This window comes from Vanessa cardui, chromosome 9, assembly GCF_905220365.1.
Source record: "Vanessa cardui chromosome 9, ilVanCard2.1, whole genome shotgun sequence".
NCBI classification, from domain to species: Eukaryota; Metazoa; Arthropoda; class Insecta; order Lepidoptera; family Nymphalidae; genus Vanessa; species Vanessa cardui.
In genome coordinates, this window is record NC_061131.1 from 2,113,982 (window position 1) to 2,234,244 (window position 120,263).

The following is a 120,263-nucleotide window of genomic DNA, read 5'->3' on the forward strand; positions in this document are numbered from 1 at the left end:
TAAGTAAGTACTCACTATACATTTAACAGTTAAGCATTAATTCTTAGTATTTTTGTTTAAAGGGTGGGTGAGCTTGCATAACTCCAGTCCCAAGGGATCTTTGTTCCCAAGGTTGGTGGCCCATTAGCAATTTAAATCTAACTAAAATGTCTATGTAAATGTCTAATAATAATGTGGTAACCACTTACCAACAAGTGGCTCATTTGGACGTCCAACTAAATTCTACCCTTTACTATAAAAGAAACACCAAAACGATAGCATAATAATTTCAAAAGGATCAATAAGACGTTCTGATCCTAACTGTTCCAGCAGCCTTATAAGTAAAGTAATGTCAAGATATAAAGCGACCGATCCCGAGGCTGGTTGGGCTGATAAAGAGTTATCGGGTTTTAGGGTACCCAGTTTAGTCAGCTCGGAGTCTGGAGGATGAAAGTATACACCCATGTCTCAAAAATCTCTCTTTTTGGTCATCTTCGATTTGCCCAACGGTTTATGAGAGTCCATACCTCATTAGGGGCACTAAGACATAGTAGGTATTTTGGAGGGAATTCCCAATAAAAAGTCAGCGGTACCATTTCCGTCTTTTCAGTGGGTTGGCACCCACTAACAACCACGGAACAACCTAACATGCTAAATCGACGAACTATATTATATCCTGCGTAGTTGATTTCTCTCGAGACTGACAATGGTGACCGAAATTATCAAAATCATCGTTATAATATTAAATGTGTATAATGAAGTTTTACCTTTGCAATATTATATAATATACGAAGGCAACTTTACAAACTGCAATAGTGAGTTAAATACTTGCATCGTTCCGATTCTCACAATGAGAAAAGAATCAGCTTATCATGACACTATAATAATCTTTTGGATTTCTCTGTACTTAAACTTCAAGGAAAATTGCACAAAGATAAGATTATATCATTATTTATTTGTATGTTTATTAAGTTAATGAGAATTATAATATCTTTTTTGATCTAATCACAAGTTGCCGACGAAGTTCAAAATAAAATTAATGACATATTTTTTTTATTTTAATAAAATAGCTGATTAATTAGGCCTACTGAATATCCGTGGGGGCGTCCGTACCGCGGTGTGCGCGGGAAGTTCCGCACCCAAGGCGCCCCTCTCACCGAGACGCTGCCGCCGGAACTCCTTCTGCGCCTGGTCGGGGAACTGTTTCCCCACCCAGGCGAGCATGTCCCTCCACAGATGGCCCCCAGCTCCGTGACCGAAGACGCAGTGGCTTCACCATTGATCACGGAGCGGGAAATGGAGATGGCCCTCGGTCGCTTGAAGGCCAAGAAGACGGCGCCGGGTCCGGACGGGGTTCCTGGGCGTGTTCTATGCGACGCCCTGGAATACCTAGGTGCAAGGCTTCGGGAGCTGTTCGACGAGTGTCTGTGCAGTGGACAGTTTCCGAAGCCTTGGAAAGAAGGGAAGTTGGTCCTGTTGCCGAAGGAAGGTCGGCCGTTGGATTCCCCTTCGGCATACAGGCCAATCGTGCTGCTGAACGAGACTGGAAAACTCTTCGAGAAGATCCTCGCAGCCCGTCTCGTTCAGCACCTCGAGGAGGTCGGTCCGGGTCTCTCGCTGGCTCAGTACGGGTTCAGGGCAGGCCGGTCGACGGTCGACGCCCTGGACGCCCTGAAGACTCGGACCACGGAAGCGATGGCCCAGGGGCAAGTCGTCTTGGCGGTTTCGCTCGACGTGGCTAACGCCTTCAACAGTCTCCCCTTTGAGACTATACGGGAGGCACTTCGATACCATGAGGTGCCGTCCTATCTCAGGAGGCTGTTGGAGGCGTACCTCCATGACAGGGAGATCCTCTGGGCGGGGGTCGATGGGAGGCTCATCCGGCATCGAGTGAGCTGCGGCGTTCCACAGGGGTCGGTTCTCGGCCCAATTCTGTGGAATGTCGGTTTCGACTGGCTCCTGCGGGCTCCCGTCCTTCCCGGGATGGGGGTGTTGTGTTACGCTGACGACACCCTCGTCACGGCGATTGGGCGGGACTTCCGGGAGGCGGCTCGCCTCGCCGAAGTCGGAACGGCTCTCACCGTGGACCGCATGGAAATGCTGGGCTTGAGGGTCTCCATATCCAAAACGGAGGCCCTCCTCTTCCACGGTCCACGGAAAGGACCCCCACGAGGTGCGAGTATCACCGTCCACGGGACGGTGATCAAGGTGCAGGCCCAGATGAAGTATCTGGGCCTGATCCTGGACGGTCGATGGAGCTTCGGGCAGCATTTTATCCAACTCGGCCCGAGGCTCATCAACGCCGCCGCCGCTCTTGGTCGCCTCCTTCCGAATGTGGGGGGGCCGGGGTCACTATGCCGGCGTCTCTATTCCGGCGTAGTGAGGTCGATGGCGCTTTACGGTGCCCTGATCTGGATAGATGCCCTCACCACTAAAAATCGGGCCCTGCTGCGCAAGCCGCAGAGGGTCATAGCGGTGAGAGGCATCAGAGGGTACCGTACGGTGTCGTGGACTGCGGCGACACTTCTCGCGGGCGATCCGCCCTGGGAGCTCCAGGCGGAGGTGCTCGCGGAGGTGTACCGGTTCCGGGTCGAGGCGAGGGACCGCGGCGAACGTCCAGGGTCGGCGGAGATCGGGTGGATCAGGGCTCTAGCCCAGCAAGCCCTGATCGTCCGATGGCAGGAAGATCTGGGGTCACCCACGGCGGGCCTAGCGACAGTGGAGGCGATCCGTCCCCACTTGAGTCGCTGGGTCGAGAGGAAGTACGGCACACTGTCGTACAGAATGACGCAGGTACTTACTGGACACGGATGCTTCGGTAAGTACCTGCACGGGATAGCGCGGCGGGAGGAGTCACCCTGCTGCCACGAGTGTGGTGCGCCAGTGGATTCGGCGTACCACACCCTGTACGAGTGTACTGCGTGGGGGCCCCAGAGGCACACCCTTGCGGCGACTATGGGCGGAGACCTTTCGCTGCCGAGCATCATCAACGCCATGCTCGGTAGCGAGATGTGCTGGTCAGAGATGCGCTCCTTCTGCGAAAGTGTCATGTCGCAGAAGGAAGCCGCGGAGCGGGAGCGGGAAGAGAGTGCCGCCGCTGACTCGCTCCGCAGAAGACGACCGGGGAGGAGGAAAAGGCGCTACGCGCACCTTCCTACACCGCCTCAATAGGCGCCGCAGGGACTAGGGGGGTCCCAGTACCCCGGGAATCACCCCTAGGTGTTAGAGGCCCGCATAGATGGGCCAACCGTCAGGGCGTCACGGTAGCATGCGTAAGCGATCCCGTGGCGTCCATCGAAAGACGGAGAGGGGTACCGCTGGTTTTTTAGTGGGTAAACCCGGCGTACTTGGGCGCACGAGGCGTCCAGGGCTCCGGGGAGTCCCACACACCCCCCCACTTTCCATCACGTGGGGGAAGCGCGTAATGCGTTTTTCCAGCGAGAAAAAAAAAAAAAAAAAAAGGCCTACTGAATATAATAAAATAAATATAATAAATAGTGCTTATATTTCAGTCAGTCAGTCATTAACACTAGTTTTGCAAAAACTGTAACGCATTCCTCCTAATTTTATACAACACTAGCGATCCACCAGGCTTCGCGCGGGTGCTATCTCGATACTGGCACTAAATATTCTACAGAATTTCTAAGTGCTGAGATGACCCAGCGGCTAGAACGCTTGCATCTTAACCGATGATTTCGGGTTGAAACCAAGGCAAGCACCACTAAATATATATGTGCTCAATTTGTGTTTATAATTCATCTCGTGCTCGGCGGTAAAGGAAAACATCGTGAGGAAATCTGCGTGTGTCTAATTTCGTCCAAATTCTGCCACAATTGCATCCCAACCTGCATTGGAACAGCGTGTTGGAATATGTTCCGAACTTTCTCCTTAATGGGAAAGGAGGCCTTAGTCCATTAGTGGGAAATTTACAGGTCATCTAAAGTGATCAGTGTTTCTTTACTATATTGTCCATGTATTATACAAAAAATATACAAAAACCTTCCTCTTGAATCACTCTATTTATTAAAAAAACGCATCCAAATCAGTTGCCTAATTTTAAAAATCTAAGCATACATAGGGACAGACAGCGGTGAGCGAGTTTGTTTTAAATCATGTAATGGTCAATATTGGGAATATTTATATGTTTAAGAATTTACCCTGGAAGAAGCATAGTGCCAATTACATAATGTAGAAGTCCTTGGCTGATATCGACTCCAAATATACAAACCATAATAATAACTACATTACATAATCGTAAATCGACTTTTAAGTAGTCGAACATTTTTCATTTTTCATTTTACTTAAGAGGACTCCAAAAAATATTTTGTATACGCAATTATTTTTATTACTTTTTAGTGCATATTAATTAGTATTTTGTTTGAAGTCGGTTTTACTTTTTGTTAATTTTTTTATTCATATTTATATCCTATTAATCCGTGAATGAATATCAATTATATAAAAAAAAGATTTAATTAATTTGATTACTTAGGTCAACAAAGACTTAAATGATTAATTTTCTGACACTATTTGAAGAGTTTATCGAATCCGAGCTTAAAATGAATGTGAATTTTTTATCGTATCATATCATATCGCATCGATGAATTTATCGAAATATAATTAATCTTCATAAAATTATCTATAATCATAATGAAATTGTAATGTACTGTATGTTTGTATATTGATGAGTTTATTTATGCTATTGTTTGATAACGACCAGGCAGCTTACCTGATGGAAAGTAACTACCACGGCCTAGATGCAAATGTCCATTCTACAACACCGGGTCTTATCTTAAAGGTTCTAAAGTCCTATTGGTTCGGAAAATTGCTGATTCTGGAATCAGCACAGAGTTTCCAGAGTTGCTGATTTCAGAATCACTTACGGACATTTTACATTTAAATTTCTCATATAATTCTTTGATTGATTTTGTCACATGCGTCATACGTTAATTCCTAAGGAGTTGCAAATTAGATTTTATTGAATGTTATGAAGAAGTGTCAAAATTAAGTTCAATGGTAAGAATACAATTTAAGTATCGATAGGTAAGTAAAACTAGTTGATCGTTGTAGACAATGTAGGCACAAGTTACTTATCGCAATCCTTTAAATATTTTTAATTCTTATTATATTGAAACAAATTTGAATGTTTTATCAATAATAATACTGATAAAGCAATGAATTACTAATAGATATGAGTTTATGTTAATAATAACGTATTTGGGGCTGAAGAGTCGTAAGAAGAGGTACTTACAAGATTTTTTGGACTTAATTTAACTATTACACATGACTATAGAAATAAAACAAAAAATATTAATTAGTGTGAAGTATGATAAATAGATTTTAAAGAGTAATATTTAGAAAATACACGTGTCATTTTAATATTTCAGTATGATGACGTTTTTTCGTAAGCTGGCGTTACTGCCAGTTCTGCTAACATTAGTTAAATCGGACTTTCCACTCGAAATAGACGAACAAATAATTAGAAATAATGCTGGCGATGAAGTCTATAGGCTTCCCGAAGATCTTGATCCTATTCATATTAAGGTTGAAATGACTCCGTATTTTGAAGCCGAAGACAATAAGGAAGCCTTTACATTCGATGGTCGTGTTGAGTTAACTATTCGAGTAAGTATTTTTAACTTTTCAATTCAAATTTTAGTCATCCTTGGTTCAATAATGTTTGCCAGAAAAGGTATGACATTGAATATTTCACAAATTATTTAGGTGATGGACATAAGCTGAATGACTTTTTTTAATTTATAGAAAACTGTTTTTTAGTTAGATTACATTATTATTTATAATTTTGGAAACTTTATTGTGAAATGAAAAAAAGTAATTTCATTTTTATCCATTTCTAATTGCCCAATAGGTTTTGTATATGCCCATATTAATAGGTAGGTGTATGTATATAGTTACTCATTAAAGATACTTCGCCAATTGTTACCGCTAAACAACAATACTTGATATTTTGAGCCAGTAAGTATTGTAAAGCAGAGTTAATATTCCTTTCAGTGCGAATGTCAATAGACCATTGGTGACCACTTATCATCAGGTGGCGCAATTGCTCCGTCACCTATCTATTTAAAAAAAGTCAATTGATAAGAATTCAATTTTCACAAGACTAATTATCTTGTTTCAGGCAGTTAAGGAAAACATTTCAACACTGGTCATTCATGAGAATGTCAGAGAAATACTGTCATTGACATTAACAAATGAAGCTGGTGTCCCATTAGCTTTGGATTTATTAAGGCCGTTTGAAAGAATTCGTGAACATCATTTCTTGAAAATAAACTTGAGAGAGGGAACAACATTGGTAAACTCACAAATTTACAAACTGAGTATTGAATACATTGGTAATATTAACGAGACTCCCTTGAGTAGAGGTGTCTTCAGAGGAAGCTATAAAGATAGTAATGGAAAAATTCAGTAAGTTATGATTTGCATTTATATATTAGTGAGTTTATAAAAAAAGTAATTTCTGTTAAAATTCATCTTGTGCTCGGAGGAGAAGGAAAACATCGTGAGGAAACCTGCATGTGTCTAATTTTAAAGAAATTCTGCTACACGTGTATTTTACTAACACGCATTGGAACAGCGTGGTGGAATATGTTCCAAACCTTCTCTTCAAAGGGAGAGGAGGCCTTAACCAAGCAGTGTAAAATTTATAGACTGTTGTTGTAGTTTTGTTTATAAAAAATGCCGATTTTTTACAAGATACATTTCCTTTCTAGTTGGTACGCCGCGTCACACTTACAACCGACCAATTCGAGACAATTCTTTCCCTGTTTCGACGAGCCTGGTTTTAAATCAACTTTCGATATTATAGTTAATCGTCCAGAACACTTTACACAGACCTACTCAAACATGGCGATTAAAGAAGAGATAAGGTAAATAGCATTGAATCCATAGTACGATGGAATAAAAAGTCTTGTGAAAGAATTCAATGTTTATTGGAATTTTTATAAATCTTCGTCTCATTATTTATTTCAACTAAATTTTACAATTTTTATCGAATGTGCCTTGGCTTAGAGCGTTATCAAAAAATACTTCTAACTAGTTATTATAATGATGGTGATCTATTGAATTATTGGCTTAAAACACATACTTATAATGTTTTTATTGACGTCAATATTATATTATTAAGAGTATACAGATTAAATGATAATAAAAGCTAAATGATAATAGTGGTAAGAACCGACGCAATGATAATGTCTTGAAATTGTGCGATAATTTAATGATAAACGATCGTATAATGCTTACTATTGATATTTTATACGTAATAAATTCCAAGTTTTGTTACAGAAGTAGCCACGCTATATGTTTTCGATGTTTAGCCCAATAAATTTTTGATTTAATGAATTGTCTAAAATAAGGATTCCTTAGGCATAATTTTAATCAAATTAATTTTCGTTTCTTAGTACTAATGCAATGCAAATAAATCTTTATTTCATTTCAGAATGGGAAATCGTCGTAAAGAAATTTTCCATACAACACCGAGAATGTCAGCGTACTTGGTAACTGTTCACATCAGTGAAGAATTCACTGTAATCGCAGATAATAATAATGCTACAGCTTCTTACCGTATTCTCGCAAGACCCAATGCTCAGGGTCAAGGCGATTACGCTCTGCAAGTAGGACCACCTATAACCGCATGGTTGGAGGAATATTTCGATATTCCTTACTATACGATGGCTGAAAATATGAAAAACGATCAGATAGCATCTCCGGATTGGGCATCTGGTGCCACTGAAAATTGGGGATTAGTTTCATACAGGTTAAATTATGATTTCTGATTATTTAACTGTTGAATTGCTATTTTGGATTTTCCTCTGATAATCATGACCTTAATTGTTTACTTAGTTGTACGGATATTACGTTTATTTCCAACGATACTGAATGTTAGTAAAGATTAAGATTATTATGCAATTATAATAATATTTCTTTATTATCTCAGGGAACTACGTCTGCTTTACGAAGAAGGCGAGACTAACGCCTTAGACAAGATGACCATTGCAACTATCATAGCTCACGAGCTCGCTCACAAGTGGTTTGGGAATCTTATCACCTGCAGATGGTGGGACAATGTGTGGATCAATGAAGGCTTTGCTAGCTACTTTGAATATTTCGCTATGGATGGTGTAAGTAGCTATCATCATCATCAACATCAATAGCCTGTAAATTTCCCACTGCTGGGCTAAGGGTACCTACTAATTCACCGCGCTGTTCCAATGCGGGTTGGTGGAATACACACGTAGCAGAAGTTCTATGAAATTAGACACATACAGGTTTCCTTACGGTGTTTTACTTCATCGCCAAGCACGAGATGCATTATAAACACAATTTGAGCATATGAATATTCAGTGGTGCTTGCCTAGGTTAACCCACAATCATCGGTTAAGATTCACGCTTTATAACCACTGGGCCATCTCGGCTCTTAAGTATATTGTCATTATCAATTACATAATTTTGGTTTTAATTTTATGGTAATCAGCACGTTAACGTAATTTTTATAATTTTAAGTTTATCAAGGACATTCGGTACAAATATATATTAATAATAATGTGATGTTACATTATTTTATTTTAATACGGCATCGTATATTATTTATTAGATTAGTTTGATAACAGAAGAGTATTTTATTACTTTTCGACCGGCTCTGTTAAAAATGTTACACATACATATTTTATTATCTTTTCGTCATATATATGTAAATAACAAGATTTATGATTTTAAATCAGGTAAATCGTACTATGGAACTAGAAGATCAATTCAACATTAGATATTTGCAAAGTGCTCTATCATCTGATGCGTCAGCCTCAACGAGAGCTCTGAAGCATACAGTGAATTCACCAGCTCAAGTCACGGGACATTTCAGTGGCATCAGTTATACGAAAGGAGCTTCATTATTACTGATGTTAAAACATTTCCTGGGCGAGCCGACGTTCAGAAAAGCCTTGAACTATTTCCTCGTTGACAGGTACTTTTTAAAATATTTTTGCATAAAGTGATGCTATTTTAATTTATATTCGTTTTTTTATTAATCGTTTTTCAAGTAATTACTAAATATATAATAATCTGTATTAATATTAAAATGTGAAAGTAACTCTTTTTTTCTGTCTGTGTGTCGCTCTTTCACGACCATACCGTTGAGCCGAATTTGATGACATTTGGTATGAAGAAAACTTAAACTCATAGAAAAGATATGGACTTCTTTTTTGCGTAACAGATGACAACTAAAACTCTGAAAAGTAAAGTAAATTAACAGCCTGTAAATTTCCCATTCCTGGGCTAAGGCCTCCTCTTCCATTAAGGAGAGGGTGTGGAACATATTCCACCACGCTGTTCCAACGCGGGTTGGTGGAATATACAAAAAAAAACTCTGAAAAGCGAGAGACACTGAGTCGAACACTATTATATAATAACTTTGTCCAATAGCTATATTGTATTATATATATTCATTGTAAATAATGGCGAATAATTTTCTTTAAGGGCATACGAGCACGCTTTTCCTTCAGATCTATTCAGCAGTTTTGCAAAAGCTGTAGCAGAGGACAATGCTATCAATGAAAATTTGAACATAGCTGAGATAATGCAGTACTGGGTAGAAGAACCTGGATATCCCGTGCTCAATGTGAATGTCAACATGGAAACCGGAAGCATGAGCCTTACACAGGTAAAAAGTAATTGTAATAGCAACTGAAGCGAATTTTGCGAATACAATCTGGTCTAAAAAGTATATAAGCTATAAAGTTTGGCATAAATTGAATCTGAAATATTTTTCAAATTCGACGATCTCTGTTGTCGAGTGTATACACCGGTTTTCATGAGTATACCACTCCGAGGTCCTGGGTTCGGTTCCCGGCTGAGGCGATGTAGAAAAGTTCATAAGTTTTCTATGTTGTCTTGGGTCCAGATGTTTTTGGTACATTCGTTACAACCGTTTTGCTTAACACAAACAAAACATTGGAGCATGTAACGTCGTTGAATAAAAAAAATCGAATTGAATCAAATCTATACATTATATCTGAATATTAAAATGGGTATACACTTTTTTAGGAGCGTTTCTTTATCAGTCCTTCGGCGACGCAGACCGAGCAAGTTTGGCCATTACCCCTTACGTTCACAACGGCCAACAACCCTAATTGGAATAGTCTCACACCGTCACAAGTTATGCTCGATAAAACAATGACAATCCAAAAAAATCCAGGACATGAATGGGTCATATTTAATGTGCAGCAAAAAGGTCAGTAACATATCTTATTCCCAGTTGAATAAAGTCGGTGTCACTTTATTTTCAAGAACGACCTACCTACCTAATTCCTAATAACAACTGCCCTAAGACTTAAATCTAACCATCTTTAATTATATCGTGTATTCAAAGTATGAATGGTTTTTAAATTTTTAGGTATTTACCGAGTCAATTATGACACTCACACCTGGGAAATGATTGCTGAAGCTCTTAAAGATAAAAATTCTAATATTCATCACTTGAATAAAGCACAAGTAAGTTGTATAAAAGTAATTGGTGGTATGGTTTTGTTCAAAATTGTTTAAACATATACTATCGGTAGTTATTCTTTTGTGAAACATTTATAATTTTTCTGGCTGCCATCTTGTACGAAGAATGAGAGAGCCAATGTAACTAAAGGTAGAACAGACAAAGTTGCCTCCATTTTACGATGTTAGGAGTGGTTTATACTTCTTGTTGATCTTTGCGTACAATATGATTGATAGAAAAAAGAACGAATTAAAATTCTATTACGTAGTCTAGTCTACATTATATAATTACATTTTAAATTTTGTCATGAAAATGTTTAAGTACCTCTTTAAATCACAATGAATAGCATAAGAGTATAGAAATGTTGCTTTGTAATTGTTTAAGGTTGACTTATATATATATATATATATATATATATATATATATATATATATATATATATATGTATATACTAAAAGTTGAGCTGTTCAAAATTAATATTGTGTCACAGTGACGGAAAAGTGTGAGAGTATTATAGTGAACCTATTTGATTCAATTATAGTAATTTTTGTCGTAGTATTAAGTAAAAGTTCAAATTTATGACAAATAAAAATTAATTGCTGCTTTCAAAATCGTCAACTGCTCTTGGTCGCTCGCATTCGAATAAATTGGTAGTGATAAAATGAACGTAACTTAGTGCGCATAATCTCCGTACCTGACCGCGCCTCTAGTATGAAAAAGGACTATACATATAAGATAACCATACGTATAGTAGCATATCATACCTTATTTTAAGTGTTTTTGTATGCTGCGAAGATAGGCAGAAAGGCAAATGGGCCACCTGATGATAAGTGTTCTCTACCACGGACATTGACGCTGTAGGAAATATTAATCTCTCCTTAAACTGCCAATACGGCACCAGCTTTAGGAACTAAGATGTCATGTCCCTTGTGCCTATTCCTTTACACTGGCTCGCGCACCCTTTAAAATTGAACTCAATATCACTATGTATGCCGTTTAGAGGTAGAGTACCTGATGAATAGGTGGTACCTAGTCACACGGACTTGCATAAAGCCCTAAGGGCTTAGTAGTATTTCAACCAAAACTGAAATAATAAACTTCTTCAATGCATATTTAATAACGCATTGCACAATTCGGTAATTACCGTTTACTATATGTCGATCAATCACCTACAATATTCTTAAAAAAAATCATTAGTTCTACAAAATAAACAAGTAAAATTTTAGTAACATAAGAATTAACAACATTAAATGCTTAAATATATATATACAAATATGAACTAAAACTAGTTGCTGTATAAATCTTGACCGCGTGGAATGGTGACAAGAATGCTAGCAGCATTTCCCCGTTGAATCGCTATTCCGATCCTCTGGGCAAAAAACGAACCAGCCCTCCTGTCACCAGTGGAGGCAATGAGGCGAGGTGTTATACTTTTGATGAAGCTTTTTCTCTCAACTCCAAGGGCCAAGCGTTTCGACATAAACAAGTTAATACAATTGTAATATTTATTTTAGATTGTCGACGATGTATTTGCCCTTATGAGGTCTGAACGTATGTCATTCGACTTAGGCTTCAAGGTTTTGGATTTCCTTAAGGAGGAAACGAATTATTACGCCTGGTTCCCAGCGGTTTCCGGCTTCAGCTGGCTGAGGAACAGATTCTTACACTTGCCTGACACATTAAGGCAGTTTGACGTAAGTATAATGTTGACGACAGAGAATTAATGACATGTTCTTGTATTGATTTAACTATATTTCAAAAGATTATTATAAATATTTATTAGCGCTCGAATTTCAAATCATAGCTAAAGACACAAGCCGTATTTTTATAAGCTTATCAATTGATTTATTATTGAATATATGTGTTATATTCACATTTACATATATATTACATATATACAGTATAAGTGTACAGATCGTGAATGTGATAATATAAGTATTGAAATGATCTTCAGTAAAATACCAAAGAAAATATGACTTAGTTTTTTTTCAGTTTAAGATAATTTCAATATTAAAATTATCTTAAATATGAAAATATGCGATAATATAAGAATACATTACGTTGATATCTATTTTACATCGAAGTTGAAATACTATACTGTATTCCTCTTTTTTGAAACACCTTAAAGGTACATCATAAAAATGAATACTAAGCTAAAATATCTACGAAAAAGATCGGATTTAATAGCGTTTACATAGATAACAAATTCGCCAGTTAGAATAAGGACGTTTCAGATGCTTCTAATTTTACCTTTACAACTTATTTGAAGAATTTCATCTTGTATTCTTTATGTGTTACATTTATAATAATATTTGTAAAATATGACTTAGTTTTTTTTTTTAATAAAACTTTTTTCGTTTAAACATTATACTATGGTCGGGTAGTGTGTAATCCGTTTTTCATGGGTACGCCCTTCCAAGGTCCCGGGTTCGATTCCCGGCGAAGTCGATGTAGACTACTATTATTTTTCTATGTTATCTTGGGTCTGGCTGTTTGTGGTACCGTCGTTACTTCTGATTCTTCATAACACAAGTGCTTTAGCTGCTTACATTGTGATCAGAGTAATGTATGTGATGTTGTCTCATATTTATTTGTTTTATACTTTACCAGGATATTCTCTACGACTTCTTGGACGCCGTTATCAATGACTTGGGCTACGATGTCCAATTTGGGGAACCCTTAACTAGGACACTGAACCGCTTCGCCGTACTTCCATTCGCTTGTGATATCGGCCATGAAGGATGCGTCAACAATGCTATCACAAAGTTCAACGCATTAGTCGCGGACGGAATCAGGTATGTGATGTTAATTGTATTAGTAACTTAAAATAATATGAAAATTTATTGCACTATCATGTTGAAAAACGTTTTAAAAAGTTCGTATTTCTCTGCATTCGATTTTTAAAGAAGAAAAACTTTGACTTACTGAGTCAAAGTCAAAGTCACTTTGACTTACTGAGTCAAAGTTTTTCTTCTGGCTGGAGTGTATGGCGGCAGACTTAGAGGGGTGTCAAATATAGCCCAAATTTGTTATTATCTTGTATACACATTACGTCCGTAATCCGTATACTCGTCATTACATAAAGTAAAGTAACAGCCTGTAAATTTACCACTGCTGAGATAAGGCCTCCTTTTCCATTAAGGAGAGGGTTTGAACGTATTCCACCACGCTGTTCCAATGCGGGTTGGTGGAATGCACATGTGGCAGAATTTCGATGAAATTAGACACATGCAGGTTTCCTCACGATGTTTTCCTTCACCGCCGAGCACGAGATGAATTATAAACACAATTAAGCACATATATATAGTGGTGCTTGCCTGGGTTTGAACCCGCAATCATCGGTTAAGATGCACGCGTTCTAACCACTGGGCCATCTCTGCTCGTCAGTACATAGCGGGTTGGAAAATAATCTAGTAACTGACAGAAATATCACCTATTTTATAATCATACTAATAACGGGAAAAAACCGATGTAATGAGGACGATAAAACACCAATCATAAATGTTGCAATAAAAAGTAGGGGCCGAAAAAATTGAATAGCCTACTAGCGGCAAACTCAAAATCAAACTGCTTTAGTCAATATAGACGTATTATTTTCACTTTCTTATTGATGGTCAATTAAAATAGTACCACCGGTTCGGAAAAGAAAATACTCTGACCTGAGAAGAACCGGCGAAAGAAACTCAGCGGGGTTTTTTTTGTCTCATGTATTATATAAACAATTTAAATTGAATGAAATAGCCAAGAGGCGATTGTTTCAATCCCAAGGTGTGTTATCAATCATAAACTCATTAAAATATGTATAATAATCTTTTGCGCACAGGCGTTCCTTAATATATATTTTTTTAATTTGGCTACAGAGGCAGATTTGTAAATCCGCCACAGCTTTGACTATCATATTATAAACAAATGATAAGAAAATCACGTATAATGCTGTGTAGCAAAAGCAGCTCAGTACAGCTGAGTCAAAATAAAACACTGGGTTTTAAATGTCACTTATCAATCTAACAATAAGAGATTAAGTGTACTGTAATAAAACCAAGAAGTAATGTGCATTTAAAATTATGTTATATAACACTTGCTATTACTATATATTTTGTAAACAAGAACGGACTAATATTCGAATGAACATTAAAAATAAATAACATTTTAAAATTATTCAACAACAATATCATACAAAAATGTCTAGTAACTAATTTAGTACTAAGTTTAAACTTTTATTTTACTAAAATTAAATAACAAATAATGTAATATATAATACTGATCGAAAAATGTACGTGTTTTTTGAAAAGAATTATTAGTATTTATACCCAGAGGTTTTTATTATAGGATTTTAGGTATATATGATCAATTTTCATAGGCTCGGTCAATTTCCTTTCATATCGGTAATACACTATTACTCCATTTGATTAGACTTCAACGTATCCTCGTTTGTAAATAGACCTTTAACACGCGACGTTACATTGTTTAGTTTAGTTTAATATTCCACATTCAAGACAATATTTAATGGTCTATTTAGTCAGTATCGGTGATAACTTATTATAGAATAATGCCAGCTGTTTAGTGTTTATAATATTAGTAATCTATGCTAATATTATGAATGCAAAGGAAGCTGTCTGTATTTCTTTCATTGCTGAATCATGAATTTGATGAAATTTTGTATAAAACTAGTTTGAATACATACATACTTTTTTACTTGTCGACTCCCAAGCAGGTTATTTTTATTTAAATAATTTTATTCAACTAACATGACTTTGTATTTTTTAAGCGTTGAAAAAGAGTAACTACTGAATTTCTTGCCGGTTCTTCTCGGTAGAATCTATTTTCCGAACCGGTGGTAGCTTCACTTAATTGTAAAATGACGATTCAAAAGTACTTGTAAAAGCCTACTTGAATAAAGTTTATTGTGATTTTGAAAGTAACTGTCTATTGCTCTTTCATCGATAAACCATGAATTTTATGAAATTTGATATAGGACTAGATTGAATATCATATATACTTTTTAAAGCTAATAACCGACCCTTAAAGCGCGAGCAAAGCTATTAGTAACACTGAGTGATTAATGGAAATTTGGTTTGGTTTTGTATTTCAGTGTCAATCCTAATCTGAGGAGGCACGTCTTCTGTCAGGGTCTGTTAAATGGCGGATATGAGGCTTGGCGTTTCCTTTACCAGCGTAGACTTAACTCGAATAATCAAGCCGATGAAGCTGCAATGCTCCGTTCTCTCGGCTGTACCACTAATGAACAAGCTATCCAAGAGTAAGTAATGAGTAATCCTTAAATTTAAGAAACAGATTTTTACTATTATATGGTTGAAAAAGATGATATATAATTTTCGGTTACAGTTGATATACTTATCAAATTAGTTGATTTTGACGACCTCCGTGGTTGAGTAGTGTGTACACCGAATTTCATGGGTACACATCGGGTTCGATTCCCGGCCTAGTCGATGTAGATAAAATTCCTTAATTATCTATGTTGCCTGCGTCTGGTTGTTGTGGTACCATCGTTACTTATGATTTTCCATAGCACAAGTGCATTAGCTACTTACAATGGGGTCAGAGTAGTGTATGTTATGTTGTCCAACATTTATTATATTTATTTATTGCCCAAACCTATTTCGTAAAGTATTATGGAAAAATATAATATTTAAATATATTACATACATTTTTAGTTAATATTATTTCGTAGAAGTATATGAATTTGATATTGAACGCGCTTACATTGTTCTGACTTGGATTGCAAACACGAAAAGCATTTGTCTTACGTCAAAGTTTTCTCTAGTTACTTCAGATTACCGGTTCATCTTATAAGAATTATACATATTAGCACACATGTATAAACGAAGCACTGTTATGTGTGTACTATTGTTAAAAAATCTTCACACATAGATACTCGATTTTGCCTATCACGATAAAAAATACCAATAATACATTATGATTATTACATAATTTACTGTGTCATGTATTAAGTTGCATTAAAATTTTAGGCGTTTTAATCGGTTTATATTATGTTAATATATTAAATTATGAGTGTTAAAATGATAATTGAAATATATACAGCTTATGATAATATCGAGTTCAATTAATTGATATAATATCAGCAACCTTAACATACATTTTCACTGAACTAGATTCATTATTCGATAATACTATTTCATACGCATGAGAACAATTCCAATTCCTCTACAATGATAATAATCTAATGAAATCAAGTATAAGAGCAAAGGCATTAAATAGGAGTTTTAACATTGAAAACTAATTAATTTACTTCGAGCTCCTATAGATTTAAATAATTCAAAATTTTGATTAGACTATTTAAAAAATATTGAAGGAAATATAAGTATTAGACAACATGTATGTGACATTACTCTGATCCCAATGTAAGTAGCTAAAGCACTAGTGTTATGGAAAATCAGAAGTAACGACGGCACCACGAACACCTAGACCCAAGACAACATAGAAAACTAATAAAATTTCTACATCTACTGAGCCGGGAATCGAACCCGGGACCTCGGAGTTGCGTACCAATGAATACCGATGTACACTGTATACACCTCTCAACCACGGAGGTCGTCAAATGTTTAATTCGATGTAAGTATTGTGTATATTTATTTAGTATTTAATTTTCCAGGTACTTAGAGATGATCCTCAGTGACGACCTCAAAGCTCAAGACAGTGTCAATGCATTCACATTCCTCTTAATGGGTAACAGAGGAAACGCAAAGATAGTATTACAATTCGTTAAAGAAAACGTAGACAGTATCGTAAAGAAGTAAGTATATGTAATATGTATTTCAGTGTAGTAATTATTTTAGTTGAGTTTTTATGGAATAAAGATCTATTATGCGGCTTAGAGTAGTAATCTTCGAGTAAGGAAAATATATGGGGCATAACGCACTTTCCTTCAACAGGCTATTTCGTTTCGAAATAAACCCAACCAAGAATAATTTCTAAAATAAAATTCTTAGTTGGGTTTTTTGGAACAAAGTTCTATTATGCAGCTTTCGGGGGGCATGACGCACTTTTCTTTCTCCAGACAGACTTTTCGTTTCCGTCTATTGTAAACAGTTTTTTATAACAGGATTTTCAATATTTTTTAATTGATTGTCATCGACTTATTCACAAACTTTTGTTTAGTTAGTTTTAACCGTCATTTAACACATGATTTATAACGAAAACAATTTCGCATCTCTCAACTCTCTCTTTTATTTTAAATATGGAATAAAAAGTGATACAGTATGTTGTTTTATGTTTTTTAATTTCATAATGCTTAACTGTCGTTTAATCACCGATTTAAGCAACATTTAAATTTACCGTAATTTTAACAATTGCAAATAACATCACGGCTTCATCTTACGTTCAGATTAAACGTCAAAGGGGATAAAATTAAAAGTGTTATTTAAATTTTCAGAGTCGTCCTACCAACGTGGTTTGCTAATGTCTTGAGTAATCTAGCGGCTTATATGGATGAAGAAGGTCTTAGCGATGTAAGTTAAAATAATTAATTATGATATGATAGTATGAATGTTTACTATATTACTATATATACCTATCGAACAAAAGCTCCATGGTAAAAAGGTATTCAGCTAGCGAGGTAAATGTCGCAGATTCCAGTTAATTCGTTGCAATATTCAAATCCCATTTATATAATTAAAATATACATACATATACATTATACATACATACTTTGTATGATCAACAATAAATTTACAACATTGTTGTTATAAGGATTATACTCGTGTCATAATTATCGATATAATGGTATTATCTTTGATATGTACCTATTCTCTTTACGTTTGGATTGCATATAAAATTTCCTAATTATTTTACTAAAATTATTTCCATTGTCAGTGTATTTTTGTTCAGAATATTTCTTAATTTATATAAGTATTTATTATTATGTAATAAACGTAAAGGTGCGGAAAAAAATCGTTACATCGCTAAAGAGCTACTAACCTTGGGAATTAAGATGTTATGTCCCTTGCGCCTGTAGTTATACAAACTCACTTACCTTTCAAACCAGTATGATAATACTAAGCATCGCTGTTAAGTGAGAGAATATCTGACGAGTGAGTGGTACATAATCAAAGAGGCTTGCACATAACTCTACTAAAATGTCAAGTCATTCTAAAAAGACACATGAATCACAATATTTACTTACTATTTTAAGAACAAACAGTCATAAAACACACATAATAATGTTATCAAATAAAACAAATATTATTTAAAACAAAAAACATTTGTCCTGTGAATTATGTTTGTTTTATTAAATATTACGCTTATGTTTTAAAAAGTTTGATTGTAATAAAGTCAACAGAATATCAGTTTGTTCATAAAATACACATACATAAACACGTGAAAATTAATACACACATGAAAAATTATTTAAATATATTTTCGTTATTAGGCTTGAATGTAATTTTATTTGATAATCATATATTTAAATAAATAATTGTTTTGAGCTAATTTTTGTTATTATCTATACATATGAAATAGCCTTTTTTTTACTCAATGCATATGTATATTATGTATACACAGTTCGTATACCAAAAGAACATTTTCTACATTTTTTGTCTGTCTGTTTGTTCCGGCTAAACTCTGAAACGGATGGACCGATTTTGACGGGACTTTCACTAGCAGATAACTGTTATATTAAGGAGTAACTTAGTTACTTTTTTGTTAAATTCAAACGCGTACAAGTTCCCGGGCACAAGTAGTTATAAATAAATAAGATCATACACATTAAGAAATTCACTCAAATCACAATGAACACCTCTTTCAGATGGAGCAGTGGCTTCGTGCCAATCAGGCATCAGTACCAAGTGCTCAAACTGGACTGAGCGCTATTGAATCAGCACGTGCCAATATGAGATGGGGATCAGAGCGAGCTCAGACCGTCTTAAGAGCAGCCAGGGGTTCCGCAGCAGTGGCGGTGCCGACAACCGTGTTGTTGTTAACTGCGTCCATTGCTCTAATGTTAAGATGAAATTGTCTCTAAACTAATATCACTTGTCACTCCATAATGCTACAAAATCGTATGCATTTGTAAGGACTCGCTTATTTTAATTCAATCATCAATATTTATATACCCCATTAGCAAATCGATTTAAAATATGCGTCAGTCCTAATTATTTATTGAAGAACGTCTACACTGTTACAATAATAGTTGTCTAGAAAGTCGGGGAATTCCCCTTGCCTGTGACATTTCATCTAGTTTTTACTACAAATATTTCAGAAATTATTTTGCAACGAGATCTACCTTAGTGTATTTATTTCATATTAATGAATTTCAAATTAAAGGGTAAAAATGTAGAGAAAGTATATTTATAATACAGATTAAGATTGTAAATAATATATCAATAACGATAAATAAAGACATACTATAAAACAGTATTTTGTTTGATTATATGTATCCTTCTTACCATAAAATTGTAAAGTATTTAAGTATCCTCAATCAAAAAAAAAAAATCTGAAATTTAACGCCCTGAAATAACGGGGTAAAGCTTGTTTATAGTATAGGAGAATTTGAGTAGCTATGCGCTGTAATTACAGAAACTACTAAAACGATTTGTAATATTCTTTTTGCGTTAGATATCCCATTATTTGTTAAAGGTCACAGACTAAATAACTCCACGCTACAACACTGCAGGGTGGAGCAATTATACTCGTTAACAAATTTGGCAAAATCGACTTGTATTTGGTGAATGATGTGAATTCATTGGGTTTGTCGGCTACATTGAATAAATACATGTCATGTATAATGCAAACGCGGGTGAAACGTTATAGAGGTTTTAATGAATGTTAATGAACCATCGAAACTTGGGACTATCAAAGTCGAAGTCTTGATTCAGCTATGAGTTGTTTAAGTTTTTTTTTTAGCTGTAATATATTTTGTCTGTGTGCGTTTGAGGGACTCCTAAACATTAGTGTACTACCTACAATATCATGGTGTGATCTCTTTTGGGCTACCGTTAAGATCTACCACATAAATATGACGTCCACTGGCACGCCACAACTGTGGCAGGAGCCATCACCAAATTTTATATTTGGCGCTGGAACTCATACACCACGCCAGGTAAGCCTAAGTGCCTATATATATACTTACGTTTTGTTTATTAACCCGATAACTAAGAAGGAGGCCTGCTTCCACTGTTGCCAAGTATGCCCAACCAATTCAAGAATGAACACAAATTTGCTACAGCCAATCCTCTAATTCTGTACGAATGACAGTACATTACATTCCTAGAATATTGATAATATGAAATATCATGATATAGTTAAAATAGCAATAGCATTTTCCTCGCTTACTGTATTTGTTTAAGAGATACTCGTTCTAAAATATATTATCAAAGTATAGCAATGATAAGGTAAATCTCGAGATGATTCTTATCGTACAGCAAGACTAAAGAGTGCACAGTTTGTTAAATAAATTGCCGTAGTGAAGACAACAGGTTGGTTATTATTTTGTTGCATTTTAAATATATATATTTAAATAGACACTAACAATGGCACTGGGCTATTAAAGGCATTAGCATTGTATATTATATTGCATTTGAGCAAGGCATTGCGTGTAATGTTAATTACGATTAAATTATAAATGTTATAATCACTTAAATTGCACTTTGTCTTTTGATAATTTCATTTTGTAAAATTTATAAACTTAACTATGGTGCGTTTAAAAATAATTGAGCACTTGAAACATTTAAATGGGTCACTTAATATTGTATTATTAATGAATATATTCAGTGAAATTTGAATAAGTAGTCAGTCTTTGCATATTATTTCTTTCAATGGTGTCAAAACGTCATCGTTTGATAACAGTAAAAATATAAGAATTAAGAACATGTAAAACAAACAAGATTCCGGTTTCTTTCTTTTATCTTTCAATTACTTTTTTTTAGAAATGTTGCGGCAAATAGTACTGTTGGCATTTATATGCGCTGGCATAAAATCCGTTTATTCGGATACGAACTACAGGTTGAACACAACCATCGTACCATCAGCGTATACCATAACCATAACACCGTATTTTGATACCGGAGATAACAGAGCATTCACGTTTGATGGAGAAGTCGCCATAACTTTTGTACCCAGATCGAATATCAATAAAATAAAACTCCATTCTGAAGATCTAACATTTAGCGCTTCGAATATATCTTTAACAAATGGTGCTAATACCGTCACTCTTCATACAGAAAATCCTCTGGAATTTGAGGATAAGTACACATTTGCACACATCAATTTACAAAACGAAATTACGTCTGGAGTTGAATATGTCTTGAAAATAACATACCAAGGACCAATTAGATCTGACCTGAATGGTTTTTATAAAAATTATTACATCGAAAATGGCGTTAAAAAGTAAGTTGTTATTTTTTTATAATAATAGTTTTAAATCTTCAAATCTCCACAGATTCCTTCAGCCTTTTGGGCTTTATATATATTCTTTTATATTTATATTATTTTCAATTGAATTTCTTTTTTTAATTTCAATCCAAGATGTTACCTTGTCCGTTCATAGAGTTTTTAGTGCATTATTTAAAATAGGAACATACGTCGCTGAGTTTCTAAATATTTATTATTATTATTAATATTATTTACGATTCATCTCTACTGTGCAAAAAAATGTATTTCTTATAATATTAAATTATATAATGTATTTGTTATGGAAAAACTAAAGATTAGTTGCCGATAAGTTTTCCGATAAAACGATAGTCATTTTAACTAAACTCTTAGAGATAAATTGTTATGAAATCTTCCATCAAAGTCTGTCTTGGGATCTCGTTATCGATATTGACACATCAAGTTTTAGATAAAATATAAAGTACTCGATGACTTGAGGAAAAACAAGTTTAATCCGTAAATATATTTATCCTTAATATTTATTGACATAGAAACACAAGGTGCAATCTACAAGGTTAATTTCTATTTTCTTACCGAACTATAATTAAGTCAAAAGAAGATTGATTTCCATAGGTTTTGTTTGTATGTATTTACATCAGTTTCAATAAATCCTCTAAAAGTCATAAAGTCCTGTACTAAAAGAAAGTAAGATCTAATCAACACATTTAAATTAGGCTTCTACCTTGCTGCTTTGTCTATATTAATGATAATAATAAGGAAAATAGAAATACGACAAATGTACCATTAAATCTGGTACCTTAATGTTTAATGGTAACGAGCAATGTAGATACAATTATGATTATACTGGACATTCGTTTTTGCTATCATATTTTTCGTGAGCATCCATAATATATCTACGTTATTCCAAAGAATTACTTGTTGGTTTACCCGTCTGAATAGGTACCACCCACTCATTAGATATTTCACCAACAGTAATATTTGGTATGTTTAATATTTCTTACGGCACAAATGTCAATGGGCGGTGTTGTTTACATTAATTTAATTTGTCTGTCCAACTATATAAGGTCAATCCAACATAACATCAATCTCCAAAAATATATTACGCGTAAAATATTCCAAATTGTCTAGTGTGTATTAATACATTTTTAACTGCCGTTCACAGATGGCTTGGCGCTACTCAAATGGAACCTACTCATGCCAGAAAAGTGTTCCCATGCTTCGACGAGCCAGAACTGAAGGCAGTGTTTACCCTCATCATTGACAGACCACAAAATTACAAACCAACTTTAACGAACACTAAACTGCAAAGCACAGCAGCACTGTATGTAGTATTTATTTAATGTTTGAAATTATTTACATATTGACAAATCTGATTTAACTAAATTTTTGATATACTGAAACGTAGTGTATTACACTCTGCATAGTGTATACACTACGTTTTGCGGTTTCCAGGTTTCATTTCATTTCTATGTTGACTTTCATTTATTCGCGTATACATAAATTATATGCAGACCAAATTTATGAAGAAAATAATTTTTGTTAGTCAGAATATATAAATAAAATAAACAATAAACAAATATTTATGATGAGGTAAATTGTACGGCTACGAGAAAAAATATAGGCTCCTGAATGGGGCAAAGGATTAAATCAAATCGGAAGGATTGTGAGATATATGTATATGTTCAAATAAAATATTATTCTTAAGATGTTAGGTAGCATTGTCATATTAATATTTATTTATGCCTCTTATACCCAAGAGGTTGGTTGCACAGTAAAGTAAAGTTAGTTCAATAAAATTGTGATTTTTTCGTAGACAAATCATATTGATACGAAAAATCAAAGAGATGTGGACGCAAATTCCCTTGGAATTAAATAAATATAAATAAAAAAGATACTATTTAAGTGATTAATATATATGTTTTATATTTTTAGGTCAAATGGCTTTATCCGTGAAACATTTTATCCAACACCAAAAATGTCTACGTATCTAGTTGCTTTCCTAGTATCAGAATTTGAAGCTGGTGCGTCTATCACAGTTGGTACCAACGAATTTGGAGTATACAGCAGACCAGACGCTAAGAATCAGAGTGAATATGCATTTGATTTTGGTCAAAGAGTAGTAAAGGCGCTTAGCGAATTTTATAGAATCGATTATTATTCTACGAGTAGCAATTTGAAACTCGATCACATTGCACTACCTGATTTTAGAGCTGGTGCTATGGAAAACTGGGGACTTATCAAATACAGGTATTGTTTGGTTCATATTATTTTTTTTAGTAAATTTTGCGGCAGCAAATTGTCAAATATTAAATGTTTGATATTATTCAAAGTATATTTTCAAGATTAGCAGATATATTTATTTTCTTTTTTTAGGTCAGCCAAATACGATATTAGGTGCAATAACCCTTTTTTTTTCGTAAAAATCATTGTTAGTATGTTTATTGTCTGCCTAAGCCCAGATAAAAAACCCGAAGGGATATACATGCTCATAATCATTTGAAACATATTTTTACGTCAATCAATTTCAATTATGTTTATTTTAATTTAATGTTTGGTAACTCGTCGAATATAAATATTGTAATAGTTTTTTTCTAATTTCTAATTAGAAAATTTTTAATCTAATTGTTTTTATATTTTCAGGGAAGCTTTGTTATTATATTTAACCGAAGAATCAACGCCATATTTTAAATACAGAGTGGCACAGATAATAGCTCATGAAACGACACACATGTGGTTCGGTAATTTAGTAACCTGCCACTGGTGGAGTAACACCTGGTTGAACGAAGGTTTCGCTAATTACTTCCAAGACTACATAACCTCTTTGGTAATTTTTTATTAAGTTATTTCGTATATATTTAAATATCGAATATCAGTGGATTTTTGCAAAAATTCAATTGCATAAAAAAACGCGAAAAGGCCTGTAAAATATCCTATTGCTGATTAACGGTATTATTCAGTTGCACCACAGTTGCAAAAGAAGCATGTACCAAAATTTCTTCCTAGACAAGCAGATAACGTTACAATGTTTTTCAAATAAATATTCAGCCTGCATAGGTTTGAAACTGCAATCCTTGACAAAGATATACTTGTTTTAAAAGTGAGACATCTTATAATAATCCAGTAATCAAATGTAATTCGAAAATATATCTTAGCTTCTATTTCACAGATCGAACCAGAGGTTGGGTCAAAAGATATGCTCGTTATTGGTTCAGTGTATTCAGCGTATGACGCAGACAGTACACCCGATTCTGCAGCAATTACTAACAACAATGTCAATTCACCAGCGGATATTAGCGGCCACTTTGGCACTATCACATATCAAAAGGCGGGTTCAGTGATTAGAATGATGCACCATTTAATAGGAGACGAGGCATTTAAGTTTGGTCTCAACGCATATCTAACAGCAAAGTGAGTTCTCTGTCCTTTTATATTACACTGTTTATTGGTGCATTTAAAATTTCATACATATTTATTTGTCCAGATTAAATTCCTTATTGGGTCAGTGGCACTGGTAAAATACCGTCTTAGATTATTTAGTAAGCACGGTATTTATAATATTTGAAATGACATTACAATTTTTATATATAAACACATACATAGAATAATATTGAAGTGTATGCTTGTAATATTAAAATAACCGCTTTTTAATAAATGCACATATGTATATACAAAAAAAACTATTTTTACAACTTATGTCTGTCTATCTGTCTGTTTGCTCCAAATAATCTCGGGGACAGCTGGTCTGACTTTGACGTGACTTTTATTGGCAGACAGCTGATGCAATAAAGGGTAACTTACGTAACCACAATAATATTTTTGTTCAATTTAAACGCGCGCGAAGTCGCGGGCACTGCAACAGCAGTATATTAGAATATATAAAACAAAATTACAACTTACCATTGGAGGCAAATCTCTATCTATCTATAAATATTAACCTGAAAACGATACGTATTAATTTGCTATCACATAGGATGGAGGGTTTCATAGAAAAATAGTACATCAGTGTTTGCGTACATATTCGAACACTATGTCTTGCTTGATTGATCTTCCATATTCATCAAATTTATTAAGATCAGCCATCCTAACTTTATTGGAAGAGATTATTAGCAGTGTATAATGTCCAAATGTTGTTTTATTTCAGCAAATTTGAATCCGGTACCCCAGACAAGCTTTACTCGGCTCTTGCTCAGGGTGTCAGCAATTTCAATTCGATGTCCAACTACTCCGGATTTGATATCACGAGTGTTATGAGCTCTTGGATCACACAATCCGGTCAACCAATTTTAAATGTCGAAGTCAACCACGCTGATTCATCGATTATCTTAACCCAGGTAATATTAATGGCTTTGTAAAATTAAAATTAAAAAGACATATCAATAAAAGACATAAAAAAAATCAATAAAAAATAATAATCGCGACAGTTCTTTTTAACCGTAACGGTATTAAAGTATGTTTTGAGTTTGAGGTCCATAATTATTAGTTTTATTGTATTAATGTTTTGCCAATGGCTATGATCCCAATTTTAAGTTCACCAGACATTTTGAAGATGGTGAAAATCAATTTGAAAGATTCTTTATTTCGATCCACAAAGGTCGAGGCCACGGTCTAATAAAGAGCTGTTAAAAGGCTATAAATTTGTCGTTTTCACTTTGTTTTCATAGTACGTATATTATAGTAAACTTACTGTGCGGTAGATAATTTCAATCAACGCTTTAAGAATATGTAAAGTTAAATGAAATAATTATTTACTTTTAATGTCATTTAATTTTTAATATGAAAAAAAAAAAAAACTAGAATCACATATAAATATATTATAATTGTTTGTTTTGTGTCCATTATCCAGAAACTCATGTTTATGTTACATTATTTTTTTTCTAGAAACGTTTTTACATCGATTCATCGCATTCGTCTGACGAAATTTACAAAATACCGATCACTTATACGCTCGACACTGACTTCAATTTCGAAAATACAAAACCAGCATTTATCATGGACAGCAAAACTTATGTATTGCCAATTCAAGAAATAAAAGACAATCACAGTTGGCCGATCTTTAATATTCAAGAAACTGGTAAATAATAATGCAAAGTATACCAAATGTGTAATTAAATACCTAAAATTGCCAAAATTGTTATTGAATTGCAACTAAGCTGTATTATTAATTACTTAATTGTTTCTCAAGGTTTCTACAGGGTCAACTATGACAGTCACACTTGGTCCCATATATCTGAACATTTGAAGGGAAGTAAACGGGAAGAAATTCATTATATTAACCGTGCTAAGGTAATCTATATACTGCTATATTCAATTTATTAAATTATATTAGGACTTTACCTTAAAATGACATATGGTTCGTACGGTTGATCGCGATAATTGAACAAGACAGGTTGATAAGCAATCATACCAAAAAAGTCGGTGCAAGTTAAAAACATGTAATTTGCGTGTTTTGATTCATCATGATCATTATCATGGTCATTACCTAATTACTAAACTTTTTCTTTAACACAGTAAACTATTCATTTATCGTCATAATTGTTCAACGTTTATTTATGAAGTTCTAACACATTTATTGCAGATTGTTAACGATCTTTTTGCGTTCCTGTTTGCTGATGAAGTACAATTCGAACTTCTCAATGATGTGTTACATTTCTTGGAAAATGAAACTGAATATGCGGTGTGGAATGCAGCAATCCGTGGTTTGAACAAATTGAGGAATCACTATATCGGTTCAGACACCTTAGCTCTTGTTGATGTTAGTATAACTTTGTTCCATTCTTCAATTAATAATCTAAGAACGTTACCTTCAATAAGATTCATACTATTCACTTACATCTTCAAGATGTTTTATGTTAACCATACTCACCTTGCTCTGGTATACCACTCCTTTGTCAGTTACTGTCTTAAAAGTGTGTTACATTTATTGTAATGGTATCGTTATAATTTCATTATTTTGTTCAATTTTTAGGAGTTTGCTTTGCATTTGATGGATAATATCATAAACCACTTGGGCTACGAAGTGAAGACTACGGACGATTTCGTCACTCTTAGGAACAGAATGCAGGTTTTGGAATTCGCTTGCAAATTAGGACATCAAGGATGTCTTGATAACGCACGGGCTATATTCCAAGATTTCAAAAATAACGGTAAATGGTATGTCCAAGAAATGTATTCATTTTCAAAAGTATCAAACATCAAATAGAAGTTATACCGATTTTCTTTGAATTTTTTTTGTCTTACCTTTCTTGTTTTGATTTACTATATTATTGATGTATTTGCGTCTTCTTATTGAAAGATAACATTGAAACCTATTTTTTAAAATTATTGATTACCATAAAAATTAAACTCTAACCTAGTAACATAGACTTTTTATGCCTCCATAAAACACATTCAATACAATACCCAATTAGTAGTGAAATGTAATTTTACCGGAATAAAGTATATTTGAATTGAAATATTTTCTTTGCAGGATTCATCCTAGCTTAAGACCAGTCGCATACTGCGCTGGACTCCGTTTAGGTAACGGTGATGATTACGACTTCTTATGGGACAGAATGACTAAAACCAACGTAGCTAATGAGGTTTGGATCATTGGCGAAGTTTTGGGTTGCACTTCAGACGAAACTAAGCTTAACAGGTAAATTTAAATACTCATTCCTTTATTATGGTAGTTTAGATAAACAAAGAAAACATGATTCCGATATATAGATTATTTTGATATAATATTTTAGGGTATTGTACCTCTAAAGCAAGAAAGAAACCTTCATGAGAACCATTTCTTCTGACCGTCTATTCGTCTCTCTATCTATACATTAAGACGTTTTTTTACGCACGCTCAGATGTTTAATGTTAAAATCAATTCCAAATACTTATGGTATTTTTAAAGATATTTTATTAGGTCTGTGTTCCCTTGGAACTGTGAAAATATTCTCTTTATGTCGGATTTCATGTGTTTCATGTTATGTCAAATTTGGCATGAATTCTTAGCAAACGGAATAATCCAAAAATCGTCCATTTGACGTTACATAAACAATGTCTGTTTATTTATCTGTCTGGTGTTTAATGTTGAAATCAATACCAAATACTTATGGTATTTTTAAAGATATTTTATTAGGTCTGTGTTCCCTTGGAACTGTGAAAATATTCTCTTTATGTCGGATTTCATGTGTTTCATGTTATGTCAAATTTGGCATGAATTCTTAGCAAACGGAATAATCCAAAAATCGTCCATTTGACGTTACATAAACAATGTCTGTTTATTTATCTGTCTGGTGGTACGATATCGATTAGGGTGCAAGTACATCTCTCTCTTGTCTGATTTTTGGGTAGCTAAGATCACTTTACCCGCATTGGAATAGCGTGGTGGAATATGTTCCAAACCCTCTCATTAATGGAAGAGGAGGCCTTATCCCAGCAGTGGGAAATTTACTGACTGTTACTTTACTTTACTATAGAAAATAATTTACAATATCCACGCTTTAAATTATTCATAAAACTGTAAATTTTTCAGCTACCTGGTATCAATGCTCGTTGAAAACAGCCCAATAAAGACTCAAGATCTGACAGTTCCTCTGTCAAGTGTTCTTTCTAACTACAGTCACGTTCATGTCGTTCTGGAAGGACTACAAGCAAATGTTTCTCTATGGAAATCAATGTAAGTATAAATTAAATTGGGTTTTTCTTCCATATAATATGTTTCCATAAATATTTAACGTTCCTGTATAAAACTAAGAAGTTTCCAACTTCTGACAGCTCCAAAGAAGTGTAGTGTTGCAAAACTGAAAATTCAAATTTCTAAAAAGTAAACATTTTATTTATTTTTTGTTATTAATGGATCCATAGCGACACATAAATGATTTTTTTTTTGTTATTTTATTCTGACCCAATTACTACAACGATTTTTTTATGTTATTTTTTAAAGTTACACTTCACTGGATTCAGTGCTTTCTACTGTTGCCTCAGCTCTACACACTCAAGAAGATTTCAACAAAGTAAGATCATTATAATTATTATTTTATTATTAAGATTAATATAGGCACTAACCCAGGTAATTATCACTACATTCTGCGTTAAATCTTGCATTTGTAAAAAAGCCTTGAGTTCAGCGGTGAAGAAAATCATAGTTAGGTAATCTGCATGTTGGGTTATAATTTCCATATAATATACTGTCGTTCTGACCGGTCTCGATTACGTCGTCTAATCTCAAACGAGACTAAACAACTACGCAGGATATAATTATAATTCTAGTGTACAAGTTTGTGCGCAGTTTTATCCCTCACAATTATAATAATCTATGAAACAGTGAATTTGAAACGACCGAAGAGAAGACGCTAGAAGTTCGCTACTACACTGTAATACTGAGTCGCATCCAGTTAAAAACTAATTGGTGTCTTAATAATAGGTCATATTGATTTATTTATTCAATTGAAACAGATAAAACAAATATTAAGTCTTGTGGTTGTTTACGCACAAAGAAAGTTAAAATATATTCATATATAATCAAGCTACAGTATCAATAATTGCTCTTTAAGAATTTTTTGATTTGTTTGGCAAAAGTAATTATCTCTAAGTTTATTGCACACTTCGGAAATAAAATGATCGCTCAAGGCACCAAATAACGAAAATATATTTTTAGCTACTGTTTAAAAACAATTATTGTAAAATAATAAAAAAAATCCCGCTAAGATTCTTTTGCTGGTTATTCTCAGGTCCGAGGTGTTTATTTTAATCACTAAACAGATGAAACGCTTCTATACTGATTAAAACATTTCTATTGTGTTATGATATGAAGAGGTTTCAGTGACAAGCTTAAGTGTTAATATAAATATATAAACCACTAAGCATGTAGTTGTATTTAGAATGAATCCAGTATTAAAAAAGGCTAACGAATATTTCCTACCATTAGCGATCCCATTGAAACGGTTTTCCAAACAAGTACCTTAATGAATGTATGCTCAGACTTGAGTTGTTTGACGGACAGTCATTTAGGTCGAAATGGCGAGCAATTAGGGAAGGTTAATGTAGGGTGAGCTAGGAATTATAAAGACCATGGTATAATCAGGAACACATTTTTTTAACAGAGAATAATGGAAGCTAGTTAGGTATATCCATATGTTGTAGGTTATTGTAGGGAACGACACCCTTATGCCACACCTAATTTTGCTCTCAGACCCTAAATGCAGGGCATTGATTTTTTTTTAAATAATTAGGCGCTTGAAGGTAAGTTTAGTTTGGGATTTAAATTCTTCTAATTTTTAATATTTGACGATAATTCAAACACAAAAATACATAATAATATCTAATAATGAAACTATAGTGGAATCGGAATCTCTATCGCATTTAATACTAGAATTACTTAATTGTAATACATTTTTATAATTAAAAATATAATATCCAAAAAAATAGTACCTTAACTTCGTATTAGGATATTAATGTTTAAGAATATTTGTAATTAAAATACATTTGTCATAATCTGATCAATTATTGTCCTGCAGCGAGTGGTTACTTATGAAGTCACTCAATTAACGATCGTTAAATTAGAATTAATGATGACTTGAATTCTTATCTTTTGTCTTGTCAAGGTATTTTGTGTAAGAAGGTGAGTATTATACTTTAGGAATCAACTTAGATATTCCGATTGTTTTTACCCGCACCACCTTGATGTCCGAAAATCCACAACAGCGCGATTTCTTAGACATTTTCTGCCTCGAACAACTAGTTTGTGGAACCAGCTTTCGCCGGCGGTTTTTCCGAACCGATACGACATGGGAACCTTTAAGAAAAATCGTACTCCTTTCTTAAAGGCCGGCAACGCACCTGCATGCCCCCTGGTGTTGCAGATGTCCATGGGCGGTGGTAGTCACTTTCCATCAGGTGAGCCTCCTGCTCGTTTGCCATCTATGTCATAAAAAAAAATATCCTTGCATTATTCAGGCACCATTGTTTATTGCAGTGCAAATATTCGTTTGTTAAGGGCTTATTAATAATGCTGGACGAAAATATATTTTATTTTACTTTAGACAAATAATGTTGAATCGTCATTTCTTATTCATTTATTAATATTCAAAACACCTTCGTCATTTTCACGAATTATGAGGCAAAAAAGAAAACAATTTACTGTCTTATTGATATTTTATCTCAAAATAAATAATTCTTAAATATATATTTATGATCAAAATAAAAAATTAATATATACTTTATTAAAGTAGTCTTTTAGAACTTTCGAATCGTAATTTAACAAACTATATTAAGTGAAGCTACACGATTTCAAATGAATTTCTCTTCAAATGCAACGCATGCTGCACAGCTTTGTATTTATGTAGATATTGGCGGAACAGGTATGATTAAAGTTCATAGCAATGCCAATAGATGGCGCTGTGCTTAAGTAATTGAAATGTTGTATATTTATTAACAAAATGGACTTACATTCTTAATGTAAATTTGCTTAGTGTAAAAAAAACTGATAGAAAGATTTAAGGATAATTTTGTAGTCGTAATGGAAATTGATACTAATTATTTTGAAGTTAAATTGAATGAAGTTTGTTTAGTTATTGTATTGTATATTGTAGGAACCGATTGCAAAAAATAGTTTATTTATACTAATTTTAGGCGAAGATCACGGACACCAGCCGGCACGCACTCTCTGTTATTTTACATGTTTCACTTTTCTCATTTTCATTTGTGTTTATAAATCATCTCGAGTTGAAAGAAATGTTTCGGATGGTCTATCGTCTGTGATTTAGATTCAAAACCGATATCAGTGTGGTTGAAAAATTCCAAGTCTTTTCTTCTAAAGGAGAGGTCAATTTTAGCCAGCTGTAGAATATTAATCAACTATTTAAATTTTACGTTCACTTCATTCTCTTTGTGTATGTAAGCTGATGGTAAGTGGTAATCACATTAGGCAATGTCGGCGTAAGAAATATTAACTATTCTTTACATCGCTATTATGCCAACAACCTTGGAAGCTACTCTGTCCGTTGTGGCTGCACTGGCAGTTTGGCAGTAGAATATCTGATGAGTAAGTGGTACATACCCACATACAGACGGGCTGACTAAAATACCTCCTACCAAGTAATGTATTGTATTGATTCAACATAAAAATAAAGTATTTATTTTTGAATATCGTCGTCATGTATTCCCAAAATAGATGCGTTAAGCGATCATGACCTATATAATTAGCGAAATAGTTGAATCATAAGCGGAAAAAAATGAGTGAGATGATTGGAATTTTGCCAGCAAAGTTTTGTTCGCAGAATCGAAGTGGTTGTTTTGTGTTAAGTTTTTCGTTTGAAATGAAATCGACATTGAAATTAAATTTTTATATTATTATCTAATATAATTTTTCAGTGATTTTTTTGTAAACTTCAAAGAGTTATATTAGAAGGAACGCTGTCGTGTTTTCAGCGGCCTAAAATTATATTATTGCGGCTTTTTAGAATTATTGCTACTAAGAGTAAATAATTTTCAAACAAACCCTAATGAAGAAATAAATTTCCTAAAATGAATTTATATAAAACTGACTATATTCACGCATATTTCTGTTGCACCAATGCCTTCAGACCTCGAAAAACCGGTCCTATACCAGCACTCATTTGTTACTTATCATTTCTCTGTTTCGGATTCATAAAAAAAAAACCGGTTGTAAAAATCAACCTACATTTTGTGTTGCCATATGAAATATTAGGAAAATGGGTGATGATTATTGCAAACATGATGCAGAATGCAAAATTTGAACAATCGCCAAGCCGCTGAGGTGACATTGGTTCGGCAAGGTCAATGTAATTTTGCACCGAGTCGTAAAAAATGCTATTAACCTAATATGCGTTATAAATATAGGCGTTGTTGTTGGTGTAAATATAAACTCTCTTAATTGAACTAACCTTTGCAAAATTGTTTGTTAATTATTGTTATATTGTGCGTGCTTCATGGAGATGAATAGACGAAATTCTCGCTGAAAAGTCGAGAGAAGAATAGAAGAAACCAGTAGTTTATCTCTAATATTGGTGTAATTTGGGCAGTTCTTTGAAATTTCGGAATATCTAAATGTATAAACAAAATTTTTTTTCGTCTATCGTCCAATCGGCTTGTTTATATAAGTAGAACAGTTACTACACAATTTTGCAAATAAAATATGTTAAGCAAATTGCGTAATTTGTATTTAGGTAGTTGGGTTGAAAAGTCTTGGTCCTCTATTGACGGTATGCCTATTTCTGTATTTTTATTTATATCAGAGGAAGACGATGCATGAGCCATCTGGTTAGCTGTTGTTTGTACACATACATTCATTATAAGAAATACAAATCATTCCTACACGAGTTATGAAATTCAAATACCTTAATTATCTTATGCATCGTCGGTTATTTTCATAGCTGCATTACAATAATAGATACGTGAGTTAGTAATTACGATTATTTGACTTAATTTTTAATAATGAATTAATTTTACAAATGATTGTAGGTTTACAATATAAAGCGGAAATCAAAAAGTCATGTATCAACGTACGTTTGTACCACTTCACTTAATTGTAAAATGTCTTCACTTACATCGTCTGCTAGTTGCAAATAATTAAAATATTAGCTCACAAGTAAGCATACCGGTTCACGGACAGTTTAAACTAGAACACAGTTACAGGAGGTATAATCTTTTCCAACCACATTTAGGTACAAAACTAGCATCGAATTGTCACAATATTATTGGTCGAGGTCTTAAGTAATCTATATTGATTACTCATTCATGTAAAAATGTCGTTTTTAATTATATTTACGTTACTATCAAAAGTTTGCAAATGAAATTTTATGATTTGTGTAGATTGTAAAAGGAAAAGTGTTGTATTATAAATAAGGATACATTAATAAAGAACTGTTTGTAATGCAAAATATACAATAACTTTGAATCACAAGGAATCTTTTAACCAATTTAAAAATTAAATAAGTTCTGAATTTGAATTCAATATTCGATCATTAAGAATCAAGCGCCCCTTAAGCTAATTCATATATAACAGCCTGTCACGAACTCCTGATGCAAAATGCAAGGAGCTATTTGCTTTCCCATCGGATTATGACCGTAATGTTATTGAGGATACATTTGTGTTTATCACACACACATAGACACAATAGCATGCTCTGCGTAGTGTGTAACTTGATAATTAAGTCAAGTCGTTCCATCATTTAAGTTCTAATTTCAAAATTAAATTGGTTTTTTTTCACCAGTACGACGCCTGGCTTTCGTCGTGCTCAGAATGTGGTGAACAAGCTGTGACGACCGCGAAAGCGGCACTGAACAAAGCCAAAGCGGTTACAACATGGGCTGACAATCATAGGAGCTATATATGGAGCAGTTTGAGAAGCGATGCCAGGAAGTTATCGGCGCCGATCACGGTACTGGTTCTGAGTGTAATCGCTCTGACCAATATATTTTAAGAGCGGAATGATTTCTATTTAATTTGTTTTGTTTTATTTTAATTCATTCATTATTGGTGTTATAATTTTTCATTGAACGCTTTATTTTTCTATACTTTATATAAATATGTTGTTTAAGATAAAATACATATATGTTATATTTTAATTATATATATTTAATTTATAGTTAAATGTAACGTTGTATAATTTTAATTTGAAGACGTGAAGAGATCCCATTCCACTAAAATGTAATTTGTAAATATACGTTAGTAATTCAGTCATTTTTATTTTATTTATTTTTTTCCTTTTAATGTTAACGTGAATAAAAGAAAGGATTTTTAATACATAAAGTAACGCTTTATGTAAATTTTATCTAAATGTATATGATGTCTGTTTCGTTAGTTATTTTATTTATTTTTATTTTAGTACAATTTCTACGTTCTCAAAAATAGTGTATATATTTAAAAAAAATACAATGATTCACCATATTCTTAATACACATTAAAGTGTAAACATAAATCGTTTCCAATGGAATAGAACTCTGACGTCCAATTCACCATGACCTGTGACATTAGGCTTAACCATATTACTTACCTTATTGTAATGAGCACGTGGTAGATAGGTTACGGCTCAAACGTAAATGGTGTGCAGCCGGCGCCAAGACTACGCCGCGTTCGCACGCAAAACTCATTCAAGTTCGCGTCGGAGTTGGACGTATCTAACGTCCTACATTTTGGCGGTAATATCAATTCAAAATTCGAACGCGTTCTTATCGAAAAAAATAATATGTGAATAAAAAAAGTATACACTGTTTTTGACAGATTATAAAGAATACATTCGAAATTTTAAATTTAAGTGTGCAGATTAAAAATCAAAATGTTTGTTTATTTTTTTATTTTAATTGCATCGACTTCAGCGTATGTCTTAGAGGAAGAGTGCCTTAACTACACAGTGTATCCAGTGCAATATGAACTGACCCTAGTTCCTCATATATATAAAGATGGTAATTCTTATTACGATTGTGGTATAGTGATTACAATAATAGCGAATGCCCCAAATGTGGACGTTATAGAATTAGATGCCAGAGATTTGGAAATAAAAGGTGATACCATACAAGTTTTAGATAAGAATGTTAATTTGATAAACCAATACCGGCCTTACGAATTTGATAATAGTAGAGGAAAATTGTTCATATATTTAAGGGAACCTCTTAAACAGTATAGTTTGGCCCGGACTCAATATCTTGTGTCAATGTCTTTTACCAAACAAGTGGGTTTCGATAATCAAGGAATTTTCGTAGTGGAATACGAGGAAGATGGAAAGTCGAAGTGAGTAAAATGGTCTTTAATAATATTATATATGTGAAAGTATCTCAGCATGTATGTCTGTCGCTCTTTCACGACCAAAAAATTAAACTAATTTAATGAAATTTGTTATAAGCAAACTTAAACTCCAAGAAAGGATATAGGCTAATGTTGTCTTAGATTTTCGCGATTATTACACATTGAAATAAAACTAGTTTTAACGGATTTAAATCGCGTATATCAATTATTTTTATCATCCCGACGTTTCGAGCACTTTACAGCGTTCGTGGTCTTGGGTAGACTGTCTACCTGTCTACTTTAAATCCGTTAAAACTAGTTTTATTTCAAGGACATAGGCTACTTTTTTGCCTGACACATGACAACCAACCCCTAAAACAAGAGCGAAGCCGCGTGCGGGAACTAGTTCGAAATATAAATTTTCAATGTTAAGACATAACTAATATTAATAGAAATTGCTTTCAGAATCGTTTCTACTTTCATATCGACAATGTACAGAATTAAGAAATTTATGATTGATTCGAATTCGTTTCCTACAAAGCACCTTTGCCTTCAATGTTGCTGTCTCTTTCTATCGTATGGGGTGAAAAGCGATTAGGGAATTGGTTGTGTTATATGATTGAAATTTATAGTTCACTGGTTCCCACACGGCTTCGCCCAATTCTATCAGGCTATTTCATGCATTCCATTGCATTTATATCTATTTCCATCCTCCTTCCACCTTTATTTTTCACCCCTTAACGATCGTTATGATGGTAAACACTTACTTTATTTTTGAATAAAGAAATCTTCAAAAAAAATGTACATGGTGTACCACGCTGGCCGCGATATATATATCTAGAAATAAAATAAAGTATATTTATTTATAGCTTTTTTCGTGTACCTATATCGTATTTTTATTAATTTTTATTTTTTATTTTAGTATACTTTATTTTAAATAGCAATAGTAATTTAAGTATATAAATAGTAATGTAAGTAGAATAGTTATTTCGACAAGGAGGTCTTGTTGAAATAAATAAAAGAAAAAATAATTCCCATTTTAGTCCATAAAGTAAATTAAAAAATCGGCTCACTATTATACAGATGAACCCGCCTACATTATACTTTTTGAAATTATAAAGAGAAAATTATTAAAATAATATAAATTTAATCCCATATAACGATCTTTTTATTGCTATATAAAACTAAAATTAGTCGGTACGATGTATTTTTATATTTAAAACAAACAGTTTTTAGATTTATCTAGAAAATAATAATAAAATAATCAGTTAATTAGCGAAGTCGCAAAGTAACAAATTTATATACACAATAATAATAATATTAGTTATTATGAGGTAACAAACATAAAAAAATTCACAAAAAATTGATAACCTCCTCCTTTTTTGAAGTCGGTTAAAGATATAATAATTATGCAGCTGCAAAACCGTATTATAATAATACTATGTTTTCTATACTATACTAGCATTAGTTTATTATACAGCACCCACTGAAAGTCATTGATGTACTTTAATGGAAATTTGTGATTTTATTGATACAATATCTGTTCTAGGAATGGTTCCCACGCGGAAGACTTAGCTATCTATATAAATCAAGGTTCTGTTTGCATAAATTATAATTTACAGAAGGCTACGTTTATATGTATTTAATTAATTGGTTAAACAACAAAATAAATAACTTTATTTTTGTTTTTTTCAACCGACTTCAAAAATGAGGAGGTGTATTTTTGTATTTTTTTATGTTTGTTACCTCTTAACTTTTAACTGTGTGCACAAATTTTGATAATTTTTATTTTTAAATACAACTACGTTATATAATCGTAAATTGACTTTTAAGTAGTGTAATATTTTTCATTTCAATTTATCTAGGAGGATTCTAAAAATATATATTGAATACGCAATTATTTTTCTTACTTTTTAGTACATATTTATTTGTTTTAAAATAATCTTTTGTTTGAATTCGGTTTTTCTTTTTGCTAAAATTTTTATTATTTTTTGTTTATATTGAACAATTTTCTTAGAAAGCATAGTGTAAGTACATGAAGTACTTATCTTGCTTCCTGATACATGGATATAATAGAAATAAACATTTATAATATTATGTCATATATTATATTATCGATAGCCGTGAAATCTATATTAATATTATAATTTCATACACAAACCTCTGAACCGAATTTGATGAAATTTGGTATGAAGCAAACTTGAACTCCAAGAAAGGGCAAGGCAATTTTTTTTGCCTTACTAGTAGTCAATATACCTACTTAATATCTTACCTACATAGAGTGTTATATACATACATAAGAGTATGTATATTATTAATTTTTATTAAAAGCGGATAGATCCATTGTGTCGGTGTGTAGAACTTGTATACAGGGTAGAAAAACTAGGACGTATCCATTTCATATTATAAAAAAGAATATATAAAATAATAGAAGCTATAAAAATGTAACTATATATGTTATGTTACGTCAAATTAGCATGTCGATATAAAACAATTGTTTTGTTTCAAGATTAAATAAATAAATAAATATAAGACAACATCACATACATTACTCTGATCCCAATGTAAGTAGCTAAAGCACTTGTGTTATGGAAAATCAGAAGTAACGACGGTACCATAAACATCCGGACCCAAGACAACATAGATACTAATGATAATCTACATCGACTCAGCCGGGAATCGAACCCAGGATCTCGGAGTGGCGTACCCATGAAAACCGGTGTACACACCACTCGACCACGGAGGTCGTCAAAAATAAGTGTCAGTACACGTTAAGGATTCCTCGTTTCAGTGACATAGTTTAAAACGATACAGTTTCTTTTTTTTTTTAACAAGTAATAGAACAGTTGAATAGTGATAAGTGAGCTAAAAACTACATGCCTTTGCTAATAAGTCTAAAGTGTTAGTATCCTATATGTACTAAATAACTGTGCTCGAGACTGTGCGCATTTGAATTTAACAAAAAAGTTATTGTTGTAGCCTATATTACTCCTTATTACATTTACAAAATGGATCAAGCCGTTGTAGATATTAGTATTATTAGATAAAGAACAGAATAAAATTGATTTTTCTTTGGTGTATGAACCGTTTGAAAAAGCGGTTATTTAAATTTTACAAAAGTCTCCTATTTATATGTATAGATTAAAAATTGTTTTTCATGAATTTTTGAAAATGGAAAAAGAAATAAAATGAGACTGTCTTTTAGACAACTCAGTATATTATTTTTTTTATGTAAGACTAGTATATAGACATACATATGTACATATAGAACCTTTAATAGTTATTTTAATGTATGGAAATCATGATTTACATACTAAAATATTACTGTATCCAGCTAGAATAATTGAACGTTCAATGGTACCTAAGCAAGTACCACCCACTGAGTAAATGAGTGTAAATATGACTGGGTTGATTTTTAACAGGCGATTTATTTTGCATTTATTTATGCATAACTAAACCGAAAATATCCAGCAATCATAATTATTATATTTAATACAAAAAGTCGTAAGTACCTATTATCTAAATATGGTATTCACTTAAAATACTAAAGATTTTTATGTAAGATTATGTCCACGAGAGTGGGTGGTAATTAAGCTAAACGATGATGATGTTCTTTGGACCATTTTTGACTTAGGCGGGACTTCTCAAGGGAAGTAAGCTAGCTGTGCAGGACGTATTATGGATACAATCTAAGCCTAAACCTAACCTAACCTAAGCACCGATGAGATATTTGCTTATTCCCACACTCTCTTAATACGATAAGAGCTGAGATGGTCCAGTGGTTAGAATTTGCGTGCATTTTAACCGATGATTGCGGGTTCAAACCCAGGCAAGCACCACTGTATATATGTGCATAATATGTGTTTATTATTCATCTCGTAATCGACAGTGAAGGAAAATATCGTGACGAAACCTGCATGTGTCTAATTTCATCGAAATTCTGCCACAGGTGCATCCCACCAATCCGCATTGGAACAGTGTGGTGGAATATGTTCCAAGCCCTCTCCTTAATGGAAGAGGAGGCCTTATCTATCCCAGCATAGGGAAATTTACAGACTGTTACTTTACTTAATCCGATAAAATGGCTAAGCTGATACGATCGGAAGGTGTTCAGAAAAACTGTACACATTTTCCGTGTCACAGAGCTGTAGTTACTTGTAAAGTCTACATGATTTTACCTTCCAGACTCTGAACTGCTAATGAAAGTTTTTTTTCGGAATTATAATTTTATATTTACATATGTGTTCCTCGATTTGAATGACGATAAATGCTGAGCGCATTTATGGTCTTAAAATCCAGTTTGTATTTTGCGCAGTGAAAATCTTCAGAAAGTTACCCAGGCCTCTAAAGGAAATCGGGTAATTTATTCTTATTACCTACTAAAACCATTGCAATCGCGTTGCTTGACACAATATGGAGAGGCTGCGGGATCGTATAAGCTAGCCAGTACACTAACGAGGCGGTTAAATACATAGACGCATAGGTATTATCTAAATATGGTAAACAATAAAACTGCAAATTTTATGTTCCTAGACCGTGGGTAGTAATTGGACTAAGTAATGATATAGTAAATGTACATACATGAGTCTGATTATTTGATACAAATTATCTTTTTTTGAACTCCTGAACCAATTCAACTTCTAGTTAGCTAGTCAATGTCACAGTATTCACCAAAACAACCAGTAGCTCGAGGAGAGACACACACACACACACACACACACAGAGTACCTCGTAATTATGGTACTTTTAGTACATTAGTCAAAGAAACTGATACATTCTTGACTGTTATTGAAAACTATATTGGTTAGATAGTGCAAGCCTAGGTAGATTCTAAATACTAATAGAATATTCTTAGTATTATTGTATTTATGTTTGGAGGGTGAGTGAGCTAGTGTAACTACAAGCAAACGGTGATTAAAATTTTAGTTCCAAGGAATGTTTGATATTAATTTAAATAATTGTATTAACTAACATGACTTTGTATTTTTTAAATGTTGAAAAAGAGTAACTACTGATTTTCTTGCCGGTTCTTTTCGGTAGAATCTACTTTCCGAACCGGTGGTAGCTTCACTTAATTGTTAAATACCGATTCAAAAGTGCTTGTAAAAGCCCACTTGAATAAATTTTATTTCTTATTGCATCAATATATATATTTGATAGTGACCTCCAATCATCACTTATTTCATTACGATAATAACTAACATTTATTTGTAAAACTCATTAATACAATATGAGAAATTCTTACGCCTAAAATAGGACAACTAGTATCGGAGTAGACGGTCAGGTCTAGACATTATCTTACATATGAGGAGAGGCTAATTATATAGTAATACTTAAACATAACCTTATGTTATTTATTTCAGATATCTCTACACAACTCGCCTTTCACCTAACAAAGCAAAATATTTCTTCCCCTGCTTTGACAATCCACAATTCGAAGCTGTCTTCAAATTTAAAGTTTATGTCGCAGCGCCACACCCGGGACTACAGAGTTGTAACACCAGTTTGGTCATTGCCAAGGAGTTCAAACACCAGAAGTAAGTGAAGCACCAATGTAAGATGATCTCTGGCACAATTCCCATATCATTCATCGTATCATTATCATTACTTAGTATAAAACAAAATTGCTAACCGCTGTCTATCCCTATGTATGCTTAGGTCTTTAAAATTATGCTACGGATTTTGATGCGATTTTTAGTAGATAGAATGATACGAGTGATAATTTTGTATACAATACATGTACAATATTGTAAAGAAAAAAAATCTGTAGTTTAAATATGTAATTTCTGTAGTTATGCCACATAAAATAATATTAATAACAGTTTTATAAATTATTGATCAATTCCATCATAATTGTATATAATAAAGTAAATTCTATAGCCTCTGATATATATTCATAATAATACATAATGATATAGAATCAAATGATATAACACCGTATTGGAGGCTAGGGTTATTCTCTAACATATTTAGTAAAAGAATTGCACCCGTGTGAAGCGGGTTGTTCTGGTAAACAATAATTTACTTACCTCTTATATACTCGTATTGTGTTTTACATATGTAATGGATTGATTATTTCATGCACTAATAATATAAAGAGGTAATATTTTGTTTGTTTGTATGTGGTAAATTTTGGGACTAAAATCCAATTCTAACCGATTCGTAGAAAGCTATATTATTTCTGAGTACTGTATGGTATAAATTATTTTATTTATTAATAAATCGCGAAATTGTGAAGCCGGGGGATTGCTAGTGCGTTATATTATTTGAGAATGCATGTTGGATTATCGGTATGATCTATACAATTTGTAACTTGATAGGTGGCACTTGTTACAAATCAACTTGTATATTATTTGTAATACATGAGAGCACGTAGTATCTAATAATAATTTGAAAATAGATTACTGAGGTATTGCAATTCATACAATCATCAGCTAGTTTTATGTAATCTATGTAGTTGTTGTAAATGTTTGTTTCTATTATATGTAGGTCAGCTGTTGGAATTGTATAATCATCAAGAGTACTTTTCTATAGTGTAAATTCTCAATAGAATACAAGTTTTTTTTAAGGACGTGATCAGTTTTTCTATAGCCTCTATATTAAGCTCGGCAGCTGAGTATAGATCTGTGGATCTATAACGAGTTGAAACCACAATGAGTGACACAGTTTCCACAATTGCGATCGTTTGCCCTATACGGCAAGAGTTGAGGGCTCGACCCGTTTGACAGCGTTTATAAGCCGACTTTAAAGAAGGTTCTTAGTTTATGTACCATATACGTTCGTTCGGGTTTAAATCGATTTTGATGATCGATAGTTAGATCCAGTGTGATCGAATATTAATATAATAACATTGTTATGTTTAATATATGCTTGTTATGAGTTTCGTATGTATAAAAAATCTCTATTTTTGAAGACTACCTAATTTTTGGTCTTCATAATATTCATACTTTTTTTGTATAGCAGTGTATATGTAAGTGAAGTAAATACTACATATTATTATAAATTTTAAAAGGTACTTCGAATGTGTTTCTATTTGAAAGATCATTGAAAAAGTACTAAAAAATATTTGTACTAATTCAAACGATCGATTTCCTGATTTCTTCTTGTTTGCTGTTTTATAAATCTCTCGTTTAATTTAAAACCACTGACACACAGACCATAACTGCTTATGTACAGAGTCAATTATATCAGAAAGCTGGAGATATTTTCTATTTCCAAGAACCATTACCATTTTAGTATACGAAGAGAAATTTTATAGTACTATATTGCTTTCAATTAAAATAACGTAAGCTGGCGTTGGTATTTTTAAAATCAATTAAAAAATAAAAAGGTAAAACAAAAAAGAGGTTCTAATGCAGACAAGCATATTTTTTTTTTGTAATAATAGGCATCCCGGTGGTAAGGTCGCTACCATCTTACGTCACTAATCTTTAGAGCTATAACGTTATGTTCCTTGTACGGTTACACTGAAACACAGCAATACTAAGTAGTGTTTCGAGGTAGAATATCTGATGAGTGGGTATAACCAATACGGGCTTTACCCTTGGTATAAAAAATATATATTAATATTACGGCGTAATATTTTACTTTCATTCAATTATGAGAGTTTTCAATTACAATATTTAAAAATTAATAATACTGTTAAGTCTCGTTCATACATACTACAATATCCGATACGTAATGACTTAGTGTTAGAAAAAAATAATTCTAAGTAAAATTTATTTATAATGTTTATTATAATGCATATTTTTATTTTCAGTTCAAAGGACAGCTACTCAATCATTGAGTACACACCGTCACCGCAAGCAGGCCTCCATCAAGTAGGATTCCACCATTCCGACTTTGGTAGCCGGAAAGTATCCGTCAAAAACGACACACTGATAGTTTGGGCACCAGTGTCTCATCTCAAGCATTATTCATTCATATTGAATTTTGGAGAAACACTTATCAATTTGATTCATGAATATGCACTGATTGATCGTCCTCTTGTGTATGGACCAATAAATATAGTCGCTGTACCAACCATACTAAATGGATATGAAATCGCAAGCTGGAATCTACTTACCATTGGGTGAGCAACATCAAACAGAATTCATATACTATTTAAGTAATTTATATTTCATCCTTGTCAAACTTATTGTGTAAGAAAAAGACAAAGATATATAGTGTTATTTTTTTTTTTGTAATCAGTACTCAGTAAATGAACCGAAGGTTAGAATACGTAGATCATATTGCGGTTTTTAAATTAGAACAAGCACTAATGAGGTTTTAATCAGGTCCTGTATTAGACATTATAATTAATATTTGAATAGTAGGATGTGCAAGATAGTCTAGATAATACCACTCTTTGAATTGTTATGTTCCGATTTTAAGGTCAAGAGCCAATGTAACTACGGCCTAGAGAGACATGACATCTTAGTATCTATGGTTGGTTTCGTATTGTCTATGTAAATGATGGTGAATTTTGTACCAGTTATTATTTTTATTATATATTTTGTCTCTGTAGTGGTGACTGCTTATCATTAAGTGGTCAATGTGTCTGTTTGTGCATTTAATTTAACAAAAAAAAATTAAAGCCTAAGTTACTCCTTATTATAGCAGCTAGCTGCAGTGAAAGTCCCGTCAAAATTAGTCCAGCCGTTCCAGAGATTAGCCGGAACAAACAGACAGACAAAAATTGTGAAAAATGTTAATTTGGTATATGTACCATGTATAAATACAAATGCATTGAGTAAAAAAGGGTTATTTTAATATTACAAACAACACTCCAATTTTATTGGAAGTAAAATAGAGTAAAGTATTTCGTACTTGGGAATGAAGAAAGATTTTATAAGGACGTTTTAAAATGTCATTCATATTATTACTATGTGGTTCTGCATCTCTTAGTTATATCCATGTCCTGAAATAGACTATGATCTAGGATGATAAATAAAGAGTGTTCCTTTTTGTAACGTCATAGTGATCTTAAGCAATTTTTATAATCAATCTACTCGAAGAGACTGTATCTCGTAAAGTGTTTTAGAAAAAAATATTATTTTATGCTTATAAAAAAGAATTCCACAATTTTTCCACGTGGTCAAGATTTATACAGTAACTCCTTTTAGTTCATATTTGTATATATTTAAGCGTTTAATTTTTTTAAGTCGTATGTTAATAAAAATACCGTTATTTTATAAGCATCTCATTTCCAAATTAATTCGTTTTAAATTAAGACAAATCAAATCCATTTTTACGATAAAGCAATGCGTTCTAAAAACGTAATAATTATTTTTAACTCTTTATAATGCGCTGATTAATTAATATATACAAAGCTTTCTTGTCCATGAAATCGTTTACGATTACGAAAATTGTTTATTATTAAAATCTACAATGAAAAATGTATTCATATAAAACAGGTGCGCAATGGTAGTTTAAATATAAATATTATTGGTAAGCTCTTCTTAGGCGAATTAATTTATATTATAATACTTCGTATAGCATAAATAAATTCGGATTAATTTGTTATTCACAATCAAATTTATCATGGCCTTTGAAGGTTCGTTCATGTCTAAACATCACAAAAAGACTTAAGTTTTAACCAAATTGATGGTTGGTACGACATTTTAGAAACACACACAAAATTGTTATAAATCAAATCACATCAAATTCCTTTATTGAAAATAGAACCTTTACAGTAAATTTTCGTTCATGTCTAAACATCACAAAAAGACTTTGGCTTCAACCAAATTGACGGTTGGTACGACGTTTTAGATACATACACAAAATTGTTATATAAATCAAATCACATCAAATTCGTTTATTCAAAATATAAGTTTTACTATAACTTATTCATGGTCGAATTAAACACTACTATTAGTTCGCAAAAGATCTGATCTGATCTGAGAATTATTTTAGTTTTAGGTAATTCACCAATAAACAAAATTTAGGTAATTCGAATTTTTTATATTATATCTTCGAGGTAGCATCGGCTAAATTTGTAAAACCGATCAAATCCGATTTAAGTACGCTATCCTATATTATCAATATTTATTTCTTATTTGAATATGATTTTTATACAAACGTAATAACTTGTTATTTGACACGTCGATTTATATGCACGTTCTTTCTCGGGTTGAACTGACGCAGGAATTTATAGCGACGAATAGCGTCGAATGGCGCGATAGGGCTAATTCTATTGGTTTTATAAATCGGCCGTAATCAGTTTTATTGAATTTGCCGATGCTACATCTAAATTGTGTCGTACTATTTGTATAGTATATTGATTAAGTTGATAATTCCAGTGACAATAAATTGGCAAATATATACGAGTACACGAGTATTAAACAAATAGAGCGTATGATGTTCGAGCTCGCTCAGCAACTGAGTCGGATTTGGCTCGGCAATCCCGGGGAATTGCAACGCACTAGATGGAGAGAAGAATGGTTCAAAGAGGGCGTCGCTACTTACATGGCCCATTATTTATTATCGCAGGTATTCAAATGATACGCTTCTTTGGTTTTAAGTAGGTCAAGGCATGATAGATACGTCTGACTAATGTTTCCTTTTCAAATATTTTCTCAATTTTACTAGTTAATATACATGTTTTAATTATTAATAGATATACTTTAATGTTATTGGACTTTTTATTAATTGATGATATTTTCACCCAATGTGTGTATTCAGCTTTAACGGTTTAGAATTTCCAACGTTTTCAAGAAATATTCAGAGAAATATGCACTAAGCGAAATAATATGATATTTTCGAATTAATTCCTTTTTTAAAACTGCTAATGCATTAATGATTATTATAATTGAACTCAATTTCATACATAATATAAGAGGCAATCACATTTTTGTTTTTATTTTTTAATTAGTTACAGGGTTTAATGTACAAACGAGATTACCAGCCCTATTCTTTATTAAAGAAAATGCCTACATATCTTAAGTTTCTTAACAAAAAGTTATAAGCTATCGTAGTCTCTCCCGATACAGGAAAGGATGGATTTTCTTGAACCATATCTTTTATATTCAATTTCCACTTCTTAATTAATACCTTTCCATTTTGATCACTCTCTTAATAATTACTGAACGTTGTTTAAAATTACATATTTGTCACACGATGCTTGATGAAATCATTTTTTCCTAATTAACAGTACAACCATGGCGATATGTCAATAGGACGAAGACGAACAACTGAAAATTATGGCTTGCAAATGAAACACAAAGCAATGGCAGTTGATTGGCATCACACAACGCCAGCTTTGGCAACTTTCAACCGGACAATGGCAATAGAAATACCATCGAGGTACAAAGAGCTAGTCACTATGAAGACGGCTTCGTTGCTGTGGATGGTTGAAAATTGGTTGGGTTCTGAAAAATATCATCAGGCTTTAGTTAAATATATAAATAGCAGGTAAGATATATTGAAATAATCATTTTATCTTAAGTAAATCTTCATTTACCAATGATAGATTTGTACTAGTAGTCGCCCGCGACATCTCTCGCGTTTTAGGACTTTGGTTGTCATGTGTCAGGCAAAAAAAGTGGCTTGGCCTTTCTTGGATTTCAAGTTTGCTTCATGCCAAATTTCATTAAATTTGGCTCAGCGTTTTGTTTGTGAAAGAGCGACAGACAGATAGACATACACAGTTACTTACAGATTTATAATATTAATGTATATTTTCATTTTTAAATTACTCAAGCCAAAATGTGAAAGTAATCTTGAAACCCATGTTAAGAATCATTATTCACAATTATTCCTTATTAATTGCTCCTAACAATTGTCAATATTTCAGGAGAGGACAGTACATATCCCTTACTGACTTCATGATAAATCTCGACCGTAACACGGTAGAATGTCTGCATCAGTTCTTCAACGGATCAACCGCTTCAAGAGTCCTCAATTCCTGGTTCAATCAAGCTGGATATCCTGTTATCAATGTAAATGTATTGAGAGATCGGACACCAAATGCTATACAGCTGAAACAGGTAAACGTTATTTCAATTTTCGCTGTTAGATACAATGATGTCTTGTAAGAGACTTTGTCTTCTGGCAAAGCTTGCAGGACATATAAAATAAAATTATATGTATTTATAATTATTTTAACAAGAGTTTTTAATGTTATATCATTGTTAAGGTAAGGAGAGATCAAAAGTTTTAATCCAAGAGCAATTTAACATAAACCGTTTATTTATAAAAATATTGGAATTTTAGAACGTAGTTTAAATTTTAATACTTGACTTTTTGAATGTCGTTTATGAATCAAAAACTCTATTTGAAATCTATTTTAATAACAAAATTGTTCAGATAGATAAAAGTATCGAAGACAACAACCGTTAAACCGATTATGATATTTGTTTCTAGAGAAAATTCAGCTTCACCGAAGAGTACAGATTCGACTCAAACTATCTCATCCCTATCTCATACATCGTTCAGAACAATCAAAACTGTTACAACTGTTTCCAACCGAGGTTTACCATCGGCATGCAGACTTACACGTTTGGAGAGAATCTCAATGGAGGTTGGATTATTCTCAATAGAAACGCTTCAGGTTTGTTACTTTCAATTTATATCATTTACAATTTAATAAAAGGTCCCTGAAACACATTTGAAGAACACATAAATTTAGGTAACACGACTAAGTGAATTCGTTACAGCAATTCTGTTGAATCATACTTCCATTATGCATCTAACAAGTGGCTTCTATTTCTAAAACGTATATATGCCTATACCGTTTTCTAGTAATAACAACTTCAATAACATTTATTGAAAAATATCCATTTAATTGAAGTAAATATTACTATGTTACTTGGTGGTAGGGCCTTGTGCAAGCCCGTCTGGGTAGGTACCACCCGCTCATCAGTTATTCTACAGCCAAATAACAGTACTCAGTTTTGTTGTGTTCCGGTCTGAAGGGTGAGTGAGCCAGTGTAGCAACAGGCACAAGGGACATAACATCTTAGTTCCCAAGGTTGGTGGCACATTAACGATGTAAGGAATAGTTAATATTTCTTAGAGCATTATTGTCTATGGGCAATGGTGACCACTTACCATCAGGTGGCCCATATGCTCGTCCGCCAACCTATACAATAAAAAAATATATATGTACAATAAAAATCAACTGACCCACTTTTGAAGTATGGTCTAAATCTGGTGTTGTTTAGTAGCGGAGATGAAAGTGAGATATATTCGAAACGTAAATACTAGATAGCATCTTTGTCTGTTTACCATCACAGCCTTAGTTTAGCGTGAGGCGCACGCGGCCTCGGCGCGCCCTTGCCCGCGCTCGCGCCCGCGGCCGCGTACGCGCACTTAACTGTCTATTTTAGTCGCGCCCACGCCGACACCTCACCACTTCCCACACCTCGACTGTTTTGTAAACACTACTCTATGGTTTATATTGTTATAATTAGTTTTAGTGGTATGGAAAAACCGAATACAATTTTATTGCCTACGAATTAAAAACTTCAATAAAAAGCACGGCATTTATGATCGCGATTTTTTATATTATTCCATTATTATAAGATAGAATTAAGTGACAATAAAATAAATCTGAATGGTACGCTGTATTATGACAGTTTTAATGTTTTTAAAGGATATTATCGAGTAAATTACGACGACGAAACGTGGAGACTGATTGCGAAAACTCTGAAAGAAAATCACGCAGCTATCGACGAATTAAATAGAGCACAGGTACGTGACGATGTTACTTTATAAATAGGAAGAAATATTTTTTTTTGTTATGAATCATAATATTATTTAAAATTTTACATTTGATAAAATGGCATAAATGTTTTATATCCCAGGAGCGTGTTTTAACCTCGAGCAATTTGCCGACTGACTTCAATTGACTTTTTAGATTATAGTAGGGAAAATTATTCTGATGACGAACTGTTAATTTCAAAGGCTCAGCGTCAAATCTTTCATCAGAGATATTAATATTTAAAAAAAAATAGAAACTAATTTATAATCTGTTCAAATATTTTTATCTTTTGATACTTCGGTGTATAATAAGTGTCCTAAATTATAATTTCATCTTTCATTTTAAGACCAATAGCTACTCCTTCTGCACTTTATGAAATTTTATGTTAATCTTATTAGTTTATAAAAAAAAGAATCCTTGGAATTTATATACATACAACATAAGTTATATGAAAAATATCATCATAATCCTTATTATAACTTGTCATACAGATTGTAAATGACATTTTTGCACTGTACGCCGCTGGAGATGTACGTGAAGACATCGCCATCGAGGTTTTGGATTACCTTAATAAAGAACTAAGTCTAGCAGTCTGGGAATCTGCCATATCCGGTTTCGAATTATTCAAGATAGAGGGCGTGAAGATGACTAAGATGATCTATGAAGAATGGCAGGTATAGAACATAATCTTCAGCATAAAATAGGTTAACGCGAACAAATGAAATGAATTTTCGTTTTATTTTTGTAAAAAGCATTTGATTTTGAGACTCTATATTTGAATTTATACAAGTTTATATGTAAACATTACCAGAAAGAGTTTGCTTTGTAACTAAAACAGGTATCTAGTAATTAGTTGAATTGAGAGTCGAGATGACCCACTGGTTATAACGCGTGCATCTTAACCGATGATTTCGGGTTCAAGCCCAGCCTAGCACCACAAAATATATGTGCTTAATTTTTGTTTATAATTCATCTCGTGCCTGGCAGTGAAGAAAAACATCGCGAGGAAACCAGCATGTGTCTAAATTCTGCCACGTATATTCCACCAACCCGCATTGAAGTGGTGGAATATGTTCCAAACATTCTCCTCAAAGGAGGCCTTATCCCAGGAGATGAAAATTTCAAGGCTATTGTTGAGTAATTAATAAAGTGTTATTTGTTTTTAATAATTTCAGAAATTTATGCAAAAGAAAGTATCAACGATATACAGAAGACTGATGGCGAACGTTGAACAACGTCCAAACACGAGATTGTTTAGAAGCAGTATCGTTGAATTTGCTTGCGAAATTAAACACAGACCTTGCTTGAATGAAATGAGAAGATATTATGCAGATCATGTAAATGCTAAGATGAGGTAAATAGTGTATTTACCTAGTATTCATTAAAATAAGGATTACTAAAGTATTAATTTATAAATGAAATATATATAGTGTCAATGCCATGTAAAAAATCAAAGGCATGCTTCTTCTCAAACTTAATTAGAGTTGTAAATAGGGAAATTAATATATCTGTAAAATTGGCATCGCTTACACTCAAAAAAAAAGTAAATATATAATCTGTACTGATAAATCAGGAGTCATATTTACTACGGAAAAAATAACTACAAAACCAATATACATAAAATTTAAAGATGCAATACATTTCCGTGAATGTTTTGTTCTTGCAAATATGTGATTCTATAAATTCCAAAGTAATCCTTCGTTTAGTTATTATTGAGAATTGTTTGGATTCCATTCACGTTACTCGAGGAATGTTCGAAATGTTTGGGAAGTCGCTCGGAGCGACGCATGAAATCACGTCTCAGCCTGACAGGTTCCGTTGCATTTACAAACCCAATACCCATAATCTTCCCAAAATGTATTGAGCATTTCTTGATTTATAATATAACTAACTAAAGAATTTAATAACAGTGGTAATAATTAAAGTTATTTATTTCGGGATATTTACCATATTTTTTAATTTTGTTCGGTGAAGCTCGATATTTCGACATTATCTACGAATGTCTTGTCCACTGAAAAAAAAAATAAAAAACATGGTAAATATCCCTAAATGAATAACTTTAATAATAATAAAAGCCATGTTAATTTAAAATCTTATATAGTGGTAATGGCATGGGCCCTGCGCAAGGATGACACGCAAAATCGTGAAGCGTTCCACATTTTTAACTTTATACAAAGACACCCCAATCCGGTTGGTCACCGTGGGGGAAGAAGACCGCTACCCTCCAACTACCTCAATCCAAAGTCAAAAATGTACCCTTTCCACAAAAGCCAATCAAAAAGAAGATATAATGCACATTGCAACATATAATACTCTCTCGCTGAGAACAAATGAAAGCCTAGCAGAATTAATCCTGGCTCTCAAAGATATACGTTGGTCTATAATAGGACTATGCGAAGTAAGACGTCTAGGAGAAAGCATAGATGATCATGGAGACTTTTTATTATACTACAAAGGAGAAACACCAGGCCTGCATGGAACGGGATTTTTAATTAAGAAAAAATTTAAACCATACATTCATGAATTTATCGGTATATCAGAACGTATTGCAATTCTTAATATAAAACTTCCACCGCAAAACGAAATGTGGTCAATTGTCCAAGTTTACTCTCCAACAGAGACTTCCAATCTATCAGAAATCAAGCACTTCTATAATACATTATCAGAGGCTATCAAAACCCACACACACAATAATTTAATAGTAATGGGCGATTTTAATGCTAGAACGGGCGATAGAAGAGATGGTGAGGAAATTGTCCTAGGTCCATATACTTCCTCAGGGAAAAGAACAAGGAATGGTAACATGATGATAGAACTAGCTTATGAATACAACTTAACAATACTAAACAGTCTGTACAAGAACCGTAAAAATAATAGATGGACATGGATACATCCAGACAGCTTCCACAAAAACGAAATAGATTACATCCTAACAAATAAATATAAAAAATTTCATGATTGTAGAGTTATAAACAAAATTAATTTCAACAGCAACCACAGAATGGTGAGAGCAAAGTTAAATATCGATAGAACCAAGAAGAGTCGACCCTTTATGGTAAAGAAAATAAACGACGTAGCATTGGAAAGTAGTGAAACATTACAACAAAAATTACAACACTTCATACAAAATACCAAAGGCTTTGACATACAACATAAGTACAATACATTTCAAGAACTCTTGTACAGAAACAGTAAGATTGAACAGAAAGGTGAAAATAAAACAATAAAATGGGTTGGAAATAAAAGTAAAGAGCTTTTACGATCCAGAGCAGAACTTATATCATATCCGCAAAAGTCAAAAAGTATAAGAAAAGAAATAGCTGGATTGAGTAAGAAAATAAAATCACAAATGAGAAAGGATCGACAAAAATACAGGGTGGAACTGCTTGAAGAATGCATTAAAAAAACTGGTGGTACTAAAAAAGCTATAAAACAACTTTCAGAGAAACAAAACTGGATACCAAATTTAATAAATAAGAACCACAAACAAGAGAAACGGAGACCTGAAATCTTGTCTATAGCTAGTAGCTTTTTCAAGGAACTATATGAGAAGAAAAATCATTTCATACGAAAGACAGATTTAAATGAAGAAAGCATTATACCAGAAATAATCCCTGCAGAAATAAATAAAGCTATAACATCCCAAAAGAAAGATAAAGCTCCAGGGTCTGATGGTATAACCAACGAGTTCATCATACTTAATAAAGACCACCTAATACCAATTCTACAACACATTTTCAATGAAGTGCTTCAAACCGAAAATATACCTAACCAATGGACAACGTCGACTATAATACTTTTACATAAAAAAGGGGACAAAGATAACATAAATAACTATAGGCCTATTAGTTTGTCATCGAACATCTACAAAGTCTTTGCAAAAATAATACTGGATAGAATAAATAATAGGTTAGATGAAAGCCAGCCAAAAGAACAGGCAGGATTCAGAAGCGGATACTCGACTTTAGACCACATGTATGTAATAAAACAATTATTTGAAAAAAGTAAAGAGTTTAACTTTACTTTCTATTGCTGCTTCGTGGACTACAGCAAAGCTTTCGACACCATAGAGCATGAAGAGATTTGGCAAGCACTGAAGAGCCAAGGAGTCGAATGCAAATATATAAGGATACTAAGAAACATCTATGAGAACAGCACAGCTAAAATTAAACTAGAAAAGGAAGGGAAGGAGATTAAAATAGACAGAGGTGTACGCCAAGGCGACCCTCTCTCTCCTAAACTTTTTACGGCTGTTTTGGAGAAAGTTTTCAGACACCTGAACTGGGAAAATTGTGGGTTGTCCATTAATGGTCAAAAGTTATCGCATCTGAGATTCGCGGATGACCTAATAATAATTTCGGCGACGAGTGAAGGCCTGCAAATAATGCTGAACGATCTAGATAGAGAAAGTCAAAAAGTAGGATTAGTCATGAACACACAAAAAACGAAAGTCATGACAAATGGGAAACAAACACCAATTAGTATCAATAACAATACAATAGAATATGTTGAAGAGTATATATATCTGGGACAAATAATCTCCCCCTCAGATTTGACCAAAAAAGAAATCGACAGACGTATTGGAAATGCATGGAAGAGATATTGGAGTTTAAAAGAAATAATGAAAAACAGTGAAATTAAGCTAAACATTAAACGAAAACTCTTTGACAAATGTATACTTCCTATACTTACTTATGGTTGCCAAACATGGGCACTCAGAAAAAAGGATGAAAAGAAGCTACAAACATGCCAGAATTCCATTGAAAGAAGCATGATGGGAAAGAGACTCTCTGACAAAATCCAAATTGCAACCATAAAGAAAGAAACGAGAACAACAGATGTGGTAAAAACAATAAGGAAATTAAAATGGAAGTGGTCAGGTCACACAATTAGAGGGAGGGAAAAATGGTCAAAATTAGTTATGGATTGGTATACCGGACACAAGAAAAGAAAACGGGGTAGACCGTTCAGACGATGGGTCGATGAAATCAAGACCATAGCTGGTGGAACATGGCCAAGATTGGCAAAGAACAGGGAGAAATGGCGACAGTTGGAGGAGGCCTTTGTCAATAAGTGACATACAGACATTGTAGACTATATGTAGACAGTTGATGCAGTGTGAACTAATTGTAAACTAAAAAAAAAAAAAAAAAAAAAAAAAAAAATATTCTTTTTTGTCTGAATAAAGGCTATTATTATTATTATTATTATTATAGTGGTAATAATTTTGAACTAACAGGGCTCATGAATAAAGTGAGAATTATACTTTTGTATTAAGAAAATAAATGCTGAATTGTATCTGAAATTTCCCTGATCTATTTGCAGAAGAGTTTTAGGATCTTTTGATATAATCTAAGATTAGTTAAGATTAACTATGCAATCTTATTTTAGGATCGTTAAGTAGTCCTCAAATAATAGTATAATGTTTGTTGTAATTGCAGATTCAATCCAGATTTTCGTGAAGCCTGTTATTACACAGTCGTCCAAGACGGTAGAGATAATATAGGAACAAAATTAAATAGATTTGAATTAGAAGACAAAATTATCGCAGAACACAAAGTGTAAGATGCATTTTTTAATTATTCATATTCATAGAATGTTTCAGTTAAAACAGTGAAACAGTTATACTGGTAGAGACGGTCACACTGTTAATTACAACAACAACAGCAGCCTGTAAATTCCCACTGCTGGGCTAAAGGCCTCCTCTCCTTTTGAGGAGAAGGTTTGGAACATATTCCACCACGCTGTTCCAATGCGGGTTGGAGAATACACATGTGGCAGAATTTCTATGAAATTTGTTACATGCAGGTTTCCTCACGATGTTTTCCTTCACCGCTGAGCACGAGATGAATTATAAAGACAATTTAAGCTAATGAATCAGCGGTGCTTGCCTGGGTTTGAACCCGCAATCATCGGTTAAGATGCACGCGTTCTAACCACTGGGCCATCTCGACTCGACTGTTCATTAAATGTGTCCCATTTCCTTATGAAAATGGTTACGCTGTTTTACTACGAATTAGTGGGCATAACGTGTTTTAAAAACTCTTTGTAGTGGATTTGGATAAGAGTTTAGGGTATGTTGGTTTCCTTACGATGTTCATTCCAGCGGTATGTGATTTTTCATTATTATTTTTTTGTGACATTTCATTAAAGGTACGCTTATTAATATGTCCAGACTCTAAGCTAGCATCTTGGATTACTGGGCTTTTTCGGTTCTGATTTTTACAATGACAGATAACCACAGAACAATAACAACAACCGCCTATAAATTTCCTACTGCTGGGCTAAGGCTTCTCATATGCCACTACGCTGTGGCGGATTTTTTATAAGATTAGACACATACAGATTTCCTCGCGATGTTTTCCTTCACCGCCGAGCCCTAGATGAATTTTAAACACAAATTAATAATTTTCTCTTAATAATCTACACAGTACAGAATATAAAATCTCGGCCCTCAACACTCAGTCATGAATAAATGAATTAATTCTGTTATCTACAAGTCTTTCCTCCATTCGGCCTGCGTGTGGCTTAAAAATAAAATTATCTGAGTCAGTCACCACAATAAAAGGGCTTTTTATGTTTCAAATATATTAATTAAAGCTCTATCAAAATATTTATTTTATTGAAGAGCACACGTATTTAAAATTTTAGACTGAATTGACTGAGACCAAAATTTTCTCAGTCAGTCTCGAAAAACAAAAAATATTGCTCCTCATCTATACTCTTTTATCATGTCTAATTGATAAATCAAAATTGAATCGTGTGAACTCACCCGCAATCTCTCCAAAGAATGATGATCATATTTATTTTAAAATACTAACTATTATCTTTCATACTTTTAAGGCGTGAAGAAAACAGATTTCTCTACAGAATTCCAATAGGCAGCCCAAGACCTCTACCGATCATGATGTCGACAACGACGATGAAACCCACTGAGGTGAGAAGTTTTTTGAAAAAAAAACGATACAAAGTTTTTTTCTTCCATATTTTCACTAGAAATAACAAAAAGATTTGGAAATTTTAATTCGTGATTTTCAATTGATGCGAATATTTAAATTTGGCACATTACTAAAGATCCTCTGACGATAAAGTTTGACCGAAACACGTATGCATTTTTAGGGAGAGAATTCTACATAATAGCAGCTGTTTGATAGCGTAGATCTCATCTAATAATTAAAGTGGCTTGATGTTCTAATAACAAGTATCCAGTTAATCTATACATTTAATAAAATTGGACTGTCTGCTTGTAATATTAAAATAGCCCTTTTTTACTCAAAACATATGTATATATACACGGTACATATACCAAAATTTATTACTATCGTATTATTAATACCGTTTGTTCCAGCTAATCTCTGAAATGGCTGGACCGATTTTGAAGGGACTTTCATTGGCACATAACTGATATAATAAGGAGTAGCTTAGGCTTCAATTAAATTTTTTTCTGTTAAATTTAAACGCGTACAAGGTCGCGGGCAAAGCTAGTAATATATATAAGCATCAACAACAACAACAATAGCCTGTAAATTCCCACTGCTGGGCTTAAGGCCTCCTCTCACTTTGAGGAGAATTTGGTGGAATACACATGTGGCAGAATTTCTATGAAATTTGTCATATGCAGGTTTCCTCACGATGTTTTCCTTCACCGCTGAGCACGAGATGAATTATAAAGACAAAATAAGCACATGAATCAGCGGTGCTTGCCTGGGTTGGAACCCGCAATCATCGGTTAAGATCATTTCAATCTTATAAGCATCATTGATGTGTATTTATTTTTTTACAGATGCCATTAACTTCAACACCAGAATCAACTAATGAAGCAACATTTTCGTTTATAACCTCTTTGGTATTAGTTACAGGAATATTAATAACTATAACCCTCAGATAAATAGAAACCAAATTTTTGTGTAAATAGTTTCGGAAGTTCATACAGCATTTACCCGTTTCTATTTATTTAGTTGTTGTTTGATTTCAGCTACTTTGATTGCTAGATTTATAAAACCATACATACCAGTTTAATTTAAAATCATAATTATTATCTGCTACCCATAATTACTTATTTGTTTATTTATTTATTCTTTATTGCACCCAATCTTAAAACTAAATATAACATTTTTGATACACAAAATTTGCATGAGGTGCAACAGGCGGCCTTATCGCTAAGCAGCGATCTCTTCCAGGCAACCTTTGGGTAGAGGATCATAATATTGCCTTAAATGGGAAGGGTACAGTTCACTTAATACAATAAAAAAGTACAATTCTTGTATGTTTTTGGCTAGGAATTTTGAAATTTCTGGCATTTGCCTACTATTCCTCATGAATCAATTTACTAAAAACCATATTAAAATTCGGCGAGTAGTTAAAAGATCTAATCATACAAAGAGCGCACAGTGAGTTTCTTTTTTAATAGTAAATGGTAGTGAGATCTATTAAAAAATGTATAAGGTTTATTAAGAACATTTACGATAATTTTATTATATGTAGTCTATATAAACTGAACGGAATATTTGTGTTCATGTTATTACCCATCTAGTTATTTTCTCTTAATTATTTATATCACTGCCCTTATCGAATTAGATGATTCGATTAATTTATGATTTGTGGTCGAGTTGAATAAGGGTTTTTCATGAACTATGTAACATTCCTTAAACAAAATTTTTAATGGTTTTGGATATATTTAAAAAAAATACTTACGTGAAATGATGTATGTAAGCTTAGAATAAATTTTATACTGAAATATTATTTACATATTGTGACTGATTTAGATCACCAGCTAGGGTCAGTCAATGCTGGACTTATTTTAGTGCACAAATTTGTGCGCAAACACAGTTGCAATTTCATCTCCTTTAACTCTCATGATCTGATGGCACAGACTGATACAACCGGAAAGACCTGAAGCGAGAGAGCAATTCGAATTTGCGTGATTATGTTATCCAAATTTAAATTATACAGATTATTAATTTATAATAGAGACTTTTTTTAAATCTTTGAATTTTGTTATAACATAATTTGTAAATAATATGTTAATTGTATCTTCTAGTCAAATTGTAATTATTTGTGTCGATATATGTTTAAATAAAACAATTATTCTTATTGCTAAGTATACAATAATTTATTGTCTTATAATATAAACACTACATATTAATTTATCATATCTAAGAACTAGTATTTTATATGCAAAATAAAATTGTTTACATTTAATATATTATTTTATTATTTCAAATCAAAAGCAAGAGGACGCGTTTGCTTATGATTTGGAAATACTTATTAACCTACTTATATTAAGCTATTAAATTATCTTATATGAAATATTTCTTATATGATACACTTATGAGTGAAAATGCATTAAATATATTTATACTATAACACTAAAAATAAAATTAACTTATAATCATTCACTTAAAATTCACTTTGTGCAATACTGACGTGTTCCAATAAATACGGTTACACGCGATTATAAACCTTACGACCTAGGTAATAAAATAGAAAACGTCGAACGTTCTAGTTAAAAATCGAAATATAACAAGACGTGACGCTCAAATAGTGCTAAGCTAGTTTAAATGAAAAATAGTAACAAAAATAACTACATTTGCTATCTCAAAGATAGAAAAGAGTATCCATTATTGTTAGAACATAATAAAATAAATATTAATACTTAAACTTATCATTTAACAACTTATTTTATTATATTACTTTTTAATTAAATAATAAGACTTTAAAGTATTATTACTAAATAAAATAAATAAATTAATAATTAAATAAAGTCATTAATAAAGATAGAGTAACTAAAAACGATGAAATGAATATTGTAGGGGCATGATTCGCCTGGATCCAATCGAAAGCTTCCTCCATTCGATTGTTGTTCCAAACCAAGTTCTGAGAAATCATTCTTCTCGCGTCGGCGGCTGCGATGTTTGAGTCGCCAAGGTTGCTTATGGATTCCAATGAATTTACCCAGACGTTAAACTGTGAATAGATATTGAGAATGTGAAACTTTTTATTTATTTAAGCAACAAACAATTACAATTACACCTAATAGTAAAAAATACAAATATAAGGAGAACATAAATCAATCATGTTTCCACTTAAAATTAATACAAAAAAATGACATATTACAATAAAAATATAAACAAAAGTAGGAAGTACCAAATGCAAGTGAAACAGTTATAGTTAAATAATATGACGTAAACTTAATTAAAAATCGCTAATTATTGAGTGAAATATATCTAATTATTTACAATATTTGTTATAATTTTTACATGTACGTAACAAAAACATATTATTTAAATAGTCACACTTACAAAGGGGTACAAAAAATAATGTTTGGTTTCTCGCGTTAAGGCGAGGACATTTAAAAAGTATATTATTAAGGAGATTCTTAGAATCAACAATGTTATGTATAATTTTATATAAAAATATTTGGTCTCTTATACGCACGTTTAACGGAATGATACCCGAGATATCATTATTGTCAGTATTATCAGAAAGGCCACCTCTAAATCGCAAATGTTTCAAAAATTTTGACTGGTTTTTTTCTATTTTGTTTATATATGATTTTAATTTGACATGGTTACCTTTAGCCTCTCTATTTATTTATGTTCGCGTGAAAAAGACATTCGTAGATAATGTCGAATTATCGAATATGGTAAACATTCCGTTTTTAATAAGTAATAATTTGAAATAGAGAATCACTATGATCCAATATTTAAGCTACTTTTTAACCAAACCAAGGGTTTAAAACTGTCCGAGAGCTCATCAATATAATGAGATCATATGTTGTTCAATGGTGAAAGAATACAAATTGAATGAATTGAAGAAAGAAAAAAGTTGGATGAAACTTCGTCACCACCACCTCTCACCCGCTTTGGAACAGAATATTGGGATGATCTTGTTTTTGTGATATCGATAGGAAGACTCGCAAATTAGCTATCAGATGGAAGTAAGTATAATGTATGTAAGTGGTCACAACTGTGCATAAGAAATATTAACCCCTTCTTACACGACCAATGCGCCAAGATTGAGAAACCAACGTGTTATGTCCCTTGTACCTGTAGTTACACTATCTTACCCTTCAAACCGTAACACAATAGTACTAAGTATATGCTACATGACATGTACAGCCTGTAAATTTCCCGCTGCTGGGCTAAAGTCTCCTCTCCATTCGAGGAGAAGATTAGAAGCATATTCCACAACGCTGCTCCAATACGAGTTGGTGGAATACACATGTGGCACAATTAGATATATGCCGGTTTCCTCGCGATTTTTTCCTTCATAGCCAAGTACGAGACGAATTATGAACACAAATTTAACAAATGAAAATTCAGTAATGCTTGTCTCGGTTTGAAAACGTAATCATTGGTTATGATGTACGTGTTGTAACCACTAGGCCATCTCTTCAAAAGCAGTATGGACGCGATGAATTCGAAGACCTCGCAGTCATAATAAAGAAACCTCAGATAGTTTGGTAGCTAAATCAAATTTATCTGTATTTATAGATACAAAAAAAGGTAAATACTTACATTGCTTGCCATCTCAGCATCCAAGATATTTTCAGCTATAATAAATATGGCTTCGTCAAGTTGCTCTGGTCCGCCATACCTAAAACATGATTGTTTTCGGTTTAGATCAATATTTGCATCAAACAGAAATTCTATCAATACTATTCACATAGGAATAAATAGCATTAAGTCCTTCATTGTACACAATTAAGAATAGTTTCAGTAGATAATATAATATGTTGATATCGTACTTATTTACTCGTAGATCTTCCATCTTGTTGCTGAGGAACAGTAGATACCGTCAAAGGCCATACACATTTTGTAATTAGATATAACTTACATATTCCTTATTGTACCAGTTCGTGTGGTCAAAAATTCCAATGCTAGACGTGAATTTTGCGAACTCGAAGAGGCGACAGCGGCAAAGATTTTCATTCTTTCCTCGAGAGTGTATTCATTAGCACCGTCAATCGTTTCTTCGAGTAAACTAAAAACCAAAAAAAATCGTATTTTTGAAAAGAGAACATTGAACGTTAAGTAACATAAACAATTTATTATCGAAATGAAGATTAAAAAAAATAAATAACAGTCTGAAATTTCAACGTTTACATATACATTTTTACATGCTAATGGCCGCAAACTTATTAAGATCTTATGGCAGAACGAGTGGTGGTAGCTATTTAATACTTTTTAAAAAGGATCTTTAACTGTTTTCAAAGTTTTTTATATAAAAAAAGAAAAAACAAATAATACCGACCTTGATATAAATTCTTGATCATCCGAACAGGCCATGGATTCTAATATGACGACACGTTCGTATATCGAAGGTTCGATAACTAATCGTTCTCGTAGGGCATCAATTACAGCTTCATCGCCTACTTTCACCATAGTACAGTATACCGCTGGCCTTATATCACTCGGTATATTAGGGTTCCTGGGGCAAATATAATTAATTAAATCAGAGTCATAATGATATACCATAAAGTAATTCTTTCAAGTTGAGAAGCGCTTTAGTGGTTAAAGCGCTTCTCAACTTGAAATTATTGTGTTTTCTTAGAAGAAACAGTCCTTAAACATTTTATTACAAAGCTCCTCCATTCGAAAAGGTTTGAATATTATTAAAATTGACTACTCCAACGTGGATTAGTGTATCCATTTGTATGACTTAAATTTTCATGATATTTTCCTTCGCCCCTGATCATATGTTAAATTATAACCTCAGATTAAGCAAATTAAAATACAGAGCTGAAGACTCGGTTTCCAATACAGTTTTAAATTTGTTTCATACTTACACAACTTCATTATCACTAGGGTCATAGAATAAGTCCACCGCAGCTGCAACGCAAGGGTCGTATCCTGAGCGACAGGCGTGGTCCATCACCAAGGCTCGCGTGAGTCTGAGCATATCTGGTTCATTTGCAGTGTTTGGTACAAAACCGAATTCTTCTTCAAATAATGCGATCGTTCTGCGTACCATTCTCTTTAAAAAAAGTTTAAATAATGGATATCCTATACAATCGTAGTTTGTGTTAAAATAGACAAACATTTTTATAAGGATAAGTTAAGTTATAAAATTTTAGAGCTTTTTCACGATAAATTTATTATTTTAAAAACTACTTTTTTCCTATTGGTTGGTGGACGAGCATATGCGCCACCTGATGGCAAGTGGTTAAACTGCTCATAAACAATGACGCTGCAAGAAAAATTAACTATTCCTTTCATCGCCAATGCACCACCAACCTTGGGAACTAAGATGTTATGGCCCTTGTGCCTGGAGTTACACTGGCCCAGGCGGGCTTGCACAAAGCCCTACCACCAAGCAAGTTTCAATTTATAGTGGCAATAAAAGTCTTCGATCTAGTATTTGTTCGTTTAATGTATGCTCAGTAATTATAAAAATAGTACATATATCTTCTAAAACAATAAACACTGATAAAAATACTCGGATACTTACGACGTATACTTCTTCATCCAATGTGGCGATTCGTTTCCTCACAAAGTCCATATTCCTTACGTACGAACGCCAGACAGGATAATCCAACTCATGTTCCATGGTAAGTGCCATCCGCAGTGCGATGTCATAGTCAAGTCTTCCAGCGCGAGCCAAATTAAGGGCATCATCAAGTAGCTGAAACATATCTGATATTCAACATGTTTTCGTACCCAAAAACGCGATACCTTTTTTAATTACGTAAACCCCGAGCTTATTTTCAAAAATCCAAAAAAACTGTTTTCAAAAAACGTTCTACTAATCCTACTAATATTATAAATGCGAAAGTTTGTGAGGATGGATGTATGTTTGTTACTCTGTCACAACAAAATTAGTTAACGGATTTGAATGAAATTTTACAGCAATATAGGATATCCATCAGAATAACACGTAGGCTACATTTTATAATATTTTTTTTGAAATTAGTTGATAATATATCTATACATATCAAGTAACCGTGCAAAGACGGGCCGGGTCGCTAATAATGGATATTTTGTAATGTCATTTTGCTTGCCTGGCTGTCAAGATTCTGTCAAACATGTGGAATAACATTTAACGATGAACTTAAAAAATATGATTTTAAGATAAATTATTTTCAATTCTTACAGAAGCTCGGTTAAATGGATGTATAATTTCCCGAGTCTCTGGATCTTCCAACGCTGCAATAATCCTATCCCACAAGTGGTCATCGTAATTGACGCGGTAGTAACCTAGAAAAGGAAATTTTAAAATGTTATTGTTAAATTTTGTATTTTGTGTCAGCACGTCTGAGTAGGAACCATCCAATAGCTCCTTATTCTACTCCCAAGCAGCATTAATAAGTAGTGTTTTGTTTTAGTTTGGGTGAGCGATAAGTGTTATTAAAGGTAAGGGACATCAATTCTTAATTTACAAAGTTTTTATCGGTGTCTGTGGATGGTGGTGATCACTCATCATTGGGTGAGCATATAATCTATATGAATATATCATGTAAAAAAACATTAAAAAATCATCAATAACAAATTGATTGGATGATTGATTCATTCGATAAAGAAGATGCAAGCCTAAAACTAACTACGATTATACAAAACTATGCTAAGGGATAGACTGTTGGATTATGTATGCAACAAATATGTCGGTAGGTTACTACCAAGAAAAACACAAATTTGGCAGCAATACTACCTACCTTGACCTTGTAAGTTGAATATAACCCAGGCATCATCTTCTAGCAGGAAATTTAATTCGTGTGTAGTATCCATCATGAACTCAGGCTGGATATCATCAAAGTTTGGTTCAGAACTCGTGGTATATGATATTGGAACTAAATAGTTAATTTGTGATACAGTCGTAAAACCAAACCGTTGCTAAAAAAATAAAGATATGGTTTAAGATTATCCTGATCGAGATGTAAATTACCTATATGAATAATAGGAATGCGAATCAATCTTGGATAGGAGAACTGGCAAAAAATATTGTAATTATAATTTTTAAATTAAAAAAAAAAACATATTAGTATATATAAGTATTACCTGAGATAGAACCACGCCATTTTGTGTCTGTCTAACGTTGACAACAGGGTATCCATTATTACTTAACCAACTTTGCATGAAATCGATATTCGAATCAACCAAGTTGTCTTCGGGTAATTCACTCGTAATCGAATCATAAAAGTTTTGTAAATTTAATGGTTGTAGGGGTCTGTAATAGATGTTATTTAAAATGAATACAAAAATTTATCCTAATTTTATTTTGATATATTTTTGCTCATCAAAGACTTAAGCAGCCGTAGCTTCTGTTTTTTTTTAACATTATTAACAAAAGGAAAAATTTTTCCTCTGTCCGCTGTCCAATCCTAATTGGACAGCGAAAATCACCCTTAAAATCACGACGCAACCGTTTGTGAAACTCGGAAACCGAAATATATCCCAAGAAAAATAACTGAAATTCATTTTTATTAAACCAATCCCTTTTCGATCTAACTCGACTGAGCAATAATTATACGTCATGATAACAGATAATAAATACCATGCATGTACTACAGGAATTTTTAAATCGAGCACAATCTAAAATTATAGTTTTTTTCTCCTAAAGTCTAAAATTTAAATTTCGAATACGAAAAAATTAAATTTGATTCCAAAGTTCAAAAAGTATATCACACACCAGTCATTCTTTACAAATTAGATAGCTTATCCTTATCTTTATCTCACCTGCTTATTAGAAGTGTTCTCGAAGCGCGTTGTATAACATCTGTTTCGTCATCTCCAAGAATCAAATTGAACATTCTCAATATTGCCGCAGCTTTATAGTTTAAAATACCATTTAAATTAAGTCTTATACGATTTTCTATAAAGATGTTGTCTCCTGGATCTAGAGGTAGAGAATTTTCATAAGCATCACGTAGGAGACTCTCTTGGATGACATCAGTTAGGAATATCGCGTCCATATCGATTAATGGACTATCATCAGGACTTGTCTGGAACTGCAAAACATTAGAATAATTAAAAATTCAAGTATAGCATACGTGAATAAATAAGTCATATTTGGTTTGTATTTTTTTAAATAAAATTTCAAACACCTGTTTTCTGTTTTGTCATATGTATAAATAGAATACGTACCTACATTAAGTTTAAACTATTTAAGGTTATTAAAAAATTTTTAATTCTGTGGCCTGATGCTAAAATGACATAAGTACATTTCTATGAAATATGTTTACTGCACTGGCATTTTTCAAGACATTCATATAAAAACAAATATTTTTTTATTAAAATTAAATTATATAAAAACCAATGCTCCTATACTTGATACTAAAAGTATAATATATATTAATGGACTTCAGTCCTTTTAAAACCACAGCAATATGTATGTTTACTCACTTCTTTCGCAACATGGTGACCCGCGTAACTGCTTAGACCAGAGATGATCCATTGATGTCTCCAATTTTCTGGATATAATGCGTATCCAAACCACTGTTTCGACATCGCTTCAGCGATATTTACTATCACTACCTTCCTCTGTAGTACAGAACCGGTATTTTCCATTAGAACATAAGGTTCCCTAAAATAAATACCAACATGACAAATAACTATAATAATTAAAAGGATACATCGTTATTTGTCTCTATATTTATTGCTCTTGAAAGCTTACTTGAAATTTCACGTATAAATAAATATGAGACAACATCACGTACATTACTCTGAACCCAATGTAAGTAGCTAAAGCACTTGTGTTATTAAAATCAGAAGTAACGACGGTACCACAAACACCCAGACCCAAGACAACATAGAAAACTAATGATAATCTACATCGACTCAGCCGGGAATCGAACCCAGGACCTCGGAGTGGTGTACCCATGAAAACCTGTGTACACAACACTCGACCGCGGAGGTCGTCAATAATATTCATAATTATTCTTATATAGAAATACATACTTAAAACATAATGTGATAATATATCTAACTATAAAATTGTATGTACGGCTATCTATCTTACCAGATTGTAAGCTGTCAAAAGATTATGAATGGTGATTCAATATGTAGGTATATGTGTATACAATGAAACGTATACAATTTCTTTAGTTTATAATCTTGTGATTTTAATTTAACGGACTGTAGTTTATAATCATACAATTTTATAATTCAAACTGACATTAATTTCGATAGTAACACTATCAACGAAAAATATGTAACGGTTCATAAGGACTAGTGATGTTTTTTCACGACTGATTCTATCGTGTAAACTGTTTGTATGGTCTTATATAATTGTACTCACCAAATACATACGGTGGATAGCGCATACCAATCCTTAGAAACATCTGGTAGAGCAAGTACGTGCAGACTTCCGTCTTGGTTTGCTATTATTTCGTCGTGTGGTTTTCCCGTCCATTCATTCAAAGCTAAATAATAACTTCGAATTGCAGTAGAAGCGAAGTCACCTTGATTACCAACGTCTTGACGGACGTACAAGTGTACATTCGTAGCAGGAGAAACGACAGTTCGGAAGTCATGAGCTATCATACCCCACAGAAAAGGTGGTCCTTCTAATGCTCTATAGGTAGTTCTACAAAAAAATAAATTCGTAATGAAATTCTACTAGAATTATTGATTTATTTCTTTACATTTATAAAGACGACAACTTAATTAGTGACTTATTTCTTTATATTTTACATTCTTTATAACAAGAAGGCAACCGTGTGTCAATTATAGTACGGCACAACTTAGATGTCTCAGCGGCAAAATTCATAAAACCGATCACATCCGAATTAAATACGCTATCCCAAATTATCAATATTTATTTCTTATGTGAATTTGATCTTTATGCAAACGTAATGAATTATAATATCATATAACCTAATATATCCGTCAATTTGACAAGTCGATTTATATTCACTTGCTTTCTCGGGTTGAACTGACGCGAGAATCTATAGCGAAGAATAGAGTCGAGTGCCGTGATAGGGAGCTATTTCTATTGGTTGTGTAAATCGGCAGTAATTGGTTTTATTGAATTTGCCTTTGCTACATTTCACTAGTGTAGTAGTGACAGTTTGAGGTTTTTTATGCAACCTCTTTTTTGAGGTTACTTCGACACGCTGCTTCTATTCTGTGTCGATCTCATGCAAGATATAATACGATTCATGAATATTTCTCCAAAATGTTTTTCCTCGCCACCGGGTAGTAGCTCTATTCAAAATAATAATATACTTAATATAAGTAGGCACAATACAAGCACTTGGTGGTAGGGCTTTGTGCAAGCCCGTCTGGCTAGGTACCACCTACTGATCAGTTATTCTACCGCTAAATAACAGTACTCAGTATTGTTGTGTTCCGGTCTGAATTGTGAGTGAGCCAGTGTAACTACAGGCACAACGGACATAACATCTTAGTTCCCAAGGTTGGTGGCACATTGACGATGTAAGGAATAGTTAATATTTCTTACAGCGTCAATGTCTATGGGCGATGGTGACCACTTTCCATCAGGTGGCCCATATGCTCGTCCGCCAACTTATACCATAAAAAAGCACTTTTGAATCATCGTTTAACAAACATTATTAAGTGAAGCTACTACCGGTGCTACCGAGAAAATTCGCCAAGAATTCAGTGCAAATTACAAAAGAGTCATGTGTGTTTCTTTTCAAAAATTCTTAATGCATAGTAGTGTCATCTCATTTAAACTAGTATACATTTTTAGAAGATCAGTACAGTACGGTATAGTGCAGTTGCATTGTAATGTACTTACTCACTGTCTGGAGCTAGCATGGCATTCGTAAATACTGTATCGTATCCCATATCTTCGAACGTGAATGTAGTTATTGTAGATAGATTAGGCTCATCCATACATGGGAAGACACGCCTGGCATGCGTCGGAAACAGATTCATTGCTACGTAACTTCTGTAAGGTGTCAAAAAAAAATGTATTGAATATAAGTCAATACGTCTAACATCAATATAAAGATAGTGTATGGTTAGCAACAACATTACGATCGTCTCAATAACTTTATTTCTTTAATGACGAATATCAATATAAAAACTTATTGTGATCTGTTAGGCTGGTTATAAATTAAGAAATAGTAATTTTTTGTCACATGAATTATCTGACAAAATCAGCGCCATAATAATATGTTCAACTATAGCGAATTAGACCGATAGACCGTGGTTTTACATTTTAGTGGTGATCGGTTTGAGGCAAAAAAGGTATCCTTTTTAGGTACAAAAAAGTAACAATGATTGTTAATGTATCTTTAAAAAGGCTATATAGATAAATAGGTCATCCATTTCAAATTCATCAAATAATTAGAAGCTTAAAAATTAAATAAGTAACGACTATATGCTTTCAAAACAAAACGAATCTTACGTGTCTTGATACTGTCCCTTATAAAGTCCAACACCAGCATCACTTAGATCGAAATTGTATTCTATGATCACAACATAGGACGTAGCTGATTGAGGTGGTGTTATTTGTAATTGTTGATTATTGAGTCTGAAGTCTGCCTCTACTGCATTCGCACTTGTCAATACACCGACCAGAACATTGTTGATTCTCATATCTACTGCATTGAACTGTATTGGATTATTCCTTGTCGCTTCAGTCAGTTGAACATCAATAACAGCCCTGCCTTCGAAACTGTCGCCATTTCTCTTGATTTCAACGGTATACCGTCTTACTTCTTGTCCAGGTCTTACATTAGATCTCATCAAGGATTCATGTTGAAAATCGCGCGTATCATTTATTTTTGTTTCTTTTAATTCGTTCTGTGTATCTTTTGTAAGGGCTTCAATCGTTTCAATGGGTGCCTCTTGTATAACATTGGGATAAACACTATCTGTCGTTTGTAAAGTCAATGGTTTTAGAATCGGAAGTGACCTTGCATCATTCGAAACGATGAGGCTAAGGTAAATAATTAATTGCCACTTAAACTTAGTCCGGGCCATTTTTGTAAGGCCGGTTAATAAACACTGCAATGTCCCATGCGGACACAAGTTCACAACTCAATGATCCCAAATTGCAAAGAGGTCGAATCCGATTTACAGACGAGATATACTGATAATGTCACATGCGTTACGATACGAGATAACAATTGAATTTGACTGCTGACTAGCTGATCAGCCCATGTGTATCATTTTCAGAGGATTACGTATTGTGTATTTTTATTAAAACGTAGTTTGAATATGTAAGTCACTTTACCTGATTAGGTATGTAATATGTATATTTGTAAGTAGTTTATTTAAATGGGTATTTCTACTGAATATTATTTATGTAATTGAACATATTTCTGAATGAAAAGAAACGGTGATATAAATTTTCGAACTAAAAATGTTATAAAAAATTGAAACGGTAATTTAGTATACCATTGTGTTGGAATAAAAAAAATACGTTATACTGTAATTTCAGTACAGATTTTTTTAAATTACTATACTTTCTTTTCGGAAAACAGTATACTTGGGAATAAATTAATGATATAAAAATACCATAATGACAAAAAATAACATTCATAAAAAAATAAGCAAACTTTTACAAATTAATCATACCAATACTATCAGATACTTACTCTTCTTGATTGACACTATCATTTATAATCTTATCTGCAACAGTACGTACTTATTATTTTCGGAAATCGAGGAATATCTCAAATGATCAAAAGTTTGCGATACTTTTTCGTATAAAAATAATATAAGATAATTATTTTATCATGCTTAATTTACAGAATGTTAAAACGCAGTTTAAATATTAGTCGGGACATTAATGTATTCTATGAATAAATATTCCAAAAAATAGAGCAAAAAATTTCTTTCTTTTTATTAAATATGAAAAATAAATATAAAAAAGTTTTAAGAGGGATTTTAAATGTGTAACTAAAAGTAAATCTATGAGCTCAGGAAAAGAAACACAACTAGAGATATATAATGACAACGTTAACATATATTTATTTAATTTATTCTCTTATATTTTACAAATGGATCAATATAACTTAATATCACAAAGAAAATAACAATCCTCAATAATTGTAGAGGGTGATGAAGATTGAAATGATTATGAGGAAGCCAGACGTTAAAACATTCGCGTTGCTGCCGTAGTTAACGTTAAGCCAATTATTGACTACATTGTAGTTTCTCTGGGTCCAAGCGATCGAAGCCGAAATGTTCTCTATGATCGCGTTCACTGACGCGGTTTCCCCAGCGGTGAAGTAGTTCTGGTATCGAGATGCAAAGGTGCTTATCTGAGGATAAAAAAATAATTAAAAAACCGTGGAATTAGAACTTTTTTTAACGTATTTAACTAGACGAAATTTATTTTTAAATGTTGAAAAATTGCCGGTATTTCTCCGTAGAATCTACTTTCCAAACACGTGGAAGGTTCACTTAATATAGTTGTTAAATAAGGATTCAAAAGTGCTTGTAAAAGAGTACTCGAATAAAGCATATTTTGATTTAATTAGACTAAAAATATTAATTTTAGTCTATAATCATGTAAGATTACTTGGTTGTAGTTTTGCAATACTATTGACCATCAGTCAGCCTATTTGCCTATCTTTCTATATTAAGAAATTTGATCACGTTTTTCTGACTGAGATTAACAGGAACAAACGAAACAAACCGATAGACTGTAGATTTAGACTGTAGACTTTGGTATATGTACTGTGTAAAATGTAGTAAAAAGCGGTTATTTAAATGTTACAAAAAGGCGCTCCAATTTAATAACACGTATAGATTATCTGAAATAACACTTATTGCTTCATATTGTATGGATGAAAAAATACAAGTTCACTTACTCTCACTAAGTGGTCTCTGGTCGTCAATCTTCGTGCGAAAGCGTTGAGAATGTTTGTGGTACCAGTAAGGCCTTGTACGCTGTTGAAAATGTTATACAATTATGTTAAAAATATATAAATATTCAAGTTGATAGATGAAGGCGAAAATTACACATTAATTTAATAAAGTAAAAGTAAAGTAATGCAGGAACAGTCAGTAAATGTCTTACAGCCTTTACTCCTAATTGAGGGAATTATTTAGAGAGTATCCCACCATATCAACCAGCATGTAATCGCTTTAGATATTCGTTTACAACACTTTTTTTGTTATTTACACACTTTAAAGAATTCGATAAATACATGCATATATAATTGTAATTAAATAACATGACTGTATTTTTAAATGTTGAATAAGAGTAACCACTGAGTTTCTTGCCGGATTTTCTCAGTGGAATCTACTTTCCGAACCGGTGGTAGCTTCACTTAATATACTTTTTAAATGACGAGTCAAAAGTGCTTGTAAAAGATTTTGATGATGTTGTTTATGATATTGTCCAAAAATTAATGAAATAAATAATGTTGAACAAATTATTTTTACGCTTAGATTTATTATACTTACTTTTGCTGAATCGTAGCGAAGTGTTCCAAGACAAAATATAAAGCTCTTTCCATGCCTTCAGGACTCGCGTTAATCACAGACACGAGAATCGAATGCCTGTCTTGTTCCCTCACGGAGGAGTTCTTATCGATAACTTGGTTTAAATAACTGGAAATAAGAATGTTTATAATATTTCTATAAATAATAACAATCTCTAACTCAATTTCATATACACAAGATTAAATAATACAGGAGAGCTCAAACAAAGGCCGGCAACGCACCTGCAAGCCCTTTCGGTGTTGCAGATGTCCATGGGCTGTGGTGATCACTTTCCATCAGATGAGCCTCGTCTGCCCCCCATATCATAAAAAAACACGGCTCTCTCTATTTTTTCAAGATAACAGACTAATGAAATTGTCTTCCAATAGTTGGAAAAATCACAGAGAAATTAAATATATAATTATAATATGAGACAACATTACTCTGATCCCAATGTAAGTAGCTGAAGCACTTGTGTTATGGAAATTAGAAGTAACAACGGTACCACAAACACCCAGACCCAAGACAACATAGAAATTTAATGGTAATCTACATCGACTCGGCCGGGAATCGAACCCGGGACCTCAGAGTGGCGTACCCATGAAAACCGGTGTACACACCACTCGACCATGGAGGTCGTCGAAAAATGTAGCCTCAATCGGAGTGTAAAATATAAAATCCCGAATCTAGGTTTATATCCAGTACCTTCGGTATCTTTTTCCATATAAGTTTTCAAATAAACCAATGGACCACCTCATTGGTTTATTTGTAATACTTACTACTAGTTGTACTTACAAGTCTCGAAGAGTCTCATTCGAAGTACATCCAAGAGCGTTTAAGAGAATAGATTGCTCACTGGAGTCTTGGCTGGCAAGATACCTCTCCCATAAGAAATTAAAGTTATCAACACTGCCTCCACGCAAACCGGAGCAGAAAACTGTTGTCTGTATATCCGCTTTCACGACATAGCCTACGAAAATATATTTATGTTAACATGCTTTTTTTAGATCCATTTCATTCCTACGATTTACATCAATTTTAAGTTGTACAGTCTGAGTAAGAAAACTTTCGTCAGTTTTCAAATTTATTCGTTTATCAAGTCTTAAACTCTTAGTACCTTTTGAATCTAAACATTAAATCATTGCGACGCAATATGTCATTCTCAATCGGTAAAGCAGATTATCGCTAATACTGAGCACACGAAAATATATTTAAATAAAACTAATTATAACGGATGAATCGCGTTTATTAATTATTTTTAAACATCCCGACGTTTCGAGCACTTTGCAGTGTTCGTGGTCACGGGTAGACTAAGATGACATTTGTCTATTTGAAGAACAAAGGAAATATTATTAACAACTACCGCAAATATATCTTAAAGTGATGAATCTTTTTTTACCCCGACTGTATGTCGAATGTCTTCTGGTGTCGAAATTGTAATTTTAACCTTTTAAATATATTTTTTGATCCTCAGCCATAATGTCTTCTTTAAGATAATGTGGCATTAGTATTGTAATACGTAATTACTTTGTAAATAAATGATAGTATCATAACAGTGTCAAACAAAGTCGCTTACCGCTGTCTGACCCTATGTATGCTGAGATTTTAAAATGACATAATTTTAATGCGGTTTTTTTTAATAGGCATTTATAATAGACAGTTTTTTATATAATATATGGACAATATAGTAAAGACACACATATAATTTTAGAAGTTTAATGTAGCCCATATTTGTCCAATGCTGGACACAGGTGTTTTTAGTATAAGTATTGCACCCGTGCGAAGCCGGGCCGGGTCGCTAGTAATAATCGCTACTAAATTTGATTTAATACATATCACTTACTGGAATTGCTTCTGAGTTCCTGCAACATTTGTTGCGCTGTGTTGACGCAGTGTTGGTTACCATACCGGCAGTTCAGGTTGAGGATGATATTCCTATGGAAAGGAGTCACGTGCTCTTCGTCGTCGCGAATGTCAAATCCAAGGTGAGCGTATAAAGGTTGGGTGAGATGAAGGACGTATTGCTAAATTTGAATAAGTTGAAAAATGAAAAATTATTAAAATTTTACGAGATAACTTCAGATGACCGAAATATGTTATAAATAAGCTTAAGTTTAAAGACAGTTTTATTTTCCATGTATATATTGTAAAGTTTCTAAAATAATACATAGTTACGAAAATGTAAAACTATATAGTGATAATGAAGCATTATTTGATGTTGTTAATACTTAAATTATGCATATATGAAAACTATGTTTGTTAAATGTTTTCAAGTTCATAAGCCCACTTCATGCTCCAAGTGGGCAATTCTACTAAAATAAAATGCCTACAAAGTTATAATTATTATTTTGTGATCGACTTTCGTCAACTTTGTTACCGACTGACACCAAATTAGTCTAGCGTTAAAGTTCAGAAATTGGACGTTAATATATAACATTTAATTGAAAGAGAATATTTTATGAGGTATTAGTTTATGCGAAATCAATAATGCAATACCTGGAATAGTTGATAGGCCTCCGACCCGGCGAGCACAACGTCGAGATAGCTGAAGGCCGCGTCCGCCGCTCCCCAAGCGATGTAATCAGTTTCGTTAATCAAATACCGGGACACTTCGAATGCGTACCTGTAGTCCTGTCGAAATTATTTTAATTAAAATTTTTGATACACGAAAAATTTATTGACATCTGTTACTAGGTTGAAACTTTTGAGTAAAATCGTTGAATCTATTACATACTATTTCTATTTTGTAAGAGCAGGTTTTGGGAAACCTTTTTTCGATAAAGAAGTTACCTCAAAACTACCTCAATTTTGCATTAATATAGTAAGACTATGTAGGAAATCATTCGATTCTTATAAGTTTAATTTCAGCATTTTCCTTTTCGATAAACACGTATAATCTCCGCTTGTTTCATTCCATAACGCAGCTTTGGTCTTCAACTGAGTCATTAATCTGCCTTATTAAATTTATACAAACTAAATTAAATGTTATTTCTTGTGGTGGTCCATCAGCCCACTCGTCTGTTACGTCACATTATGTATTAGTATACAGTATATAGGGGTACTGTTTCAATGGCTGACAAGCATGCGTGTTTTATATCAATTTAAGATTCGATTTTAAGCACACGTCTATAGTTAAGGCAGTTTACTTAACGAAGGTTACTAATAACACTAAGTATTGATTCGATTATATTGTCGACATATAAAAGGCAAAAAAAGGCGATGTGACGTCACAACTTATTACAAAATCGACGAAATGTGTAATGATCAGTTCTGAAAATACAAGCGAATATTCGTGGTGAGGAGCGGTCTTCGCGCTCGTATTCAAATGTAAATTTCATTATTACCTAAATTTTATCAAGGTTTATTACAAATAATTCCGTCGGTACTAAAATAAAAATGTAATAATTGATTACATTTATATTATATTACCGATAAAATTTATTTTAAATAATTATATTGAAATCTATCTTACCGCTTTAAATCCTTAGTCAGCATGAAATTAAAAATAAATATAATATAAGATTTTGTGTTATCTTCATAAATTAATGATACAATAACCTTATTGTGAATATTATATAATAATAATAATTTAATATATATTGGACAACATCACATACATTACTCTGATCCCAATGTAAGTAGCTGGAGCACTTGTGTTATGGAAAATCAGACACTAATAAACCTTCTACATCGAATCGGTCGGGAATCGAACCCGGGACCTCAGAGTGGCGTACTTAAGAAAACCGATGTACACACGACTCGACCACGGAGATCGTCAAAGCCGTGCTATATAAGCCATGCTTTTGACTTGGACTAATACATCTATGTGTTTATAAAAAGCCAACTCTATATAAAAAACTAATCTTCAAGTAAAAACCCACCAATCAGTTTAGTAATGAGCTCGAACCAGTATAGACTGCCTCTAAGTTAGGCGGGAGGGCTTATAAATTTTGCACAACCTAATTCCCGTAGCGCAAAAAACATTGCACCGAGGAAGTAAAATCCTATTGAGTTTTGTAATTATAAAATTTTATTTAGTGGTATGTTACATTCGTCATATACACTACCTCCCAGAAGCAATACCCAGTATTATAATTGTTGTGTTCCTATATGATATGTGAGCCAGTATAATTACAGATACGAGAGATAAAACTCTTAGTTCCCAAGTTTGCGCATTGGTTATGTGAGCAATGGTTAATATTTTTTTTAAGATGCCCATGGCTGTGACCTGAGGTAACCACGTAACATCAGGCAACTCCTTAAAAATAAATGAATATATAATTTCAGTAATAACATAAATACTCGTAACATACGTAAATGCTACAGATGATATATATCTGTCACTATTTAAATTGTGAACCATAGTGGCGCTTTTTAAATCATATATAACATTTAGCTTGCTAATCGAAATTGGAATGGAACAGCATGGTGGAATATGTTCCAAACGCTTTCCTTAGTGGGAGAGGAGGCCTTAGCCTAGCTGTGGGAAATTTACAGACTGTTACTGTTACTGTAATCGAAATTCCCTTATAAATCAGTTCTTATACTAGCTAATCGCCTCGGGTTGCACATTACTATTGAAAAAAAAAACATTGAAATCATCAGTTCTGGAAATTACCCTCTAAATACAAACAAACAAAATATATTTCCTTATAATATTATAATAGGAAACTTATAATATATATTCTATTCGAAAGCAGTGTTAAATATCACAAAGAAAATTCCTTTACAGTAATGTTAAAGAAAACGATTTATTATCCCGTAACATATTAGATTATTTGGTGACCATTGTGTTCGATACACTCGAGTGAACACCGTCAACGATTCTGCTTCGATGCGCAATTGTTATGCAATTGCTGACATAGCCGACACCTGAATGCGTATAATTCAACAAAACTTAGATGTAGCATCGGCAAATTGAATAAAACCGATTACTCCCTATTTATACAACCAATAGAAACAACTCCCTATCGCGCCATTCGACGCTATAGATTCTCGCGTCAGTGACGTGTCAAATTGACGGTTATATTAGGTTATATGATTAATACAAGTTAATACGTTTGTGTAAAGATCATATTCACATAAGAAATACTCGTACTTAATTCGGATGTGATCGGTTTTAAGAATTTTGCCGATGCTACATCTAAGTTGTGTCGTACTATATGTTTCAAAGCATAAAACATAATTTGTTCTGCGGCTTGTTTTGAATTTAACATAGATTTCAACGCAGAATATTAATCATCGAAATGATAATTCAAATGTAGGTCAATACCAACAAACAAAAACAACAGCCTGTAAATTTCCCACTGCTGGGTTAAGCCCTCCTCTCCCTTTGACGAGAAGGTTTGGAACATATCCCACCACGCTCCAATGCGGATTAGTGGAATACACATGTGGCAGAATTTCTGTGATATTTGGTACATGCAGTTTCCTCACTGTGTTTCCCTTCACCCCTGAGCGAGATGAATTATGAACACAAATTAAGCACATGAGTATTCCGGGTTTTTTATGGCATAATTTGGCGGACGAGCATATGGGCCACCTGATGGTAAGTGGACACCATGACCCATAAACAATGACGCTGTAGGAAATATTAACTATTCCTTAAATCGTCAATGCGCCACTAACCTTGGGAACTAAGATGCTATGTCCCTTGTGCCTGTAGTAACACTGGCTCACTCACTCTTCAAACCGGAACACAACAGTACTGAGTAATGTTGTTTGGCGGTAGAATAACTGATGAGTGGGTGGTAGCCACCCAGACGGGCTTGCACAAAACCCTACCACCTGCTTGCCTGGATTAGACTCGCAATCATCGGTTAAGATGCACGCGTTCTAACCACTGGGCCATTTTGCCTCTTGTATGTAGGTCAGTGACCTTTATTATAAATGATTAGAATTGGAGCACGATATATTCAGGTCGGGGGATACATATGTGATAAATGTCACCTCACAGGTTACCTCACGATGTTTCCTTTAAGCACGCGATATATTCAACATCAAAATCAAAGTATACTTTACTTAAATAGGCATATTTAGAAAAATATTTACCTAGTGTTCAATTTATATATCTCATATGACGTGAAATAAATACAAGAGCTTATGCATGAATAACGGGCTTAGTATTTCAATATTCATAAACTAAGATATGACGTAAGCTCTAAGTGACTAATAATAATAATCTCCTTGATTTAAGCTGATTATATTATTGAGAGCTATGTATCAACGGATGCTTACAACTATCAATGATAATAGATTAGTATACAATACGGGGTACTATTAAATGTAGGATTTACTATTCCCACATGAATCCAAAGAAATCTGAGGTGCCAGGCATAAACTTTTTTGACACCGCTTCCTTCATAAGCTATGTTGTCATTGATATTTAAGAATGTTAATATTTCATCATATCAATGCGTTATCTACCTCGGAATCCTATAGTTACACTGACTCACTTATCTTTTAAAATATTACTCTTTTGAGGAGATAAATGGTGTTACCCATCCAGGTAGAACTGTTCGAAGCCCTATTATGTAGCGAAGATTTATAACGAAATTTTTGACGACAATAATAGGAGAAATCTCGATTTCTTTGTTATCAGATATGGAGAAATAAGTATACTCACGAGTCTTCCATTTCTAGCGAGGTTGAAGGAATCGTCGATAATTTGAGCACGATTCAATAAATGTATTGTGTTGTGAGATCTGATGAGAACATTTGCTAGGGCTTGCCAGTTTTCAACGTTATAGTTGACTCTGTAGTAACCTGTTGAATATAATAATTAAATAGATTTAACGTTTCAAATTTATTATTGAAATTGAGGAAAACTAAGTCACGTATTTATGGTCGTATGAGCCGAACCATTTGTACCCTGTTAAATTGTATCTTATAAAACGACAAATTAAAGAAGCTGGCGAGAGTCCTTTCTTCGACATTCATCAAATATCTGACAAGCCATCAAGCTGGAGTCAGTTTGTCTGGTGCTTGATAATCATGTCTTAAATGCAGATATAGGAGAAACCAAATAGAAAACACCTATCAGAGTATAATTTCCACTTCATTACTTCTTCACATGACATTTACCTATCCTTGGTATACAAAAGCTTTTGGATTTGGATTTTTTAACTAAAAACTGAGCAAATTAATTAATTTTTCTTCTCTTCCTTGCTTTCGTTTTAGCAACAAACTTGTCAATTAATCATTTCAATTAGTTGAGTTTCATTTAATTTTCAGAGAAATAAATAAAACTTTTTAATCCAAAAATTTGGTTTAGAAGATATTTCAAAGAGATGACATATTTCGTAATATTGGATTCAGATACTTAGAATAACTATATATTAAGGTTTAGCACTGACCTGTTTGTTGTTTATTGAAAATGAACCATTCAGCATCACTGAGCCCTGGTATGTCAATCGCTAGGGCGGGACCAGTGGGAGCGAGCCAACGCTGGGGCTTCGTTTCTGAGAAGTCCGGATTAGTTGAAAGTACCCAATTAATAGGTACGTGCCAGGTGTCCGGTGATGATAAGGATGAATCAGTTAAGAAACGTTGCTGTAGGCAATTAGGAATAAAGTATTAGTATATTATCATAAAATATTTTTTTTACACCGTGATACAAATAGATTAATTTGGGTTAGTGGGTTTAAAAACGATCTAATTAATCATTTTTTCATAGACAGTCTTCAAGAATGTGCATTGCAGTGCCTTAAGTTAAAAATATAAATATCTATAATACTTTGACAAATATTAAGTATAGTAGTATAGTAATAATTACACCATTCTAAATTTAATTAAAGTTTTTTTAGGCATGCAACTCCATTGTAGATTGTTAATGATTCATGTCAAGTTTCAGCCAAGGTTAAGAAATTTACATAATCCATCGCAACTATGTTCACCGAAAATTCCATTCAGATTATTAAATTGAATTGAAAATTTTTCTTTGTTGTGGTTTACCTGAGATACGAATACAGATTCAGCGGTCACAGCCGACCTTCGGACATTAAGTACTGGGAATCCACCTTGTGTGGTCCATCTTTGCATAATCGTTGAAATTGGCCAATCTATCGTGTGGTTAGACTCATCTAAAGCCTGTTGTAGGCCAGCGTAGAGATCGGCTGGACCGACAGCACGACGTGAGCTGTGGAAGATAAATATTTGTATCAATTAGGAAACTTATTTCACTCACATATGTATGAAGTAAAATTGGTTTGTATGTTTGATCGTGCCAATGTAAGAATTTAATATTTTTTTATTTTAATACTGTATTGACCACTACAGAGTAAATAGGACGAAAGGTAGACTCAATGCCCGAAGGCATTCTCTGCCAGTCACCTTTAGGTCAAACATAAAACCACGAAGGCGGTATTTAATAATTAAAAACCAATTTACATCCAAACACATAAAGTATCTACAAAATAAACGTATGTTATGTATAGCAAAGACATATAGATAATAAAAGTGCATAATAGAAGTCATGGGAACTAGGGGCTTTCTGACAATATGTGCTTACAAAGGGTCTTCTTTTATAAAATATATACATAGGTGGAAGGGCGGACGGTTAGTAGTCAACATCGCCCGAAGGCATTGGCGCTGTAACAATTATTTAATATTTTTTACGATGCCACACCGGCCTTTGGAGCTAAAATTTGGTGTCCATTGTACCAATAGTTACACTGGCTCAGTGAGTGCTACCATCCCAGATAGGCTAGCACAAGCGCTTCTACAGAACAAAAGCCCAACTGTCAGTTTTATTTAAATTAAAATGTTTGTGTGAGATAACCTTTTTGTATAGGTAGATAAGAAACAACTTGCTATAACACGTGGAAGCGGAGTTGAAACGTTTTACGACTGAAACCATCGTCATGTGTATATTATCATATCATTCATATACATATATAAAATATATTATGTAATATGTGATATTTGTATATCGAACCGTTATAGTAATACGAATTCACACTTATATTCAACGAATACTTATTATATGGAAAAATAAAATTCCTTCGACATTTTTAACTTTGCCGTTTCGTAAATTCAAATCGCTTATAAAAAATACATTGGTAAAAAAGTCATATTATTCGATACAAGATTTTATAAATGATAAAAAAGCGTAGAGTTAATACCTGTTGATTCCCAAGCAGGATATATTAATTTAAATAATTGTATTTAACCAAATTTAAGATAGACGCATACACTTCATCTGCACATCTTCATCACACATACATGCACATACTCACACACACACACACTCACATACTCACACACACACACACACACACGGTCTGGGTTTTAGATTTATTAATTAAAATAATAGTAATTAGTCTTAAGAACTTATTGTAATACCCTTTAGAATTGTAATAACGTTGGGAAGGAACTGACTTCTGACACACGGTTAACACTAGTTCAGAAGTCAGGGCTGCACTATTGTAAGATGTAAGAAATGGTTAACAATAAAGCATTTTTATTATTATTATTATTTTCACTCATATAATATTATATTTTTAAATATAAAATACAAACATATAAAATATATTTAAAAATATAAAATACAGAGGCCAACCAGTGGCGGGAACAGGGTCCAAGCCACCGGTGGTCAGGGCTCCAGAGAGAGGAACTTCCTCACAATACGAGCCGTGCCGAGGAGTACTGCCTTCTGCATCAGACCCTTGACCCAGCTACCCAACGAGAGCCTCTTAAGGTGTTGGTCGAGGCTCTTGGCCATTAGACCATTCGCTGAAACAACTATCGGCACAATAACTGCTGTATCCACATCCCACATGTCGACAACCTCGTGAGCTAAGTCAAGATATTTTATTTGTTTATCTTTCTCAGCCTTCACGAGATTCTCGTCATGAGGGATGGTGATATCAACAATTATCGTGCGGCGCTCTGACCGATCTATCACCACTATATCAGGCTTGTTGGCGACAACAGTCCTGTCAGTGATTATAGATCGGTCCCAGTACAGTGTGATATGACCATTCTCGAGAACTGGGTCGGGCACATACCTGTAGTATGGTACCTCTGATACCACAAGACCGTATCGAAATGCAAGTTGTTGATGGATAATCTTGGCCACTTGATTATGTCTGTACAAATATTCTCCGTTAGCAAGACGAGAACAACCGGAAATAATATGTCTAAGGGATTCGCCCGGAGTGTGACACGCCCGACATATGTCCACCGTGCCATCCCTCACAATATACTTCCGGTAATTGTTCGTCATGATAACTTCGTCCATAATCGCACAGACAAAACCTTCGGTTTCACCAAATAGGTTACCGAACCGTAGCCAAGATACGGACGCCATAAAGTCCTCATTGGGTCCATGAAGGGCCCGATAGAAGCGTCCGTGTAACTCCTTGCTCTTCCATACCTCCTTGCGGTTCTCAGTACTTAGTACTACAGGCTTGCGCCAGTTCTCTTTGCCTAAGGAGAGCGGAGTTAGCCTCTTGTCCATTATAACTACATCTCGGTGCATATCCAAGTCAGTGTGGAGGAAATACTCCCTGAGTTTGTATACCTCACGGTTATGTAGGGTCTTGGCATTTAAAAAGCCACGGCCACCATATCTCCGTGGGACATACAATCTCATCACCGAAGACCGAGGATGATGCATTAGATATGCAGTCAGCAGGACACGGACTCTCCTATCCAAGGCGTCTAGTTCTTTTTGAGTCCACTTGAGTATGCCGAAAGAGTACATTAAGACCGGCATGACCCAACCATTGAAGGCGCGAACCTTATTGCCACCTGATAAAAGACTTTTGAGTACTTTTTTCAGGCGACCAAAGAAACGCTCCTGCAATGATTGTTTCATGTCGGTCACATTGATGCCTAACGCTTCCGACATACCCAAGTATTTGTATGATTCGTTTGCGGACAGTGATTTAAAGTTTATGGAATCTGAATTTTGTAATCCGTCAGATTCCATAATCTCTCCTCGTTTTACATGCATAACCGCGCATTTGTCAACTCCAAATTCCATTCTAATAGAATTACTAAAAGTTTCTGTTACCTTTAGTAACTCCACTAGTTGTGAACCTGAAGGTGCAAAGAGCTTTAAGTCATCCATGTAAAGTAGGTGGGATATTACTTTACCTCCTCTCCGCAAACAATAGCCTAGCCTTGAACCCTCCAACAGAGTACTTAGAGGGTTCAAGGCTAAACAAAACCACAATGGACTCAAACTATCGCCCTGGAATATTCCCCGCTCAATCCTTATTGGTTCGTCATCACCATGAATCGTTCGGCATCCTGGATAGCGAAGAACTGTCCGCCATTGCCTCATACATGATCTCAAGAAACTGCATAGAGTTGTATCTAATTTATACAAATCCAGCACCCTCAAGAGCCATGTATGCGGCACGGAATCATAGGCCTTCTTGTAATCTATCCAGCATGTCGACAGACTCTTTCGAAAACGACGAACCTGTTGGCTAATGGTCATATCAATGAGGAGTAGCTCCTTAGTGCCTCGTGATCCACCCCTACATCCATTCTGAGAGACAGACAAAATACTATTATTCTGTATGTGACTATTAATCTTATCTCTCAGAATGGAGGTAAGGAGCTTATAGACCGTCGGTAAACAAGTAATCGGTCTATAATTTTTAGGATCCGTTGCACTACCTGACTTATGGAGCAGGTGGGTGACTCCGGTGGTAAGGAACTGTGGAAGCGACCCAGACTCTAGAGCTGACTGGAACTGAAATGCCAAGCATTCATGCGAGCTGCGCAGCCATTTTAGCCAGAAGCTATGCAGTCCGTCCGGTCCCGGAGACTTCCAGTTGGGAACAGAGCGAACTGCGGCGGCTACATCTTCAGAAGCGATGGAAATTTTTCCCATCACTTCCAAAGGCTCGCACGCTTGCCTGACCTCCAGCATCCAATCACCTTCAATGTGGTCGACGGGTACCGACCAGATGTTGCGCCAAAATGTATTCGTGGCATCATCATCTGGGCGGCATCCATCGCTCACATCCTGGTCGAGTCGCTCCCACGTTCTGTACACCCACCTTTGATCGCTCTGGAATTTGCGATTCAAGTGATAACGGTCCACTCGCCGCCTGTACCGACGGATGCGGCTTGCCCATGCATAAACTTTTTGTTTTAGGAAGTCAATACGCTCCACGACATGGGATGGATACTCTTGCGGACCGATACCAGTCCTCAAGAATGCCCGCCCCACGAAACGCATTACACGTGGACGCGTATTCCCTTCCTTAAAACAATATAGTTTCCCAATGAGCACTCTGGTCTCACTAATTCGCTTCTCAATCCTGCTCTGCCAGGCCGGTGCAGCAGCCTTTGGTCGTGTAGCACGTTCGGCGTCTTCAAATGTAACACCGGCTACACGACATGCTGCAACAGCCGCACAAAACAGAATTGAGTGCGTATCCTCGAGATTTTCACTGCTCTCAAAATAATCTGCGAGCAGTGAATCCAAAGTGCACACTAGGTCCCTATTCCGTTTAGACATGGGCAAACGTGGCAATCGTGGCCTAAGCTCAGCGGGAGTGTTACGATACTCCCGAATCGCATCCCCCAGTGCGCTCCTCAGTTGATCACTGTACTTACTTGTTGTAATAGCCATGTCACCACCGTCCTCATCATCATGTTCTGGGCCCTGTGGTATTGCAGGAAGTGGTTCCTCAACCACGGGCGTTGACGGGCCGGAAGTTACACCGCTATTACACGTTTCTGAGCGAATCCGATCAAGTACGGTGTCACTCAGCCTGTTGTTACGCAGAATGACTCGCACCTGATCCGACAGTCGTTGAGCCGAGACGTTATATAAAAAATAAGTTAAGTACGTATATATAAAAAAATAAGTTTGAGATATATATATATATATATATCTATATAACTTGACTTTGTATTATTTTAATGTTGAAAAAGAGTAACTACTGAGTTTTTTGCCGGTTCTTCTCGATAGAATCTACTTTTCGAACCGGTGGTAGCTTCACTTAATTGTTAAATGACGATTCAAAGTGCTTGTAAAAGCCCACTTGAATAAAATTTATTTTGAAATTTTTTTAAATCCTTTGGTAGTCGATCATTTTGAGATGAAAGACGTTTTATGTAGATGTTGTTTTTTCCGATTCAACGAGGTGCATTTTTGCCACCATTCCACGCAGTCAAAACTTATACAGTAACTATTTTAAATTCATATTCGTATACTTTAAGGATTTAATGTTAAAAAGAAAATGTTAATAAATGTAACTTAAAATTTATGTCTCTGAAAAATACATAACCTTTTTGATTACGTCTCGTACAATAATTCTACTAATCGCGACTAAAACCTGTCACTGAAGGCTGAACTTACGTAAATTGCTGATATATGTGGATTATTGAATTCACACTCAAAACATAATAAGGAAAACATTTAAATGTGAAACGGTAAAGTCACAGGCACACGTGACGCCGCGATACGTCGGTTTATTACGTACTAGATACGTCATCAAAGTAATTTTCTCAAATAAAAAATTAATATACGTTTAAATTGTTCTTAGATCTTAAAAAATAAATAATAAGTAAATATTGGACAACATCACATACTCTGATCCCAATGTAAGTAGCTAAAGCACTTGTGTTATGGAAAACCGGAAGTAACGATGGTACCACAAAGACCCAGACCCAAGACAACAAGAACCAGCTGGGCATTGTACCCGGGACCTCTACCCATGGAAACCGGTGTACACTCTACTCGACCACGGAGGTCGTCGAAGTCGAGCTGTTACATAACAAATCGTTTTTTGTATTAACTAGGGTTGTAACAATATTGGTTATACACAACGGCTGAACACGTAAGCGCCCCAACTAACCAATCGCCGGCTGGCGATAAAATCTGCCAAATCGCTTACAAGCAGTTATGAGTTTCATTTTACAATGCAAAAAGCCCCGTTACTAAATATGAAAACCGAGATGCGATTATTTATTTTTTTCAAACACAAAATACATGAATGTTTAATGTTATATATATATATTTTAATTTCTTCTTGATAAAGCTTTGAGATATATATATATATATATATCTATATGTCAAAAACTTATTTTTTTTATTACATCAGGCCTGAATCTCAAAGCTTTATCAAGAAGAAATTAAAAAAAAAAACTATAATCGCAGTTTCTTAATTCGCTTGTCATCGAATGTTTCTTTTTAACACTGCAAATCAGTCAAAGTCTACAGAATCGATCTCTACTCATTTAAACATTCATTTATTTTTGCTAGAATAGCTATTTCCAACATTATTTAAAAAAGGAGGCTATTCTTAATTTGAACGTTATTTGCATTATTTCAGGCGATTCGACAGATTTACAAAATTCTTTTTTTTTGTGTTCCAAAGAGTTTTATGTCCAAATAGTTCCGTTTAGATTTCCTAAAGATAAGATAATATTTATTTAAGATAAATATTTATTTAAGAGTTTTGAACACTCACAAAAAAACTCTTCAATAAATAATAACAAAACAGAAGCCTTGCTGTATGGCATTGAAGGCAATTTTTTTAGCTCATAAAGTTGAAACTATTAAGAGATATAATTTTCAAAATGTGAGTAAAATGTCTTATTTAAAGCCCAAGGTTGCAAAGGTATACGTAAGAGCAAAGGCTTTAAACATTCAAAAGGTTAAAAGAAAACTTACTTGTTTCGTAGATAGATAACAAGACCTTTTCTGAATATTTCAGGCGTAAGGAAGTGCTGCATCATACGAATGACGGAACCGGCTGTGAAATAAAAAAAAGATATAAAAATTACGTTCTCATTTCTAATTAAACTGACTTCAAAAAAAGGATGTTCCCTATGGTGGATGTGAATCCATAAAAGTAGTAAAGTAAAAGTAAAGTAACAGCCTGTAAATTTCCCACTGTTGAGATAAGGCCTCCTCTTCCATTAAGAAGAGGATTCGGAATATATTCCACCACGCTGTTCCAATGCGGGTTGGTGGAAGCCTGTCACATCCATCACATGTAACAAAATTGGAGTGTCTGTTTGTAATATCAAAATAAGTCCTTTTTACACATGTAAAAGTACATATGAAAAAAGACACATAAATACACATTTTTGTTTTGTGTTCGTTTTCTTTGTACACTAATAATAGGTACATATTTTAAGCATTCAATTTAAAGTTGAATAAAAACACCGTTGAGGAAGTCACTGGCCCCTAAGATACGGGTTCTCATAGTTTAGGGTACAGGGCCACTTTGAGACTAAGTTGATGTAATAACAATAATAATCTATGTATACACGGTACATCTAACAAAATAATATTGTTTGCAATTTTTGTCTGTATATCTGTGTGCTTGTGCCGGCTAATCTTTGGGACGGATGGACCGATTTGGATGGAACATTGACAGGAAGAATGTGTAAAGGGATAGTTTTCATTGTCATAATAAGGCATTCCAAAAAATGTTAATCAGCTGTCATAACTAGACAACCATGGCAGTCACGGTAGATTTTTATATAAATATTATTTTTATATAAATTGAAAGAAATTCGTTTGTCTTTACATGATTTTCTCCATGGGTAGGTTACCTATGCAAACGTGCGCTCGCAATGATTGCACATTAGGGCACGGCAGGGTAGGGTTTTATAGTGGAATGCAATATTAAAAAGCAGTTAATTCGTAAGTCCAACACGTTTCTAGTCAAGGTTGCAATGGTAATTTGGTTGCAAATTTTTAATTTCGAACGTTTTGACTAGAGATTTCTTCAGTTTTAAAATGTGATTTTATATTATGTATTGATGGAATTCCATTAAATTGTTACCAGTTGAGGCAATGAGGCAAGGTGTTATACTTTAGATGAAGCTTTTTGCACCACTACTACAAGGGCCAAGTGTTTCGACTGCTGGTTCGTTTTTCGCCAGAGGATCGGAATTGCGATTCAACGGGGAAATGCTGCTAGCATTCTTGCCAAAATTGCACGCGATCAAGATTTATATAGTAACTAGTTTCAGTTCATATTTGTATATATTTAAGCATTTAATGTTTAATTTAAAATTCTTATGTTAATAAACTATGTTTTCTTTATCCTATAAACTTTTTATGGGTTTTAAGGGCACAGATTGATTGCACAGATGTCACGTGCAATGGAGAAGACAAAATGGAGATTGAACAGTGCGGTCGAGATTGCAGGCTTAATTTATCCTAAGAAGTTAGGAACGAGTTAGTTCAAAGGCTACAGTTCAAGTATAGATGAAGGCTGACGTAAATGACTGTATATGTCATAATCAAAGTCGCATTCCAAAGAATACATCTAAATGCATTCCTATAAGACGCACCTATTTTAAAAGTGACTTGCTATTTAGAATTTTAGTATAAAGCTATTCACCAGTTTCTGATCATTCATTATAAGGGTGGGTTCATATCATCGTGGTAGTCTATCATAGTAAAAGTAAAAAAGTAAAGTAACAGCCTGTAAATTTCCCACTGTTGGGCTAATGGCCTCCTTTCATATTAAGGAGGAGCTTGGAACATATTTCACCACGCTGTTCCAAGGCGGCTTGGTGGAATGCTCATGTGGCAGAATTTTAATGAAATTAGACACATGCAGGTATCATCACGATGTTTTTCTTCACCGTCATATGGTATGGCATATGGTATTCTGCTACTTCTGAAGTACTGACACATTGACTGAATCACTTGAAAGGTAATATGTGTACATATATTGTGTCTTGCGGTATTCGTATAAATATCAAGTGGATAAACGGATCAAAACTTGATAATATATCACATTGTTTACTTTTATCGATATTTTGTAACGTTAATTCGATAGCACTATCTTACGTATAAAAGGTTTATAGAATAATGTAATCTATGTATAAAATAATAAGGTGTAATATTGTTTAAAGTTTAATGTAATTTAAATTTGTAAAATTCTAAGTAATCCATGTGTATATGATTATTTCGATTTGGAACAAATATTACTTGGTATTTAACGAACACTATTAGAAAATGCATTTTATCCCGTTAAGATTTGTAGATTTAGATTTGAGTCAAGATGGCCCAGTGGTTAGAACGCGTGTATATTAATCGATTATTGCGGGTTCAAACCAAGGCAAGCACCACTGAATATTCATGTGCTTAATTTGTATTTTATAATTAATCTCGTACTCGGCGGTGAAGGAAAACATCGTAAGGAATATAAGTCTAATTTCATAGAAATGCTGCCACATGTGTATTCCACCAACTCGCGTTGGAACAGCCTGGTGGAATATTTATTTATTTATTGTTTCATTTGGCAATTCAACAGTGTTACTATATCTTATTAAATTTAACAATATAATGCAAAAATTATGACCAAAAAAGGATTACACTATTATAACATGAATTCGAAAAGCAGTTACAATATGAAAGTTTTTTACTAGTTATTTATAGAAGTTAAACAGTTTGTGGTAGGTATAGGTACTCTACATAAACTGTATGTTTGTGAAAATTGTGTGTATGTGTGTGTGTGTACGTATGTTTGTGAAATTGTGTGTTTGTGTGTGCGTGTGTGTGTTATTGTGTCATTATTGAGTAAGCTAGCCTAACATTTGCTTTTTATTGCTTTTTTAAACGCTCCTTTAGGTAAATCAAATAAATCTATGTCAGCATAAAATTTATTGTATGTTTTAACCAAACGATTTAAAACTGAGTTTTGTGCATAGTTCGTATTAACTTTAGGGGTGTCAAATAGATCTGTATGTCTTGTCCGTCGTTGTGGCGCTCGAAGAAACAAGTGATTCAAGAGTTCACAGCAATCGATATGTCCGTTCCAAATGGCGTGCAAGAGGATAACATCGTATTGACGACGCCTGACTTCTAGATTATCTATGTGGTAGAATTTGGATGCATCTGTGTATGAGTTAAAATGTCTATGATCTTTAAAACTTAGGAATTTTAAGAATTGCTTTTGTATGGACTCTAAGCTGTTCACGTATGTCGCGTATTCCGGACACCAAATGCTGCAAGCATATTCGATTAAACTACGTACAAAGGAAAAGTAAAGTATTTTGATACAATCTATATTGTTGAAATCTTTACAAACACGCTTAATGTAGCCCAGTTGTTTATAAGCTGCATTTTTAATATGTTCTATTTGATCTGTCATTAACAATTTAGAATCTAAATAAACACCTAGATCTTTAACTTGATTAACTTTTTGTAAAGGTATATTATTGAAATTATACGAGTAGTTTATAGTTTTTGTCTTACGTGTAAATGTTATTTGTCGGCATTTATTTATATTTAGGGTTATTTTATTAAGTTTATAATATTTAAATAGGTTATCTAAATCACTTTGTACTTTATTACAATCATCAATATTTTTAATTGATAAAAATATTTTTTTATCATCTGCAAACATGAGAAATTTCGCGGATTTAAAGCAGTATGAAATGTCATATAGGTAGGCGTTATAAAGTAGTGGTCCTAAGATAGAACCTTGGGGTACGCCAGATGTGATTTCTATGTAATTACTTCTCCCACCACCTAACACGACAGCTTGCATTCTTTTAGTTATATACGAATAAAACCATCTATGTAAGTCTCCTCTAATACCAAGTGCTTGTAGCTTTTGCAATAGGATAATGTGATCTACTCGGTCAAAAGCCTTTTCAAAATCTGTGTATACCACGTCAACCTGTTGTTTTTGATCCATAGACATACTTACGTAATTAGTGAATGTTGATAAATTACTTATAGTTGATCTGTTATTAACAAACCCATGTTGCTGTGGGGTTATTGTTTTGTAAATTAGTGATGCAATATTTTTATGTATAACTTTTTCAAATACTTTGCTGATTGTGTTAATTATTGATATTGGCCGGTAATGTTCTATTTTATTTCTGGGACCGGTTTTGTGTAAGGGTATTATTAATGCTTCTTTCCATTCAGCTGGATAAGTAGCAAAGCCATTTAACGATTTGTTAAATATTATGGAGAGGGGCTTAGAAAGATTTTTCGCACATTTATTATAAAATATTGCAGGAATATTATCACTACCAGCTCCCTTGCTTGTATCTAATTTATTTAGTATATCATATACGTCTTTTTCACTAATGATTAATTTATTTATGTTTTCATCTGATTCTGGTAGATTTAGACTGACATTATTATTAATATTATTTTGTTTCATAAAAACGCTTTCAAAAAATGTGCTGAATCCAGAACAAATTTCGTCAATGGTATTGAAACTTTGGTCGCCTAATGTTAGACTATTCGGATACCTAGTGTTCTTACTACGCAATGATTTTTGGTACCACCATAGCAGTTTAGGGAATTTTTTGAGTAATATTTGGATATTAAGTTTAAATCGAGTATAGCATTTTTCCTATATATAACATTTTTTTGTCTTTTCCGTAATAATGAAAATTCATCATAGTCTCTTGGGTTTTTGTATAATTTCCAACGTGCATGTGCTTTTATTTTATCGTTAATTATGTGTATTAATGACCTACTATACCATATTGGATATTGTGATAAATTTTTGTTATTTGTAGTAAAACGTGGGAAATATGTACTAAAACCTTCTCTGCAAAGGGAGAGAAATCTAGCCCAGCAGTGGGAAATTTACAGGCTGTTGTTGTTGTTGGTGTTGAAGATTTGTATTTAATTATACGTATATTTATGAGTTTGTGATTGCGATATTCATTACGTATAAAATTATATTGTATATTGTATTGTTTCGCTTTTTATTTATTTTGATCTAATTTCAATCCATATGTTTATCTCAAATTATATCTTCTAACGTTCAAACCCAACGTCGAATCGTTAAACTGGGTTTTTCTGAAATCTCAACGCAATTTTGTCGTATCAAATTTGTCCTATGAGGTAAAATGTTCGAAATTATCTTTATTTATTATTTATGTATATCATGAGCTGTCATGTGCAGATATAAAAAAATATTTTTTTTTTACAATTTTACAATTAAAAAAATGTATTTTAAGTTAATTAAAAAACATTTCAATTTTAAATAAGAGGCTCAATTTTAATAAATTCAATAAAGCAAAGTAGCGGTGCTAACAGGACTTGAAAAAAAGGACCTCCTCATAAAAATGATATTTTTTTGGTAATTTTTTGTTTCAAGCGGTATTGTATCATAGCATATACTGGGCACATTTCAGCACACTTTTTTTAATAGAAATTCAAAAATTGCGGTGTCATCATAATGGACATCGTTCCAGTGCTTAGCCGGCATAAACATTAACATATTTTGGTATATGTAACGTGTATAAATACATGTGCGTTAAAAAAAGCGGTTATTTCAATATAAAAAAAGACACTCCAATTTTATTATACGTATGGAAAACTTTCTAAATGTCAAGTGGGAGTTTTTATTTTAATTTAGAAACGACCTAAGTGGATCTTCTAGATACTATTTCGTTCTGTAATCGCGTTTATTCCGACTCAACCTTGGTATACTTAGATTATCGAACTAGAATATTTCGATGTAATTTATATCGGATTATAGTATATGTTTTTTGAAGCAAAACTTAGAAGTAATTATTGACGTATTTATATGTTATTATGTAACATATTCGTTTAAACATACTTTTGTAAATTTTTAAATAGAAACTTTTTTTTTGGGCATGTAACAAAATTATGAGTGAAATAATTTTGTATTGTGTCATAATTTGACAACATTTTTTTTATTATAATAAACAGTTTATTTCGTAATAAAAAAAATATCGAATTCATTTTTAAATACAGCATTATAACATAAATTATTAAAAAAATATCTCCTAGTGCGTTATTCTTTTCCAATTTAAATAACAAATATTTATTTTATCTGTTTATATATTTATTACTCACATAGTTCCGGAAATTTAAATCTTTATTATACAGAGTGGTTAATACCCCCTTTGACATTTAAGCGACTCACTAGATACTCACATTTTTGATAAGCGACGGCATTGAAGGTGCTGATAATTTGAGATGGGGTGTACACAGGATGAGTCATGGGATTTACGCTCAACACGGCATCGCTTTGGAATACATTTTGAAGCAGCAACACGTATTGGTCCATCATACGCCATCCCTTTATAGCCTGGATTACAGAAACATTCAAATTTGATCTATTTGTATATATAGCTATAAAAGTCATTATTATAAAAATCTTGATTGTTCGATCAAAATAATACGGATTTTATGATTATAATATAAATATAAATATTGGACAACATCACATACATCACTGTGATCCCAATGTAACGAGCTAAAGTACTTGTGTTATGGAAATCAGAAGTAATGACGGTATCACAACTACATCGAAGCAGACCCAAGATAACCTAGATATTTAATGAAATTATTAATTATTTTCTACATCGATTGGGCCGGGAATCGAATCCGGGAACTCAGAATGTTGTACCTATGAAAACCGGTGTACATGTCACCGTAAGATTACAAAATTCGTTAGATTACAATATAGCGTAATATAATGCGTTAAATAATTGCAGTCATATTTTACAGTTCACAATATTTCGACAAATCTAACGAATTTTATAATCTTACGGTGATATACACACTATTCGACCAAAGAGGTCGACAGTAATATATTAAATATTCTATAATAACCTGTATTATAATACTTACCAAATCGGTACCATAATTTTCAAAGAAGTTCGCAAAGCCCTCGTTCAACCAAGTATAAGTCCAGCTGAGAGGACTGACTTCATTACCAAACCACATGTGCACATTCTCGTGACAAATTATACGGCCTATATTCTGCTTCGTTGCGGTTGTTGTAACTCCTTCTTGAACCAAAAGCGCCACCTCTCTATGAAATAAAAAAAAAAAAGTATTTACTAATATGACAATCGCATGGAGGTCTTAATAAATAGGTTTTAATGGTATCCGTCACTTAAAAGAAGAGTCACTAAATAGTTCCAAACCTGCTCCTTAAATGGTTCTAATTCAACTGTGGAACATATATAGTTTAATCAATAAAATCCGTTAATTTTAGCACCCATTTTGCCTGCATGTAATACCACGTAACTTGCAAAATACGCTCCAAAACCCGTTACCCTCGGTAATGAGGTATTTGTCTTAAGAAGTACCTTTTTATGGTATAGGTTGGCGGACGAGCATATGGGCCACCTGATGGTATGTGGTCACCATCACCTATAGACAATGACGCTGTAAGAAATATTAACTATTCCTTACATTGTCAATGTGCCACCAGCCTTGGGAACTAAGATGTTATGTCCCTTGTGCCTGTAGTTACACTGGCTCACTCACCCTTCAAACCGGAACACAACAATAGTGAGTATTGTTCTTTGGCGGTAGAATAACTGGTGAGTGGGTGGTATCTACCCAGACGGGCTTGCACAAAGCCCAACTACCAAGTGAATATAATCTACATAATTATAACCAGTAGAAAAATGTATTAAATAAAATTAATTACATCCGAAGTAATTTTGTCTTTCACGAAGCAAACTTAAATTCCAAGAAAGGACATAGGCTACTTTTTTGCCTAACACCAAACAACCAACACACTAAAACGCGGTCTGCTAGCATAATATATTAGTAAAATGATCCATCTTTATTTATATTTATTATTGCGTTTGTAGTATGCAATTTTCATTTATTTTATATTTTTTATTGTTGTAGCTTAATTTACGCGGCTTACAGTTAAAGTGACATAAATCATCACGTTAGAAAGGCGTCCTTAAAGGCGACCGATATATAATATTATTTAAATATAGTTTATTTGAATTGTAAAACAATTCAGACGGAATTTTCATGCAAGCGAGACAGGCAGACAGACTTACTTTCTAATTTATAACATTAGTATGGATTATCATATTTTGTAAATGTATGTACAGTAAAAATCTTCGTATCAACCGATTATCCCACGACACCTCTTGTGCTTAGAATTGACCTTCAGAGTCAAGCGACTATGTCCCTTGTATATGTAGCTACACTCACTCAACCTATAAATCAAAACAAAACCACACCGAGTATTTCTATGTGGCGGTAGAGCATCAAAAACACCCCCATGTTTTAATACTAAATTTAAACGATATTCGACTTTAAAGCTCATGAATTAAAATACAAAATTAAAAAAATCTCGAACAATAACCAACTCGAATAAAACAGTACAAACATGTTTACTTCATAACGGTCCTTATGTTCTTTGTCACCACATTTTATCTACTGTAATGTAAGAGACTCATTTGCGGTATTCACAAAAGGTCTGAGTTTTTCATTATTACCGTAACTTTCGTCGAGGTTAATTTAGATAGCGCCCGTTAGTTTCAATTGTCTTTATTTAATGAGATATTTCGGGTTCTGGTTGTATTGTCAAGATTTACCAATTTATGTTTGCGTTGTAGCTTTTTAAATGTTTTTATAATAATAATAATAATATATTTATTCTCTCCCACATTACAGACATTACAGTTTAAACGCATCTTAATAATAAGTACAATTGTGTGTGGGAGACAGGAGACCAAACTAGGTTGCCCTGTGCCAAGGGTCTCCTGGCTCCACCTCTAGGATATCAACTATTTGTTATATAAATTTACATGTAATATGAAAAAGACCAAACATGACATATGCATTGTAAATTATTAAAAAAAAAAGACAAATAAATTTTAGAATGGATAAATCGAAATTAAAACATAACTTAATCGAGCTGGGTTTTACAAGCAAGTTGAATCGTCATTTATAAATCAGAGAACGTAACGGTCCACAACACCAATAGTTGACCTTTGGTATCAATTATATGTATCTTGAAAGACTGAAGACTAGGTTATATTAAAATTAAGATGTGTCTTATTTATTTTGTATTTATCTTTTTGGAGTGTGAGTATGGTGCCAGAAACGCTTTATTTTAGAACGTCACATACTAAAACGTGGCACTTTATTAAACCTCGAATTATCTCATCGCGGAAGCGTTTATCTTAAGAATATATGTTCATTTATACTGCGTTTAATATTTTGGGTAATTTTATTTTCATTTTCCAAATTTAAATCATTGAATATTTCGATCGTTAACAGTGTTTTGTTTCAACTAATATGTATCTGAACAAATTCGCAACTCATCATAGGATACGATCATTAAAAGTGTGAAAGTGACTCGTGAAATTGATTGTAACAATTATAACCCCATATTAATTTTAAAAATCTAAATCGTCACTAATTTTCGAATTGATGACCTCATTTTTAACATACACGTTACAATTGTGTTTTCATATATCAAAGTCATCCTAAAATGTTATGTTATGTTGATAAATGATAAAAAAAACCCATGTGTCTATGTAATCTTAGATGAGATCCACTGTGTTGCTATTTTGAAATAAACATGCAGTATCATTGTGACATTAACAAATTTAGATGACGAATTTTTACAAGCATCGTAAATTCCACGTAAGCCTCCTTTTCCCTTCAAAGTATTATACACTGAAAATACAGAACACATGCTTTTTACATTTCTGGATCTTTTTCTCTGTTTTATTCTTTGGCATTTTTATACTAGTTTCCGTCAGGGGATTATTCCACAGGTTTAAGTGTATACGCCATATATTTTATTGGAAATCAATTTTGCTTCATACCAAATTTTATCAAAATCGGTTCAGTGGTTTAGTCGTGAGCGAAGACATACAGTAAGACAGAGTTAATTTCGCATTTGTAATAGTAGTATAGTATTATATATACCCCTAATATTACTATCCAGTCTATTAAAATCAAGTGCTATTGCTTTTGATGTAATATAATTGTTGGTAATATAAACAAAAAAAACTGTAGCAGGTGTTTAGGTGATACAAATTTGTGCAAGACTCCCCGGACAGATACCATCCACTCACTACATATTCTACCGACGAACATCAATACTCAGTATTGTTTTATACTCGCTTTGAAATATTAGTAAGCATATGAGACACAACATCTTAGTTCCAAAGTGTGTTTCAGATGTGCAATGTAAGGAATTAATTTTTCTTCGGAGCCGATTTCAGAGGGGTATGGTTACTGGTTCAAGAAAAACGTCTACCAAAGTATATTAATGTAAACATGAAAATATCCGCCTCAAAAGCAGTAAATCCTCCATATGGATTGCTCTATAACATTAAACAATAATATAAAATATGCGAAATACGTATCCGTTATTGTGATTAGTATAGAATTACAAGAATATTAATGAAGAAATTTGACAAAAAAATTGAGTGTACAGATTACAGATATACTCTACAAGTTTATATAGTAGCGTAAAAGAATATTCATAGTTTATCCCAATGATGGTCAGTCTGTGACAAACAATATGTCGTTTCCATTTTATCTTAGTAATATCAATATGAATCACTCCTTTCTTATGACAGATAATAAATATAGATTACATTAAACGAGATAACATTGACTTGTATTTGTATTGGTTTATGTCATGCGGAAAAAATTTAATGAAAACAATATGTTTGCAAAATCAGGCCTAAATAATATTCTTGAATCCACGACAGCAAGACACATTTATAGTATATTTTTGATTTTGTGAGAAAATTTAACAACAACAATAGCCTATCAATTTCCATTGCTGGGCTAAGGCCTTCTCTCCTTTATTTGAGGAGAATACGGGTTGAAACACTTGCCGGATTTTTTTTGAAATTAGACACATGCAGGTTTCCTCACGATGTTTTCCTTTACCGCCGAGCTCGAAATGAAATATAAACAAAAATTAAGCACATGAAAATTCACCGGTGCTTGCCTGGATTTGAACGCGCATTCATCAGTAATAATGGACGCATTCTAACCACTGAGCCACCTCGCCTCTTGGGCCATCTCGGCGCCTGAAATTATTGACCAACTTTTTATTCTAAAGACAAAAACATACCTGTATATAACCAATCCCCAGTTCTCCATAGCACCAGCTGCAAAATCTGGTACAGCAGCCTTGTCTAGTTTCGGCATAGCATAAGGGAACTCGGTGTATTTCTCAAGAGCAATCATATTATCCTGACCGTAGCCTAAAGCGAACTCTGCGGTATCCTGTGTTCCTGGTCTTGAATAGACTCTGAAGGGTATGTTATAGATCTGGTTTTCTTCGTTGGATACGTATTGGAAGTTGGAAACTAGAAAGGCCAAAAGATAGGAAGACATAACTAGTGTATCTTGGAACTCGTATTTCACGTAACCATCCACATTTGGTCTGAAAACAATCAAACACAATAGATTAGTTTTACTTCGCAAAACGACAGTATTTGTAAATGGACCAATTGTTGGTGATTGGACACCAGAGCCAATGTACCATCAATCTTGGCTAAGATATTATGTTCTTTACACTTGTTTTACAATAACTATTCTCTTTTGTAAATTAAATTCTAAGACATAATTAGTAAGCAATTTTTAAGTTGAAGTAAATGTAGGCGCAGTTTCTGCTAAAACAATTATCAAGATTATCGAACGCGTTATTTAATCCTTTTTATAACAATGATTCGTGAATGTGACACCTGATGGTAAGTGACCAAACTTTGCCAATGCACCAACCTTGGAAATTAACATATTATGTCATTTGTGCCTATAATATTAGTTCATTCACTCTTTAAACTAAGACGCAAACTGTTGTATTTTAGTTTAAATGCACACCTCAAACAGCAATACTAAGTACCTTGTATTGGTGTTTGGCGGTAAAATATGATACCTTCCCAGGCATCATAGCCCTATTACCGCGTAAATCTTGTAATTATAAACTTACTTCGAGAGATCAGTTCTTTCAGGCATGTTAGTTCTGACGACAGGGTATTCTGGTGGTGCATAAATTGTAGTTCTGAATACCGCCTTGAACAAAGGTTCATCGTAACAAGGGAATGCACGGCGGGCAAACGTCGGTTGAAGTTGAGATGTAATTAAATTTCTGAAACATATATACATAACACACATATAACATAGTCTCCAAATATTTACAAGTCTCCGTATTTATGTTATCAGTTGTTGCCAGCAGCTTTCTGGGGATTGGTTATCATGTGTCAGCCAAAAAAGTAGCCTATGTCCTGTCTTGGAGTTCAAGTTGGCTTCATACCAAGTTTCATCAAATTCAGTTCAGCAGTTTGGTTGTAAAAAAGCGACAGGCAGACAGATTCCCTTTCACATATTATATTAGCATAGAAATAAAGATTTATTTAACTTTATTCATGAGTGCTTAAGTACGATTGTATAATGGAATTAAAATTTCAAATAAAACTAAATGGTCTGATGAAAAAAATATTAAAATTTGTTTGGATTGAAAATATATATACGCATTCCCTTATTTCTTATCCTTAGTAAAGACAATAAAGAGATAAAGTCGATATTAAAATACATTATAGTTTTTTTTTTTTTTTTAATTACTAATTCGGTTCGAAAATCTTTAAAGTATTATTGAAAGAGATTTATAAAACTGTAAAAAATCTATTTATTTCATACTTACACAGTCTGACCTGAATACTGATAAGTCGATACGTAAACTCCAAACATATTATCAGCGTACGTTCCCACGTACTCAATCTTCAATATATATGGCTGCAAAGGCAACAGCATCTGTGTCGTTTCGATTCTCAAAAAATGAGTATCATCAGTTGCTAGAGTATAACTTCTCATTAAATTTTCAGCTTCATTCGATGCAGCGTGTATTTCCACGGTCTTTATTTGCATAGCCATCGCGTGTAATACGATTTCGTCAGTGGGGACGTGCGTGAATAGTCGTATGGAAACATCTCCAGTGAAATTAACGACGTTTCTCGGATCGAAGAACAATCGAACGTCGTAGAATGTTGGAAACGATTCATTTGACAGCCTGTAGGATTCGAAGTTTCTGGTCACATCGTTGGTAACTGGTACACTGAGTGCAGAGCCAACCAGGCTTAATAATATTAAGGATAACATATCTGAAAAATAATAGTTGTTTGTAAAAAATTATAATACTATTCCAGACAGCTTAGCGTACCAGCGTGTCAGTGTACGAAATATTGACATTCTCTTACATAAACAATGCGCCAATAACCATAAAAACTAAGATGTTATGTCACTTTTGCCGTCGTACTTTGTCTGTTTAGAGGGTGGTACAAATTCGAAAGGCTTTTTATAATGCTTCACTGGCAAGTAAATGGATATAATCAATTTGAGAATAATGAACAATTACGTCTACTGCAATTACAATTATTGCTATTTTTTATATAAAATACATGACGCCTAATCCCCAAAATATGAATGGAGCCGCGGGTGTCAATTAGTATTGTCTAAATATTGTAAAATAATCTTTCGAAATATTTGAACTTTGATATAGAAAATACAAGAACGGTCATAGTCTACTACTCTTTATGCATAACATCTTGGTGGTAGGGCTTTGCGCAAGCCCGTCTGGGTAGGTACATCAGTTATTCTACCGTCAAACAACAGTACTCAGTATTGTTGTGTTTCGGTTTGAAGAGTGAGTGAGCCAGTGTAACTACAGGCACAAGGGACGTAACATCTTAGTTCCTAGTAGATATAGGACACAAGTGAAACGCGCTGTAGCTCATTACGCACTGACTTTATTGGCGCTCATCTGTGGTGACGCAGCACGCACCTATATATACTTATTTATCTACTATTTCCTCCCCCCTTATTTGACAATTATTTTTATCTAAAAATATTTTTTATAGTTTACTCTAGGAATATTTCTCAAAACCATCTTAGTTTGCGTCCTCGTCGAGGGAACTGATGCAAGTTTCACATCACTTCGGTGTTGATTTTCCTCCTCACTTCGATTACTGTTCCCCGGTTGAACCAGTTGGTTTTTAGACACATTCCTTGACAAAACAATTTGATTTTTGTGTTTTTTAACATTAATACCTTCACAAGTCTTTATTAAGTATAACACTTTACCCAACTGTTTGATAATAGTACCTTTACACCACACATATCTATTTTTATTTATAAAAGATTTAAACATCACTACATCGTCTGGTTTAAAATTAGTTCTTAATTTTCCGCCGTGATATTTAGTCTGCAAGCACTGTTTGTTTTGAACATGATTATTCAGACGAGGGGACGAAGGCGACGGATGAGGAATTAAAAGATCTAGTATTGACCTCAGTTGACGACCGAATACCAGTTTCGCGGGAGACACCCCCGTTGTACTATGCACAGAATTCCGATAGTCGAATAAATATTTTAATAACCTATTATTCATATCTTGCGCATTTTCACCTAGCAACAAAGCTGTTTTTATGCCCTTTTTCACTATTTTAACATAAGTCTCTGCTTGGCCGTTACTGGAGGGATGGTATGCCGGCGAGGTCAAGTGACATATTCCGTTTAATTTACAAAATGCATTAAACTCCTCAGATGTAAATGAAGTGCCGTTATCGCTCACGATTGTTTGAGGTACCCCGAACCTAGACATGAATTCACATAATTTACTAATAACCGATCCCGATGTTATATTGTTATTCATATTAAAACACTCAACCCACTTACTGTAAGCATCAACTATTACAAAAAACATTTTATTCTGAATTGGTCCAAGGAAATCTATATGAATTCTATTGAATGGTTGTGTCGGATACGGCCAGGGCGCCGGCGGAGCGCGGGGTGGCGATTGCCGCATACTAATGCATGTTGAACAATCTCCGATCATTTTTTCTATCGCTTCATCAATTCCCGGAAACCAAAATCTAGAACGGGCCTCCGCCTTAGTTTTTACTATACCTAAATGTGACTTGTGTAATTCTAATAATATGTGTTTACGTAAATTTTCTGGAATAACTACCTTATGCCCCCGCATTAAAATTCCATTTTCTAATGATAACTGCAACCTACATTTAAAATATGGTAATAAATTACAATCATAAACTTTCCGAGGCCAACCCTTAAAGACATAATCACTAACTTGAGTGAGTACCGGGTCATTTTTAGTCTCATGTTTTAACTGATCTAATGTCACCGGTAAACATCCTTCTAAAATAAAATTGACGTATGTAGCCGTCTCGTTCCATCCACGTACACTACCGGCGTCTTCGCGAGTTCCTCCCGGACTAATACTCGCAGCTCCGTCGGTCGACGCCGCTGCTGTCGCCGGCCGAATCCCGCGCGATAAGAAATCTGCACTATTGTTGGCGCTTTTGACATACTCAATGGTGTAGTTATATGCTGACAAAAATATTGCATACCTTTGCAACCTATTTGCAGACACCTCTGGAATACCCCTATGGGAACCGAAAATTGAAATAAGCGGCTTGTGGTCGGTTCTTAATATAAACGGCTCGGATCTAGCATATAAATATTGATGAAACCGGCGTACCCCAAAGATTATAGCCGTGGCTTCTTTTTGTATTTGAGAATACTTTTTTTCAGCTGAGTTTAGCGTTCGTGAAGCGAACGAAACTGGACGTTCTAAGCCGTCGGCTCCGACCTGCGATAACACCGCCCCTAGCCCGTAAGGTGAAGCGTCCACCGTTAATATGATTTTTGCGGTTGAATCAAAATGAGCTAATACGTTTTCTGAAGTTAAAAATGTTTTTACTTCCAAAAACGCCCTTTCGTGTTGCGGGGACCACGACCATTTAGCTCCTTTTTTTAATAAATCATACAGAGGGGCTAAGTGCGTGGATGCATTGGGTACAAAATTCCTATAATAATTAATTAAACCTAAAAACGACTGTAATTCTTTTAAATTTTTAGGGACTGCAGCTTCTAAAATTGCTTTAACTTTTTCTGACGATTTCCTTATCCCGTTTTTATCAATTATATATCCGAGATAATTTATTTCATTTTTGAAAAATTCACATTTCTCTTTTCTTAAAGTTAAGCCCGAATCTTTTAATCTATCGAAAACTAATTTTAACCTAGCCCAATGTTCCACCTTGTCTTTTCCTGTAATAAGGATATCATCCAAAAAGCAAAGTACGCCATCTATCCCCGATAAAATACTTTCCATGGCCCTCTGAAATATGGCGGGGGCCGAAGACAACCCGAACACAAGCCGTTTAAATTTAAATAACCCTTTGTGTGTGTTTATACAAGTGACATGTTTATCATCTAGCAATTCGAACTGATTATACGCTGAAGACATGTCTAATTTTGAAAATTGTTCCCCACCATGTAATCGTGTAAATAGTTCTTGTATAGTCGGTAAAGGATATTTCTCCACTAATAACTGTTTGTTTAACGTTTGTGAATAATCAGCGCATAGACGAACCGTACCGTTATGTTTTAACACCGGCACAATAGGTGACGCGTATTCCGAGAACTCGACGGGCTCGATGACCTTGATCTGCAATAAACGGCTTATTTCTTTATCTATTTTATCCCTTAACGCAAACGGAACCGGCCTGGCTTTCATAAAAACTGGTTTTGCATTTTCTTTCAAGTGCAATTTTATTTTATATTTATTAAAACAACCTAATTCGTCGGTAAAAATATCCGAGTATTTTTTTAAAAATGATTGCAATTCCGATTCCGGTACCGACGACACATGATAACAACCGTTAATTGGTGATAATTCTAAATTAAATTTTGAAATAAAATCGCGACCAAGCAATGGCGGCCCTCCATTTTGTATGACATAGAAATCTAATACGTTTGTTTTATTGTTGTATGTCACTGGTAACCTAGCTATACCTAAACTTTGAATTAAGCCTCCGTTATAACTGATAAGCTTTTTGTTGGTAGGAATTAAAGTAACACTGTTAAAATAAGAATAATAAGTTTTATCTGATATAGCGGTTACAGACGACCCACTATCAATTTGAAATTTTAATAAAATATTATTGATAGATATTGTTTCGGTCATAGGCCCCCCGTTATTACTGCGAATATTAAAAAACTCACCGTCGTCACCCTCGTTCACCTCATCTGAGTCTACGTAATTGACTTTTTTACACATTCGGTGCAGGTGACCCTTATTATTGCACTTCTTACACCGGTAATTTACAAAGCGACACTCACTAGATTTGTGATTCTTTCGACCACACACGGAACACTTATCACCGTCACTACGATTGGTGCGGCCCTTTGTCATTTTAAACAAAGGGTCAACGCTGACTCCTTCTGCTGTGCCTGCTGCCGTAGTCGCCATGCGTGCACACCGCACGCCCTCCGCCAGGTCAACCGCCTTTGCCATCGACAACTCCCCGATTTCCATTGCGAAGAGTTTTTCTTTTTCGGTACCCGGAAGCATCCCCATCACAAATTTGTCTAGCAAAGCTTCTTCTAAATTCTTGAAACTGCAATGGCTCGCTAGACCTCGTAACCGCGCCGCCCACTGCGCATGCGACTCCCCCGGTCGCTGCGACGCCGCATAAAAGTGATGACGTTCTGCAAACCCGCAGCGCTTTGGAGTAAAATGTACATCCAAAACTCGTACAATTTCCACATAACTCACTGCGTCAAGAGTTTTTGGAAAAACGAGATTGCTGGCCAGTTGATAAGTGCTCTCGTCGAATGCGCTGAGCAATATGGCGCGCCTTTTAAGACCTCCTTTGTCCGATTCACCATCGATGTCATTTGCCACGAACCACTGCTGGAGTCGACTTTTATATGTGACCCAATCTTGATGCTGATGATTAAATGTAGTTATATTTCCAAAAAACGGCTTTGAATTGGAAAACATTTTAATCCGCCTCAATTCCTTTGTTCGTTTTTTATTTTTCGCTTTGTGGGTAGATGTTCCTCGTCGCCACTAGTAGATATAGGACACAAGTGAAACGCGCTGTAGCTCATTACGCACTGACTTTATTGGCGCTCATCTGTGGTGACGCAGCACGCACCTATATATACTTATTTATCTACTAGTTCCCAAGGTTGGTGGCACATTGACGATGTAAGGAATAGTTAATATTTCTTACAGCGTCATTGTCTATGGGTGATGGTGACCACTTACCATCAGCTGGCCCATATGCTCGTCCACCAACCTAAACGATAAAAAAAATCTAACAACCAACCCCTAAAATGTAAGCCACGGTCAAACTAGTTTAATGTAACAAAATCATGTAAAAAAACCAAGAATTCAAATATCTTATTAGGTAGATATACAAGTTAATCATTAATGGTTCTCTATCAATTCTTTTATCAATACTATATCATGTTTGATTAAGGTGACATCAATTATAATTGTGCCATTCGTTATTAATTATAATAAAACTATTTTGCAATTCATTGATGATGAATTTAAAATTCCAAGATGACTTGTCACGTGTCTTTTTGTTTGTTACGCTTTCAAATCTATTTTTTTTAATTATATAGGTTGGCGAACGAGTAAATAGATTATCTGATGGTAAGTGGTCACCAGCGCCTATCGACTAAGAGAACTAAAACCTATTCCTCACATGGCCAGTATTGTCGCCAACCTTGAGAATTAAGATGTTATGTTCCTTGTGCCTGTAGTAATTTTCATTTTCATTTCATCCAAATTATCATTTAAGAAAAAGATATGAGCTATCTAACTTACCTAGTATACTACTTAGTGCATTGAGTATAAATTTTATCATAATTAGGCATAAAAGATAAAGCAATTGATAAATATGATAACAAATTATTGAGATAATAAAAAAACTAATTTAAACAAGTTTTTTGCTAAATAAATATCTCGCCTTGGGGATAAGATCGATATACCGTGAAGACATGACGCTCTCTTAAATTATCATGGTCTTCTCGGTCAGGATTTTCATTTACCTTATGTTTGTGGCACGTACGCACCATACAATTCTTTGCTTGTATTATACTGATAAGAATTTTTTCATGCTTTACTCAATATTAATCTATTTAAATGTAACACATCAGCGGCCAAATTGATTTCAATTTTTTTTTAACTAATGACCTTGGTCACACAAATTACTAAGGCAAGGCAATTGGTTTCCATTGAAGTAGTTTATTATGGGATTAAGATAATTTTCACGTACTTAATTTGTACTTATAATGCATTGTGTTAGATGAATATCAAATAAAATTCAGCCACATCATGTTCATCCTGACAGCAATATAGTGTAGTAGTACTTCACCCTTTAAAGGTGAGCAAATCTTTGCTCAACAGTGGAACATTAACATGTAGCTTTACATTTAATTCAAAAAGAATGTTTTGGATATTGTCAATGTGATATATATTGTGTATTTGAAGGAGCAATTTCGAAAAACGCGTTGCGTAATTTAAAAATCTCAAGTGGATAGAAATAATCTAAGCCGAATCTTATCGCGGCCGGAATTTACTTATCTCCGAGAGAACTGTGACGTTCGCGTTATTCTCCTTATCGTAACTTTATAACAACTATAAATCATTGAACATTTTTATTTATTTCGTATTAAAATAATTTTTGGCTGTAAAATTATAATCATTGTTGTATAAATATCAATATAAAAAACAACCGAAATTTTAAATGGAACTGTATAGGAAGTATTCCAATTTTTTTTTTTATTTTGACCAGAAATAATTGGATGGATGGTTAACAGATCGACTACTGATCAGAATTAGCAGATATTGTACTGCCGAACAGCAAATCTTAGTATTGTTGTATTTCTTTACTAAGGCACAATGAGCCAGCGTAAGTTCAGGCACAAGGGCTATAACATCTCAGTTCCAAGGAATGGCCAATATATCTTACAGCTCTAATGTTCAGTTGAATAATTGATCGTCCGTCTTTCTATATAACAAAATAAGATTCGTATAAAAACTTTATAATACTAGTAAAAGCCTGGAAATTTCCCTCTATAGTTCATCAGTCTAAGTCGTCCTCTCCCTTAGAGACCAGTTAGCACCTATTGGTCAGGAATATATTCCACCACGCTACTCCAATGCTGGTTGGTGGATTCATAGGAGGCAAAATTTCATTGAAATTAGACACATTCCTTCATGAATTGATAACCTCCTCCTTTTTGAAGTCGGTTGATGATATAAAAACTAAGTAATTTAAATTAAAAAAATATATAATTACTACGATAACATATTACAAGTAAGGCCGATAATTTGATATAAACAAAGCATTGTAGATACGTTTACACATATCAAACACACTATCACTTATAGATAACAAGCATCCAAAACTATTTTGTGTTACAATTTTCAATGATGTTTCCGAATTCTTTTAATTTGAGTAAAAGTGACTAGCAGCCATCTGATATTAACCGGTCTGTTGACTTTGGATATCACATTATACTTTCAATATTCTGACTGCAAAAAAGTAGGTTAACAATTCGGTTAAATTATTTTGTGTTTGTTACACTAGCCTTCATAATTTATGAACCAGTTTAGAAAATTCATTTTCGTTTGGGTGATTGATGGGTGCCTTTGGTCCAATTAAAATTTAAAGATTTTTTAGTTTTAATTTTATTTTACAAAGATTTAATTTCACGAGAATATTTGTTATATCTAGTGCCTGTAATTATTAAAAAATCAAAATCATAATGTGACAGCAAATCTGACCGACCAACCTCAGCCTGATGAAGATGTATTACTACATAAATGTAGAATTAACAGTCCCTTTTCTATCATTCTCATAATCCGATCACAGGACAATTTGTTAATTCAGGCGTGGGACCAAAGTCTATACTAACTTCAGCACGAGTATTTAACCAGATCGTCTAAAATTTTGCAAACATTATCATGTCGTTAATAATACAATCTACTCTAAATTTTCATTTGTTTTAGTACACGGATTTAATCAAATTTGAAGCGGTTTTTGCTAGCTCTATATTAAATAGAATTAAATTTAATTTACTAGGTCAGATTGTCGACGAATCTAGAAGTTATTCCACAAATTTGTAAAAGTCGTTTCGATTCGAAATTTAGAAGGAATTTGGTTGACATTACAACTATTTATAGAACCATATCATATTATAGTCTGGATAATGTAGAACCTTTTGACGATGGTCTGATTGTGGTATCGGAATGTGGTAAAGTGAGCTCTCTAATTATTATTAAAGATAAGTCGTTGGGGTTTAGGCTCATTTAGATTGTTTGGTAGATAACGAAACATTTCAAATAATGATGATCTTCAAAACAAAGATTTGGGATTGCTAATTGATACATTTACCGACTACAGGTATAGCAGTAGGGATTGTTTGGCCTTGGAATCAACCAAATGGAAATCTAAGGTTATTATATTTACACGTACTGATATCAGGTTAAGTACCATCAATAAATATAAGACAACATCACATACATTACTATGATCCCAATGTAAGTAGCTAAAGCACTTGTGTTATGGAAAATCAGAACTAACGACGGTACCACAAACACCCAGACCCAAGAAAACATAGAGAACTAATGCATAATAATAATCTACATTGACTCGACCGGGAATCGAACCCAGGAGTTCGGAGTGGCGTACCCATGAAAACCGGTGTACAAACCACTCGACCACGGAGATCGTCAAATTTACTTAAGATTACAATAAAGAACTTTGGCTATTCCCTTATAAATTATTTATTGATAAACATATTAACAACATATGTGACAAATCTGCTCCATGATAACAAATGTTCTATAGTAGCAAATGAATATAGTAATATTACAAATATTTTCAAACTTTCTATATTTTAGGCCTTGGTTAGTAGCATACTATCATGTAATAAGAAACATTTGAAAAATGAAAATCTCTGGCAATCAACCTTAATGTAATTAACATTGGGATCAATTTCCTTTAAAGTTGTGTATAAATACAACCAATTCAAAAGTCGCGTAGAAAGCTTATTACACGTGACAAAAATCTATCACTTGTATTAAAACCGTTTCATACAAAGCGTAACTATCAAATTTGACCTTGAAATTTTAGTCACAGTATGAGTACTACCTTACCCTCTAAAATTTATAATAGCACTTAATTCTTTTTCATAAGAATATAAACTTATTAAATACAATTTCTTAAATTGAACGCAATGCTGATTAAATTTAGTCGTTTCACCGTGATTATTATGAAAGTGTTTGCTTACCTGTATACACATGTGATCCGACATAAAGTGTGACCCGCACTCGGTGATTACAAAATATAATTGTAAATATATTAACTGATATGGACATCGCTTTGGGTTCACCATTGTATTCAGCGGACCTTCAGTGATAGTACTCATTATACTATTGCAATTTATCAAGTATTTATAGCTAGATATTCTTGCGTCTTCATGTGCGATTCAATTTAACATAAAGTTATTGTTCATTTTGCAGTATTTACTATAACTTGTTGATTTTGTAGTAAGCAGCTTTTGTGTTATTACGTCCTCGTTGGGAGGAACCCAAAGTGACAGCAGTGATGGCATCCGCGAGAACTGCGCGCGGCACTGGACGGTATTTCAACGACACAACGTGACTGTATTATTTTATGCACAAATCTAAAATAAAAGTAGTTTACGTTGTGTTACGTTACTCCTCATTACATCAGCTATCTTCCAGTGAAAGTCCCGTCAAATCAATCCAGTCGCTCCAACTATTAGCTGGAAGAAACAGCCAGAGAGAGGGAAATTGTAATAAATGTTTTTTTGCGTATATGTATAATATATGCATTACGTAAAAAGCGGTTATTTTAATATTATAAACATACACTAGAATTTTATTATATGTATCGTTTATAATATAAAATAGATAGTCTACCAAATGGGTCTCATCATGGGGCCACCAGTATTTATGTACATTGGATCTGAGTCACCAACATTAGGAATTAATAAGTTACTTAATATCTGTATAAGCAAGCGAACTGGAAAATGGGCCACCAAAGAGGAAGAAGAAACCACTGCCCGGGCACTGTAAGAAACACTAATATCGCTGAAGACCCGCAATCCCTTATACTAAGATGTTATGTCCCTCATGCCTTGAGTAACACTCGCTCGCTCACCCTTTAAACTGGAATACAACAATAATAAGAATTGCTATTTGGCTGAAGCAGATGAGATGAGCGGGTTACCAAAGTAATATTCAACAGGAATTACTATTATTATGCAAGTTTTTCCCGTTGCAATTATCTTTATTGAAGCGTTGAATTGAATTTTACTTGGTGGTAGGGCTTTGTGCAAGCCCGTCTGGGTAGGTACCACCCACTCATCAGTTATTCTACCGCCAAATAACAGTACACAGTATTGTTGTGTTCCGGTTTGAAGGGTGTGTGAGCCAGTGTAACTACAGGCACAAGGGGCATAACATCTTAGTTCCCAAGATTGGTGGCACATTGACGATGTAATTAATAGTTAATATTTCTTACAGCTTCATTGTCCATGGGTGACGGTAACCACTTACCATCAGGTGGCCCATTTGCGCGTCCGCCAACCTATAACATAAAAAGGTGTAATTAAAAATAGAATTTACACGGAATACGTGAATTATAAAAACTTCACGCTTAGCAATTTTTTTATCAAGTATTAATGTGATACTAGTTGTCTATAATCGATAATTTTATAATATCTATAAAATAATGAAGATAATAAGAACACGTACCAAAATACATTGGCACGAGTGTAAACTTTAAAATAAATAGAATAGATTGCGATGTGTGTACAACACATACACACATAATTGAGTAATAATTTAATCAATTAAAATTTTATTAAATTTCTCAAACAATGATTTTGATTGTTTATATGATGATGATGATAATAATTGTTTTCCATATAATCATAAAATATTTCGAAATAATATCTAATGTATTAATAACGTAAGCTGATTTTTATCCCACAGAACATGTGACGATAGCTGCATATAAAAAAATCGGTTATAGTGTAATTTTGAAACGCCGTAGATGTGCAAAAAAAGAAAAGGATTCTTGATTGCAATTTACTGAATTGTTACAATTTAACAAAGAATTAACGTTTGATTGCGGAAAAATCACTGGCCGGTTAGAAAGTAGTTTACGGCTGTATGGAAAAAAAAGGGAAAACGTAAACAAAATTATAGCACATTGTTCTCGACTAACTCCACTTTGGTCTGAACTAATCTATACTATAAGACATTAAAAAATTCATTTGAATAAAGGTTCATAATTTTAAAACCAATAATGTAGATGAGTAACTTGCAGCTTAAATTGCAATGAAATTAAATCAAAATAGAACATGTCAAAGGCTTCGAAATTCTTAATAAATCTTTTGAATAAAAGTGAAGTTTCGCGGGGGACCTTCTATTTATTTAAATAAAAAAAACATATCAGTAAATCTTAGCCTATACTTGTTGTAGATTTTTTAATTAATGCTACAAAATACTATACTTACTAAAGAACACAATGGTACGTAGATATTGGTACGTATTCATAATATTCAAAGAAAAAACGCGCCAACAATAGTACATTTCTGTCAGAAAAATTCTCGATAAAAAAGACATATTGACAGATTTGAGCCAAAGCCTTCGGTAGCTGCTTTTATGTAGCTGTATAAAACACTAGATCAACAAAGCAGTTAAGTCAAGCGTACTAATATAATAACTATCCTTATTCTTATATATAAACCTGCATTGTATAAAGTATTGTATCTCTCACTATTAAAGTCACAAAATATTCTCATAGTTACTCTCCGTTGCCTTGAATATTTGAAGCGTATTTTCTACGACAATATTTAACGATAAATTAAATTTCACTTACAAGACGTTACTGTTAAATATTATATATTATACTAGCGACCCGCCCCATCTTCGAACGGGTGCAATGCTGATACTAAATATACTACAGAATTTGTTTATTTACGTCATTACATTAGAAACTTCTAAAATTGTCAGGATTTCTCTACTATATTGTGCGTGTACTATACATATAAACTTTTCTCTTGGATCAATCTATATATTAAAAAACCGCATCAAATCCATTGTGTAATTTTAAAGATCTAAGCATACATAGGGATATGCTACAGGTTTTCCGATTACACAGAATTAATTTAACTGTTATGAAAAACATACTTTTCGGTTCTATGATAAAATTGTGCACATTTGTATGTATTTATATGTGTATCAAATGTGTATGTATTTATATTTGTAATTGCATACTCATTAATTCTGAAGCTCATGTAATTTAAAAATAAATTACGTAGTTCGTAGCTAATATGACAGTTTTAAAAAATAACCTTTTAGGCAACCAGGTTAACTCAATGGGTTGAGTTGAACTCATTCAATTAACAGATGAAGTTAAATAAAATATTTTTCAAAAGTCCTCAAAGCGCTTATAATGTAATTTAAGTTGACCGGTGTTTATAGTTGACCAAAAATATTTCAAACAAAAATTGAAAATTCGGAAAAAATATTTTAAATTAAATTTAAGTTGATGAATGGTATTCGTAGATGATAAAAAAGCGTGGAATTAATACCTGTTGACTTCCAGGCGAAATACATAACATACATATTATATAATTGTATTTAACTAAATGGTTGTATTTTTAAATGTTGAAAAAGAGTAACTACTGAGTTTGTTGCCGGTTCTTCTCGGTAGAATCTACTTTCCGAACCGGTGGTAGCTTCACTTAATTCAAACGATTCAAAAGTGCTTGTAAAAGCTTAAAGCCACTTGAATAAAGTTTATTTCGATTTTGATTTTGGTTACCATTTTTAGTGAAATTTTGTTGCTCGAATTCATTATAAGTCTGTAGCGTTTCTTAATTGACTGTTACAAGTTGAAAACGATATAAAATATTTACATCATGAAGTAGTGGGGCTTTGTGCAAGCCCGCTTGTGTATTCTAACGCTAAACAACAGGACTCAGTATTGTTGTGTTTCGGTTTGAAGAGTGATTCAGTGTAACTACAGACACAATGACATAACATCTTAGTTACCAAGTGGCGCATTGGCGGTGTAAGGAATGGTTAATGATTCTTATAGTACCATTGTCTATGGGTAATGGTGACCACTTACCATAAGGCCTATATACTCGTCCGCCAACATATAACATAGAAAAAACATTATCTTAAACCGTCTTAGTTTTAGCTTCGGATTAAAGTAAACAAAATATCACACATACTTTATATTCACAGCAAAAGTGCTCTCCAGCATATATTATGCGTTCGGAGGTTGCAATGTATTCCAACCACATCAGCACGTCTCGCGGTCTGCAAAATTAAACACAGTGACAACGATTTAGATACATTTTATCGTCGTATATTATACAAAACGTTTCATGCTGTTTCAGACACTACATACTATCTTTTATCGACCAGTCTTTAGTTATAAAGAAACGACTACTCCATCACATAACATGTACAATGTAACTTATAAAGACTGAAAATTTTCCACTATTAGGTTAAGGCCTCCACTTCCTTTGAAAAGAAGTTTAAGAGCATTAGCATTAGTTTCCTCACGATGTCTTCCTTCACCACACGCGATGAATTATAAACACAAATTAAGCACATGAAAATTCAATGGTGCTTGCCTGGGCTTGAACCCGCATTCGTCGGCTATGATGTACGTGCTCTAATCATTAGGCTATCTCGGCTCTCATTTCCACGATTCACCGCAATTATATTTTTCAATGATAGTTTCAAAATAAGCGCCTTTAATAAATACAAATTAATTTCCGAACGAAGAACTTAATCAAGAAACTTACAAATGACTCAGTTTTATATATTAGTATATAAATTGTTGCCAGAACTTTTCTTGTTACGTATATTTATTCAAATATTATAAACGCGTAAGTAACTCTGTCTTTACGCTTTCACGGTTCAACCACTGAACTGAATTCGCTGTGAAACAAGCTTGAAAGCCCAAGTATATATTTTTTTAATCGTAATGCAAACTGCGAGCGAATACTAGTACATTATGAGATAATTATAATAACCTTCTCTGTAAACTTTATATTAGACAGATATTATTACTTATCAAAAAATCGCTTTTACGAAAAAGTCGAGTCTGAAACTGTTTTTTACTCCATTTTTTTTATTAATGCAACAAATATGTACTTAATATTATAGTTCGAATTCATGTTAAATAAATACCTAATGTTACAAGTTAACGGCAATAATCTCTACAGTGTAATACAAAGTCGCATTCTACAAACTTGATCTTTTAATGGATTTTAATACGGCTCAATAAGTGTTATGTACATGCATATTATATGTAAGATAAATCCGATGATTACAAACTCTTGTGAACAAAACAAAGATTTTACTTGGTGGTAGGGCTTTGTGCAAGCCCGTCTGGGTAGGTACCACCCACTCACCAGTTATTCTACCTCCAAATAACAGTACTCAGTATTGTTGTGTTCCGGTTTGAAGGGTGAGTGAGCCAGTGTAACTACAGGCACAAGGGACATAACATCTTAGTTCCCAAGGTTGGTGGCACATTGACGATGTAAGGAATAGTTAATATTTCTTACAGCGTCATTGTCTATGGGTGATGGTGACCACTTACCATCAGGTGGCCCATATGCTCGTTTGCCAACCTATAACATGAAAAAAAAATTATTTTTAAGTAAAACTAAAAGGTAATAGCGACTCATTATAAAAAAATATGAGACAACATCACATACATTTCTCTGATCCCAATGTAAGTAGATAAAACATTGTGTTATGGAAAATTAGAAGTAATGATGGTACCACAAACACCCATACCCAAGATGACATAGAAAACTAATGGTAATCTACATCGACTCGGCCGGAAATAGAATCCGGGACCTCGGAGTGACGTACCCATGAAACCGGCGTACACATCTCACGACAAAAATTTGAATTCTAATACAATTTTGTATTCTAAAATTTAATTGTAAACTATCATCTTCAAAATATGTCAATCAAGAATATAAGTTTTTATGAGGATTTTATGAAAATTGACATCCGATATTCGTTATGTATGCATTCTACAAAACATCGCATACCACATTTTGTCATTTCACACTCGTGTTATGCGGTGAGTTTCGAATTTCATCTCACAGAATACTTCTACAGTATTAAAATGTTATGTTTTGTTGTCATTTCAAGTATGTCATATTCGTATTTAATTAAATGCAAGTTCTATTCGTATTCGTATTCGGATATACGTACATAAATGCTCTGAATAATTCAGATTCCATATCAAGGTGACAATTACTCTACAATTATATCTATAGAGTTATATGAGGAAATCGCTCTCATAGACGATAAATTATTAACAGCAAAATATAGATGTCTAAAATATGTACTATGTTATGACAATATAATTATATGAAATATAATCCCTTTTACTGTTGTTCACGACATAACTTGCGTACGACTTTACTGACTTTAATAAAAAAAATCTCTACTTTTGTAGACCATAGAAAAATGAGCAGAATATTGAATATTATCAGAAAACTCAAAAACGTTTTTGCCATATTTGCTAGTGTCCACGAGTCATCTGCTACGAATTCCGTGAGGCAAATATTTATTAATGCACTAAACAACAAAAAAAAACTACACGGGATAAAGTACGTAGGGTCAACTACTATATAATGCTAATGAGTAAAAATTCCAAACTACTTGGTAAATAGGCAGTCGAGAAAATTTCGAAATAATTACCTAATTGTTAATATGTTTCATCCTAACGTGAAAGTTTCCATACAAATTAATAAAGGATTTAGACATAAATACAAATAACTAATAATGTCACTGTGATCATTATTTAGCTACTCGTATCCATCTCCTGCCAGCCGTATTGCGTAAATCACCAGTCCACCGTGCCCGAGGACGTCCTACACTACGTTTGCCGACAGAAGGTATCCACTGTATAATACATTTCCCCAACTATTATCAGTTCTACAGCATACATGGCCAGCCCATTGGCTTCGATTCTCTGACGGATCTCCTCATTTCTGACGCGATCCCTCAGAGAAACGCCAAACCCTTTCCATAGCACGCTGAGCGACTTTAAACTGGTGGACCAGCCTTGCCGTGAGTGTCCACGTTTTGGCTCCGTATTTCATAACAGGTAGGACGCATTGGATCTTTTGAACAACTTAAAATCGCAATCGGTTCTGATAGAACATGTTCGTTGAACATGACCTTGGTTTTATCCAAGTTCATTCGTAGGTCAATGCACATAGAAGAATCAGTCAGCTCGCTTAGCATCTGTTGTAGGTCCTGCAGCGTTTCTGACATGATGACGATATCGTCTGCGTATATCAAATGAGAAATATTTCCCTATTGATGTTGATGCCACGTCCTTTCCAGTTCAGCGTCTTGAACATATCCTCCATTGCATTAGTGAACAATTTGGGAGAAATAACGTCCCCTTGTGTCACTCCGCGATGCAATGGGGATTGTTTGCTGATTCTGTACTCGGTCGGACATGATGGTGGATTCGTATAGACATCTCTTCACTTGGATGTATCGCCAATCAACTTGGTCCTTGAATTATATGTTTTATTTATTACTGCTTTAAGGTAGAGTCATTTTTTTGATGAAGAGATCAACGTCCTGTTCATCGTATGTTTTTCATACATATTCGCTTCCCCTACAGTTTCATGCTCCTATAGTTGCTCAATCGTGGTACCGAGAAAAGGAACAAAGCCTTGACTCAAGTTACTGCAGCTATTGATGTATAGTACTTAGTATACTTAAGGAATTTACAATATGGATATATTATTCTTTTTTATGCTTCAACGATTAAACTATATTAATTTTGCAATTATGAACATATTTCAGGATTTTGTGAACCCGGTATTATTGGAAATAAAATGAAAAAAAAAATTGCATAAAAACTAAAATATTATTTATATAATGTCCTTGTTTATTACTCATAATATGAGTTCATTTAGAGTTGTTTTAATTCCCTATTTATAATTAGACCCATGTACGTAAAATATAAAACTAAATAAATTATTTGAAATATTATTTTACGTATAGAACTTTTGAAAAAACTCTGAAAAACGTTTATATGACGTTTGTCGATATATTCGTATTAAAATCCTAGTGGATTTCATAGGGTTATATGATGCGTAAATCTGAAGTAGTGAATATATATGGTACGGGTAACACTGTAAATTGCTTTAGTTATCGAACTATAAATTTTACTTCGTTGCATTCAGATAAATACCTTCAACCCCTTAGAGCTACTCGTTCGAGTATGTTTCATTTGAAAGTAACACAGCATCTATACAAAAAGGTAATTGTGTTTTTATAATTTGACGGCCTTCATGGTCGAGTACACCGTGTTTTCATGGGGACGTATGGGTCCCGAGTTTGTTTCCCGGCTGAGTCGATGTAGAAAAATTTCATTAATTTGTCTATTTTGACTTGGGTCTAGGTGTTTGCAGTGCCGTCGTTTCTTCTGATTATCCATAACACAAATGCTTTAGCTACATACATTGTAGATAATTACTTGGTGATAGGGCTTTGTGCAAGCCCGCCTGGGTAGGTACCACCCACTCATCAAATATTCTACCGCTAAACAACAGTCCGCAGTATTGTTGTGTTCCAAGTATTTGAAGGGTGAGTGAGCCAGTGTAGCAACAGGCACGAGGGACATAACATATTGGTCCCCAAGGTTGGTGGCGCATTAACGATGTAATGTCATTGTCTATGGGTGATGGTGATCACTTACCATCAGGTGGCCCATATGCTCATCCGCCAACCTATTCCATATAAAAAAAGAGAAGTATACATAAATGTTGTTGGCCAATATTTATTTATTTATTATAAATGTAATTTTTAATAACGGAAAATTGGCAGCAAGAATTTTGAATATTTATTAAGGACATATTTGTACCGAAGTAACCCAGTGTAAGATTATGTAATTATTAATCGAAGATTGAGGGTTCAAAACCAGTGAAGCGCAATGGAGATGACGTCGTGACAGCTCGCTTTTCCAAAGATTTTCCTCACGATGAAGGCCCTTACCTTACCCAGATGTGGTTTAGGCTGTAATGTTATGTTATTTTTTCATTTTAATTTCCGTTCTATAATCATAAACTGAAATATATTTATATTTTCACTTTACATTTTTTATTATCACAACTAATCTCGTTGTACAATAATTTGTATTCCACGGAAAGTATTACGCGGCAAATCAATGCAAATCAAGGTCAATTAAAGGGAGCTGCCGGTTCAATTATTTGCCGGATTAACAGCTTATTCAGTGTTTATGTTACAGGCAGAAATTCTACATGAAATGCTGCGAGTATCCTAGACCTCAAATTCCTCAATCGCGTCAAATTTATCATAGCTTACTCCCAATGAAGAGAAAACTCGATCCTCCACAATAGATACTACCCACATATAGCTCTGGTATATCGAAGCGACTAGTACAGCTCATTCTTGTGGACTGTACTGGTCGTCTTCGCGTTTGGAATCCACTTCTACTTACCATCAGGTGGAGTGGAGTCATATGCCTACCCTGATTTCTATCCGTTTTTAATTTTGTATCTGCTTTTCTTGCTTCATTATAATATTTGGCGCGATGCACCTTCCATCTATTTTATCCAATCCAATGTTGCTTGACGACATACACATTACTTTCATACATTGAAATAATGCTCTCAAAAATAAGAGTAATCTAACATATTCCTTTAATAAAAGTTTACTTTTACGGGATTTTACCGGTCATATTGGTTTTGTCCGGAACAAAGTATTAACTGTAACATCTAATAAGCATGTTTTATTATACAAAATTCAATTCCAGTATATCTGATAAAAGAAATCGTCTTACAAATTATCAAAACAATTCAGTCTGACTTTGATGGATTGACGAACAAAGTTACAGCAAATATTGGTTGGTCTTATTTTTCAACGGCTGGAAAAAGCTTTTGATTTGTTTGATTTGTATTATCTTATACGAGTTATCCAAATAGTTATTGGAAACGGATTTCGTAGGCAAGGATTTAGATTACAAGGTTTTATTTTAGTCCGCCTTGTATTTTTCATTTGACTTATCCAAATATTATTGATTTTATTTTTTACCTAATGTTTTACATTTATATATATATATATATATTAATACATTTATTATCATAAGAATTAATAACATTAAATGCTTAAATATATACAAATATGAACTAAAACTAGTTACTGTATAAATCTTGACCACCTGGAATGGTGGCAAGAATACTATAGCAGCTTTTCCCCGTTGAAACCTAATGTTGACTTTTGTGAGTTATTAATTAATGGATTACCTGCCAAGAAAAGAATTATATTTGTTTGAAACTTGAAGTCCGTTTGGTGTTCATCAAGTACTGAAGAAAGCACCTGGTCGATTTTATGAAACTGGTTTAAAGATTTTCGGTCTCGTTCTAGCCAAATGAAAGTTGTCATCTGATCATAGATCTTTGTTATTTGGAATACACTATGTTATAGGACTAGCGTAGCTGCTGATCTGTAAAACAATTGACTACTCAAACCTAGAGGAATTATTTTATATTGAAGTCACGATCATCATATACTGCCATTGGAGTCCTATCATTATGACATCCTATGATAGTTTTATTCCAATTTTAAAAACATAAATACATATAAAAAGATGAAAACAGCACATTCCTATCTATCAACTAGAATTAATGAGCTACACAAAATAAAAAGAAATCCATTTAATATCTGGTGAAATCATACGTAACCTTAACCAAGGTTAAACAATTTTTAACCATAGTTAAAAATCGTTTAAAAACGAAATGTGTACAGAAAAAAATCGTACCAATATGAAGTGATAAAAATACAACACGTGGGGTTGCAAAATGAAATTGCGTGGTGTATTTTAGGCCGTGAAACCGACTGACCGGAAAGATTTAATTAACACTAACTAGTGGTCTGAACAAAGCACTGCTTCGAAAATTTGTTTTCAAAGAAACTTCAATAACTCGAAACATAATAGGTCTGTTCACTTTTTAATTTAGAATCTACAACAATATTTCAATATGATATT

The 120,263-nt window shown here is 33.7% G+C and overlaps 5 protein-coding genes and 1 non-coding gene across 8 annotated transcripts; 4 read left to right on the top strand and 2 right to left on the bottom strand.

Annotated features, from left to right (window-relative positions):
* The first annotated feature begins 5,166 nt into the window (after positions 1–5,166).
* On the top strand, positions 5,167–19,812 carry LOC124532344 (membrane alanyl aminopeptidase-like). Its single transcript, XM_047107226.1, has 16 exons — positions 5,167–5,219; positions 5,364–5,601; positions 6,116–6,402; positions 6,708–6,863; positions 7,433–7,750; positions 7,931–8,114; positions 8,715–8,953; positions 9,466–9,649; positions 10,033–10,219; positions 10,382–10,479; positions 11,989–12,168; positions 13,085–13,269; positions 15,567–15,734; positions 17,109–17,249; positions 17,889–17,964; positions 19,260–19,812. The coding sequence occupies exons 1-16, from the start codon at positions 5,176–5,178 to the stop codon at positions 19,461–19,463; spliced, it is 2,889 nt and encodes a 962-aa protein (XP_046963182.1). The 5' UTR covers positions 5,167–5,175; the 3' UTR covers positions 19,464–19,812.
* Positions 19,813–20,803: 991 nt separating this feature from the next.
* LOC124532345 (membrane alanyl aminopeptidase-like) lies at positions 20,804–35,517 on the top strand. Of its 3 annotated transcripts, none has more exons than XM_047107227.1 (15): positions 20,804–20,928; positions 21,379–21,838; positions 23,004–23,162; positions 23,774–24,088; positions 24,482–24,665; positions 25,008–25,249; positions 25,983–26,172; positions 26,720–26,912; positions 27,024–27,124; positions 27,417–27,593; positions 27,807–27,991; positions 28,308–28,475; positions 29,349–29,492; positions 29,760–29,829; positions 35,050–35,517. In XM_047107227.1, exons 2-15 carry the CDS (start codon positions 21,381–21,383, stop codon positions 35,257–35,259), a joined length of 2,796 nt encoding a protein of 931 aa, XP_046963183.1. In that variant the 5' UTR covers positions 20,804–20,928; positions 21,379–21,380; the 3' UTR covers positions 35,260–35,517. The 3 variants fall into 3 exon arrangements, with proteins under 3 accessions (XP_046963183.1, XP_046963185.1, XP_046963184.1); XM_047107229.1 differs by lacking the exon at positions 20,804–20,928 and adding an exon at positions 20,948–21,047; XM_047107228.1 differs by lacking the exon at positions 20,804–20,928 and adding an exon at positions 20,977–21,052.
* Positions 35,518–35,890: 373 nt separating this feature from the next.
* Positions 35,891–59,141, top strand: LOC124532308 (aminopeptidase N-like). Its single transcript, XM_047107157.1, has 13 exons — positions 35,891–36,566; positions 41,924–42,097; positions 44,320–44,631; positions 46,841–47,030; positions 47,692–47,951; positions 48,334–48,526; positions 48,903–49,089; positions 50,134–50,231; positions 50,733–50,915; positions 51,417–51,595; positions 55,683–55,802; positions 57,085–57,178; positions 58,025–59,141. Exons 1-13 carry the CDS (start codon positions 36,115–36,117, stop codon positions 58,127–58,129), a joined length of 2,547 nt encoding a protein of 848 aa, XP_046963113.1. The 5' UTR covers positions 35,891–36,114; the 3' UTR covers positions 58,130–59,141.
* LOC124532659 lies at positions 52,300–52,404 on the top strand. Its single transcript, XR_006966656.1, has one exon. It is a non-coding gene; the product is annotated as a U6 spliceosomal RNA (small nuclear RNA).
* Positions 59,142–59,955: 814 nt separating the features above from the next.
* LOC124532554 (membrane alanyl aminopeptidase-like) lies at positions 59,956–70,317 on the bottom strand. The gene is made up of 14 exons (XM_047107509.1): positions 69,556–70,317; positions 68,941–69,093; positions 67,477–67,764; positions 66,582–66,762; positions 65,916–66,187; positions 65,238–65,406; positions 64,895–65,072; positions 64,336–64,439; positions 63,694–63,867; positions 63,032–63,219; positions 62,497–62,673; positions 62,080–62,226; positions 61,761–61,839; positions 59,956–60,207 (listed from the first exon to the last, which is right to left on the bottom strand). The coding sequence occupies exons 1-14, from the start codon at positions 70,131–70,133 to the stop codon at positions 59,989–59,991; spliced, it is 2,907 nt and encodes a 968-aa protein (XP_046963465.1). The 5' UTR covers positions 70,134–70,317; the 3' UTR covers positions 59,956–59,988.
* An 803-nt stretch (positions 70,318–71,120) lies between these two features.
* Positions 71,121–109,554, bottom strand: LOC124532331 (aminopeptidase N-like). Its single transcript, XM_047107193.1, has 16 exons — positions 109,438–109,554; positions 99,965–100,421; positions 99,254–99,412; positions 98,393–98,707; positions 94,162–94,345; positions 93,463–93,616; positions 87,232–87,313; positions 80,541–80,724; positions 79,943–80,138; positions 79,213–79,352; positions 75,084–75,218; positions 74,431–74,611; positions 73,383–73,557; positions 72,570–72,716; positions 71,972–72,050; positions 71,121–71,419 (listed from the first exon to the last, which is right to left on the bottom strand). Exons 1-16 carry the CDS (start codon positions 109,523–109,525, stop codon positions 71,198–71,200), a joined length of 2,898 nt encoding a protein of 965 aa, XP_046963149.1. The 5' UTR covers positions 109,526–109,554; the 3' UTR covers positions 71,121–71,197.
* Positions 109,555–120,263: the final 10,709 nt, after the last annotated feature.

Excerpts from the sequence above, each read along its gene's own strand:
- LOC124532344 (XM_047107226.1), top strand. The coding sequence starts at position 5,176 with ATGTTAATAATAACGTATTTGGGGCTGAAGAGTCGTAAGAAGAG. Across the intron at positions 5,602-6,115 it reads GTGTTGAGTTAACTATTCGA|GCAGTTAAGGAAAACATTTC; the intron begins GTAAGTATTTTT and ends ATCTTGTTTCAG. Across the intron at positions 7,751-7,930 it reads TGGGGATTAGTTTCATACAG|GGAACTACGTCTGCTTTACG; the intron begins GTTAAATTATGA and ends TTATTATCTCAG.
- LOC124532331 (XM_047107193.1), bottom strand. The coding sequence starts at position 109,525 with ATGTCCATATCAGTTAATATATTTACAATTATATTTTGTAATCACCGA. Across the intron at positions 87,314-93,462 it reads TGCCGTCGCTTATCAAAAAT|CCGGTTCCGTCATTCGTATG; the intron begins GTGAGTATCTAG and ends TTTATTTCACAG. Across the intron at positions 74,612-75,083 it reads AGGCCTATCAACTATTCCAG|CAATACGTCCTTCATCTCAC; the intron begins GTATTGCATTAT and ends ATTCAAATTTAG.
- LOC124532345 (XM_047107227.1), top strand. The coding sequence starts at position 21,381 with ATGTTGCGGCAAATAGTACTGTTGGCATTTATATGCGCTGGCATAAAA. Across the intron at positions 26,173-26,719 it reads CATCGATTATCTTAACCCAG|AAACGTTTTTACATCGATTC; the intron begins GTAATATTAATG and ends TTTTTTTTCTAG. Across the intron at positions 29,493-29,759 it reads GTTTCTCTATGGAAATCAAT|TTACACTTCACTGGATTCAG; the intron begins GTAAGTATAAAT and ends TATTTTTTAAAG.
- LOC124532554 (XM_047107509.1), bottom strand. The coding sequence starts at position 70,133 with ATGGCCCGGACTAAGTTTAAGTGGCAATTAATTATTTACCTTAGCCTC. Across the intron at positions 65,073-65,237 it reads ATGGCGTGGTTCTATCTCAG|CAACGGTTTGGTTTTACGAC; the intron begins GTAATACTTATA and ends TTATTTTTTTAG. Across the intron at positions 63,868-64,335 it reads ATCCATTTAACCGAGCTTCT|CTACTTGATGATGCCCTTAA; the intron begins GTAAGAATTGAA and ends GATATGTTTCAG.
- LOC124532308 (XM_047107157.1), top strand. The coding sequence starts at position 36,115 with ATGTTTGTTTATTTTTTTATTTTAATTGCATCGACTTCAGCGTATGTC. Across the intron at positions 47,952-48,333 it reads GTTAAATATATAAATAGCAG|GAGAGGACAGTACATATCCC; the intron begins GTAAGATATATT and ends TCAATATTTCAG. Across the intron at positions 50,916-51,416 it reads TGATCTATGAAGAATGGCAG|AAATTTATGCAAAAGAAAGT; the intron begins GTATAGAACATA and ends TAATAATTTCAG.